This window comes from Colossoma macropomum, unplaced genomic scaffold (genome assembly GCF_904425465.1).
Source record: "Colossoma macropomum unplaced genomic scaffold, Colossoma_macropomum, whole genome shotgun sequence".
Taxonomy (NCBI): Eukaryota; Metazoa; Chordata; class Actinopteri; order Characiformes; family Serrasalmidae; genus Colossoma; species Colossoma macropomum.
In genome coordinates, this window is record NW_023494798.1 from 15,896,022 (window position 1) to 16,040,200 (window position 144,179).

Here is a 144,179-nt window from a genome sequence, read left to right on the forward strand (position 1 = left end):
TAGCATTTATTTTAATCAGTTCACTCTAAAGCAGGTTAACGGTAGTATACAGGCTAAAGATAATACTGTTCACTCCCCAGTCCACAAAGTCTGCAAAAAGACTGCAAAAACAGCCTGTTTTGATTTCACTGCTTTTGTGTTGTCAAGGAAATTAACTTTACATCTGTCCCCCTATTCAGCCTACAGCAGTTCAGCTCCACCCACTCAGTCTGAAGCTATAAGGAGTGTTTTAGCCTGGAATGCTTTTTGAGTGAGGCTCAATACTGGACAGTCAGTCAGAACCACATTTATTTGCATATATTTTGTTAAATGCAGAAACAAAACAATGATGAAGTGATAAAGAAAGATTGGAGAATACTCATGTAAAAATTAGTTATTCGGGCCAATTTCGGGCCCTTTATAGGTTACAGTTTCCCATATGAACTGGCAACGTGCAAAAGCATAAAGCTAACAAGTTGTGTATTGAGCTGTTGTGTTTTCTTGGCCCTTAGCCTACCACAAACATTATACTTTGGCCCCCTTAAGAAAAATAGTTTGGGCACTCTTGCCTTATAAGAATCAGTTTTGGTTCCCTAAGAAAACTTTCACTAGATGGTTCCATTGGACCTATTCTATATTGATTTAGGTTCTTCCTAGAACCGCCTATCCAAGCCAAGAACCATTTAGGACGCTTTTTTTAAAAGCATAAAAGAAGAAAATTCACCACCTTCAGTTTGTTTTCAACACCTTCAGCTCTTCATCCTGATATTTTTCTTTACCACTGTCCACATACATCTTCAACACAAGCTTTATGGCTTCTCGGTGTGATCTATATGACTTCATACTGCCCTCAATATGCGGCCCAACTGTGTGTGAGAAGCCAATAAAAAAATCACTTCACACACAATAACTCATTCGGCCTCTATCGTGCAGGACAAGGTTCTGGGAATTCCTTCATAAATCACAAAGCTCAGCACTGCAGTCCACAGCGCTGCTCCTGCTGAACACACTGAACTGTCTGAGTGTGAAGAGCGATCGCCGCCCCCCGAATCACCAGGCTCTGCAAATACCAGGGCCTGCTGCACGCTGAGAGTTTTCCTGAGCAATGGGACCCGGCTGAAACGTCCATAAGAGAGTGTACAAGGCACCTGGATTGAAAGAAAACAAGTCAGACAAGATGCCCACCAAGAGGCCTAGACTGAGCGCATAGGTAGTGAATAAGATACAGTAAGTGTCGCTTAGCTCCTTGTTGGGTTTCATGAAGCTGCTTAAAAGTCAATGAGCCTTGGATTTTTTTATTACATCACCTTCAGGTAAAGAGTTGCCCTATCGAGTGTTTACCAGTCCTGCTCCAGTAGCAACCAACCCATCACACATTGCAACAGCTGTTAGCTGATGTAATAGAATTGGTAACAGAATTAGCATTCTCCTCTAAGTGTGTTGAGCTGTCCAGTGATGTTGCATTAGCAGCAGTTCAAAAAGACATGTTGACTGGCTTCATGTGTCTCAGAGGAAGCACATGCTTTCACCCTTGTGACTTGGGAAAAGCTTTGGGAAAACCTCCAGGACCAGGACTGGGGGAACATTGATTTTGCAGAGTAATTATGTAGCAGCGTCATTCTGTCCCTCTAGGAGTCATTGGGTTTACAGGAATGTCACGTAAACTTGCAATATGAGCAGGATTTTTCAGCATCACACTGAGCACATAAACACCAGCAGAGTAATCCAACACTCATGCTCAAGCAAAATGACTGGCACTTAAAAAATTGATTCAAGTACAGAAAAATGAGTCTTTTTTGTGAGTGGAAGGGTAAAACCTCAAGCTTCAACTCAAGATGCAGAGTTTTCTATTTCTTAAAATATTAATAAATATAAAATGTAATTATATATTACTAGATATAAGAGAGTAACAGAGTAAAAACTAGATTTCTTTCTTGACAAACACACCAGAGCAAAGCAAAAGGCACTGCTTGTTTAAAAAAAAATTAATCGTTATTACTCAGTGCTGATAAACACAGCAAAACGTAACTTTCTCCCAGTGCAGTCTGTCTGTGACACATTAGGCCACAGAAATTCTACACCTGCCTGGTCTTTTGGGTCATTGCTCATGTGAATACCCGCAGAAATGCAGCAGAGCAGACCGCCCCATCCTAATTGAATTTGAGAGAGCCTTCCGGCTATTGTAATCCAATGAACTGATGTCAGGCCTCTCTGGCAGTTTGGACTGGATACCCACATTCACCAGTGATGTGAAACTAGACCCTAGTGAAATGTGAAATGGTTTTTGCTTTAAGAAATGTTTTATCTAGATCCAGCTAGAGTGCATGTCGCTGCTGTCTTATCAAAACCTCATAATTCTTTTCATGTTTGTTTTTCACACCAATTGAAAATAAAAATCTTCCCCTTACATTGTTTTTAAATGTTAAAGAATTATTTTCAATAAAATCTTGTAACATTTACATATAATTGATGGGCTGTGCTGTGACGTGTCTCATTCACAAAGCAGTCCAGACAGAAAAACTGAAAATCGTTAATGGGCGGAGCTGTGCACGGAATAGGTAGGTAGATGTAAAGGTGTTTTTTGTGTGACATCACAAAAACAAATCAGGTTTTTGTAACTTAGTATCCATATATGAACTGTATGGACTGGGGAACGGCGCGTTTTAATATTTTAACAATGTTTACATACTACATCAAACCCTTTTATCCCAAAAAAGCAGGGGAAATTTGGTTGTCCATGCTATGGGTCCTTTTTTTGCCTTTCAAAGGTTTTGTTTTGACAGTGATAATATGCTATTCATGATGGAGATAATGTGCATATTCCTTAAATTTAGTGACATATAACTGTATGCATATTGAAAAACTGAAAGACTGTAATGACATGTCACAGGAACAATACTGGACAGCAAGTGGAAGATAGCGCTTACTGCTGAGGCACCAACACAGAAATATAGAACATATAAATGATTATCTGGATAATGTAGTACATACATACAGGTGTGTAAAATTTAAATCAAAAAAGAAAAATTAAAGGAAAAAACAACATAAAATGTCTTCAGGTGTTTACAGATTCTATAAGTTCTGGAGCGATACAGCAACATTTTTCCAAAAGATATTCCTTCAGTTGGTGTTTTGATTTTGGTGACAGAGAGTGCTGCCTATTCCCTCATAAAAGGCCCATATCCTGCATTTTTCTTGCATTTTATTTTTGTTTGTGTGGTTTTATGTACCAAAAACAGTGATCATTCATTTATACATGATTATTTTTCTTCTTAGAATTAAACAGGCTGTTTTTGTTGTTGTGCCTTTTAGACTGATATGTGTAGATTACCTCTCTTCTGACTGGCTGCTCATTCATTCTGCCTCATTCAAAAAACAACCCACTCCTTATAACTTCTGCATGACTGTGCAGAACTATTAGGCAAAATAGGTGCAAGCATGTAAATGATTTGGTTTTTCATCGCTGAAAAATGAATTTAAAACAGGCTGTGGACTATATGGACTGGAGCATGAACGATACATTTGTAAAACTTTTACAGTGTTTACATAATCTTTCAAACTCTTTTATTCCAAAAAAACTATAGAAATTTGGATTTCCCTTATATGTGACCTTTGAAAATAAAGATGCCAAAAAGAGTTCTTTGTAAAAAGCCACTTTTGGCTTTCTAAAGAACGCTTTGATGGTTGGGTGTTTGAAGAACCATTTATGTATATGGCATGTGTAAATGTTTCAGCTGGAGAACATTTTCAAAGTTTAAAGGAACTCCATGTGATGTAAATGGTCAAGGAAGAATCCGTAAACTGGTGTAGAACCTTTGCAGTATGTGATGGTTCTTTAAATCTTTAAAATGTTCTTCGCACTCTCAAATCTCTTTTTCAGACATGCTTCTTTAAAGAATCAAAATGGTTCTTCTACAACATCTCTCAAAAAACCCTTTTGGCACCTTTTTCTGAATGTGTTTTTCCAATGTCTCCTAAAAGTGTTCGCTGGGTTGAGATCTTCTGATTGTGAAGGCCTCAGTATATGATTTACAGTATAATGTTGGGTAATTCAGTGTGGATATGCATTGTGTCCTGGTGTGCTTTCAATGAGAAGAGAAAGGGCTTAAAATGCCACTCAAAGCAGAGCATCCGCAGTGCTTGAATGCCATTTGGAAAGGGCTGTCTTTGCACCATCTTTCAATAAATCCACACCTGAGTGTTTCAGCTGGAGAATTTATGCCAAACCATGTAGAGCTATTTATTTAATGAGCGTCTACAAGACCGAATAACCCTCCAGTATAAATGATCTGTAGATAAGCCAAGAGGCTTATCTAAGTATGAGCAACAAGACCAAGACCAAACAGAAAAAAATCTTCTGGGACTGCTGCCACTGTAAAAGATGAATCCAAATACTGATAGTTCAGGCAGAGGAACTGGCACAGAAATACTTTCCATAATCAGTCTAGAGAGTTCAACCTAAAAAAAAAAGGCTCGCAAAAACTGTTTCAGCAGCTCAGTTTCTGGGCCAGGCTGTTTGATATGTGTGTAAGGGTCTGTACCAGGTTTATGCCACGTCGTGGGGACCTGTTTATAGATACACACACACACATTGTGGAGACCTTTCTTTCTTGTGGGGACCACAAACTGGTTCCTACAATGTTAATCATTCAATTTTAGGAAGAAGGCATGTTTTAAGGTTAGGGTAAGGTTAAGGTTAGGGTTAGGCTTAGGCTTGAAAGTCTATGTAATGTCCCCACAATTCACAAATCCCAGTGTGTGCATGTGTGTGTGCACACATACTGTACACTGGGCTGCAGTGTGTGTATCCTCCCCCGCGCGTGTGTGAGCTTCTGTATTAATGACTCAGGCTCACCTTGCAGGGTCAAACCCATTCAGCCTCGCTGATGGATCTCGTCTGCAGCGGCCCGTGGTGGGATCGCACTCCTCACATGTGCTGCTTCATCCATCTTACAGTTGAAGAGGAACACTCGGACCCTCCTGCTGAAGAAGAACACTGTGTGTGTGTGTAAGTGGTGGGGGGGGGGTTGGAGCTGGGAGTTTGGCAGAAGAGAAAGAAAGACTGCCACAAAGCACAAGCTAGGCACATTCATAAACAAACAGATTTATACATGCTCACACAAACAGTCTGAACAGAAAGTAGAGATGTGATAAAAGCCGAATGTCATAATCTCAATCTGATAACTCCCAGCTCCAGGCCTTGTCTGAGTGAGCTAAGTGCTTCAGATAAGTTACCTGCTACTTAATGAAAAAAAAACTGCTATCAGGTGAACCAGCTTACTTACTATTTGATGCAATGAAATGTAGCGGATTAACACGATCAAATAAGTGAGCTGAAGTGAAATTAAACTGAAGTGGAGCTTCTCAGTGTATCCGGCATCTATCAGCAGAAGAACCAGCGTTTGGTAGGTGTTACTGTTTTCTATTTGAGATTGCAACATAAAAATGCTAAACCCAAAAAGTAAATAGAACTAAATGTGGACACCTGAAAAGATTAAAGAGGGAATTAGGAGCTGAGATTCCTTTCCTCACAAATACAACATCACTTTTGAACAAAGACCTCTCTCTGCAAAACCTCCATAAAAGTAACTTTTCAGGAGAAAAAACATTCCCAACTTGTATGTTGATGTAAAGAGTTCGTATTCCAAGCAATTTTGTATCATTTCTATTCATACATTTATAACACAATGTAAAGGAGAGCTGGGGTTTTCAGATTACATAAAAAATGCAAAACTACAAAAATTAAGATGTAAGATTCTGTTCTGGCTGTAATGATAAGTGAATGTATTATACTCTGAAAATAATAGAAATTCATTACAACTGTGTTAAAGTATATGGAGGTGAGTAAATGTAAGTGTTTACTGATCACCTCTGGCTTCAGGACAGAAAATAAAATTTTCAAGCCATGAAAATTAGTTTTAACTGTACACAGAGTTTGCATAGAGATGCATATGTATATTTGTTGGCAACATTGTATTTATAATTGAAGAATATCTTCCTAAAATGCTGTGTATCCACTTGTAAGAATTTTGGAGATTTATAACGCATTTTTGAAGAACATCTTACTTATAACAGAATTATTCCTCTAATAAAAGTGGTGTTAATTAAAATATAACTTTAGTATTTCTCAATAATGTATAACATGAAAAAAGAAAATTCTCTGTAATCTGTTTTAGAATGAAAGCTTTCAATTGCAGAATTGTAACTGTGTTTAGTTTTCAGTTATAAAGATATACATGTTTTCCATGTAGGAAATAAGTATTTAACTTAGAATCCTAGCCAAATTTCACCCTGAGGCTCATTATTCAGTACCTACATGGACTACACTGCAGTGCAGAGCAATCCTTTGGTTATAGAAGTGCATAATAAAAGTTTGGCCCTGCTGGCGGGTCCTGGCCAGTTTATCACTCAGTAAAATAGTAAAAAAACAGTGCCACCATTGCTGAGTATAATTTAGGTCAAAGTGTAATTTATACTGGATTTAAGACTACACATACAGCCTTATGGAACAGTCACCATATCACATCCCAATTATTATTATGAAGCAGCTAATTACTTGTTTTGGTGGTAGAAATATAGTGTGTGTCTTTAAAAATACCTTAAAGTAACTTTCAAACAGGAGCTCTGAAAAGTATTTGAAATGTTTACATTTACAATGAACACAATATTTAGTATTATCAACTTTTGCCATTTTAATTTATTTTGATCATATCTATAGTTTTTATATTTTATATATTTTTTATATTTATTTTAGATCATCATATCATCTTCTTCACCTGAAAGCTATAATGTAGGCTAAAAGAAAGCATTATAAAAAGAGTTCATTTAAATTTGGAGCAGAACAGCTGATCCTTCTCAGAAATAACAGACAAGTCACAATAATTGGCAAATAATCAATCACTAATTTAATGAAATATTTTTTTTATTGAAAAAAAAAAACATTACCACAGAGGATGAAGTGCTCCTCTGTTTGTGGCAGAGAGTTCAGATCAGCCACAGTTCTGAGCTGAACACAGCTTTGCTTCAAAGCACACAAACAAAATGTTAGTACATCAGAGACATCACCTCTGCTCCGAGTCCTGAGAACAGAATCCTGTTAATCTCCTCCTGCTCACCGCGCCACTGTTTCACATCACCGTAAGTGCATCAGCGCTAATAAGGCACATTATTGCATCATCAAGTGTTTCTAGAGACTCTTTTATAAACTACAGCTAACTTCTATTTCCAAGTAGCTCAGAGTGTGAGTTAGGATGGTGTTCTGGAATTCTGAGGATCTTCAAAGGGATCATCCTTTTAGTCAGTGAAGAGCTCAAAGAGCAGGGAGTCCTTCTTAAGAAGCACAAGGTCCACATTTGTGTCTCTATCAATACATTAAAGTTACTCTTTTTAGGGCTACTATGAATGAAAGTCTGAGAGAGGGGCTCACATGGCCCAGGAGATGTTGGCTGTGTGCTCTTTGGCTTTCATCCTTAGGACAGCGATGCTGGAGGACCGCCGCTCAAATTCAGGCTTGCTCTCAAACGCTGCGTGCCCATTGGGCGCTGGAGCCAAGAGCGAATCAGCAAAGAAGTTGTTGAGGGAGACGTGATTGACGCCAAACTGGTTCTGCTGGTGGTTGGAGAAGCCCATGTAACTGTGCTCGGGGGCTCGAGGAGAATGGGGGTACGGGGACGGCACGCAAGGCGGGGAACCTCGTGGGATCATGCAGGACGACACCACGGAGCCACCAGAGGATGGAGCCGTCCACAAGTTGTTGGGAATCTGTGCAGAGTGAGAAAGGAAGAAAGTCAGATTTTACATTCAACACTCTTAAAGCAGAATTCCACAGATTTTCCTAAATCTCTCCATAATTCAATCATTAAAATGTAAACAGAGTCATTCAGAGTGGTTTGGGGGGCCATTCTAGAGAAACTCGGTAAGTCCGCATTGTTCACAATAGTGTTGATAGGAACCAGACGTCCACCTCCAAAAGCTCCCTCACAGAAAACTACTGCATGAAATAGTTGAGCCTTAAAACGTGTTTTTTGTTTTTTGTCCATTGTCCAAATGGACATACCATCCTATTTTACCATAACCACATTACATAACATAAAAAATACATTAAAAATTACATTACATAAAAAATTGTGAGAACATTGTAGGTTTACTGCTCATTTTGAATAGTAAATAAAATCCCTATATTTGTGTTGTAGACATGGCGACCCCTGGTTCTTATCACCACCACTGTAAACAAATCAGTTTCAAGTTTCTCTACAAAGAATCACTTTACATTTAACCACTCTAAATGACATTGTTTACTTACTGACTGAATTATGCAGACATTTTGAAAATATTATTCTTATTATTATTAATAATTTTCTTGTATAATCATATCATACATATAATCTTTATAATGTAGAATCCATTTTATATCATCTTAAATATCCTTATAAATTTGGTTTTATATAGGTTTATAAGGGTTCTTCTATTTTCACAAATCACAGAACCTATTTTAGCATCTTCATGATATCAGATAAACCTGATAGACCATAAATGATGACTAGCTAGGGCTAAAATAGACAGCAGATAAAACTCACAGGGTTCCACAGAGGAACAGAATCTATCCAGACCATCATAAAACAACATCTCTGAGCTTATTAATCAATTACGATTGCAGAGATCAGGACAGTTCTGGACAGCTCTGGCCAATCAGCTGCATTACATTGGCTGCACATAATATTCTTTGAATATCAGATATGAAGTCAGTCTTAAGAAAAATAGTGATGGCTGCATCCAGCATTATAAAGAAGTCCAGCTCTTAGATGGTCCAGATGTTCTTCATGATGCAGAGATCCTGCAGCTGCTTCACTCCTTATTGTCTATTTGCTTTAACTCATTAAACTGCAGCCTGTCCGATAATGCAATGTGTGCAGAATTCTAGAAAGTGTCTCCACTGTTTAGTAGTGAAAAGAATAATGCAAAACATGTACTGCCCATTAAACTTTAGGGTACCTAGACCTCGTATGAAGATTTCAGAGTAATGCATGATTTTGGGTAAGTAATAATAATGTAATAATGTATGACTTTAGTAAAGTGAGAGAAAATCCCTGTGAAGGATTCATTAACGCAAAACGGCTAATACATTGCATCACTCCTCTTCATTTCAGTCTTCTTTGAGTAAGTTTTACCTAAATAATAATTTGACTGTCCTCTTTTCCAAACTGTTGTTAAAAGTACTTGGATGAAACGTGGTTTAAATAAAGTACTTTTGGCAGTGTTTTTTGATTTTTGACAGTTGTTCCAGATGTTTTGCAGTTTTGCAGCAAAATAATAGCAATATCTAAACACTCTTCTGTTAATATTTTAAAGGGGTATTGAATTGATTTTTCAAAATTTCTGCATAATTAAATCATTCAGATGTAATCAAAGTGATTCAGAGTGGTTTGATATGAAATGCTCCTTTCTAGAGAAATTTAATGAATCAGAATTGTTCACAGTGGTGGTGAAAATAACCAGACATCCTCTAAAAGCTACCTCACAGAAAGCTATTACATGAAATGGTTACAAATATGCTGTTTTGTTGTAGTTTTGAGAAAAGATTTTGGCCTAAAGTATATTTTCTATATCCATTCAGGGCAGAGGGATACATGCAAGATGCTATAAAGCAAAATAGTCCCATAAAGAACCCGTTTTTTTTTCTGATGAACTACTATTTTAACATCGTCAGCATTACACATAAAAATGTGTGTGATAATTGTAGGTTCACTGTTGGTTTTGGATAGTAAATAAAATCACCTTATTTGTGTTGTATTTGTGTGGGTGCAGAAAGCTGTTAAGATATTACCATTTTTTTTGCAAAACTGAAGAAACAACTGTTAAAAAAACACTGTCAAAAGTACTATTTAAATCTGTCCTTTTAACAATAGTTTAGAAAAGAAAAAAATAAATCATTATTTAGGTAAAACTTACTCTTTATACCAAAGAAGACTCTCTGATGAACATGAAGAGGAGCTATGCAAAATATACCCAAAGAATTAGCCGTTTTAAATTAACAAAACCTTCACAGATATTTTCTCTTAGTGGTTCCTTGTTCCTCTGATTTCGTTACCCAGTGTAACGAAATCAGAGTTCGTAAGTTTCTCTACAATTATCCATTTCACATCAAACCACTCTGTATGACTTTGTGTGCATCTCACAATCAATGAATTATGCAAAAATTTTGAAAAATCAGTGGAATTCCTCTGTAGGTTATTTCAGACAAAGACAAATTGCAAATTTACATAAATATTTTGGAAAAACTAAGTATTCCCACAATTTTAACCCCTTAAATGGCCAGCCCCCACTAGTGGGCCCAAAGACACTTTTACAACCTAAAAATCGCTCAGCCAGTTGCATGTAATAAGCCTGGCATTTTAAAGGTTTAATAGACAGTGTGGCTGCATATTTCAGTTTAGCCAAAACTTTTTTAAATTTTTTTTTTAAAGACTGATATTCTTCCTTGCTATAAAGTGTTTATGTGTAAGTAACACATTAAATGGTGAACGAATCATTATTTAAAACCTATATCAAACCCAGCAGGCCTCTGATATGTCTGAATTGAACAAGCATTTTATGGAGTAAATGTTGATAAGGAGCAGTTTTCTCACCTGTGAGTAGGTGTCTGTTCTGGGTAAGGCCGTGAGCTCATATGTGTTGCTGTAAGGGCCTTTGGGCTGCTGCAAGTGTCCATAACGCTCCCTCTTCCTCCACTTAGCTCTGCGGTTCTGGAACCAGACCTACACATCAGAGTTCAATAACACGTTATTCACCATTCAGAAAAAAACTCATTATACATTAACAATTACAGTCTTTTTCAAGCTTCCAGCGTCATTCCTCTCATCTTCACTAAATTAAAGATGTATTCCTCACATCTTTCAACATTTATGCATAGACAAATGGTAAAGATGTAAACAAAGTCATTGAGAGTGGTTTGGTGTGAAATGCTCCATTCTGGAGAAACTTACTGAGTCAGAAATGTTTACAGTGTTGGTGATAGGAACCAGACAACGAAAGAGTACAACACTTCTAAAAACTTTTTTAAAAAGTTATTACATAAAAGAGTTACAGATATGTTGGCTGATGCCAAGTTTTACTATAGGTTTAGAATTAAGTTTTGGTTTATAACTTCATTCCTTAAAATACATAACACCCAAAGATTTTTTTTTCTTCATTTCTATCATTTTATAATTATCAGCATTACATATAGAAACTCAGAAGACATGCAGATTCACTGGACAGTCTGAGTGGTTAATAAAATGACTATGTTTGCGTTGTAGACACAGTGACCCCTGGGTCCCATCATCACCACTGCAAAGAAATTAGTAAGTTTCTCTGCAGGGTACCATTTCACATCAAACCACTACGAGTGTCTTTAAATTAAAATTATTGTCTTATGGAGAACTTTGGAGAAATCGGTGGAATTCCCCTTTAAACTTTGTCGTTTTATAAATTTGGCAGCAGAATATAATCGATATGTATTTACCCTGTAAACGGTCTGAACTGGATAAAGTTAGTCTACATGCCAAAACATAAAAAGGAAGAAAGAAAAAAGAAAGAAAGAAAAAAAGAAAGAATGAAGAGAGAAAAGAAAGAAAGAAAAAAGAAAAGAGAAAAGAAACGTCAGTACGTCAAGTCAGAGATTTTTTTCCGTGCACACCTAAAAACTAACTCCATTTATCACAATAAACAAATCAAATCCAGCCTGTCGGAAAGAAGTCCGTGTTCATTTATTAACGACTCGATTTCAGGCATCAGGAATAAATGAAAGTTGTTCAGCTGAAATTGCTGTGAAAATACTGGCGTTATTGTTGGGCCTGTTCTAATGTTCTAAGGTTTCTGCGTTTATGTCACTCTTTTGAAGGGTTTTACTGTTTATGAGTCAGTGAAGCGGCTGTGAGTGTTAAACAGGGCAGATGTGGTGCTGCAGTTCTCTGACCTGCACTCTGGCCTCGGTCAGCTCCGTCCTCATGGCCAGCTGTTCTCTCACGTACACATCTGGGTAGTGGGTTTTCTGGAAGACCTTCTCGAGCTCCTCGAGCTGCGCGCTCGTGAAGGTGGTCCGGTGGCGCCGCTTTTTGCTGCTGGACACGTTACTGTCCGCTTTCTCCGCCAGCTCGTCCACGTCGCTGCGCTCGCGGCTCTCGGGGGCGCGCGAGCTCTCCTCGTCCGCCTCAGGCGCGCGGTACGCTGGATCTATGCAGAGACACGAGCCTTTCACACTGAGCTGCTACACAGGCTGACCCTGACCTGAAACACCTCGCGGACGGACTGCGCAGTGGACGGATCAGTAACGGCTTATTAGTGAATAATATGCATTTGCTGATATTACTTCTCAAGGAAACAGCAGACTCGCTGAATGGCCTGTGAATGTAACCCGCTGTCATCTATGTGTTCACTGCTTTCAATAATGTACAGTTTCAACTATTGAGCGCAGACAAAAACGTCTTAGCTTTAAAAAGTAAGCAACTCTGGTTTCCTTCACTGAGATTCACACAACAATTTAACAACAACAAAAACACATTAAATGATCTGAACAGCGTTTCTGAATCGGACTTCACCAAAGAGGGAAATTAGAGGAAACACGAATCTAGTGCCGTATTTCTATTTATACTTGTTCCATTATTTTGAATACTGAAGTAAAAACTGAAGTCAGTAACAGCGTTAAATGTCAGTAAAATAAAGCACTGAGTCGACTCACTCTGCTGAATCTAAAAGCTCTAGATCAAAGCTTATGTAGTTTAAAATACACACAACTCCTGACACAACAGCACATTAGCGGACTTTTAACAGGTTTTATTCATTAAAACAAAAAAGTGTTACCCTGTGTTTATTAGCCTAATATTAATAATCAGACTGTTGCATTCACAGACAGGCTCTCAGTGAGGCCTCGTGTAATTCAGGACTCTCAGTAAAATCCCTAGTATTAAACTTCCTCAGCGCTCATCTGATTCCAGGTGAATATACGGACACTGAGAGTCATTCAGCACTGGTGTTCATTCAGCCATCACTTAAGATTTGACTGTAATACATTACAAAACATCTCACACCAAATGTAAGAGAAAGGTGACACGTTGTAAGACTGCGAAAGTGTAGACTGTATGTAGATCTTAAAGCTTATATTGATCATTTGTGTTATTGTGTCAGACAATATTTTCATAACCCATGTAGAATGGACGATCAGACTACAACCTAGAGTCCACATATACATTATAGCGTAGACCATATTAAAATCACTGACTATATGTTTATAACCTACAGTTTATATATGCATCACCTATATATGCATTATAATGTACATTATATTAAAATCACTTAGTATATGTTTATTACTTCGAGTCTATATATACATTATAATGTAGACTACATTAAAATCACTGAGTATATGTGTATAATTCGAGTCTATATATATATAATATAATGTAGGCTATATTAAAATTACTGAGTATATGTTTATAACTTCGAGTCTATATATACATTACAATGTAGACTATTAAACTCAGTGAGTAAAAGTTTATAACTTTGAGTCTATATATACTTTATAATGTGGACTATATGTCCACATTGACTGTATGTTTATAATTTATAGTTTATAATGTATGTTTTATAATTTATTTTGTATGTCTATATATAGGTTATATAATGTTTAGACTTGAAACCTACTTCGCCTGCAGTGAAATTATGAACTATATTTTTAGAACTTCTACAGACTGTAGTATGATTTCAGGTTACATGTTTTAACAGACTATTAAAACTACAGACCTAAATTTTTAACCCAGTAAACTAAAATGATAGAGTATATGTTTATAACCTATATAGACTACAGTATTAGAATGGAAACCTAGACCAGTAAAACAATAGACTATATGTTTATAATCCATGACTGTGCAGTCATAAGCAATATGTTTACAACCTGTGTAGACTTTAAAAAGATCATAGCCTGCATATTTAACCCATTTAGACCACAGTAAAATTATAGACTCTATAGAATTTATTGCCCATTAAAACTATAGTAAGATCATAGACTAGGCCTGTATGTTTATTACCTACTATAACATCATACACTATGTTTATAACCAACTTAGACTACAACAAAACCATAGACCACAGCGTGCTTATGGACTACAGTATGGTAATAGACTCTATGTGTATAACCCGTATGGACTACAGTGTTTGATAATAGACTCTATGTTTATAACCTGGACTATAAGATCACATACACATGTTAATAAGCTGTATAGACTATAGTAATATCATATGCCGTATGTTTACAGCCTGTGTAGACTACAGTAAGATCACAGACTACATATTTAAAACGTACACAGACTATAATAGGAGCGCAGACTGTATGTAATTCTACATGTATCTAATTCCGCATGGCACACTCACTGTTTTGGTTGTCACACGGCGAGGCCCTGTCCATTCTGCTGTGCTGCTCGCTGGTCTGGAGGGAGTAGGAGTGCACACACTTGGGTGAAGTCTTGTCGTAGTACTGCACGCTCTCTAAACTCTCCATCACCTGCTCCAGCGTGCTGCCCGCTCCCATGTAGTACTCACTGGCCTTAATCGCTTCACTTTTCATGGAGAACTTGTCCGTCATGTATTCCATCATCATCATCATCCGCTGGCCTCGTTTCTCTCCTCAGGCTCCTCGAAGCTCACCATAAGTGTCTGGCTGTTTCGCAATGCGTGGACCCGCTGATTTGCGCTCGCGGTTCATTTGTCTCGTCTTAAAGGGACCTTAAGGGGCTCTCTTTATACGTCCGAGCGCAGGGGGCTCCCAGCAGCCTCCCAGCTCCTGAATATGGAGAAGAGAAACTCCACCCATGGGGCAGAGGCACGCTCAGACACTCAGCAGACTCTCAGTCATCACCAGCGAGAATTAATTACACTTCCCATCACTCACTCTTCTGGATTTAAGCGTCTGGTTAAAGGCTTTAAGGCGCGCGCTGAGAATAAACTAGCCGAGCAGGTGACACTGTGACAACTTCACAAGTTTTATTATGAAAAAAATAATACAAATGTAGGAAAGAAAACAAGAATAATAACACTATTAGAAAACTACTAGAAAGCTATTACTTTTACTATTATAATAAATAACATCATCATCGTTATTATTATCATTATTTGCTCTTGTGGTTGTCATTAATATTATTATTATGATTTCAAAGCTACTTAGAGCTATTATTATTATTATTATTATTATTATACACTTATACTCGTATTTTTTTTACCATCCCAACAATCAGAAAGTATCAATAATTGGACTTTTTTGTTTATATGTTGCGTTATTAGTTGATTTTATATCCGAGTATTTATTACTTATACTAGTGTAACAAATCTATGTATTTGGGTTTATTTCACAGAGAGAGATTTATGGCTAATAATTACTCAGACCTATTTAAACTCTCATTTTACTCTCTGGTCTACACGCTAACTCAACTTTCTGAACCTCGAAATGTCTTTAAATCAATTACTTCACCATGTCAAACGAAATATGCATTCTAAACACCAACTACATCAATATAAACGATGTTATTACACGACAAAACGTATTAAAAGCTCCCCGAGTCGCTTTGTATGAGTTCGGTTTCGTTCCAAAACGCTTTCTGGACCATTTTCAAGAAATGTAAAGTTGCAGGGAGCAGGCTTTACACATACAAGAGATATCACTGCTACACTCTAAAAAGTGATGTGTTAAATAACATCATACTAACCTGTATTACCCGTTTTAACACTTTTGTGTCACACTGTTTTCTGAGTTAAAAGTAACCCAAAATGTGTTATCCATAACTGGGTGTAGAAATATTTCAACATATTTTGTGTTAAAAGTAATACACAATATGTCGTCTTCAACTGAACACACTGATGTGTCTAGTTAGAGACAAAATATGTTGTTTTTTAACACAGCTGTTTAAGAATGTATATTGTAATTACGACCTCATTCATTAGAGGAAAAATGCGTTAAATATTATACGTCAGCTTTGTATTACGCTTCTGAACGTTATATTAGACATACTACTGTTTAACGTAATTATGATGCCATGAGACTGTTGTATGCCATTTCTTAACAACATAGAGTCATTACAGGAACACATTGTGGAAGCGGGAAATAATAAAATAAAACAATGTGGCATAAACACTCCGCTGATGAGTTAAACCAGATCAGCGACCCACCATCAGCGCACAACTCACACACACAGGGAAAGAAATAGAGTGTGGATACTTTAGAAATTGGTTAGTGGTAGTCTAACAACTCTGCTCCACTTTGTAGACGAATGTGGACGACGGAGAGAGCTAATCCAGACATACTGACTATTATACAGCCTAACAATGACTTAATAACAGTGTTAGAAACCTCTGACTCCGACGGATACAGAGAGATACGCAGTCTTTAAAGGTGTGTCTGTTCGGTTTATGAAGCTCCACAGTGTAAAAGTGGGCGCCGTGGTGTCAACATTTCGGTCACGCAGAGCACCTGAACGATTGGATTTCAAACAGGAAAAGTGTCATATGAGCAGCCTTTATAAAAGAGAGAACACAACGAGAAGCTCTTTCTCATTTAGCAGCGCCTCGTACCACCTGCCAGGCTAGCCATATCCAGCCCGGTCGGCTAAGCGCTCGCTGACAGTGCGCCGGTTAGAAGGTGCCACTCCACACTCAATGAAAATAAATAGCAGCGCTCTAAAGTAGCGGGGGGCGGGGCTTACTGAGCCGCCGCGAGGGCCTCACGCTGAGGAGAAAATGCGAGAAGCTTTTGGGAGGTTCGTTCAAATTTGTGCTTCGCCATTTAGACAAAAAAGAAGAAAGTTAGTAAGTGTTACACTTCCTACAGACAATAAAGGCTTTCAGTCTGCACACAGAAAGGCTTAACATGGCTGTTTCGAGTGGTGGCGCTTAAGGTGAGTGACCTGAACTCAGCTGGGCCTTAAACACAGACCTGTCAACACAACCTACAAAACTATTATACCAATAAACCCTTCTGTAGAAGACAACTATCCACCTTCTTCCGTTTTAGAACATTAAACCATTTGTATTGGCTCTTAAAGTGTTAAAATGGATGTTAGAACATCCATTAGGTATATAATTATATAATATATCATACATGTATTAGCTATATTATTTCATTTCCAGTCAAGTACCAAGAATTCAATTTTCAGTTTTAGAAAAAAAAGGAAACATATTTAACAGAAAATTACACAAAAGCCTCCATCATAACCCTCTTCTGTCCTTACAGTTTTAAAACCAACCAGTTACAGCTGTGTCCTCCCAACAAAAGGTTCTAGGCTGACACTGACATTATGTTCCCCATTAAAGAAACACTAATATGCACACATGCAACTATCTGAACACACCTTAGCTGCTGTGCAAATTTCTCTCATCTTTGGCATCTTAAATGGCCATTTTGGCTAGAAATTAAATAAATGAATGGGTGATCTATACATATATGTTATGTTCTTAGGCATGTCTTAGGCACATAAGTCAATTGTTCAAAACCATTTATCTTAATTTTGACAAGTAAAACATTATATAGCATTAAAATAAGTACAAATAAACATGAATACAATGGACAGAAAAGCACAAGCTTGGTTCCAGATTTGGTCCTCAGCCATCACACAGGCTGAATCTCAATTGGCTCCATACTCCCTCTGTAGTGCATTATATAAGTAGTGAATTATCGTCTTCTGCAACCAAATGATACATAATATGTTGAAGAGAAAGAACCATAAGCTGTATGACCTTTCAGCTAACATTAAGTGCACTATTTGGGTGCGGAAGTCATAGTTTCATGACCTATGCAGGGCATTATATAGGGCAAATCTAGGTCTATTTGAGATTTAGCCCTAGACTTGTTAAATTCCATCACCAGTACACCTGAATTAATTTAATAAAGTGTGATTATACAAGGAGAGGTTTAACATAAACAGTTAAACAAAAAATTGACACACATAAATCTCTACTTATTGTATTCATGTTATTTGTATCTATTCTAATATTAGTGCTTTCAGAGCAAATAAACACTTACCACCCAGTTAAACAGCATTTTAAAATAGAAATTTCTCTGGTGCCCAAGACTTTTGCACAGTATACACATTAAATCCTTTTAAGTGCCAATTTGGCGAAGGCAAAATCAAATTTAAAACAGTTTTACCACTTTCTAATGCTATAGGTTAAAAACAACAGTGAATAAATACCATACTGTTTATGCTCAAATGCTGAAGAAGTGCTGGTAAAAGTAGGGTTGGAGTGAGTGTTTCATTTCGCTTTGTGCACACACTCACACAAACACACCATTTCAGTCGCTTAAGTAATGAAAATGATAATAAACCACGTAGCCTGGCTTGTGCCCCCAGCTGCACAGATCAGCACAGCCGTGTCACCACAGCCAGTGCTGAAACCGCTCCATATGGTTTTTTAAGAGGCCTATTCACTTATTGCAAAACCCCTGCTTCTTGTCAAAATGATCCATCTGTGGTAGAAAAAGCCTTAGCTGATACATATTTATTTCCCCTGTAATGTGTTCCTGGCTAATTAAATAAAATGTAGGCTATTAGAAACCCAAACAAACCTACAGACGAATTTATTGCTTTAAAGCATCTTACTTAACCCCGTGCAGCTCGGCTCACGCCAGCAATTGTAAAGATTATCTCTCTTGGTTTGGCCTTTTAGTGGCTGTGGACAACAAGTGGTATGAATTATCCTCCTGGCATCCCCCAATGACAGGGGCTAGCCCTGTCAGTTTAATCTGATGTACCGTGTTTTTTCATAAGGGCACATGGAAACATAGCGTTCACTTAAAAGCTGTACTGACATGAACTTTCAGAGCCGTAGTTGAGATAATAAACTTACAAGGGTGAACTCAAGCAAAGGTTCTTTGTTCTAGGTTATGAATAAAAAAGCATATAAAATAAACTAGTCCTCATGGTGGAATACTTAGCAGCAATATTTACAAATAACTACACTACTGTTAGTTCAGGTTGTCAATATTGTGCTGCTTAATTACATAGCAAATATCTTCTCATAGAGGGAGGGTGGATGCTTCATCATGGCAGGTAGGATGATACTGCAAATCTGTTTTAGATACCAGTTTATTAACGGACCTGGTGTTTAGCACTGCGGGTGCAGGAATCTGACACACCAGTAAAACTCTATAACTGGCTATAAAGCCAAAACAAAAGCAGAGCATATCAATACGAAGAGGAGAACATAAATAGTCTACATGCCACTCACTCATAGAGTGCCCTTCTTCTCTACTACTGGCTGTTTGTTTTTACTCTAATTATCTTATCAGCCTGCAGCCGTTGCCCAGACAGTGCCTGCTCTAACCAGTGCGTTTATGACCAGACAGCTTTCTGATGTCCAACATAAAATACACAAACATGACCACTCCGATCTGAAACTAATAAAAGACAAAACACAAGACTAATCACAATGCTAATGTTTACAGAGCAGACTTTTATATCCTCTATTTTTCTGCTTGGGGTTGGGCTTGTTTGGCAAGAAGTCAAAGAATCCAGAGTATCTTTCTCTAGATTTTTTTTATCATCGCTATTTATGCTTTCAAGAGAAACTTGAACAAGACTTTATGAATTGCAAATACTTTAATGACCCTGATCTTTGAACAATCAAACACATCAAACAAATGTACTTCAGGAATTTTCATTTCACCATTTGTTTCTTAATTAAAACACAGAGGGAAGAGGTCCAATATAATAAGGTCGACAGAGTACAAATGTTTAAACAAAGCCAAAATGAATTACAACAAGAATGAGCTGGTTCCTATTGCCTGACATTGTTTGCATATTAAGCATGTCATTTGAAAATGGTTTCCACCCTCGTCGTGGTCACATTAAATGCACTGATATTTGAGAATAACACACATCCTGGGACTGCCTGCAGATATTTGGGCTATACCTCATTCATTACTTTTAATTAATTTGCAAGGGAGGAAGCTAAATTTTAGTGAAACGGCAGCTGCAAGGAATTTCAGCAGAGATCAAATGTGCATTGTAAGGCTTGTTAAAAGCTTATGTTAAAAAAAAAAAAAAACATATCAATCACCACCGGAAAACGTGCACACCCACATGTGTAAATAAAAATACAAGGCACTGCTTTATGAAACATTGTTATCTCATGGTTATGGACAGAAAACTTTCTTTCTTTTTACTTGTTCACTTTGGCCCTCTTCTTGCCTCCGCCCCAGCCTCCACTCAGCCGCACTGGGTTGTCTCGGAACGAGATTCGCTCTTTTCGAGATGGAGCCGAGGTGACTCTTTTAGGAGACGGCACTTCTTTTTCTGTGAAAACAAAGTTGGCACTGTCAACCAAAATCACTTGGATTAGTTATCCTGCATATCTGCAATGTGGTGGCAAGAAAGTAAGTCGAAGTCTGTAGGTTCTAATGTGTTAATGTACTCTTAACATAGTCTCCAACGTTTAAAATGGGCATGCATGCCCACGGTGTCATAGCATGGATATGCAGCTCTTCATAAAGCTTAGCATCAGATGCTGTAGACTGCCTCAGAGTAGCTTCCATTTCAGTGTGTGCTTAGTGCAGATCTTTTCAAACACAGGGAACAAAGCGAGCTCTTTTCTGAGGCTGATGTGTTCCACGTGTACAGCCCACGGCCGCAGTAAGCAAGGAGTCGGCGAGACAGAACAGCGAGTGAGAACCTTCCTTACACACTGCAGGTACTGCACACATTTCAACACGCTTCCACACACTCCACACATTCAGCAAGGACACGTCCAGTCGCTGAGCTGGCTGATAGATCTGTAGGTAACTTCTCCAACCATGAGAAAACGAGCTCTGAACCTAGACTGCAGTATTTTATTTTCCTTTTCTTCAGCCCATAACAAATTCCATCAGTTGAATATTTGCATGTAATACATGTTTTCATTTTATAAAAGTTTTAGATGTATCTGATTTACACTGATTTTTAATGCAAATTGTTTATGGCTTTTAAATCACACTTGAAGCACAATGGAACAGTGAATAATTGCTTCAAAATAGACACATGCTGCTGCCAATGAGGAAGCTATTTCATAAAAAGGCCACTCACTTAACCGCTGTGACCAAACAAATTGTTTGCAGCCATTTTGTTTCCATTAGCTTTGGAAAGGGACAACAAAGAAACACTAAATATGCAAATCGGGAGATCTCCTCTGTACAAGCAAAGAAAATTGTTGTGGTGTTACCAAAAGTGTAACGGGTGTCATGTTGCATGAAGCTTATAGAGTATTTAGGGATCATCAATGTAACTGAATGTGGAGTTAGGAACACTTTTTGTTCTCATTTAGATGACCTAGTAGGCCATATTCACTCAATTCCAGCAAGCAAGGTTTTATAAAGAAAGGAAAGATTCATATTAATTTGGCTATTTAACAGCAAAAATCAAACATTTTAAACAAAAAATGTATTCAGTAATATGTATAGTCTCTGTTTTTCAAAACACGCAATGAAATTATGTAGCTCTTGCATGCTGCAATTACACTGAGTTAAACAAACAAATTATAAAATTGGCTAATGAATCTGAATGCCATAAAGGAAAATCTTCTCTGCTTATATACATATACATATTTCAATTTTCCATTGCTGATTTGATAAGCGTGGCCTCTGATGTGAAGAGAAAGAGCTCTACTCAAAACTTTTTCTGCTTTTCCAAACATTCCCACATAAACAGTGGATGTACCTGTGTGACACTCACAAGTCAGCCAGTCCACATCCTCGTGGATTTCATTTTCGAATCATCATCAGAATCTAATTTAGCCTCGTTAGGATGAACAGTGCTGTGCCTTCAGCGTCGTGGATCAGTGTGTAAAATGCGCTGAGCCCTGCTTGTGTCACTGAGTAGCATCTTTGTCAGTTTGAGGCCTGAGTTACAGCCTGTGTGACAGAGAAGCCACTCATTCAGGCTCTGAGAGACCTTTCGCTGCCCTACTTCCTGCTGAGAGAGAGAGAAGTATCTCCCTCGTTGTCGCCTCACTGACCCTGATATCTCCCTGTCTAGCTTACCCACACACACACCTCCCATTATCATGACCTACCACTCAGCAGCAAATACACAATACTGAAATGTAATAAATCATATATGTAATGCCTGTCGTCTTATCCAATGATGATCTCATAGAATTTCTGTACTGTGTCTTCATATCAGTTTTCCCTGTGCGCATGGTTATACACCCACCCACCTGCTTCCTCAATGGTGCAGTATTTATATTGGCAATTGACCCTCATGATTCAATCTCATATCCTTGTGTGAGTCTACAAGTCTACAGCTGACAAAAATTCTTTCCTACAAAAATTCTTTCCTACTTAATGTCTTTATGTAAGATTCCAGATTAATTCAGTTTTATGTTGGGATGAATTTCCTCGGTGCTATACTGAATGTATAATACTTCGTTCTTTGACCTCAACCCCATATTATATGGAAAAAAGGAAAGCTAGGAAAAAGAAAAGTCAAAAAGGAAAGCTAGCTGAAACAATTCAATGAGTGATATTCCTCTGTTTTACTGTATTACAGTTCTACACGGGAATTAATATATTCAGGAAAAAAATTTTATATAGCTTTTTTGAACCTAGAAACCACTGCTTATTCAGGTATATTTGCACCCAGCAAATACCTGAACTATGTCAACAAGATGACCACAGGCTGAAAATAACTGTCAAGTGTATGAATGTGCAGTTGTAGAAAATGTTTGCTAGGTCCATATGGTTGTTTAGGGCAAAAGTGTAATAAATAAAATACATATAGTATTGTGAAAAAAAGTAAGTGACCACCATTTCAAAACTGCCATTAAGTACAAGTTTTGCATTTTTTAGGAAATATTTTAAGAGATTCAGCTTGCTGAAGAAAGCAAAAGCCAAAGGAAAATAAGTGGTTCAAAATTTAAGTTCAAAAATTATTTAAAGATATAGAGAAAAGACATGGTAGAACATCAAAACTGTCACCATCAGATAAAAAGCGTTTTGCTTCTTTGGAGAAAATCACTCTTGCTTCAGGTCTGAAAAAATCTACAGGTGTTTCTGTCCATCATTCCAAACTATCCAAATCAAACAAATAAGCTGCCTGCATTCTCAGATCAATGGACTGACCAGCCCAGAGTCCTTACCTCAACATCACTGAATGTGTTTGGAATTACTTGGACTATGAGAAGCAGACCAATGCAACCACCTTTAAGACTGAACTTTGGAGGTGTGAAAAATATTTCTGCAGATTTCTTTAAAAAAAACTGAAAGCAAGTCTCTCAAAAAGAATGGAAGCTGTAAAGGCAAAGAGTGGACACACTAAAGTCTATAAAAATTATATTCTATTTAGTTATTGAAGCCTCTGTATGAATTTTATACTAAATATGCTTACTACTTTTTTCCTGACACTGAACAATGAATAACCTGAATTTAATTGCTGTTTTGACTAGAAATTAAATAAATGAAGGTGGTCTCTGGCTCCTGCACAGTACAATATTAGAAACACAGAAAAATATATTTAATATGGGAAATATATATGGTGCATATAGTCTCAAATATGTGGCAAAATGTAATGTAAACGTAATGTAAAAGTAATGTAATGGAAATGTAATGTAAAAGTCCATTTGTTCATTTAAACATATTTAGAGTTCCTTTTCCTCATGAAAATCCATCGGAAATATTTATTTGACAAACTGGGAAATGTTGTCCATTTGTTGTCCATTTGAGCTAACTGAGTTTGTATTGTTTGCAGTTTGATTTGCATGAGACGGCTGCTGGATGGTTATTATTCTGCTAGTAGTGTCGGGGACCTACTTGCATGTCCAACTGAGTGTCTGCGGACGTGAGCATGTTGGTTACAAAGTGGAGAGAAGCCAGTGGCGTCAGACCACAACCTCGCAGCTGAATCTGGACTTTCTCTGTACCTTGCTCCAGCCTGAGGAAAGACCAATAAACAACACATACACACACTTGTAAAACAACCATCACCTCAAAAAAGCTGCTTAGTACATTTCTTTATGACATGCAACACATATTTTATATTGATCTGAAGTAATATGACTTTCAAAAATTAAACTGAATAAATATCCTTACCACAAGCTGAACCCTCCCACCATTCAGAATATCAGGATCAATCTCCGGCAGGAAGCGATCACTATAAAAGTGTAGGTTAAAATTAATCATTAATCAAAATTAATAAAGTTAATCATATTACATACCATCAATATGCCTATCACTAACGTCTTTTTTATTTTACACTATTTCAAAACACCACCTGCTTTTTACTTTGTGTGCAAATTTAATGATAAATGGACCAACAGATGGTCCAAAATACTTGTTACATTAATGTACATTACATTTAAGAACATTTTTCATTTTCCCATAAAGTTACTATTGTGGGTTTGTTATGATAGTGATGATATGCAAAAATGAAGTTATACCTAATTAGGTTAAAGGGTGACAGACTCACCTTGTAGAAGAGTCAGAGCTTCTCTGGGTCTGTTCGGCTTGTGTGTGGAGCCACTGGTACGTTCTGTGCTGCTGCAGTCGTCCTGGCCCTCCACTCAATGCGTTCTCAACACTTACTTCTGCTCGGCCAGCTACGCTTGACATCAAAAATCAAACAAAGTGTCCAGTGAGATTATTTGTTTTTGTCATGCTCACTGTGGGACCACTGCCATGATGGAGTCACTGAGTATTTCAAGGAGCTTTCAAAAGAAAAGGAAAAATGAAATATATAACACATTTTGGATGCAGAGCCACTTGATAACAAATACAAATGAAAGTGGAAAATAAAGTTTTTATTTGAACCGGAAAAAAGCTGAATGTTTGACAAGCAGTTAAAGTTGCAGAGTTTACCGAGCTGTGAGAGATCAGCGCACACAGCATGGGCTGTTTACATTTCAGCTTAGGAGGCCATTTGTTTTGGACGGCTTAGAGGGGTATTACTATAATGCTCCAGCAGTGGGTCACTGAGGCAAATGAAGAGGTTTGCTTTCAGTAGGTTTTGTGGTCTCTTCTTAAACCTACTGAGCTGTGATATGAACTTAGACTGAACATTCAGAGATTAAGTAGGCACTTGATTTACAGCCAGTGTCGAGACGTGCCACCAGAAAGTCGTAATTCAAAGCAAACATGAGCACTCAGCAGAGAGCAGTGCAGGCGAGGAGGAGTGTGAATCGATAACGACTTCTGACAGCCAAGTGCTGGAACTAATGAGCCATTTATTTAAGTCATTCTCATGGTTTTGCCAAGATGTAAAGGACAGACAAAGTTTATGGGTTACAGTTGTCATGGGTTAATTGAAAATCCACTAAAAATGTCAAGCGATTAACTCCTCACATGCAGTTCAAATGTTAGAGATAGGCAGCACTTGGTGGTGTTGAAAAGTAGCAAAACATCCAGTGTGGACAGAATTGGACTAGAAACATTGAAACAAAGGTCAATAGTTATTTAATATACTTTAGATTATTAAACAGACAAAACTTGTTATTTGAATATTGTAAGTCAAAAGCAAAGTGAGCTTTGAAAACAATACAGTGCATGAAATATGATGTTATAGTTTCATATTTATTTGTTCAACTTGCGTGTAGTCTTACTGTTTAAGACGACATTTTTAATAGTGCAGTATTGTGTCAATAGAGTGGAAATATTACAAGGATATGAAGGCATGAGTCCAGTTAATCTACACTGCAGGTGAAAAAATACGTTAATCCATCTCAGGAATATTCTTTTTTTTTTTACTTAAAATTCATCAACTTCTAAAGATTTTTCAAGATTTTTGAGGTATTTTAGTGATTACATTTCAAGGTAAAGTGTAGTTATGGTGGACTGGAGCAGCCAAAAATAGTGTGAACAGGTTTTTTAATTAATGTTTTACATTATTTATTCTAAACATGCACATAGGTTGTTATGAAGGACACTTATGTTTCAAATGTATTTCACCTTTACTAAATGTAATATCAGTGGGACACAAATGGCACTTCAATCGTGGAATCACCCTTGCATGTCTAGAATGTAAGATCCCAGAAGTGTCCAGCAGGATGCGGACCTCCTCTAGTCCCCATGTGGCCGCTGTATACCCCACCCTCAGGACGTTGGGGGGGCCAGGAGTCACGGCTATTAAGGGGGGCTCTTAAGCACATTAAGTGATATGGAACTGGCTATGGCAGCAGTGGTAGGAGACATGTCACCATATCAGAGAATCAGCTCTTTCAGGCAGTGAGCTGCCAGGCTGAGTCTGTACTGCTGGGGGTGGGTCAGGGGGAGCAGGTCATGACCTCCTCACAGTAACCCCTCAAAGAGTAGTGGGCAGGTATCTTAGACAACCCTGTCCACCCAAGAACAATGACAAGGTCAAACATAGTTTACTCTGACAAACTTACAAGCGAATCAAAACTAATGGAAAAAAGGGGGGAAAATGCAGACTCAATATTGTTATTATCTTTTTCTAATAAGTTTTATTTTTCCAGTTACTTGGGCAATAAAAGCAAATGAAAAAGATCCTCATATTTTGAGGGAGGACAAAAATAAGTAATTTCATAACTAAATAATCATTTACCTTGTTGGGTTATATGCTTGATCAGATAGAATAGTTTAAACTGACAGGAGAGATCTGGATTACATGACAGTGAATGTTCTTGCCCCGCATGATGGCTAGGTTTTAAGGCATTTCTGCAACTGACTCATTAAATTAGAATTTAGTCCTCCAGATGCCAGATCTATTTGACCACAGTGAAGCCACAGGTCAGCAAAAGTCGCACGAGCGCGCACACACAAACACAGCAAACAAGAACTGGCCTCTTGTCTAGCAAATATGTAAGAATCTGCATATGTGTGTGCATATGTGAGAGTGCAAGCAAGTGGGTGGGTGTGTGTGTGACATACCCATGGGGCTTTGAGTGTTTGGGAGTTCTCTTGGCAGACTCAAAGGAGGAGGTCAGGTCTTTTATCGTGAGGTTCTGTCTCCTACTTTCTTTTGCCCTAGGTCAAGCCTTCACCTCCAGAGAGCAGACCACAGGCGGTCAACCAGCGGTCAACATACACACAGGCGCGCACACACACACCCCTGCATACTATGCAAATACTATGGAGGAGCACAAAACACTGATCACCCTTGCAGATCTATCACAACTATCAAAGGATCAATGTGAAACAAAGCAAAATTTAAAAAAAACACTGAATCTATAGCAGATGATTCAAACTCTACAGAAGTGTGAGAGAATGAATTACATAGCATTTTAAATGCTGACAAAGTAATGCAAAGTACAGCTGAACACACATCACATGAGTTTAATTGTGAACCTTATCAGTGTATATTTATAGAATTGGGATGAACATTCCCTATGTACACTGCTGTGCAGAAGTCAGAGACCACCCTGTTTCTATTTAATTTACAGTCAAAACTGCCAATTAAATACAAGGTATTCATTTTCAGGGTCAGGAAAAAAACAGGCAATATACATTTAACAGAAAATTGGACAGAAACCCCAACAACTAAATATATTTTTTTTTTCAGTATTTAGTGAAAAAAAGCTTCCATTCTTTTCAGGAGACTTGCTTTCAGATTCTCATAGAAATCTGCAGGGGTATTTTTCCACACTTCCAAAGTCCAGTTTTACAAGTTGGTTGCATTTTCAGGTTCTCATGATCCAAGTAGGGTCATTAAATGATGTGCAGCTTATTTGTTTGATTTGCAAATTTTCTTCTTTTTGTCTATTTCCTTTTCTCAGTAACAGCTTAACAGCTACACATCCTTTCACTTCCCACAGTGTTGAGTTGTCGTCTTACAGTTTCTCAGATCTAAACCAAGCGTCAAGCTTGATTTTCTCCTATTTCTCAAAGACGAAAGCTTTAAAGCACTGTTTATCTGATGGTCTGCCAGGTCTTGCACAGTTGTTATGAGTCTCGTTTTCTCTATATCTTTTATCAATTTTTTGTACTCCAGTTTTGGAAACTCCTGTTTTCTCACTTATTTTCTTTCCCCTTCCTTATGCAAGTGAATTATCTTATATCTAATCTTTTAAGAAAGGTTTTTTGAAAAATAACTTGTCCTAAGTGGCTGTTTTGACCAGACATTAAACAGATGAAGGATGGTCTCTGAATTTTGCTCAGCACTATCTGTATTAAAATGCAATCTGAATGTACACCTGCTTTCATTTCCACTATTGATTCACTTGACTATTCTAGGTTTTGTTATTTATGTGAGTTACTCAGTACTGGACATGATCTCACTGAATACTTATCATGCTTATCTATAACAGCATGAACAGCACACTAATCATGTTATGTATGGAAAGGAAACACAGGAAACAAAGCCAAGGTGTATGCAGCCAAATAAGGCTTGACACACTTTAAATAACTGAAAAACAATAAATAAAAACCTAAAAAACTCACAATATGTAGCACACATTACCTTACATAGGCAAGTGAGTTGAAATGCTCCATTGGAGTGATACTGATGCAATCAATCATCACCAAACTGTAAAACTTAGACGGGGTTACTTACATTTGTTATAGAAAATGACAAAAAAATGTATTTGCCCTTATCTAGGCATAACTTAGTGTTTTTAAGTACTACATACACAAGATATTTTAGAGCAGCTCAGAGGCATTAAGGTTTAACCACAAAATGCCAAAGAATTACACACTGTTCATAGGCAATAACTCATCTAAACAGATCTCAGGTCCTCACTATAACTCCATTAAGTGCTTAGGGGTGAATTATTTTGGGATCCTCTCTTCTACACCAAAAGTGTGGAGATGAGCAGATGAAGACAAAATGTGGTTACTAACTAGTTACATTTACTCTCTTTCTTTTATGCTGTTACATTTTAGTCACGAATATTTAGTTACAAATTATGTTTTTTGTTTAATTTCATTCTGTTACATTAGTGACAGAAATCTGTGCTTTCTGATTGGTGATACCTGAGTCTTCTACCCAGTTCTGATGAAGACACAGGAGGTCAGAATATTGGGCACAGGATTTATGTGCATCCCCTGAGCACATGTGCACAAAACGACAGCGTTTCACTGGCTGTGTAAATCAAATGCCATGGACTAGTAAAACTAGTAGAAGTGAAGGACGCACTCTGGTTAAAGGCAGCTCCCTGGCTGATGTCAGCTCCTGGAGGGCCATATACAGGTATGCACAAATCTATCAAATACAGTCATAAGGTCATGTTTGGCTCAAATTCCAGGTTTTGTTTTTTTTTTTTAAGTGAAAATAAGTGCACATCCTCTATAGACAACACACTTCTACACATTTTTATGCAAACTTTCTGTTTATTTGCTGACTTTTGCAAAAGTTTTATGGTACATTTTATGGCACAGTTTTATTTTTTCCAATATGTTAAACTCAGGAAATAAATAAGAACAGTGCAGTAAAATGAAGAAAAAATGCCATGTTCCAAGTTTGTTCCCTGTAGAGGATGTGTACTTTTCAGTTAGAAAACATGTAATTTAACCAGAGATTTTCTAACTTTTGCATATGTCTGTAGCTTCTACTGAGTTACAACTAATGTGTCAAGTGTGATCTACATCAATGTATTTATTCATTTGGACTTCATTCTTTTCCAAAAAACAGCCCACACTTCAGACTGGGGAGGATAAATAGTATGAAATAGTCTCTCAAATTTCTTTTTTACAAGGCATATAATATGTTAAATGTCATCTACATTAATAACAATGAATACTGGATGAATACCAACCATCAAGACACTAAACTCTGATCTGTTACATGAGTCAAATCCGTTTTCAGTTGGACATAAACTACTTTCCTAAATAATTCAGTAGGAGAGGATTTAACAGCTTATCACATTTCTTTACTACAATGCAGATAATATGTTAAATGTGATCTACTTAAAAAAACAGTGAATACTGAAGTTTTCTAGTGCTAAACTCTGATATATTTCTAGGGTCGTATTCACTCTTTCTGACAGAGGAATATCTCCAAGAACTGCACTGGTACACGGCAGCTTAAGTGCTCTTTCACTAGATGCTGTGCTTTGGAGTGTACGGTCAGTGCACGCGTCCAGCTTTCCTCCAGTCCTGACCTGTGGAAGGCACCAGTGCCCCCCCCCAGGGACACCCTCATGCCTCGGGCCACAAGCTGCCCGCCGCTCCCCTGCACTCCCCCGACAGGGGTTTGCATTTCAGCCCCCCGCTCCAAGCCCCCTTCTGGAGGTGATTAGCCCCCTGAAGCCGTGACAGATTCTTTCCGAGATATCCGACTCGCTCGTGTTTATTTTATCCAGGCTCTCTTTTGTGGATGTGCTGGACATGAAGTAACCCACTTGAAAATGGGGATCAGCTTACATACGCCAGGGGATCGGTGGAGGAGTCGCAACAACAAAAAAAAAAAAAAGAAAAAGAAAAGAAGGAAAAAAGGAAGGAAGGAAAGAAAGCAACCTTTTTCATAAAAAGAGGAAAGGTTTTGCTTTTACTTATATTGACTTTTACTAGTACGGAAAGGATTCTGGAGTGAGCTAAAAAGAGAGAGAGAGACAGAGAGAGAGAGAAAGAGTGAGAGAGAGAGAGAGAGAGAGAGACAGAGAGAGAGAGAAGGAGAATGACCGAAAATCAGAAAGAGAAACAGAGTGAGGCAGAAGAAAAGGAATGACTTTCCTATCTTTATCTGTGCATCTATTTCTCTTGCCACTCCTTTCAAATCATCCCTCCAAATCTCCATCATGTCTAACGACCAGCACCCCCAGCAGAAGGGGAACTTCGTCTCTGGTGGAAGGACACTGGGCTACAGATATATCTCTCTCTGAGGGGTCTGGAACCCCTCAGTGGTCTACCTCCTCTGCACTTAACTCAATTTCACACTTCAGGTTAGCTACAAAGTCCTCTTGAAATACAATCATCTTGTTTATTCTCCATCATCCCAAACAACTTAATGGCTGGCTATTTACAACCGCGTCATATGCCTTCAATTTGATCAAGTGATGGGTGCGTTTCTGTGTATTACACGCAAGGTAGCACAGGTTTCCCGGTGTAAGCCCCCCTAGAAACAAACAGATCTAACTGAAAACACTTTCCTCAAAAATGCTAACAATGCCAAAAACAGATCAAGAATTAAGCCAGTAAGGACCAGTCAGTGAGAAGCTCAGTAATTAACATTAGCATAGCAATTAGCATTAGCATAGCAATTAGCTCAGTCATCATTTTTCTTCAAATGTTCAAAATATTGTGAGAGTATTGAATTGTGAACCCTGTATCAAGAGTTGAATCAAATTATGGGCTAAGTGTATCATTATAACCCTATTTATGTTATTTAAGCTTAGACAATAATGTAAATTTAGACAATGATTACTGTTTAAAACAGTTTACATAAAATGAACATTGTTATTACAATATGTAGGCGACAGAATGTGCCGTGAAGTCCTCTACAAAGAGATCGATTCAAGGCAATGAATTTCATTATTTTAGTGTGAATTTCTACAAATGGCGTTGGCATTCTTACAGGGACTTTCCTTTAAGCTTCTGTAGTTTTGCTGTATTAAGTGTATCAAGCGAGTTGTCACGTTCAAATGGTATCAAACCTGGTATGGTATCAAGTTCTTGAATGTCGTACCTCCTCTTGATATTCAAAATGAAGACTGATCCCAAATCACCTGTCTATGTCTATGTCCCTCAAAGAATCCACAAAATAGTTCCATGTGGTTGACTACTTTTCCATTGTTTGTCTGCTGCTACTCAAACTGAATTAATGATAAATGATCTAATAAAGCTGAAAGACTATGAAAAAATAATACCATTTTGAACAATACAAACTTCACACTTCAGTCGCTTTTTATTGTTAACCAAATAAAGAATAAGCCCTCAGCAGTTTGATTTCTGTTCTGAATGTGTGCGCACTTTGGCACAAAAGCTATCACAGTGCATCCAGCAATAAAGGCAGGATCACACTTCTTTTATGTAGTGATAGAAAACATGGCAGCATGCAGAGAGCTCCATGCTGATACATTTTACTATGGCTAATGTAGATATGAGCTGCAGCTTAAAAGTGACATTGCCAAATCTCTAAATGTATTATCTGTGACTTGATAGGTAAGATGGTAAGACTTCATGGTAAAGTTTTTTGTGACTTGTCATGGTGTCAGTCCTACCTTTAATGTCATCTTTGCATTCAGGTTGGGGTCTTTTCCGGATATTTATTGGCACGGGCTGCTTACTGTTGTTCCTGAACAAGGCCAGACGCACTGCTGGGTCTGCAGCACAAGAACACAAAGAGGAACACAGCTAGAGTGAGCTTACATGGAGCCCAGCATGGCCCCATGCCCTGGAACGCACAGACATACATGGACACAAACCGCACCTTCACTTTGCATTAGGACACCATGCAGCTTCAGCAGGAGCAGAGGCTTTGTGCGCTCCACACAGGCCCTCATTTCATGAGCCTATGATTGGATTTGTGGCATTAAGAGTCACGCTCTCCTGACCCTGATCAAAGCCAGCCCTAGGACAGGCCTCTGGGCCTGAGACCCAGGCTTCAACTACTGTCTCTGGGGTTCCTCTCACGCTCACAGCCCCATTAGGCAACCTCAGGACCGGAGACTTTCCAACAGCTCCTGATAATAAAAAACGGGCCTGGGCACTCAGAGGGGAGCTTGGGACACAGTGCAGTATGGAATAGCCACTTCTTGTGAGTGCTCTTAAGTTCAGGAGAATCGAACATGACGGGGAACAGGGAGACCAGAGGGGAGCTGCTTGCTGTTACTGCACATTAAGCTGCACCAAGAGGAAAGGCTCCGTGCTAGCGTGGCACGACTGCTGACCAGAGACATAGAAAGAAAAACAATAACAAACCCTTAGAGACAGACACTGTTTTGGGAAGTGGTCTTTTTTCCATTAAAGCTCTCTTTCCTAGTGCAAACTGGTGCTCCAGATGATCTCTGGAGGTATTTCCAAAGGAGCTGCCACAGGGGAAAATTTAGGTAAACATGAGCATATACGGTGTCCTTCACCTTACTATCCTGCAGTTCCTTCTCACGTTATTACAGATGTCCATAAGGATGAGTAAGGCTCAGTCTTTACTGAAATGCATAGTTCTAAAAGTATGGCTACAAATACAAAGACAAGTGAGACAGAGAAAAAGAAAAGTGAGTGCGAGAAAAAGCAATTTCCAATAAGGAAAATCTGAATAAGCACTGCAAATTGTATTACACTACACAGACATTCTTCTCTTTTGCATATTTCCATTCCGTCAAGAATCGTCCTGGAGCAATATAAAGTCCATTATGGTGATAGAATGAGTAAAAGTAAAACCATGCTAACTAAACACAAAAAACCTCCATTACACTTACCCAATAATTTTTTCTGCTCCTGATTCCTGGCTTTCATTTTCTTGGCTCTTTTTAGCATAAGGAGGGCAGTGGAGCCACAGCTGATGCCCCTGAGAGAAAAAGATGGCAGCACCAGTAACTAAGTAACACACATCAATAAGGGTGAAATGTGATGATATTTATTGTGATAAACTGCCATACTACAGCACAATATGCTGTTCTGAACATACTGTAGGATATGTTTTGTCTCGTTACAGAGAGAGATTAAATAGTCCTGTTTAACTGGATTTAGTCCAGAACAGTATGTGAATGGTTGAATAAAATCATTATATTCATAGTTTTTGATAGGACTGGAGGATTGTGTCTGTTCCAACTTATCAAACCTCAGAAAAATTTAATATTGTGATGAGTATTTTGTATCATGTACTCTACACTTAAATATCTGCAGTAAGACTTTTTCTGTTGCACAGAATCTTTGGTTCTAGACAACATTAGTTCAGTGATAAAGAACTGAATCATACCATTCTTCAAGAATTTTCTCTGATCTTTCTGACAAAGCACCACGTCCTCGCGTTGATGGTGGAGATTGCATTCTATAAAAAAAAACACAGACTACATAATAAATAACTTGTCAATGTTTAGAAGACATTTGGCAACCAACTGCTGAATCAGTACCAGTACAAATTTTACCTGATGTCCGGGTCGGGACTCTGTTCTGATGCTACTGCTACCTCACTGCCGGTCCAGGCTTGTTTGGGTTTCCATGGCAACACAGGTGTACTCAGCTCAGGCAGAAGAAGACGAGGCTAAAATGCCAACAAAAAATCATAAAACAAATCCTTAAAGAAATACTTCAGTGAAAAATCAAAATTCATGCAATTTTCCACTTAGCCTAGATGTAGTCGATCAGCCAAGATATGTTAGTCCAAAATTTGCTTCTGCAGTTTAGTGCTGGAGCTACAAACATTACATTGTTAACAAAATCTAGAACGCTATAGTCTTAGAAATAGCTTTGTGAATACCAACCCTGGTGTTAACTAAAATTGTTGCCAGGTAAAGTTTAGTTCATCTTTATAACTGACAGTAAGTCATACTGTGTCCTAAATCGGGCTGGGCACTATGACAATATATATTATCATCATAAATTCCCTCACAATATGCTTTTCCGAGCATATCATGGTTATCTTCTGTACTTAATCACTTCCCGCCTATATGTTTGATTACAAAGAGAGCACAATTAGTCCTATTTAATTGGTGGAGTATGGTATGTGAAATGCTCAATACCAATAAATATCAATCATTGCATTAATTATTTTTGACACTTTTTTAAATTTTGTATTACTTTGTCTCCATTTGTAACAATTCTGGATATAATGAGTTTTTGAAAATAGTAACAGCTGATGTATAATGGAAAAACCCATTTTTTATTTCTTTCCTAAAGTTGGTATTAATCATAATATTACACTGATATTTCTAAGAATGAGGAAATTCTTAAAAGTGGTCTATAATGCGTTTTGGAACAAAATCCTTCAAATGTTCTGACATATTGTGTATCGTGAAAACATCTTGAAGTATCGTGATATTACATTTTTCCATACTGCCCACTTTTAGTCCAAAAACACTTTAGTATGAAAACAAGTCTGCACAACCTTAATGAAGACCTGGATGTGGTTTGAGCACGTTGAGAGAAGTTTTGGTGATGTATTTTTATGGAAATGATATTGCTATTTGGGTGACTATGGACATCAAATTTTTGTTGCAACATTAGCCTAAAGAAGCAAAATCGACACTCCGGACATGTCTAGGCTGACCGACCAGAGTAAGTGGAAAATTGATTTTTCATGAAACTATACCTTAAAAGTCCCACACTGTAATTCTATGCTGTACTGATTTACACTTTGAAATAAAAGGAAAGCACAGCTTGAGAACAAGCAGTCAAGATATGTCAAGGATGTTTTTTGCAATGTTATTATACTCTCAAATCAAAAGGTGTTGAAAAGTGAAATCATCCTGACAATGAGCCTGCACTGCTCAAATAGCCAGTTAAAGCCCTTCTTCATGCACCAGTTTTATTGATCTTGGTCTTTGTTTCTCAGGATTAAAGTTCTTTCTGCAGTTACTCTATCACTGTTCCAGCAGCTGCACTGCATCATAGCCTAGCTACCGTGATGCAGACAGTCCAGCTCGAGGCCCCCTCAGAAAAGGCCTGCTCTGAAAAATGACATCTGCTGATTCTAAGGAAGTTTGCGGCCTAGAAAGTAATTGTGTTTTTGGAGGTAATAAATCCAATGATAAATTACTCATAAAGGCTCATATTGGGCCGGCCCACAGACAGTGGGAGGGCTTTTCTGGCTGTTACCTTTGGCAGGAGCAGCTGTTCCAAATATGGTGGCAATCCGGACAACGAGGCATCGGAATGCAGAGCTATCCAGTCACTCTCCATCGCCTCCTATTCAACCCCCAGAACATATGCACATCTTGAGAGAGCTTAAATAGAACCTCATCCCTCTGAAAATTAGCCAACATCTCAAGATTTGTACTGTTGATGAAGTGCATCCTGTTGTTGTGGTTATTTGCTTCAAAGCAAGAGGCAAATCACATTAGCCTAAAAGCACTGAACTATCATTGATGTGTTCTCTGAGTGCACACAAACATTCAAGCCCTTGATGACATGTTCACTTCAAAACAGGAAATGAGTAGTTGAAGACTGTTACATTTGCATTTACTAAATGAAAACTTCAAAGTATGAAATGAAGTTTCATAAAACTAGACACTCAGACACTCACTAAAAAATAACACTTCAAAAAGTGAACATACCAATATTGACATCTGCATTTTTATCATATATATTGTGAATCACTTGTTACTCCATATCCATGTCTCTTACTATGTGACTTGGGTTAAAGCTAAGCAAACCAAAAGCATTCAGGCAGAAAACTGTGGGTGACGAGAGTCAGAGACTAGCCAAGCTTTGGTCTCCGCTCATTGATTACTACACTGTGTCTAAAGCTAATCGCTGGTGACAACTTCCCACCTCCCTGCTAAGACTGCAAGTATCAAGGCTGTCAGCACAGCAGTGCAGGCTGTGTAGTGATTTCACAGCAATGACAGGAGCACCATGCGTCCGCTCCTACCTCATCAAAAATGAATTCGTCCACGTCCACCTCCTCAAAGGCCTCGTCCCCCTCTGAGATCTGGGCGAGAGCGAGAGCACGAGCCAGTCTTCTTCGTAGTGCGTAGCCCCTCCACACTGCCTGTGGGGGCAAACGCATGAGACTATGAATCACCCACAAACGTAAATATTGTGTGTTATCCCATTAGGAAGATAAAACATGTTAACCTCTGTTTAATTGCCTCGTGGTCTGCTGTTTGAACTCTCTGTGACTTAGGCGCTATAAGACAAATGGAACACCAGGATGCCCTTAAATCTCCATATTCCCTATGGGTGTGGGGAGGGCTTCACAACATCACAGATCAGAATTCAAGTGCTCCCACCTCGGTGAAACATTGGAATTCGATTAATCTTGTTTTTTTCCCTCTCTGTCAAAGCCTTGGGGACTCATCAACCACAAGTAAGGGAGAGAAAACGTCTCTCAGAAGTTATGTGTGAAAAGAATGGCCAGTTTTCAAACGTACTGTCTGCCTATTCAAAACAAGCATGTGGCAGTAATAGTGCAATGAAGATTATATAATTTTATTCACAATTTTTATTACCTTCATAAAATCCAGAATGAAAAAATATTGACAGAAGCTTATTATTGTGGTGCAAATTCTAACTGATCAGGCAGTGAAATAAAGGGATGCTGTTTGGAGCTTGTCCTATAAAAGTAGCTCAAAAAAGTAAATCTTACTTGAATGACAGTGGCAGCGTAGTCTTTATTTAGAGGCTTGAGACTCTTTTCATTAGATTTCGCTCTCTGCTGAGGACTCCATCTCCCGTTAGCCTTTGCAGGTGGCTCTGACGGGCCCGTTCGTCTGCTCTGTCTGTGTTTCCGCCAAAAGCGTTGGATCACAATGGCTGCCATGCTGCATGATAGCACAGAAAGCAATTACACATGATTGAGTGCTGAGGTTATGGGTGAATAAATGTACACCTACTTGCTACCCAGTGACCGTTTTAACTGGGTGGCCTCTGACGTTTGCATCATACTAAAAATCACTTTGTATAAAAGCTTACATATCAAATAACAAAATAAAAAATTTGTCACTCATACGTTTTCAGGTCCATCCTGGCTGCCTTGATGGTGTGTCTGCTATACCCTGATTGTTCTTCTCTGAATTTCTTGAGTGGATTTATGCAGCCAACGACACAATCAGCTGGCAGGTCAGCAGCTTGATGCTCAGGGTGGCTTTTGTGGATACCAGTCAGGTGTGCTCTTCGCTGGCTCTGGGTCTCCTGCTCTCCTGGGTGCAGCTGGGGACTCTCATACTTTGTTAGGTCCCCATCAGATACATCATGCAGGCAGCTGGAGGCACCAGGTTCTTGAGCGGCTGTCTCAGAGACACTGCTGTCGCCATACTCATGAGCGTAACGCTGCTCTTCAGCCAATCGGAACAGCTCTGTACCATGGTTTCTGGCCAGGAGCTGAGCATCCAGCATAGAGGGAGCCAAGCTATGCAATACACAACACACACACAGAACATCCCGTAGGTGCCATTTATAAGCCAACTTTCAGCATAAAGAAGAGCAAAAATTAATAGTAAAAAACACTCAAGCATCACTTAATGAAAGAATCAAAATGTGAGCTAAAAATGATGTAACCTGTTCATTTTTGTAAAGTTGCTTTTCATAATCTGTTATTACTTATGTACAAGAAGTTATGAAGGCAGGTTTTATTTATTTACATGCTTATAAAGCTTTTGTAAATGTATTTATAACTGTTAGTTTTTGAGAAAGAAATATATAGGGACACAAAAATGTCATAGATGCCTTTCAATGTTCAAAAAACTGAAAGAAAGATTCACAATATTGAATACAATGAGAAGAAAGCTGTTTGGCAAATTATTGCATATGTGAACCATCTTAAGGCTGGCTTTACACTATGAAATTTTCACACAATTTTAGTTGCTTGAAACCTGCAAGAACCTAAACTGCACTGGAACTGCATAAAGTAAAACACCTTGCAACTCATGTGAAACTCAGAAGCAACAGTTTCAAGAGTCTCAATAAGTTTCATGAAACAGCCAATAGAAACGTAGATGAGGCATTGCGTGATCATGTCAAACAACACCACGTCAAATGACTGATTACAAACTGCATTGGCTTGATGGACAAGAAAATGAAAGAGAAGACAGTCTTTCAGAAACTTGACACTCCTAACTGACACAATGCAATGTCAGTAAACTGAGGGATGACAAAAAACAAATGAGAGTTACTTGAAGATAGCGTTGCTGTTCACTTGATTTGATTGTTATTAACTGCTGTGTGTAACCATCAAATTGCGGGGATATTAGGGTGCAGGCAGCTCAACTAGTTGCATGAAAGTTTCACTTTGTAAAGCCAGCCTAAGTCATCTCATCACTAAGCTGGAAATTTTGTAATGTCTTGCATTTGAAAGCAAAAACTTGTTTTCCTAATTTCTGAAAGAGTTGTGTGTGTAATTTACTCAGTACAATTAAAATGATCTACAGAATGGCACAAAAAATCTAAATTTTGCTTAAAAAAAGAGAATGATTCTGGCCATATGCTTTAAGAAGTTGCACTCCGCAATGTCACTCTGTCATATAATGAGGCTTTTCATCATGGGGATTAAGTGTGTACAAAGGCATCTCAATCTCATGCTAATTATTCTATTAGCAACGGCTGCTTCTCCCCCTCCTAATCCTGCCCTCTGAGCTCTTCACTACTGTTGCCCTCAGTAACCAGCTCTGACCACACAGAACCCCAGCTATTCTGATTCTTAGACAGGGGTCAGAAGCATCCAGACACACGCACATATACAGCTGCCTTCAAACACCCTAGTGAAGCACAGGGTCATAGAGAAAAAGAATAAAATGAAAGGAAACATAATTACTGCTAGAAATAACGAAATTCCATCATTAAACAAATTAACGTCAGATTGATTTGATTGTCTGGTGTGGACTTGTAGAAAGCAAAACACTGGTCTAACTAGTAGAATGTATGCCAAGGCACATAAAAACAAGCACTGACCTTACACAGGCCCTCTGCTTACTGACAATTAAAACATCCTCATAAAAGCTATTTCAAAAAATCAGAAAGTACTTTCCATTTATTATTGCGAGGCTACTGTGTAAACATTAAGATGTGCAGAGCTAAGTTACAAGGGATATAACTGTGACTCAGATTGAGTAATTTGTTGCTGATAGCAGTCTCTGTAGAGTTCAGCTGGTCAACCCAGTGCAGCTACGTCACCCAGCCAGACAGCAGACTCTTCACCTTCCCCAAAGCTGGGGATTGACACCAGGTCAGGTCAGGCTGTGGCAGTCCCTATGGGGACCCAAAAGAAGCTTTGTGCAGAGTGCATAGCGGAAGGGTTAGAGGGCTATCGCTAGCGCTCCCAGCTATAAGAGACCTCTGCCTGATCCATAGCGTACACAGGCCCCTGTCTCTTGTCCCTTAAGAAACATCACTGCACAGGCTCGACCAGCCCCGTTTTATATACACTGGCCAGTGACCACTGACCTATCCGTATGTGGGAAGTATGAGGAGGCTTAGTGTTGAAAAGTGAAAACCATGCGTCATGTCAGTGCTTGCTGAGGCGTGCGCATACAGAACAATATGGGCATGCTTGATTAGCACTCGCACTAACACAAACAAATTGGTCCTAATCGTTCTCTTGATCACAACAATTTGCTTACAAATAATGAACAGCTGCGTTCATCTTTCTCCTTCTCTGCTGTGTTCAAACAAAGCTCTCTGCGCACTCCCGCACTTTGCTATCAGATCTGAATTTGATTCGCTCCCCATTTAAAAAAACATTTGAATTAGTTGAGTTGTATACATATTATGCTTGTGTTGATGTTAAAGAGGGAATTCTACCGATTTTTCAAAATTTCTGCTTTATTAAATGGCTAAGATGTAAGCAAAGTCATTCAGAGTGGTTTGGTATGAAATGCTCCCTTTTAGAAAAATGTTCAGAGTCAGAATTGTTCACAGAGGTGGTGATAGGAACCAGATGTCTACCTCTAAAAGCTCCCTCACATAAAGTTATTAAACGAAATGGTTATGAATATTCTGCCGGAAGTCTGAGACACTGTTTCACAATAGTTTTGAGAAGGTTTTGGCTTAAATTTTATTATTTTTTTAGCTCTATTCACAGCAGAGAGGTACATACAGGACATTGTAAGACAAAATATTTATAAATATATATTTTTTAAGATTTACTACTATTTTACCAGTGTAGAGAAATCCAAGTCGGTATGTTTATCTACAATGAACCATCTCACATATTCACATCTCAATGACCGAAATATGCAGAAGTTCTGAAAACTTGGTGGAGCTCTTTCATTTAGTGAAGGTCTGTTCTCTGGTTGGTTAAGACCATAAATCTCTCTATAACTCCTCATAACATACAAGGCACATCTTGTCTGTCTCTGATTTAAAGTCATGTCAAGGAACAGAATAGAGGTTTGAGTATTACCAGTTGTCCAAATGTAAAATATTCAAAAGGTATGGTGGGCTCAAACAGTTGGGAGTTGGGTAGAGGTAGGCTTTCTTGTGATAAATTTTGTTATTATGATCGACTGAGCATATCATGGATATTGTCCATACCTAAAGAACACTGTCCAACTGCATGCTTCATTAAAAAACAGCATAATTAATCCTGTTTAATTGGATTTAGTGCAGTGCAGTACAGTACGTGAAATGCTGAATAAAAAACACTATAGAATTGAAATTTCGACAGCTTTTTGGTAGATTTTGATTTACTAGTGCACTGTGTCTGTGTGTCAAAATATCGTTGGATATAGGGTTGGAGAAAAAATAAAAAACACATTTATGTTTTTTAAGTATTATTTAGATATATTATTTTGTTTTTACCAAACATATCAGCTAGATAGCTAGCTAACTATCTAGCTAGTCTAGTAATTCAACACAGCTTTACACATATTAATATAAGAGTAATCAAATACTAAGAGAAACTCCCAATATTATAAGCTCAAAATTACTGCTTCATTAACTTCAGACATATTTTATTTGCAATACTGGTTATCATAAGGTACCTGTTTTTCTTTACAAGGAAGTCCACAAATCTTGCATCACTAGTGTCAGCTCTGGCATTTTGAATACGAAGATTTAGCTACTGCATGTGCAAGTGTGGCCCCCGACCCTTCACTGCATTACCTATGAAAATTCAACATGCATTTCTGCATAAGCATCTCTTGAGTCACACATGCTTTGCCCCAACTGTAAACCATGGTTTTAAATGAATAACTCCTAATTTATCCAAGGCAACTTGGTGTGTATGTCTCAAATATGGTTGAAATTAAATGGAATTGAATTTAAATACTGATAATAGACATCTTAAGTGATATCACATCCCAACATTAATCCAAAGAACATGGAAAGTGAGGATGGCAGTTCTACAAGGAGAATGATTTTGTCACTTTTTGAAACTGGCGGAATGGCATCACCTTACACCACCTCAAATCGAGCCCTGAGTATTCCAGCAATTAATTTGAGAAACATTTTGTCTTATTGAATAAAGCTTACTTTTATTATTAATATTCATGTTATCCTTTTTCAACTGCTTATACAAAATAAATAAACTTCAGACACACATTTAAACTAGTAACAATTCACAATGCAAATTACACCGAATTAAGAATCAACATTGTTTTGTCACTGATTCTAGTCTCCTACCTGATCTCCATGCTTTGTCTCTGCAGTACTGAGTCAAGCTGATCCTGGTGGGCCTGGCAGAGGGCCTGGAAGCTCCATAGCTGTGTTGATCCTACAGAAGGCTCTACAGAGGCTCCAGTCAGGTCGCCGTTTAGCTTCACCAAGCTTGGCTTTGCTGTTAGAACAGACGACCTGGAGAGAAATCAGAGATTTCAGTGATTTATTCACCTGACTCAAACAAATTACAGAGTAAAAGCCACATTGACTGGAGCGAAATGATTTTGTAACTGTACTTTGTCACTGTGAAATGGCATCAGTCCAAAACCAGAGTGCTCACTTGATTATATTCAGGAATTAAGAGACAAATGAACTCTTAGCAGCTTACAAAAAATTAAACGTAAAGTTACACTGAACACTCAGCACAACTGGAACAGGGAGAATGTATTCTCTCTCACACTCTCGCTATCTCACTCTCCCTTCTTGTCCCTCTCTCTCTCTCTCTCTCTCTCTATGGGCTTCCACTGGAGAATATTTACATTGAGCAGATGAAATCAGTTAGGAAATGGAGATGAAACATTTAATGAGTTTGACATTTCAGACCCAGGAGAGTCAACAAGCCGTCTGCGTGCAGGAGAAAGAGCTTTAGTCAAAGTCTGCTTCTCATGGGGAGAAAGTGCGTGATGACACTCAGCTTGGATTAGAAGTGAAAAAGGCTCTCTTGGCCTCAGTCCAGAGATGTGGCTGCCACTCAAGTGGAGTCCATTTTCCTTTCCTTCCTAAAATGATACAACTTCAGACTCAAGTGGTTTGGCCTGTGACAACGTGTGTGTGTGTAGAATGGAGATACACACTGAGAAAGATAACATTATCTGCGATGACGTACATTATTTAAGTGATGTTTTGCATGAAGTTACTCAAAGGTCATTTAGACACATATGATGATTCCTTCATTTTGCAATGTTGCTTAATAGTAAAAATTATAGCGTGGGCCCTTTTTTTTGCATTGACCCTGCTGATAGGAGATTGTAATTTCGATCGTTGGCAATGCCACTTCTATCCAAGGCCAGGAGTCTAAGACAGCATTACTAGCTTCACTCTGAATGGGTAGGATGACAGTTCTACACAGTAAAAGTTCATTATAACATTGCTTTGGAGCATATGTGGTTCCACTCTACAGAGAGTAAAAAACACACTGTAGTTAAACTTCCAGTGTCAATAAGATACAGAATAGTGTTAAAAAGAACACTTGCAATTAGTCTTAGTATTGTGCATAATTAGCACTTTGGGGCATTTAACACTCAAGGTGTTATATGTCCTCTAATTCAATTGTGGTGATTGGAGGGAAAAACATTTAACACTACACTGATGTAGCCAACACCAATGATTTTACTTTGTGGACTCCTCATACTACCCACATACAGATGCATCATTAGCTGTTGAACCAGTACTGGCAGTTAGTGCCGATCATGCTGAGGTGTCTAATGACGCTGCATTTTCAGCAGTTCAAAAAGATGTAGCGGCTGGCTTCATGTGTCTCGCAGAGAGCACATGCTAGCTCATAGGGTAGATTAGTTATCAGGTGGAATCAGCTACGACAAAATTAGAGGGACAAAAAATTGCGAAAAAAAAGTAACAATGCTAAATTATTTTTAGGTCCATGCATTTTAATAGGTTGCTGAAAGCAGCAGGAACAATAGTTACTCAACAATAAACACTAATCATGTGGTCATACACCCCACACAAAATTCCTTTTTGGCAATAATTCAGCTCATCATGTTTGAAGAAAGAAAGTTCCCACGTACGATCCCAAGAATGCCATACCTACATGGAAGCATCATGATATGGGGCTCTTCTCTGCAAACTACTGGGTCAGTATGCATCAAAGAAAACATGAATGGAACGATGTACTGGGACATAGAATTTAATCTTATCATCCATGAACTGGAAGAAGATTCAACAAGACAACAACCTTAAACATACAGCCAGAATAACTCATGACTGGTTTCTAAAAAAGGTGAAGGTGCTTGCATGGCCTAGCCAATCTCCTGATTCAAATTCCATTGAAAATGTATGGAAGATTTTTAAATTGTGGGCCCATCAGAGGGACCATTGTTACCTTGGGGAACTGAAGATGGTTTGCCAAGAGCAGGGTTGTTTCAAAATATCAAAATACCGTTTCAAAATATCTGAGGCCGAAATATTATTCACAAATATTTCAAAATAATATGTTTTCAATAGCGCATAGATTCCGAGCTTGCTGTGAGCTACAGTGTTTCTTATCACTGTATAAAAGATACTTAAGGCTTCTTTTACTGTTGGATTGCTCACAGTTATTTGGATCGGTAAGCACTTACAACAAATGATTAAATTGTTTAAGAGTAACAATAAAGCATGTCTAATGTATTAAGTATTTTCCTATTCAAATGTTTACTTGTTCAAAAATATAATTTGTTACACAAACTAAACAAAAATGTATAAATTGATAATGTTCTTTACCAAATAAATGCAGCAACATCATTCAGAAATCACTTTATTAAATAAGAAGAGCATAAATAACAGCATAAATGCCATATTTTTGTTCCACCTTAAAGGGTTAATATTTACTGAACTACTGCATATTGTTCTGATAAGAGGTTGGTGCTGTGAGACTCAGGTAGCTGTGGTTGTTTTAGTTTCTCGCCTGAATATTTAGTGTAACCTCCATGCTTTGCTTCATGTCTATTGATAGTGATTTCATTACAGTCTTTGAAACGTGTTTGCTTCGGCTCTTGATGAAACCAAAATCGCCAAAATCACCAAAATCGCCAGTTCTCAGAGTTATGTTTGTGCTTTAGGGTTGTAGTCTTGACTAAATGCCGTTCAGTAAATAAAGCTGTAGGTCTAGTCAGAGAAGAAAGACTTTTAAAGTTTAGCTAACTTTGTTACCACAGTTCAGTGCGTCACACTGTAATTTTACGGTGATGTTGCCACTATCAGGTGAAAGGAAGAACTGCAACGTACTGCCTGGCAGGCCACTTATAACACAACCCATAGCCAAGAGCCAAATACAATCTGTCCAAGGATCGCATTTGGCGCTAGAGCCAGACTTTGGATACCCATGGCCAAGAGGAATGGGCAAAAACTGAACCACAATGCTACAAAGAGTGAATTACTTTTCACATTCCACTACACAAACTATAGCTGCAATGGCAAATAATACATCTGTTTCAAAAAGCTAGCTTATTTGCTTCAGCACAATTCAACAGAGTTAACACCTGGACTAAATCCAGCAGGATTCACCAAACCCTCGGTATGATCATGTGATGAGAGGCTGCTCCTCTTGGCCTGCAATACACTGCAGGCACACGGCTCCCACCACTACCGTAAAAGCGGCTCTCCATATATCACTTAGTGAAAACTTCCCTGCAAACACAGCCTCATACAGCAGCGAGATTTATCAAGCTAAAGTCCCTCTCCTCTCCCCAGCTCAGGCCGCTCCCGCTTGGCGTAATTCTTTGAGATATCCTTTGGTGCTTTAATTTAGCTGCTATTATCATTGGCTGAGGATGAAAGAGGCTGAGGAGAGTGAGGAAAACATGGGGCCTAATTCCATTGTTGGCACTGAGGGTTAGACAAAGTTCACCCCAACACTGAGCGTGAGCTCTGTGAACCAGTCGTCTGTGCACCAAATAAAACAGATGTTGAGATGCAACAGACATTTCATTTCATTTTCTTATCTGGGTGTCTTGATAGTGAGCGGCTCACATGCAGGACCCAAAAAGAACAGAAGAGTATTTTGGAACAGTGAAAGTGTTAAGTTCAGTGGCCTTGTGTTTGTGAGACCACTGAAGCTCACTGTTTAAATGTAGTTAAATGTATTTACATTGCAAACATCTAATGAGAGTCAAGATAACATGTGGCATCACTTCTGCTCTCACTGAATCAAGTTAAAAAAGTTCTGCTTGGATTTACAACAATACAGTCAAGCCTTTGACAGCATTTGATCTGAAAAACACAAACGCAAATACACTGTCCTAATTTTAGAATATTTAAAAGGATCAAACTATTTAAATTATGACCAAAAAGTATCAGGGGACTCTACAATTCATAGGATTCCGCATGTTGGTCATCATTGCAGAGGAAGTCCAGTGTTCTACAGTGCAAAAAATGACATCTAAGCAAGTGAAAACACAGTAAATGTCTAATGTTTCTCATTATGAGATTAGTCTAAAAATATCATTCGATTATTTAACTTAGATCTTTAGATTATTTAACTTAATTTAAACTTTCTTATTCAATTAGCAGATAATGTTTTTGTTTAAAGACATAATGTAGCTAATCTTGCATGTTTCAAGAAATAATGCTACTAGATACACTAATTTCTCTAGACTAAATGACTTAAAACAAGGGAACATGTCTACAAATATGTTAAATAATCATATTATATTCTTACAACAATCTCAAAATGAGAAATATTGGACACATATACCAGATTTAAGATGATACATTTTTTTTGCAGTGTACCACTTCAAAAGTATTCTTTCTCATTATAAAGTTCATTATTTAAGTTCTTCTTTGCTATTCTTGTTCATTTTGTCCCAGTTTGATTAACCAATCCGCTTCATTTAAGCTCCTTTAAAGAACGCTTGCAAATGTCAGCCATTATAACACAAAAAGACATTTACTCCAAAAATATTCTTGTGCTGAGAAAATATTTTTAGAATTACAAGCACTTAAGTCCACGTGTGGACAGATGTCACTGGGTAATCCAATAGCGGACGCAGATACTCTGCCCAGCCCAGCGATCCAGCCCGGAAACTCTGCGTTAAAATGGAATGTTTATTCTACATTCTGTGCCTGATCCATCTCAAGCAATGTCTCCATTCACATTAGACTCACACTCTGGGACAAGCATGAAACGCTGGTGGCTTTCGCTGGAATGCACACATGGCTGCGTCTGGCCAGTCCAAGACAAACCTTTCCATTAAAACAGGAGGTACTGCATCTCCTCCGATTTATTAAGGAGGCGCAGCCCTCTGATCTTCCTCCTCGGCAACAGAACACAATGTTGAGCTCAGTCTGGCACCATGTATGCATGTGTTTGTAGTCAGCAATTTGCTGTTGGTGGGCATCTGAATGACTGCATGCAGTTCCTACCTTACCTCCAGTTGTTCTCCAGCTGTAGAGGGTTGTCACTTAGGTTAAGCTCTTGGAGACGAGCACAGCCCTGAAGACTCAGACAAACGTTCCTCAGTTCTAGAAGAGACGTAGAGCAGCACATGAGTGCTAGTACTCTCCCTCACAGCACAGACGCTGTTAGTTAATCCTGTTATGAATACAAACCTAATCCTTAGACAGTTGAGGCATACTTTAAAAAATGTTTGCTAATCTTTTGGAAATAAAACAGCACTACTCTCAGATTATCCGACTGGATTAAGTATTTCCTTGCACTGTTTTATCAATGCAAAGTTATGAGAGAAAAGTGACATGATTACTGCTAATCTAAGGAAACAAAAAGTGAGAACTACTATGTGGAAAAGACGGATAACTCAGTACATTTCCCACCAAATTCATTTTGTCTTAAAAGGGCCAATAAGTAGAATTTACCATTACACTTAATGTTAATAGCCAGAGTTCAATATGCTGAACATATCATTACCAAGCAAATAATAAAACCTTTAGATGTTTACCTCTTTTCAATCTAAAGTGGAGATAAATATAGGTTTCACTGTTGTTTTCCCACCTGACAGACAGTTGTGACTAATGTCTAGTGTCCTTAATGAAAGCAAGTCCACCAACAGAGGAAGCTGAGTGATACTGAAGAAAGAAAAATATGCAGCTCAGTCAGTCCATCTTTTGGATCCAAACATGTTATGAAAGGAACAAAAATGTTCTAATAATTTCATCATTTTATATATTAAAATCAACATACTGTTCAGTTTTAGAACAAAACTTAATAAGACACAACCATACAAGTTAGACTCACTTGTTTTGAGCTACAGAGAGACAGCGCAGCAGAGGCAGCCAGCAGGAGTCCAGGCCATGCAGGGAGGAGATGCTATTGTCGTCCAGATACAGCTCCCTCAGCAAGACATGATTCTTCAGTACCGGTAACTAGGCCCCAGACAAAAAAGAAATAAACACAAGCTAAGTAACTGCATAACCAACTTGCCAAAATACCAACCTGCCCATGTGAGCCATTAAATGTCCCATGAGTTGGTGAACGCAAACCTCACCCTAAATATGAGACTTCAATAGCACATGTCTGTGCACTAAGTCTGACTGGCAATGAAAATTGAATTAAAGTGACGGCAGACGATAATAGGACCCTAATGGACGAGCAGGTTTTAATGTGAGGATGATATAAACAATGCCTGTCATCATTAAGACTTGATGGCTCATTCTGGATGGCCACTGCAGTTAGCATTCTGAATGCTGTCAGGTTCCTAAAATCCCACACTGAGTGAAGAAACTCAGAAAAGCAGAGCTCACTGATGTGGTCGTTCATTTCATTATGGAGGTATTTGAGACACAAAACAGTATAATGAAACCAAACCTGCATGAGTTACTAGGCAATTCATTATCATAAGAAGTCAACAGACATTATTCAGTACTAAGGTTTCTGCAAAATTACCTCACTGCTCAATTTTTTTGGTGGTTGTGTTTTTGCGATTATGTGGTTGCATTGTTTGGGTATGCCATGCTTCAGTGTCACTGTTTTGGTATGGATTACTTCAGCAAGGATGGTTTATAGTTTACCTCAGTCAGACTGTTTCCTCTCAGGTCAAGTGTGTTGAGCAGAGCGCAGTGCTCAAGGCCTTCCACATGACTGAGGTGGTTAAATGAACAGTCCAGATACAACAGTGTGAAAGCATCGCTGAGACCTCTCGTGCTGATCAGCTGGTTATGGTCGACTGACAGCCGCTGAAGCCTTTTCAGAGATCCTAAACCACCTGACAGAAGAAGACATCATTCATATGAAGATGTAGAAATGAGGTGAAACTGTGTGTGGACGATAAGAGGATAGCAAGAAGAAATCTAATATCAGTCAAAGTATAACCTTATCTCAAGACTTGGTTAAAGTGGATTTCATATCAACCACAGAAAGTAAATATTCTTTAAGGGCATTTAACCTCGTCTTTATGAAATATTTATTCATGGCTGTTCAATACAGAAATGCATTAGGGGTAAATGGCTCATATTTGAATACATATTGTTTGCTAGGGAGGGAGCAAATACAGAGATACTTGCTATAATGAGACAATGCTGCCCTCTAGTGAACAAATAAAACAGTCATTGGGTTTCAAAATTAGGCATCTGGAGATATACTTTCCTACAGAGTTTAGCTCCAAGCACAGTTTATCAATCACACTTGGTCCACCTAGTCCAAGTCTTAAAATTAAGAATAGGTGTGCTTGGGTCAAAACTGTGGCAACATCTCCAAGAGAAAAGTCACTGCCTACTATATCATACAATTGTTGGAATCTCAACAGTGGTGTATAATTAAACAGCTGCACAGAAGATGATGATGATGATGATCAGCCCTAGTAAGCCACTCACTGATGCGGGAGATAATGTTGTGGGACAGCTGAAGCACAGTCAGGTTAACAGCACTGTCTAGACCGGGGATGCTCGTGAGCTGGTTCCTGCCCAACATGAGGAACTCGAGTCTTTCCAAACCCCCAAGATCAACATATGTGATGCAGTTCTCCTTAATTTAAAAAAGAAGACATTAGACAGAGAATGCTTGTGCTATCATGAAACCTTTGAGCAAAAATCTAAGCATCCTTACAGAATAAAAGTACATACCTGTACATCAATATGTCTCAGCTCACTACATTGCTGAAGACCTTCCAGGGCCTGAAGTCCACAGCACCTGAGAGTTAGAGACTGCAGACTGGTGCACTCAGACAAGGTAGAAAGACTGAAGCCAGGCAAGTCTTCCAGAGTTACTGTAGTCACCTGGTGTTGGCATTCATTACAAAATACATTTAAAAAACTGCAAGTATCTTCAGGGACAGCACAACACTACGGGGCAATATGACAAAAATATCTATAGAAAGATCACCAGATAGGATGCACCCAGATGACTAATTTTGATCACTGAGAATATGGTAATTTCACACCAACTACCCCAGGCCTTGGCCAATTATGTCACAGATTTCCATAAAAAAATGAAAAACTTTTTTTTATTCAAGCAAACAAGCAAAATGTCAAAGCTGTACTCCAAGTTTCTTTGGTTAGAATTTTTTAAATCTTGCCTTATTAGGTTACAAATTACATTGGAATATTGACTACTGAGTTTAACTGCTTGCAGAAGGACTGAATGGAGCTGACATAGTAACTGGGTGTAAATACAACAATAAGAAACATGTTTTACTTTAAATCAACTATTTTTGTGCTAACAAATGCCTCCAACACGTCAATTTATTTATATTGACTGTGTTTGCAATATTAATTATATGGAGGTACTTTTTAGTCAGATTGTGCAATATTTCATCTTTAAAATCTAAACCTTAAATCAGTTTATTCCTTAAATTAAAACTCATAATTTTATGTAGATCTCCTACATCCTCTCCTAAATCCATTTTGTAGGCCTTTTTAACCCTATACCTTCAATTTTCTCTGAGTAAGAACAGTTCAGTCTGATTAACATATAATAAAATTACAGATGTGCTTTGTATCCTTTGTGGTTTAATATGTTTCTAACAATAAGGCATTTGATTAAGAAGCCCAATACAAAGAAGTAGCAAAACTGTAAAAACAAAAACATTCGATTTCCAAATTTACCTTTATGATGCTACAGTCTGTTCTCATTTTGAGAGGTGATACATTGTTGTATTTCTTGTTGCTAAGGATCAGTTTTACACAGCATCTCCTGCAGAGGCACCCAATAAGTCTTCTGTTTTCAACAAAACTAATTGGAGCATAGCTTTTAATTTTTGTCAGCATGACAGCATAAACTAAGTTAAAATTTTTCATAAAACTCCATGACTTGATGGAGCATGCTCTTGGTGAGTTAGTGTGGAGTGACCCAGTGGTTTCTTCAAAAGACAGCAAATGAGAGACCCTTGGAAGACGGGTGCATCAGCAATACAGGTGTAATATGATCATTTTCAATTTTTCAGTACTGTACTGAAATCAGTACACATTTAACAATATTTTTTCTAAGGTCTAGTAAGTTATAGAAGGCAATTTATTAGTTGTGTCACATTTAAAAATGCTATTAAGAACTCACTATGCACTATGTCCACTTACAGAGGGACATTTACTCACTTGGACTCCTGGCATCACTGGGATCACTATCACTATTTCCTGACAAACCCAGCTAAGCTACCTGGGAGCATATTGTAAACCTCTTTTGAATAAAACATGTTGGTCAGTGTTCTGGAAGAACTGATAATAATTTAATGTTATAACATCATATCGCACACCCCTAGTAAACATTAGTAGCACACAGAGAAGCCTTAAAATTGGTATTAGAATGTTAACAGGAAATATATATAAAAAAAAACTGCATAATTAAATGTTTAACATGTAAATAAAGTCATTCTGAGTGGTTTAATGTGAAATGCTCTGTTGTGGAGAAATTTACCAAGCAAGAATAGTTTTCAGTGGTGGTGACAGGAACAAGACACCTGAAGAGTTTAATGCCTCTGGAAGGTACCTCATGGAATGCTATTACATGAAATAGTTACAAATATGCTGCCTAATGCAGGAGAGATTGTTTTACAATAGTTTCATGATAAGCTTTAGGCCCTATTTTTTTTAAATCTAAGTACATTCAAGCAGTTCTAGGGCAAAATTGTCCCCCTTTTTTTTTGCATATTTGCTACTACATTATCATTTAACTCAGAAGACACATGCAGGTTTACTGTTGTTTTGGATAGTAAATGAAACTGCTATATTTGCGTTGTGGACATCACAGCCCCTGGTTCCTATCACCACCACTGTGCCAAAATTTTGAAAAATCAGCAGAATTCTCCTTTATTTTGTCATGTATGAATAAAGGACTGCAAAACCAACTGTGCTGCTTCTGTTATATTTTTGGTGCTACCTGTCTGAGAGTGCTCCATGGCCCAGATTTGAGGACAGTGTCCACAGGTAAAGGTGGCAAGATGGGTAGTGAGGGTCTCCTAATCGCCCTCTTTCTGGATGGAGCTGTTAGCCCCTTCCTCTTGGTCTGCATGGAGAGCTTGGACCAGGGAGTGCAGTTCATCATCCAAGACAGCCGCTTCTGCTCTGTGCTATCAGGCAGGCATATGGAGCGTGTGTTTTGGGCACAGTTCTGAATTGAACTTGCTGTTTCACACGGGTGCCCTCTAGTGTCCATTTCAGATTTCTCAACATACATTTTCACCTCAAGCTGCGCTCCGTCTAATGCTGGTGCCATCAGGGCAATGTTGTTGTCGGTGGGATCTGCTGAACAGATCTGATGGTGTCCATAACTAGAGGATTTAGGGCTAGCTGAGATACCATTTGGGCTCTTATTTGACTGAGAAAGACATGGCTGAGGAACAAGCTCTGCACTTCTCTCTTCTTTCCCCCCTTTTTCACTATTCTTCTTTGTGTTCTTGCTACCAGTCTTAAGAAAACATCTCTGATCATCCAGTCCTTTTCCATCTTCCTTGAGTACACTTTTTCTGTGCTCCTCTCTTGTCCTCTCTTCTAATTCATGACCATCTCTTTTCTCATTTCTTTTCATCACTTTCCCTTCTTCCTCTTCGCTCTGCTTTTCTGCTAGATTTTTTCTTTGTTCTTCCTGCATTACTTTGCCCTCGAGTTGTTCTTTCTTTTTCTTCTTCTCCTCCTCCAACTTCTTACTCTTCCCCTCCTTACTTTTCCTCCTCTCCTCCTCTACCCTCCTCTCTTCCTCCTCCGTTCTTTCCTCTTCCATTCTTTTCCCTCTTTCTTCCTCCCTCATTCTTCTCTCTTCCATTGTCTGTTCATCTTTCTCCTCAATTCTCTTTTTCACTTTCCCGTCCTCTTCTTTGCTCTCCTTTTCCTCAAGTTGTTTTCTTTCTTTCTGCATTTGCTTGCTTTCAAGTTCTTCTTTCTTCTTCTCCTTGTCTTTTCTTTTTCTATTCTCATCATCTACTGAAGATTCTGTGCACATTCTGTGCTCTTCCATTCCTTTCCTTTTTTCTTTCTGCCTCATTCCTCTCTCCTCCATGGTCCATCCATCTCTCTCTATCACTTCCCCCTCCTTGCCTTTGCTCTCCTTTTCCTCTAGTTGTTTTCTTTCTTTCTGCATTTGCTTGCTTTCAAGTTCCTCTTTCTTTTTTTCCTCTTTCAATTTCCTCTCTTCCTCCTCTAATCTCCTCCTTTCCTCTTCTTTCCGCTCTTCTTCCATTCTTTTCGTCCTTTCTTCATCCCCCTTCCTTTTTCTCTCATCCTCCATCCTCTTTGCTTCTTCCTCTCGTCTTCTCTGTTCCTCTAGCTTGCGCTCTTTCTCCAGGCGATGGCGCTCTCGTTCCTTAGCTCTCTCGTACTCAACTCTTCTCCTCTCCAATTCCTCCTTCTGATGCTGCTCCTCCGCCGCCACTCTCTTTCTCTCTTCCTCCCTCTCCTTCTTCATCCTTTCCTCTCTCTCTCTTCTCCTTTCCCTCTCTTCTATCTCCTCCTGTCTCCTCCTTACCTCTTCTTTCCTCTTGATCAGCTCATTCTTACTCCAACGACGCACCAGGACTCCTCTAAGAGCTGCCTGGAGCTTGGTGGCTGCTCCACTGCGCTGCTCCTCAGTTTTCCTCCTCTCCTCCTGCTGTGCCTCCTCATATGCACGCTTTTCTTCCTCCAACTGCTCCTCTAATTTCTTGATCACCTCCTGAGACAGTTCACACACAAACATAATGGGAAATTCACACCTTTCCACATAGGCAGTATTTACCTGAAAAATCTAAATGTAATGATTATCACAAATTATCTCAAACTTACCTGCTGTTTGGCCAGTTCAAGTTGAATTCTTTCTTTTATGTGGCTGTCTCCTCCCAGATCTTCAGAAACCTCACATTATGAATAAATAGCAAAAAATGTCACAGGTTTCAGCCACCAACAGCATCCAACAACTTCTTAGAGACACATTACTGGGCAAAAGTAAGAGACCACCCTTCATTTATTCAAGTATAGTACAAGTTAGTCATATTTCAGTAGATATTTCTGAGGAGATATATACATATATACAATCCACTTCCATTAGGAAGGGGAAAGTGAAAAGCAGAAGCTTCCAAAACTGAAGTTTAAAAAATGATAGAGAGAAAATGGGACTATGGGACTCCTAACAATTGGGCACCAAAGCTATTGCCATCAGACAAACAGTGCATAAAGCTTTCATCTATGAGAGACAGGAGGAGATCAAGCTCCACTCTTGCTTCTGATCTCAAATTATCCACAGATGTTTCTGTCCATCCTTCCACTGTGAGAAGAAGACAGCTCAACACTATGAGTCTAAAAAAATATGTTGCTATCAAGAGGCTGTTACTGAGAAAAGAAAACATGCAAATGAGTAAAATATTTGCAAATAAAACATGTTGTTCTTAGACTGATCACCCCAGAGTAAAATCAATATCACTGAATGTGTTTGGTATTACTTGCATCATGAAAAAATGAAACGAAACCAACTTCTGAAGACTGAACTTGGGTATGGAAAAATACGTGGAGAAACTTCCCTGCAAATTTCTTTGAAAAACTGAAAGCAAGTCTCTTAAAAAGAACGAAAATTGTAATTGCAAAGGACGGACACACTAAATGCTGAAAAAATTATACTATATTTAGTTCTTGAGGCTTCTTTTAAATATGATGATAAATATGAAAAGGAACAGCTTGTACTTAATGGTCATTTTGACTTGCAATTAAATAAATGAAGGGTGGTCTTTGGCTTTTGTACAGTACTGTATATAACAGATTACAGATAAACTTACCAAGCAAGTGTTCTCTATCTTTCGTAGCTCCTCCTCAAACTCCTCAAGTCTGCACCTCCTTTTCTCCTCTTCCTCTCTCACTGAGTTCAGATGGTGCTCCTTCTCAGCCTCCAGCTCTGCCAGTCTCTGTTCCTCCTCTTTCTTCAGTTTCTCCTCAAGCTCTACCCATTCATAGATGAGCTGCCTTTCAGCCTCTTTGTATACACCACATTCAGTTTCTGAAATCAACACAAATCCTTATATGTACATGTTGTTGAAAAGATTACAAGGACAAATAAGAAATCTACTTGCAAAAGACAAATTGCATCCTGTCTTGCAAAAGCAAAGTAACTGAGCCTTTAACAAGGTCATCTAGTGAATAGATCAAATGAAATGTTCCAAGCATAAAGCACACATTATTGATTGATAATATTTAAATTATATGTTAATTAACATACCTAAGGAGGGCAAAAAAAGCAATGCACTGATTTCAACTACACTGCAACCAATTATATGATTTAGGGAACTGCAAGTGAAGCTCTAGATAGTCTCCTTTTCTGGTGGTTGGAAAACAGTGGAGGTTAAAATGTCTTTTATTTGGGCTAAGAAAAGAGTGAGACAAAACTGTGGGCTACTGTCTTCATCTGTAGCACCAAAATAATTGTATGGCCACAACAGACTGTAGTTTGGCTTTAATTCCAATATGCAAACAAACCGTCATTCATATGCAGTGCAGGCTTTGTATCTTCCAGGCAACTTCCATCACTTGGATATGCTACATGCTCCTCAATTTCAGAAATGATCTGAGAATGCATAAACATACAAATCACTTTTCAGTACGGCTCATTACAACAACCTTATAAGACAATTTAAAGCATGCACCAGCATGACAGAACTAAAACTCAAGACTTAATTTATATTTTATTGGCCTCTGATTCATTTCTGCGTCATTCTACGATTTTGCACCAAGCACATTCAATAAATTCACTGGCCCTTCCCTTCCTCAGCAGTGACTCAGGGTTTTTTACAATCACATCACTCACCCTTTCCTTCAGCTCTGTAAGATCCTCCTCAGGATTACAGTCAAGTTCATTTAGAAGATTTTCAAAATGATTTTGGTGAGACAGCTCAGTACATGCTGTATCTGCATATAATGTAAACAAGAACAATACTGTAACATATAATATTGTAAAAAATGTGCAGTTCTGCAGCTCTTATTGTGTCTCACCATTTTCGTCAAGATCAAGATCTTCAAGGATCAGCTGTTCGAATGTATTCACTCTGTTATGTGAAGCTTCAAAATAGGTGAGCACTGACTGAGGTAAGTCATTCTCTAGCTGTATTTTGAAGGGTACAAAAACATTATCAACCAGACAGTCACAAGAACAGAGAAATCAGCTACAACACTTGACTACTCACAAATAACGACTTAATATAATTATCACAGAAGACAGACAGATACATAAAAGAGTACTAATGGAAAAGCTTACTCATTACCTAGATAGCTACACAGGTTCCATCATGCGCGAAACACATTACAGCCTACGACAAGTTTTTTGATACACACCTTTCTATTAGATGCATCAAAATCATCCTCAGTGTCTGTGTCACCATCTGAATCCACGTCAGAAACGTCTGAAAGATTTAGGCTCAGCTTTTCCAGCTCCTCATCAATAGCCTGTTCAATGGCTTCTGAGTCCATCCTTAAATAATAACCACACTGATCAACATCTGTCAGGTAGTGAACAGCAACAGTAGGGCACTTACTATCGACATTTTTCCCCAAATAAATTTGACTTAAACGGTGCACCTATTATAGAGCCACAATCTGAGAGAGCTGTTTGGCTTCCTTTATATATAAAATAAATTAGTTGAGGTACATTAATGTTGGATCACTTTGTTCTCTACAGTAAATAACCAAGAATTATACACAACTCGTCACAAATTTAGAAATATTTCTTCACTAAATACTGTGTCTCTGATTACTAAACAGAGGCGGATACAGTATACCAAAACCACACTGAAGTGAAAGTATAGTTATTTTGGTGAACGACTCAAGTAGAAGTAGAAGCATTTTTCCAAAAAAAACCTGAATAGATATACAAAAGTATCAGGTCAAAAAACAACTTCCTTTTTTTTTCAAAATCTCTGGCAAAGTCATTCTGAGTGATATGATGTGAATGTGTATTGTATTGTAGAGAAACTTGTTGTGATAATAACCAAGGGTCATATTGTCTAAAATAAAAATACAGACAATTTATTTACTATCCAAAAAGATTAATGAACCTACACATAATGTCTGAGTTGTATGTGCAATATTGATATTGCAAAAAATAGTGGTAATTCAGAAAATCCTCTGATTTGGGTCCTATTTTGCTTATAAAGCCCGGAACGTACCTCTACACCATGAACAGATTTTATAAAATACATTTTAGACCAAAACATTGTCTCAAAATTATCATCTCTCAAGCATCAGTCAACATACTCAACCAATTTGAGTAACAGTTTTCTATGAGGGAGCTTTTAGAGGCATTAAACCCGTCAGACGTCTGGTCAGAATCACCACCACCACTGTGAACAATTCTGACCAATTAAGTTTCTCTAGAACAGAGCATTTCACACCAAACCACTGTACACCTTTACTATTGAAACATGCAGAATTTTTTTTTTTTTTTTGAAAAAATACCCTTTCTTTTTCTTCCTTCTTAGTAAATCCAGCATCTGTCAGCATTAGTCCTGAGATCTGTTGAGCTCTGTTCTTCTCTTTTTGGTCTCCTTTGGGTCTAAGTTAAAAAATTAAAGTACCAAAGTCTCCAAAGAGGTGCAACAATCACAAAGCAGAATAGATGCTGTAAACAACATAGCATAATACATAATACATAACACAATAAACACAATGAAGGAATTAGTCATTAAACGTTAGTGACTAAAATGTTAAAGCAGGTTCCTTTACTCATACATACACTTAGGTATAAGTGAAAATATTCACACACATGTTCCCTTAACGGGTTATCCTCCTGGGTCGCGGGGGGAGCTGGAGCCAGCTGTCACCGGGCGGAAGGCAGGAAACGCCCTGGACAGGTTAAGTGAAAATTCTGTCATTTGGAAACACTTTTCATGGTGGTTTGATGTGAAATGGTTAATTGTAGAGAAACTTGTAAAAAAAACTCTGATTTCGTTACACTGGTGCTGATAAGAACCATCACAATAATAGCCATTTTATTTACTATCCAAAACCACCACTAAAACTACGTGTCTTTTGAGTTTTATATGTAAAGTCAATAATAAAATAAATCTTAAGTGTTCTTTACTCGGTTGTTCACAGGTAAGTTAAGACACCGTGACACAAGTTAACGACTGCTACCGTGCGTTAACCCACCGAACGCTAGACAACTTAGCATACACCAACAGCCTTTAGTGGAGGTCAGAGGCTAAAACGCCTCTTGACACGCTGTGCGAAACACATTACAGCCTACGACACGAGCATAAAACAAGACCATGTAACAAAATACCTTTCGCTGGATGGAGTCTTGACGAAACGTATGTAGAAAACACATTTATCCACACATTTGGCTCATACTTATCCTAACACTGACGAGCTGACGAGACCTGCTAGAGTTCGCGTCTCTGTGCAGTGTTGTTGCTATAGAAACCAACGGTATAGGGTGGCGCGAGGGACAAACTGCTTGTCTCAGTAATATACCTGAGGATTTTTAACAGTCTGAGTCAAAACACAGAGTCAAAACAAACTATACAATTTGATTTTTGAGACTAGCATTCTCATTAGTTATGTTACTCCACCATCATGTAATGAAGGCTATAGTGTTAACTGACTACTGGCGCTCTAATAAATCATGCTAGCTAACCATTTAGCTGTCTTAGGAAGGTAAGGCTGTGCTTTCTCCTACAGTCAGCTTTATCATTAGCAATAGGGCTGATTTTTCCAAATGTCTGCATAAATAAATAGTTCACGTGTCAGCAAAGTCATTCAGAGTGGTTTAGTGTGAAATGCTTCGTTCTAGAGAAACTTACCGAGTTAGAATTGTTCACAGTGGTGGTGATAGGAACCAGACGTCAGAGTTTAAGATCTCTAAAAGGTCCCTCACAGAGAGTTATTACATGAAATGGTTATGAATACACTGCCTGGTGTCTGAGACACTGTTTCATGGTAGTTTTGTGATGAAAAAGTATTTTAATCAATTTATTATATTTTTCAATATCAATTTATTTATATTAATTTAAAAATGATTTAATCCATATGTATTTGTAAGTTTCTCTAAAAATTAACCATTTTACATCAAACCACTCTGTATGACTGTTTATATCTCAACCACTGAATTCCCCTTTAAGCCCTTTAGTCTGCCTGATTCTTGTGAACAGTTTTTAAAAATGTTTTTGAGCATTCATGCTTAAGTGGAGTCTCACAGCTTTACAAGATTTAATTCATTGATGCGATGAACTGGTTCATCTCTCTCAGAGGTGTAACTAGCAGTAGATGTTTCATCAGAAAGCATTAGCATATGACTTCCTGTGTGACATTTGAGTACTAAACAAGAACAGAAAGCAGCACTTTTTCCTGAGGAAGCACCAGTATTACTTAAAATGACTTGGACTTACATTGGCTTAACAATCTTACCGACTCTGGTAGCTATATTTTTGAGGGCAATCTAACCTGCTCCATATGTGCCAGTATGGATGAAATTTTTTAGTAAGTCTTTGACTTTTAGCCTGTGATAATTGTGATGACCCTCTGCCACCTTCTGCAACTTACTGAAACTGTTGTTTTCAAAGTAAATACTTAATCCATCCTCTACAAAAAATCCAGCAACAGTATTTCTAATGTTCTGTTGGCCCATGCCTAGAAAGACATTTTCCTCAAATGCCAAGACGAACATCTTCAAAATAACCTCAATGTTAAAATGCCCCATATGGTTATTCTGTGTGGCTGCAGAACTTCACTGTGCAAGAGTTGGTTTCTGAAGTCAAACCAACTGTCTATGTTTCATCAAATCTGTAAGAAGCATTCACCAAGTTCAATTGCTCAAAAAGGCCCCATCAGCAAGCCTTGTCCACTCTGATTAGGGGAGAGTGGAATCCACCCCTTTGTGAGTGGGCAAGGTGTCCGGAGCTCTTTGTCTGAGAGCACAGAACCCAGACAGGGACCAGACAGGCCGAGACTGCAGATTTATACTACAGATTAGACCAGTCAAAGGCGGCTTGGCTCCAAACGGAGCTCAAGTTTGGATAGTGTCCCTGTGTTTGCACTGTCAAGGGTTTTCTGTAACTGGTCTGTAGCCATTATCTGGTCACCACTTTTCAAGCTGATCATTTCCATTCAGGTTGCAGGCTGGAATAAAGGTCACTATGCTGCTGGGTCACTATTCTACTAACTCTGTGGACTCTTCCAGGCAGGCTAACGTGGCCTTATACTGCAATGATTTTCTCATTGAAAAAGATTATTACTCTGAAATATGTCAATAATGTGTGGACAGATCTATTGAAAGTATGTTCTTTGATTACTCCTCTGCAACTGTACAGTCATATGCAAAAGTTTAAAAATCTAGTTACATACTTAGTTGAGTGAAAACATTTTAACACTGTCTACAGAGAACAAACGAGTTTAATCTATTGGAAAAACACTTTTTCACAGGCTGCATTTTACGTTTTTCTCTCCAGTATGTAAAATTCAGCAAATAAACAGTAATTATGCATTTAAATGTGCAGAGAAATAACATATTTAAGTGTGTTCTCTGCAAAGGATGTGTTAACTTATTTTCACTTAGAAAGTCTATACATGTAATTTGTCCAGGGGTGTTTTGCGTACAGCTCTAATTGTGTAATTCTAACCAATACAACATTCTAACCAAACTTTCAATGTAAATAAAATAGCCACAGTACAATGAAATTATGACATCTATTCATCCACAGTACACAAAAATTGTTATAAATGAATCTGACAAAGTGTAATTCATTTTGCCCTGCAGTATTTACTGGCAGCTCTCCATAGTATGTTTTCATTCATTTTACAATCACTTCTTGTGGATCCCTTCAGGACTCCTAGTGTTTTGGACTCTGAAGGTCCCATGACTGAAGTGAACCTTGTGACACAGGACAATATTTCTGTGAAAAAAAGAGCTTTATCACTACATTGTAATTAATCCTCTCATTGTAAAACATCTTCAACAAGAACATGAGAGAATGCCACTCTCCACTCATAAATACTCACACTAGGTCCATTATCTTTTTAGTCTAAATTCAGAATTAAATTTATAATAGGACATTGAGGAGGGAGAGACAATGAGAGTTCCTGAGTGGCAGAGCTAACTAAAAGGAGTACTCTGAGACATACACTGTCCCTAGACTCTTTACTATTAATATGTATATTATCTCTCATTAGTTAATTTTGACTATAATTTTGAACCATTACTATTAGAATTAGGCCTTCAGTTCAGGCCATAAATGTCAAAACAAGGAAAGGAACACCTCTGTGATAATGCTAATATCTGCCAGTGCCCCTATATGATTCTAGTAGTTTGTCAACATCAAACTATCATCAACACACACACACACACACACACACACACACACACAGATATAAATATATATGATGTTTTTGATGTTTTTGCAGTTTTATTCCATACATAGACTGTGTACACTGGGTAGTGAATGGTACAGTGTTTACATATTACGTTAAACTATTTTATGTCAAAGAAGTTAGCAAATTGTGGTTTTCCATGATGTGGGGGCTTTAACAGTTTTGTAGCGACCCTTTCAGTAAACAACCCTCATGTAGAGCTGCCACTTTTTTCCATTTCTAACAACCGACTGAAACGCATTGGTCATGCTACTGTTCGGACTGACAGTCAGTGCCGTATCTAGGACTTTCAGAAGGCATAGAGTGGTGGTCTGCAACTCTGGTCCTGGAGACCTACCTTCCTGCACAGTTTAGTTCCAACCTGTATCCAATAAACTGTTCCACCCCTTACTTTTCTCTAATACATCTGATCCAGCCAATCAGGGACTTGGGAAGAGGTTGTTAGCTAGATCCAGTGTGGCAAATAGTGCTTGAAACTAGATTCTGCAGGATGGTAACCACTGAAACCACTGGCCTGGAGTGATGTTTTCTTCTCACAAATGTGGCCCCACCCATTTGAAATTAAAATATTATTCCTCTGTCATTGTCTGAAAGCATAGAAGGCCCTGAGGGTTCTCCACTGGATATTTCATAAGCAATAACATCCAATTATATTCACTGGAGATTTTGCCTAATTTAACATGCCTAACCCCACATAACATACTGTAACACTTGTCGACTGCCACCAATTGTACTATAGTAAAATAAGTAGAAAAAAAATAACTGTTCTTCTTGGTATACAAAACATATACATATACATGTACACACATACATGCACTTACAAACATATAAACACCCATAAGGCATGACAGCATGAAATGTATTGGTTTTACTAGGTTTAAATATGTCCAGTTGAAGAAGCTTTTTAATCCAGAAAGAGAGAGTTATGTGACATCTTAATATATTATAGTGTCCTGGTCAAAATGTGCCTTCTCCACAGTGAGATGGATACTGATGACCCATCCTCAGTATATGCTTTAATTTCCTTTGTTATGACACACAGCATGAAACAAACCTCAGATGACCATCTACTAGTGCTAAAAACACTGGTCAGTAAAACTCGTGACAGCAGAAGAGCTTCAGATTACCAGAGTCAGGTTCAGGGTAATGAATTAATGATTGAGCAGGTACGGAAAGTAACTTGCCATCTGTGACTGGACAATTTGTTCGTCATCATCATTTGTTCGTGCTTCAAAACGATCCCTAAAATGCCATCCATAGAAAGCGGTTTGAGAACAGAAACACAAGGAAGCATAGAAGTGCGTCATACATCGTGTGCAATTACAAAGGTTGAATAACTCAAAAGATACAATGAGTTACAATTCACTATGAGTTAAACACTATTGGCCATTAGACCAGGACAGAAGTAGTTGCTCCTGCAGAGAAGGAAAATGATGTTTTTCACTGTACAGACTGCCACAAAACACTTTTTGCTGCCATTTTACTTTTATAGGTACAGTTGTTAAGAAATGTACTATGTTGACTAAATGATTTTCAAAATGCCTGTATCCTACATTTTTCTTGTATTTTATGTTCTTCCCTTGAGGTCTACAGTGTTTGTGTGTCGGAATTAGTGACTGTTGCAATTTGTTGTAATTCATGACTAAACCATTTTTCATCATTTTCCAACACTTTATCCCTTAGAATTAAACAGGCTGTTTTGGTTAGTGTCCGAAAATATGTAAAGGATCTGCATTCTGTTTGGCTGCCCTGTACTACACATCAAAAAGCAGTCTAGGCTGAAACACTCCTTAGGTCAGTGTGAATGGGCAGAGCTGTAGTCTGAAAAGGTGGACAGATGTAAATGTGTTGGACATCACAAAAAATCTATGAATTGTAAACAGAACTTGCTGTTTATATATCCTTCCATGGATTTCTGACACCTGACCCCTCACTGCAATCCTTTAAGCTATTGCCAGTGTTGTAGTGATCATGGTTTGACTTAAAAAGACATTTTTCTGACTCTCCTCTTTAATTTATTTTATCCTACAAATCATTCTCACTCTGACAGCTTATGCTGAACTCTGATAGTTCATGGTGAAGCAGTTTCTTCATGTAGCATATTCTATTTCCTACCTTATACTAACCTGACACAAACCTAATTGCTGATCTGATATATACATGACATGTGACAGCTATGAAGGAAGTCTGACTTCAATAGTGAACTTCAGTATTATTGAATATATCTCGAGAACAGCCTTGAAGAAATGCCAAGCACAGATAAGCATCAGATAAGAAGAAGTGTGGTCACCATACAGACAGGATATTTGCGAAAAATGACCACAAAATCAAATAATCACGTCTGTGACCCAGCCTCAACCATATTGGAAAAAGAGGAATTTATGGCAGGGTGGCTTTAAATATTCACAGACAATAAATTCAAATTAAGAATTAAGAACCTTGTCTAAAGAGAACAAAAACTTTGACAAAATCTCTGAGCAACAATATGGTTTGAGAGGTTGTCATTCACCCTTTATCCTACTGGCGTGTTTACATTATCCACAAACCCCAGTGTTAACAATTTCAAATGGTTCACTCATGGTTGTGTGTTCACAATGGTAATGGCAACCATTTGAAGCCAAGTGATTGCTTTGCACAGTTGTACAGTATAAAGGTCTTCACACCATATGACTGTAATCTGCCAAGACTGCATGAAGGACTTCTTTGTATCCAAAATCAAGTTTGGGTTCTTTTGTGTTTCTGTTACTATATGTTCCATGTGTCATTAAATGCAATGTCAACTTGATTTTTTTGTTTGTTTGTTTTACTATATACATATATATATATATATATATATATGTGTGTGTGTGTGTGTGTGTGTGTGTGTGTGTGTGTACATATACACATATAGATAGATAGATAGATAGATAGATAGATAGATAGATAGATAGATAGATAGATAGATGAGCAAACACTAGGTCTCTACTGTTTTATCTTTTTTATGAATCACGAAGGAATTTTAACCATCTGTAATAAGATTACAGTCTGTCATATGTTAGCTTCAGTCAGAAAAAAATATTTTACAAATAAGTAAATTAATATAAAATTATAGAGACTAAAGATATTTTCATTCCTTGATGTAGTAATCCATAACTGTACAAAAGCCTGTGTTTGTCTATGAGCTTGTTTCCATTCATGAGCTGCTTATGCTGACAATCACGCTCATATTGATAATAGACAGTGTACTAGTACTCAACTAAGGTCATTTACTCACTACACTACACTACACTACAGGACAGAGAGGTCTGCCCCACATTGATCTGAAATGCACTGTCAGGCTAAATCAATATCGTTGCCCGCTTAGATTAGCACTGATTGGTGGAGGCGAAGCTATGAAATGGTGGAGCCCACAGGACAGAAAATCCCAGAGATCAAATGCAGCTTGAAAAAGCAGCTCATCACCATGCACGCGAATTTGTACAGGCTCTACATCCTTTTAGAGTGACCACTCTGCTAGAGAGCGAGAGACCGAACGCGCGCGCGGAGGAGAGAGAGAGAGAGAGAGAGAGAGAGAGAGAGAGAGAGAGAGAGAGAGATAGAGACAGCACGACGACAAAGGACAAAGCTTGTACCGTATAACACACGCATAAAAGCTTTGCCATAACCGCAGTTAATCCAGCATCCCAGAGCGAGTAGCCTATTCTGGCCGACTGTGGTCCACTGTTGGTCATCACAGGACACTTTGCTGTAGAGGCACTTCGAACTCTCAGTGTTAAAGCAATTTTTTTTTTTTGAAATGACCATCTTTCTTCACAAGATTTAGCCACAATATTGATAAAAGGCGGGATACTGGCGGCACATGGCCCCAAAATCCGCCCACACGAACCGTCTTGTACACTGTAGTAGACTGAACCACTCGCTTTAGTTCTGGGGGGGATCTTAATTTGATATATTGTTTCAGTCCCTGAAAACGTCCCTTAAAAGCAAAATGCAAATTATTTTTATCCTTTTGCAGATTCACAAATGTTTGACTTTAAACCATGACATGAAGAAAGTACCACTTTGTTTTTTTTACATTCCGAAGCACCGCGCCACCCCTCCCCCCTCACAGCGCTTCTCCATAACTGTCAGTCAAGGCGAAGCGTCTTGTGAGGCAGCACCGGCAGGATCATCAGAATCAGATGGAGGAGAAGAGATGCGCAGCGCTAACGAGCTCGCACTATCACAAATTATAACTTGAGAAATTTTAAGAGCTGTAGACTTGACTGTTTTATTGATTCCTAAAAGGTAAGAATCCCTTTTATGTCTTTGTTTTTCATGATTTTTTTTGTGGCCTTGTTCATGAAGGGAAGGATGCGCAGGCAGCAGGCTCGGTGCGGTGTATGATGAAATACCCCACATGTATGGCACACGTTTGGGCGGGGATCTAACGTTAGCTTAATTCTTTGATAAAGCTGTTGATTAACTAATTTAACCATCCATTTTCTATAACTGAGCATTAAATTTAGGTTATTTAATCATTTGTATGCATTTGCTCAATTCTTAAATCCTTACAATTACACAGACAATGTGGGCAAGAAATGAAATGGTGAGATTCATGCTTGTATTTGCCCGAGAGGAATTCTTCATTCTGCCTCAGCCACATGCTACAATTTATTCAGAAGAGTTCTTGGATTTTATTTGTACATTTCAGGACAGGACACGGTCACGGTGACTTTTTTGGGGTCAAACTTGCATGAAGGTTTTGTTAAAATGAAGGAAAGACGTATTAGAGGAGGCTAATCTGGAGGAGATGAGAGCTCTAATAATGGCCTAAGCCCCGATGGAGGGCAGCGATAGGCTGCCGCATCACAACCAGCGTGGCTGTGGGGCCGTTTCGCCGCTGTGGAATAGCCTACATTTTACTCTACATAATAGATATTCGACACACATGGATATTCTAGTGTGAAATATCTCGTGTTCTTTTAAAAAGAGGGTTTTAGTGAACGTTTCGGTGCGGTGCTCTTCTCTGAGTGGCCGCTGCGCGATGCTGAGGAGTGTTTGGGTTCTTATGCAAATGACCTCGTGCACTGTGAGCTCCGGTATCACAGCGCAGGACGACGATCGTTCCAGAGTAAACCATCCAGTCACAACGCTTCAGCAGGCCGGCGAAATAGGTTTTGGCAGTGATTGTATAAATAGAAAACACTGTAGGCGGTGCTTGGGCTGTGCGAGAGATGGAGACTTCAAACATGAATGTTCTGTAGAGACGCCTGTCCTTTGGATATCATGTAACCACTGTCACTATTTTCACTCATCTCACTAGGCCAAAACAAGCATTGCATGGATAATTTTACATAATTTCTCTTATTAAACTATGGTGAAATACATTTCGATTAAATACGTTTAGACTCTTAAATAAGATGGTTCTTTGATAAGGGGAATGTTCTGTTTAGAACCATGAGTTCTACATAGAAGCATTTGATGCTTAAACGGTACTTTAAATGGCGAAATGGTTCTTCATATTGATTGTTGTGTATGGTTCTATATAGCACCAGAAAGGGTTATTCAAGCTTTACCCAATAGAAAACCCCTTTTGATGCTATCACAATCAGAATCAAGCTTCATTGGCCAGGCATGCTCATACATACAAGGAATTTGGTTTGGTATATGGAACCATTTTCAAAAAGGTTCTACATAGAACCATATAAGCCCAAAACAAATCCTCGATCTGTCTGAAGAACCATTTCACTATGCAAACAATCAGTTAAGCATGAAATGGTTCTAACAGAACCCTCCTTTTACTGAAGAACCCTTGAAGGACCGGCTTTTTTTAAAAGAGTGTAGAAACAGCACCGTGCTAGATGAACCCAAAGCGCTTGTGTACGGATGACCACGTGGTCTAATTCCCCGCTCTTTCTTTCTGCATCCCAGCAGTCCGTTCTGTGACAATGAGGAGATAATTGTTGGAACACGCCGCCCTTTTCTCTCCATCCTTAACGCACAAATTCAGCATCTGAGCCGCCTCTGCTGCTCTGACTCTCCCCCTGAAGAGCTGAGGTGACCGAGCTCCCTCCCCATCCGCCAGAAAAGAGAGAGACATTTTCACCACTTATCAAATGCCCAAAAACAGCAAAGCCGTCAAGATAGCAGAGCTTGACGACGACGATGTCACGGAGTCTGTCAAAGACCTGCTTTCCAACGAGGACGCGTGCGACGACTCCTTCCGGAAGAGCACGCTGGCCGTGAGCGCGGCCGCTGGGGAGAAGGCGCGCGAGGCGGAGGAGGGCGCGTGCGGCGCTGAGGAGGAGAGACCCGCGTGGAGCAGCAAGCTGCAGTACATCCTCGCGCAGGTTGGCTTCTCCGTCGGACTCGGAAACGTGTGGAGATTCCCCTACCTGTGTCAGAAAAATGGAGGGGGTGAGTCCTGCTTCTTTTCTTTGTTTGTTTGTTTGTTTGTTTTTTTCCCAAAAGCACAAGAAATTCTCATCTCATTACAGCTAACTCAGCATCATGAGCCGAGCAGGTGTTCGTTCACTAAGCGTGAAAACCGTTGCTTAGCCTATGAGGGGTGTAACGATACGTAGTTTTTAGGGTTCGATATGATTTTCAATTAAGATTCGGTTTGATTTTCGATATATTGTTTGTTATAATGTCTTAATTATATAGTTGTATACTACACAGATTGTTTTGGCTCATCTGAAATAGGATTCACTGACATGGGAACTGTGGGCCAATGGCAATATCCAGTATTTTTTATGTACATATCTGCCGATGCCGATGCTAAATAAACATTTAGCATGGGACTAAAGTGACCTGGATTAGACCTCCAGTGAAATATGACATTGCTATAGGGTTGCAAATACAGTGAAGTCAATATAATTTCAGTACAAAAGTCCACCATCACCTAACCATTCTGCTCTTTCAGAGTACAATATGTACGTAATCAAATATTGGTTCACAATATGAGTCGAATCTAAACATCTGTCCGATACCGAAATTTGTTTTTAAAGCAAGTCGGTTAAATGAGAAACCCTCGGAAAAACTGAGGCACAAATCAGAAATACAGTTGCGCTGTTTCAAATGTTTATTGTTTCAACTTTTTAGCACTTTTTAATACTGTATTAAAACTGTTGCATCCTTGCTGTTTAGCCCAGTTGGCCAAGCCTATAGACTATAGATGTGATGTAGTACTTCTTATTGTCACCTTTTGTCCATTTTTTATAAATGCCTTGTATTTAAAATCTTGATAAATATTAATGGGCATGTGTGAAGTAATTTGAACTTTGGCAGAAATCAAGCATTTGCGTAAGTGTGCAAGCTATTCACGCTGTGAAGAGAGGGCCATGTGACTGAAGCATCTATCCTTTAAAGGGTACATATCTTAAATTTGTCGCTTTTTTGCCCTGTGATCAACTCATAAAGATTTGATAGGTTTATTTACCAAAAACAGTACTCATTAATTTTTACATGACTATTTTTTATTCTCTCTTTACCCCTTAGGATTAAACAGGCTTTTTTGGTTGCTGCGTCTTTAAAACTGATATATGGAAATGACCTCTGTTCTGATTAGCTGTACTGTATTGTGCCTCATTCAAAAAGCAGTCCAGGCTAAAAAACTCCTTACAGCTTCAGTGTGAATGGGCAAGGTTAAGCTGCTGCAAGCTAAATAGACAGATACATGAAAATGTGTCATCACAAAAACAATTTAAATTGTGGTTTTGCAGCTTAGTTTCTATTAATGGCCTGTAAGGTCTGGGGAGTGGAGTTTTTAAACTTAACAGTGTTAACATGCATCATTAAACCGTTTTATTGTATAAAATCAAGGAAAATTATGTTTTCCATGATATGCTGTTTGAGGTAAAAGAGGTGACTCATTTTTTGCCTTATACCAGCAACTAATGTTTTTAACTGATTTGCTAATGAGACTCTTACAGATGTTTCCTCCTGTGCCTGGGTGTAGGTGTGACTCAGAGATGAGGTGATGCCCTCAGTGAGAAATACCCTCTGCATGATGGAGATAGAGTCTCGTAAATCAATCCCCAAGATAATCACTCCAGCCATGCCACTCTGGAAAGTTCTGAAGAAACCTAGTTAAAAACATGCCCTTTTTATTCTAATGCAAGATGAGTAAACTGCTACTCTACAACTGGGAGGATGCTTTTTTGACTGTCTACTGTATAAGCCGTTCTTGTAAGTGCAGGCCTTTACACTATGTGAGGTGCCATATGAGACCATGATGCCATATCTGCTGTCTGTCTTTACACCCTCTTTCTTTATGAGTGGCAATAGATGACAATGGAAACTGTCAATGTCTATTTGCCTACTTCAAGAGGACAAACACTACAGGAGGGCAAAGAATGAAGGATGATATGTAGGCTGTTGATGTGTGAGATACACACCAGGAGAGATCAGTCAGAATGAATTATAAATAAAAGCACAAAGTATTGGCCTTAGAAGTAGTGGCACCATAGAGCAGCACACTAGGGACCCTGTAGTAATGAATGAATGACATTCTACTACATAACTTTGCAAGAAACTAGACAGTCAGTATCAGTTCCCCTTTGCTGTGTAAAGTGAGAGACAGTTCCTTATTTTCAAGAAGTGTTTCTATCACAGTCTGCTTTGCCTGTAATGTGATGGAAACACTTGCATACATCTTGCATGTGTCTTGCATGGCTCTTGTCATGTCTGGAGGATAATCATAGGTTACATTTCCACCCTGAGATTATACAAAGCCCTTCAGTCTCCAGAGAAAGCTGATTATACTGTAGTACCCTAGTCTTTCTGATAGAGGCGTACAGTAGTTACAGTATGCCTATTCATGCCAATTTCTGTCTACTTTGACTAGAGTTGGAGAGCATTCTGTATGTATTGTTTACATTGAGAATGGATTTATAGTAGCTCAAGATGGCCTGCTGGTAGCACTAAGTATTTATATATTAACAACTGTACAGACATTTGTGCTTGTATATGTGTGTGTGAGTGTAGTTTAGCTATGACCACATTTAGGTGCTCACAGGTGTGTCTAAGTGTGTCACAGACCAAGTTTTTGCCACCACAGTGATCGTTTTCCAGATCTTTATAAGTGAGTGGCTGCCCTGCTGTGCTGGTTTGTAATTAGATTAAAAATGGCCAGGCTGTACGTGTGGCTGTGATTGAGCCTTTGCCTGTCTTCATGTCTGCTCGCTGTCTCTGTTCTAAGTATCCTCTTCTCACTGTCCAAGTCACATCAGACAGCTGTACCTTCTAACACCTTCCGACACTGCGCCATAACCTTCTGTATTAATGACCTCCTCCTCTGGAGTAATACTAACAATCACACAAAGGCCTTTTTTTTCTTTTTACAAAAAATTATAGTCTCTTAATTTATCTGTGTGGTTAAAGAACGGCTTGGTGACTCAAAGAGAATGTGATAAGGCCAAATGTCACTTTATCCTCCTGGGTATATTCATTAAAAGAATGAATTGTATTATTATTTTTATTTACTTTATTTACACTCTGGTGCCCAAAAGGGCAAACAGGGCAAAAGAATGATGCCATTAAATGTCTTTCAAGAAATGATTCTTCAGAAAAGAATTTTTGTGAATGTGAAGAACCTTTTTAAAGTTAAATATCCTTCCCATTATGCACCAGTTCTATATCAAAAATAAAGCATCCCTAGCATTCATAGAACGGTATATGCAAGCAAATGACAATTTAGGAATACAATGCATAATGATATCTGATTTATATCAGTGTTAGCAGAACATTGGTTTAAAAAATTATCTGCATTGGACAGAAGATTAAATTCAATCAATCTTTCAAACCAATATTTGATGACATATTTATTTGTACATTGGAAGAGCAGAATGTTTGGTGACACTGGGAAACTGGGCATCTAAGTGGATGTAAAGACATTTTTATTCCATATTATTTTGGATCATTTCTATTGACCAGTTCATCAATATAATGTGTAGCTTTTGTTTTCAGATGCTTAAAAAACAAGTACATTAAAACAGTTTGGATTTACCTTAAACAGCAGCAGTGATACCTAGAGATGGCACCAATCTGATCCTCATTTTCAGGCCAATATCAGCTAAAAAGGCTGGATCGGATATAGAACAAAAACAAGAATAAATCCAATCTTACCCAATGTAGAATTTTAGCAGAGTAAAAATATGTCTTTTCTTTTTATGAGTAAGGGTTGTTAGCTATGTATGTCTTTCTGTATGATAGCAGAGCGTTGAAGCAAATTAAGCATGATAAACTAGTTTTAGATGGCCTTCATAAATGAAGTGCTTTGCTTAAAAATATTTCATTTTAAAGTTTAGTAATTTTTGCAGCAAAAAAATATTGTATCATATTGGTTGATACTTAAGTTTTCAGCATTGGTATTGGTATCGAAAATAGACAAAATGATATCATGCCATTACTAGTAACTGCTTCTTACTGCAGAAAATATAAAGTGAATGGAAAGTGTTTAAATGTATTCAGCTGAGACTGAAAAAGGTGTTGGAATATTGTCTCAACCCTCCAAGTCTACAAACATGAATGAATATATCACAACAGGACTTCTCTGTTTAGCTAAGCGGTACAGAATAGTGCTAACACACTGTGGCTGTGGCAAGACTTCAGAGCAGGTGGTGGTTTAGCACAAGAGCAGGAGGTTATTAGCCTGAGAGTCAGAATGAAACAACAGCTATGCTGAAACTGACACAGCACACACTCGTCCTGACGAAACAGGCAGCTAAAGTACTCTGAGTCTTGTAAATATTACACAGTGAGCTTTGGCTTTTGAAACCTGAGTCATTGAAAGAAAGAGAGAAAGGAGAGAGAAAAATGAAAAGTCTCACTGCCTCATGACCTTAGCACATGTCTCCAGCCCCTGAGACCTTAAAAGCCAAACAAGTTCAGCCCCATTCCTTGTTTCAATGCACTGCCATTGTATGGTCACTGTGTCTCCTTGAGGGTGTTACAAAGGAATGTTCTTTTCTCTGCCATTGATGGTTGATAGTGTAATCTGTTTTGATTGCCTCTAGTTTTCCTTCAGAACCTGACAATGTTTAATGATGCCTGCAGCACAGATTTTATATCTAAGTCATCTGTAGATGTTTAATATAAGCTTTTTTCTATTCTATTGGAGTACACTGCTGCCACTTAATTGACTCCTTAATGCATTTTTAATTATTCACTTAAACAACAATTAAGATGCATCTCGTCGGCATTTGTAGGAGCATATCTGGTGCCTTACCTTGTCCTGCTAGTGTTGATTGGCATCCCACTGTTCTTCCTGGAGCTGTCAGCGGGCCAGCGGATTCGCCGTGGCAGCATCGGTGTCTGGAACTACATCAGCCCTCGACTTGGCGGCATCGGCTTTGCCAGCTGTGTGGTGAGTTTCATATAGTACTCCCATATGAGCATCCGTACACACATTCGTTATTTCAGGTCCATGATAAAGATAATTAAAGACAGACATAGCCACTGCCCAAGAAAGAAAGGGCTAATTGAGCTGCTCATTAGTGGCTGTGGATGGCTTTATTTTGTGCTTCAGTGCTCTTGACCTGGGCAGCATATGGTACACTGTTTTACATGTGTTCTCTACTGCTGTAGGTGTGCTTCTTTGTGGCCCTCTACTACAATGTTATCATTGGCTGGAGTCTCTTCTACTTCTCCCAGTCCTTCCAGCATCCTCTACCCTGGCACGAGTGCCCTCTGGTCAAAAACAAGACCAGCACATGTGAGACCTTAATTTTAATATTTTTATTTTAAAAATATTCAGTGGCAATAGTAACTATGCACTACTAACTAACGAACCTTTCTACGTATCACAGGGACATATCTGAATATATTAATTGCCTTTTTCTAAACCAAGCTCCATATTGCTCACACTGGAACTCACTGTTCTTGTTATTCAGATGTGGTGCCTGAGTGTGAGAAGAGTTCTGCCACCACCTACTACTGGTACCGCGAGGCTCTGGACATCTCCAACTCTATCTCAGAGAGTGGAGGGCTGAACTGGAAGATGACTCTGTGCCTGCTGGCCGCATGGGCCATGGTGTGTCTGGCCATGATCAAAGGCATCCAGTCCTCAGGAAAGGTAAGCAGGGCAGCAACAGTGTGGAATTGGGAAAATCTGGATCTATGATGGTATGTAGACAGTATCAGCATTACAACCCAGTACAATGCATCAGTATAAATGTATGTAAATAAACGTAGGTTGTTCCTAAAAACAGCAATAATTTAGAAAATATAATGTCAATAAAAAAGGTGTTTTTGGGAATTTATTAAATTTAGACTGGAAGAATAAAAGGATGTAGGCTTCCTCTCCAAGTCTACAAAAAACAAATGGAAATACAGTACAAAGACTTCACATAGTTAAGCTACTATACATAGACTAAGTAAACCAGAGAACCTTTCCTCTTTTCAACAGGACATAAAGCAGAATCTAAATATGCCTTTTTCATAAACAAACCACATCCTACACACACAGAAAGACACACTGTATTTAAAAAACATGGTTTCTGCTTTGTGAGGCAGCTAAGACTAAAACTCAATATTAATAGTAAATTCCATCGTATGCAAAAGTTTGGGCACCGTTGGTTGAATTATACGTTTGGTTGATAATAAGTACACATTCTCTACAAAGAACACACTTCTGCACATTTTAATGAACAGTTACTGTTTGTCTGCTGAATTTAGCATATTGAAAAAAAAATCATAAACTGAAACAAATGGAGTCAGTGCAAAAGTTAGAGGATGTTTTAACTGATTTTCATATAGAAAATTAATAAAACATGCAATTTGTATGTAAACTTTTGTATACGACTGTATATTTATTCTGGGGTTTGCATGTTAACAAGCTTAATAAAGTCAGCAGCCCTTTACGTTAGAAAGTGGTTATAATAACCACTGTGAAGGTCATAGCAACACTAGCATGAAAAGCACAGTCATAAGAATTGAGATATTTCCCATTGCCTCCAGCAGATGCCTTTAGTGGCACTAAAAACCTCCAGTCTCTCATGTGATTCAAGTCAGGGTGGTGTAGATTAGCACAGTCAGAATGCAACATAGCACCCCAGCAGCTTAGCCCTGGGGCCTTCTTACGTCAGTGTGTTCCTGACCTCTCTCCTTTCCTTCTTGTAGGTTTTCTCTGATCTCGTGACAGGCATTAGCCAGTGTAGTGATATTCAAAGTAAAAGGTATTATATTAGTTAAAAAAGGGTCTTCAAGGTAGAAATGTCTGCAGATAATCTTATGAGTCCATTTAAATGTCAGTTTTATCTGTTTACATTGTTAGGTACTTGTAGGGAAAGTTTATATTTCACCAGGATCTCCTCTCAGTAGAACTGGGTTCTTTCTTTTGTCTTTATGGCGGGAAATCACTATTTAACAGGCTAGGCAGTTGTTTTTATGGATTATTGTGCCTGTAGCGCCCCATGAGGCTGCGATATAACATTCTACTCCAGTCAAGGCTTTATCTCATTTAGTAGACCTCCAACAGCAGCCAGCATTCACTCTGTCCTGTGCGCTCTCTTTCATCATTAGACCTATTAGAACAATGCTAGATGGAGGCTTTTCTTCAGTGAAGGGATGTGTTGAAATGCACCAGATTATTCACCAGTATGTAAAGTAGAGTTCTCTGATCAAGCATGCTTTATTAATGTCCTCTCAGTCTAATAGCGTGCTGGTGGGCTGATTACAGTGAGTGTGGGCCCTTTGCCTCTGTATGGGCCTCTGCCTGCCAGCATAGCAGGGCAAGATCTGGGACTGGACCGTGTCAGAAACTGAAGGGGGTCAGGGAGGTCTTTGAAGCTTAACAACAAAAGAATATTAATGTCCCATTCACAGTTTCCACAAAAGCGTATTTCAAGAAAAAAAGAAATCCCACATGGACGTGCTCTTTTTTTCTGACATTTTTTACAAGTGTGTATGTGTGCGTGTAAGTGTGTGTGCATGTGTGCACGTGTTAAAAAGAGAACAAAAAGCCTTGCCCGTTGCCATGGTTTTTCGCGCACTATTCTCACTGGCAAAGTGAACAATCTGTTGGCAAGGCAAACTGAGGTTTTTTAAGGGGTGTCCAAGTACAGTATGTCTGGAGCAGGAAACTGAGCGTTTAAAGGCTCTTCTAAAGGCAGACGATTCAAGTGGATTGCTATAAAACTACCCCACAGAAATGTATGATTCAACTACTATCTTGTAATTTAGTGAAATCTTGTAATTTAGGCTTTTTGGTCTTTCTCTTTATAGCATTTATCTTTATTTGACTGTATAAAGAAAAATCTAAGAGAAACTACCTCATCTCCTTCACCCCTTTGAAAGGATGTAGACTATCTTTTATCACACTGTGGTAAATTACACAACATTCTTCTTTTATTTTTAGTAGTTGAACTTCTTAGCATCTTTCCCTGAAGTGGTAACTTTACATTTTCATTGCATTTATTTTAAAGATTAAAATAAGCCTGTAACATTGAGCTAATGGTAAGCTGAAAATGCATCTTTAAGCCTGGTTTATTATTATTTACTGATGAAGCTCGAAGTAAATAGGATTGTGTGTAAACAATGTAAAATGAATGAAAATGTTATATGATTAACTAATAAGGTTATTAATAAGGTTGAAAATAACATTAGTATTTGCAGCACAGCATTTAAGGAGAAAATGGAAGATAGTAAAAGAATGGTTCAGGAAAAAATCTAATTTACAGTTTTCACTTTCCCCTGAATGTAATTTGAGAAGGTTGAAAGAAGTTTTGCAGGTGTATTTAGAAAAGTGTTTTGGGTGGCTATTGAGTTCAAGTGTTTGTTTAGCAACAATAACCTCGTAGCTACAGCGCTAAACTAAAGAAGCAAATTTTGCTCACCAAACATGTTCTGGGTAGTGGACTACATCTGGTGTTAAGTGTGAAAATTGGTCCTTTAATTTTTTGCTGAACCAACCCTTTAAGACCATTGCACTGCAGCCCACAGTCTGTTGAAGTTATACTTGGAATACTAGGCTGTCTGCTTTGTATGACTGTGAGAGCTGTTATGCATTGTTGTATTGCGACAGAGGCAAACACACTCACAGCCCCCAGCTAGTGCATCTTTGCAAAAAAAATCATGACTGTCCTCGTTCTTAGCATCCTGCAGAAAATTATGATTTAAGGGCAAGATTAAGGAAAGCTTGAAGAACCATAAACGGTGAACAACCACCAAGCAGCCAGTGGACAAGACAAAGGCTGCCCCCTACAGGCCAAAGTTGATAATACAGTAGTAGAATCACAGCCTGTGAGGTGCAGTTTCCTGAGGAATTATTACAAACATTTCAAAAGCTTGTGTGCAAAAAATAGAAGCTGTTTTTTTTCTCTCAAATGCATTCAGTGTGATGTTGGGTGCAGCTGAGCTGTTTTGCTGCAGCGAAATATGTTACTTACAGCTTTTTTCAGTGACATGCTGTTTTTCGGTTGTCTTAAGGTGATGTACTTCAGCTCCCTTTTTCCCTATGTGGTGCTGATCTGTTTCCTGGTGAGGGCCCTCCTGCTAAAGGGCTCTGTAGACGGCATCGCCCACATGTTCACCCCCAAGGTGAGTGACTGTGTGTATGCATATGTGTGTGTGTGTGTGTGTGTGTGTGTGTGTGTATGTGTGTGTGTGTGTGTGTGTGTGTGTGTGTGTGTGCATGTGTGTGCCCATACATGAACCCACACTTCAATTCCTCACTCTCATAACCACATACCTTACATTTTAGGTTCATAGTACTTACTGAATACTCAGTTTTAAGATGAAAAAATTAAATCTCAAATTTTGTTTTGAGTTTGTAAAAGATTTGTTGTATTTTCTACTGAACAGTAAAGTGTAATCTAAATTATTAGTTGTCTTGATTTCAAATGCACTTTACATGGGTGCTGTAATTGGTCACATGACCAGAGACAATTACTTTAAGAACAGGCCTGAGAAAAAGTTAGACATAAAACCACGGTTAATACAGATACAACTACCAGATTACATATAATCTTTAATCTTTAAACGGTCTATTTGTATTTATAAACATATACATGTGGATGGTCACAGTTGTAACTAGTGAGATAACACAGTGGCTCATATTCGACATTAATAATTCTAATATTCATTTGTTTTCTTTAATATAGCTTGACCTTATCTGACAAGTTAGGCATACTAGAACCATACTAGAACATGATGATCCAATAGAGACATGGAACACTTCTGTCATTAAAACAGAAAGCTGCCTCAGGTTTTTTCTTTTCTTTGATGTACGGTTTACTGTATATCCGTTCATTTTTTTTATCTCTCTTGGGTTTCATGTATTAGATCTAATTAAAGTTGTATTGAGGCAACATTTGACTCAACTGGTCACAATTGTGTCCAAGAATAAAGCATTTTCCGAAAAGGCATATAGTTTGTGTCATGGGGCTGTCCAAGGAGGAAAATTCATGATGTATTTACATAGCTGGGGAAAATGTAAGATTAAATAGGTTAATAACTGAATAATTAAACTAGAGTTTAAGGGGTTAAGTCCTACGCAAACACCTAATGCCGCCATGAAGAGCTATCACAACAACAGTTTAGTGCAATTCATTTAACATGATGAACGCACACAGTGCATCTCATTTACATCATCACTGTCAAATTGTTCATCAACAATTACTCCATGTGCTCCTCTACGTGTTTTAACAGAATTTGCAGAAAACAATAATAGTAACTATAGAAACGAGATTGTCCTGTCCATCCTCCCAGCAAGCGTCTGTGCCTGTAGTGTGGCAGGTTCCAGAAACAAATTAATTCCTCCTTCAGCAGACAGCCTGCATCTCAGCAGCCTGTGTACCTCCACCAGCTACTTTACATAACACACACACACATACACAGTGCTGTCACATGTCTGCTCTGTGATCTGCTCTGTGTCTCAGACCACCATCTCTTCTCACATCAAAGATTTTCAGTGTTTGTGTCTCAGTGAGTGTGCTTGTTTTTGTGTCTGTCTGTCTCTATATGTCACGGCACAAGTTTATCAAAGTGTGTTTTGTGCTATATTTGTTATCTTCTGCTGGCTGGCTTTAGTAACGGATATTTTTACAGTGAAATAATACTACTGCATAATTTTTATTCACATAATAATGTTTTGGGTTTTTTTTTGTTGAAAGAGAAGCATTTCAGCATTCTATAAAAACAGATAAAAGTAAAATTTGACAAGAAATTGTGGTCAAAAGCGCATATTCAATAACCACAATGCCCGTGTAGTAGTGAGACGCGTAAGCAACAGCAGGAGAGAAACAATTCCTCAGGTGACTGAGAATGTCAATGCAGGACGTGATCAGACTGTGTCAGCCAAAACAGTCTGTCCACAGTTACTTACAGAGGGATATTATAGTAGGGTTGCAGTGAATAAACCACTCATTAAAAGAGATGAATGCACATTTGTGGTGTAAAAAACACAGACACTGGTCTACAGAGATGTGAAAAACAGTGATATGGTCAGATGAGTCATATTCTCCACAAGAGGGTGAGTGTGTGTGTGGCATACACCAAGAGAATGATACAGGCCTGAATGTTTGACCCCTACAGTGAGGGAGTTTGGTGGCTCTGGGGCATTTTACTGGCAAGGTTTAGGTCCACTTGTCACCTTAGAGGGAATAATCACTGCAAATCAATACAAATTGTTATACTGACCACCTTTATCCTATGATGAAACCTTGATGGGAGCAGTCTCTTCTAGGATGAGACTACTCCCATCCACATGGCACCATTAAACCACTGAATGGTTTAATGAGTATCTCAACCCCATTGAACACCTATGGGAGATTTTGGACCATCATGTTAGTACTCCACCACCATCATCAAAACACCAATTGAGGGAATATCTTTGGGAAGAATGGTGTTCCATTCTTCCAGTACAGTTCCAGATACTTGTAGAATCTATGCCAACGCACATTGAAACTGTTTTCGTGGCTTGTGGTGGTTCAAAACTTGAGGTTGTTTTCTTTAATTTGTCATCTGTACATCAAATAATAGCAAAAAGAAAATTGTTCTATACAGTAAGGAATGTGCTAAGTGAGATAACTATTTTTCCGCTGTCATCTGTATCATAAGGGCCTTCCTTAATGTCTTACCTGGCTGGTTCAGAATGTTCACTTGGTCAGATGGTGATAGGTGTGTGTCTTCTTTCAGCTGGAGATCATGCTAGAGGCTAAAGTATGGCGAGAGGCTGCTACTCAGGTCTTCTTCGCTCTGGGTCTGGGCTTCGGCGGAGTCATTGCCTTCTCCAGCTACAACAAGCGAGACAACAACTGCCACTTTGATGCTGTGCTGGTCTCCTTCATCAACTTCTTCACTTCTGTGCTGGCCACCCTGGTAGTGTTTGCCGTGCTGGGCTTTAAAGCTAACATCATGAACGCCAAATGTGTCGAGCTGTAAGTCCAGCCTTGTTACAAAAGCAAATACAGGGAAAAGTTGTTAGGAAAGTCCAAGAGCACCTATGGTACTTTACTCTGGCACGAAGACACTGAACACATGTAGTTGCTGATGTACATTTCCTATTTACTTAAGGGATAAAATTCATCATGCTTTTCATGACCTTAGAATGATCAGCACTGGTTAAAAGTTTTTCATCAAATTGTTGTCTATAAAAACAACCATCCTGTTTTATTAAATTTTAGGAACGCAAAGAAGATTGTTGGTTACCTGGGTAACGAGATAAGTCATGACTTGATTCCACACCACATCAACTTCAGTCATGTGAGCAGTGAGGACTACCAGCAGATCACTGAAATCATCCGTGGCGTGATGGAGAGCGATTACTCTCGCCTGGGCCTGGACAGCTGTGATATAAAAGAGGAGCTGAACAAGGTAGGGAGCTGAAAAGGCAGGCTTGCTCTTGTTCAGTTCTCTGAATATGTGTTATATTGCACATGATATCATTCCAGGAATTACATTACCTTGTTTATGTAATGCTAACAGACACTACAGGTTCTCATTTGCTATTAACTAAAGAATTCCCTAGTTGTTGTTGAAGTTTTTCTTTTTAAATGACCACTTTTATGCACAGAATAAAAAATATGCATGTTTGAAACACATTTTTTGCTATTCCATTGGCATGGATTATTTAACATTACATAATGAGCAAAAATGCCTTTTTGTACATTGAAAAATGTCTAAAGTATTTGTAAAACAGACAAAATGTTTTTTTACTATCACCTAAATGAAAATATACCTACTTAAATATTAAATTTAATGAACACATTGCACTAAAGTGTTTCTTTGTTTTGTGATACAAAATGCATTTAATCATTTCCATCCTTCTGTGTCATTTATATAGAGAATATGTAGTAAAGGTTTCTTATAGATAAAAAAAACACATTTTTTCATAGAGAATGCTCTTTTAAATCTTGTCCGGAGTAGATGGGGCACTGTAAACTAAAGCTTGTCCCGCATGAGGAAGAGGAAGTGTGGGTGGAGAGTGAGAGATTTGAGCGATGCGTTTCTAGATGATGAAATAGACAGAAATACATGCAGTAGGAGTCTGCTGGGGTGATGCCATACTTACCTTTGGGCATACAAAGGAGCAAGAACAGACAGTAGTCACTCTGAGCACATTTATTCACAGCACAAGCTGACTTTGGCCTTTGTATGTGTTAGTTTTTGTAAATAAACCTCCACACCTTAGTGAGCTGAATCAGAGTGAATAATTGTTGACAAAGTAAAGCAATAATTGTGGCACCAACAGACATGACAAAGGAATTACAGAGTTATAGACTAAAATTGCCTGTTTTCACTGAAAATCCAAACTGGAATTTAATTGCTTTTGCTCACAGGGCTCAGAGTAGTACCTAGCCTCCAAATAAACAATCTGTCCCAACACTTTAGCCTTTTAAATGGCCAGTATCTGTCAGCCTGTCCAGGCTTTCATTCCTCACTCCTGTAATTTAAGAATAAGTCAGCCAGTTTGCATTGTCCATGTAATTACTGAATAACATGCTTTAGGATGCAATACACCTTGGAATTTAAGGTGTTAGTTGGAATTACAGTATAATAGCTGTCCTGGGGTCAGAAAGCATTGCGAGCATGGTCTTTACTGTAAATGTGGTGTAGTGTAGTAAGTGTAGTGTTAATGTAAGCATTTGCGAAAAGTGACTCTGTGCTTTTACATTTAATTCCAAGTTACATGATGAAGCTAAATACCCACTGTGCTGCTTTCTCTCACTTCCTCAGGCAGTGCAGGGCACAGGGCTGGCCTTCATTGCCTTCACTGAGGCAATGACCCACTTCCCGGCCTCCCCTTTCTGGTCAGTCATGTTCTTCCTCATGCTGGTGAATCTGGGCCTGGGCAGCATGTTTGGCACTATTGAGGGCATCATCACACCCATCGTGGACACTTTCAAAGTGCGCAAAGAGTTCCTCACAGGTCAGACCAAAGGCATTGCTAACCACAGCATTTACACATGATAAGTTTATAAATTTACATTTTTTTTTGTTCATTCGTTTGTTCTTTCATTCATTTGGATCATGAATCTGTTACATATGTGTCTTTCTTATCTACTAAATACTGCTATTAACTTTTTCTGGCCTTCTTACAGTTGGCTGCTGTGTGCTGGCATTCAGCATTGGCCTGATCTTTGTTCAGCGATCGGGCAACTACTTTGTGGCCATGTTTGATGACTACTCCGCTACACTGCCCCTCCTCATTGTAGTTTTTCTGGAAAATGTGGCTGTGGCTTGGGTCTATGGCACTGAGAAGTATGTCACATCTGTTTGTATGCTGTATTTGAAAGGCTTGAAATTAGGGATGCACAATAATAAATTTATCAGTATAAGCAGTTACTTACGGTGGCCTGCTGAGTCATATCACAACATTTACGAAGCAAACAAAAGCTGAGAATAGAACAGCATTAAGACAGAACGCAAGAACAAATACAAAAGTGAGAACACAAATACAAAAGACAGAACACAAATTCAAAATGCAGAACACAAATACAAAAGGCAGAATGTAATACATTACCAGAAATTAAGCTTTTAAAAACGCTGCATTTGTAGAAAAGATAAAAAAACTCAACAGCACTGAAACATTAAGCCAGGATACAACAGCATTAACTGAAAAGAAATTTTTTAAAAAAATGCTGTATTTCAGGGTCGCCCCCGCTGGAAACGCTCCCAGCCACTAGAGGTTGACTGTTTGTCATATTGGTGCATCCCTTCTTGATAGCGCAGCTTTTAGTGTTTTTGTTTTGGTTTTTGCACAAAGAATTATAATTTTTGAGAGGGTCAGCAGTGCCATCTAGTGGTAGTAGTGCTTAATGTCTAGTGTCATCATGCCATGTGCTGTGCTCTCTAGCTGGACATTAAACATAGCAAAGTAGCAAGTCACAGAAAAAAAATAGCAACTCACAGAAACCCTCCTTTTACAAGATGTTTCACAGGGTTCATTCAGCTGAATGGATGGCTGAACCTTGCCTCACAAACTTTAGTATAGAGTTGAATGTATAACATCCTCACTTGGTGAAAGTAAATAGTTAGTAAAGATTGTTATATTGTTAGTAAAGATTGTTAGTTCACTTGTAACATTTCTGGATTGGAAAAGTCAAGAACTACTGTCCCATCTACTGTATGTTACTATAATCTGCTGTACTACTGTAAGTGGAGAATGTAAATATTAAATGTAAATATATGTACTGTAACTAGCAGCACAGCTGAACTTTGTATAACTGTATCTAATGCTCAGACAGTTGAGGAGGAGTTTAATTGTGAAATGATAATCTCTCAAGTAGCATTTCTGACACTCCAGATAAGTTTCTGCATATTTCTGTGCAAAGGAACCAAAACTAATCTGGTCATCAAGCAACTGCCTGAGTTTAGTTTTCTCTCTTGTGCACTCTACTTTGAAAAACCCACTTATCTGATTTCCTTCAGGTTCTTCGAGGATTTAAAGGACATGCTGGGCTTCACTCCCTTCCGCTACTATTACTACATGTGGAAGTATGTGACCCCTCTGCTGCTCTTAGCTCTGCTGAGTGCCAGTGTCATTCAGCTGGGCATGGCTCCTCCCAGCTACAGTGCCTGGATTCAGGAGCTGGTGAGTCCCACAGCGCTTCTTTTGCCTTCTTTAATGTTTCAGATTAGGAGAATTACACCAAATCGCCATCTGTTGTACCAGTATGGTGGCTTATGGCCTGCCTTAAAGGTTTCCTTTAACGCGAAACATACTGTTAGCTTATTCACAATCCAGTGCAGAGAATGTACTTAATCAGTAGCAGTTCAGTTACTGACTGATGTAATCAGGGCTGTTGTTGTTGGCTATGTCGCTTTACAACAGTCCTTAACAGGAATGGATGGCGGATGGCTTCAGCTCAAGATTAAGGTTGCTAGTGTTTGCCGGAATAATCCATTTGTTGTGCCTGTGTGTCTCAGGCTCAGGAGCAATCCCTCAGCTACCCACCATGGGGCCTGGCTGTCTGCATTACGCTAGTGGTCACCGCCATCCTTCCCGTGCCAATAGTCTTCGTGCTACGCTACTTTAACATCATTGACGAGAATGCCGGTGGCATGTCCACCATCTCCTATAAGAAGGGGCGGATGATTAAGGAGAGCGTGCGCAGAACCAGCAGAACCAGAGAGGAAGATGAGGGAGATGACACCAGTCTGATCCAGGGGAAGACCCCCAGCGAAGCGCCTTCACCCATGCCTCCCAACAGCAGTTATCGCAAACAGAGTGGCCCTAAGCAAGCAGACTCTGCCACCAACGGTCACTATAGCATCGGTTATCTGATGGCCGACACGCCGGACATGCCCGAGTCAGATTTGTGAGGACAAGCTCAGTGCTTATATGTGAACTCTTACCATTCCACAACCATTCATCATGCTTCACCCTCCATGACATTGGCAACAATGTCAGTCAAGCACATCTTTCTCATACCACACATCTTTGTCATCTCCAACTGTTTTCCCCATTTCAACCCCTCTACCTACTGACTGAACACATGCCCACCCTAAAACTTGTCAATCTCAATCACATTTCAACTTCATAAAGGGTCCATTTAATAGAAAACCAGTGTTCTTTTATTTTAAATGCAATAGTCTGATGAACTATGTAACCATTTTAAATGTTTTAAAATCTCTTAATTTCTATATGGAAAATAAGCTGCAGCATGTGATCTCACAACCATGAACAGATTTGACCACCCACAACACTTTTTTCTCTACAGTTTAGCCACCCATTCAATTTAAAGTGATTAGGTGTGTTGTTACTGCTGACAGTCTGTAGCAGAATCATTGCAACTGGATATGTGGCAAAAATAGTAAATGTTGTGCTGTTTTTGGCTAAAAGAAATTAAATATCATTGCAGCCTTCCAAAGATGCCAAACATCCAAATGAAGTTGCCAAAAGTTTTGTTTGTTTTTAGTCTGCACTGCTTTTCACTTTTGAAGGAATCAGTTTGTAAGAACAAACCTCTTAAATCCGTTAGGGTTAAAAATATGTTGGAAAAATTATGAATTATGACTTGTATGGTTTTATGTACCACACCAAGAAACATAAAAAATTAAAAGAAAAACATAGAAAATGGGCCCTTTATCATTTAACTAAACACGCACATTACCATCTTTTAGTCTACCTAACCACTATACTTCACTATGCTGTTTATAGCCTTGAAAACAGTATTTCATCATGTATTATGTCTGTAGATAATATGCACCCCGCACCCTCAAACATCACCCGTGCGCATGTGAACACTCCTTCCCTTCCCTGTACGTCTGAGCGGATGTGTAGCCTAGGGATTTTGCTGTACCGTAGAACGGCTGTAAATACCGATCATGTCGCAAGTAAGGGCAGTTACTGTCCATCAATGAGATTAGAAGCAGCTTAGCCGCTTTGGAAGAGTTTAGAATGTACTGTACGTGCAAAATGTGAAAAAACAACATGCAATACAACACTTCTTTGATAAAATTGCTATGACATTGTGCACCATTGTGTGGATGGCATTTAAACCCGATTGTTCTGAAAAATGTGTGCCTAATCTCTCATTTGTTTATAGAATACAAGGAGGATGTTGTAAATTTAAGGTATTCTGTAAATATATATTATAAATATATTTATCTGATGATAGTTTGGATATCAAGATATGTTTTTGGTAAGCAGTGCTAAAAATCCCAAATGCTAGTTCTTTTTTGTTAGTTTACCTATCTACTGTCATCGTATGGAATTTCAATTCTGCCTAATTACTGTAAATATTTAATTTTCCATGAAAATGCTCTGAAACTTTTTTTCTGCATTGAGATTAAAAATGAAGAAGGAAAAAAAAACAAAAAAAAAACCATTCATCCAAAGCAAGTCACTGTGTCATCTGTTTAATGGTATTGGTACATGGCTGTTTATTAGACAGGATGGAAGTCTAAATTAGAGTAATAATCAGTGTAGTGCTGTGGTTTTCAACATTTCAGAAGATCATAATTATTATGCACATCAGCCAAACGTAAAGCACCGCCCCCAACCCATAACAAAGAAAGCAAATTAAATGAGCGGGCAACGGGGAAGTAAATATAGGTTATTAACACAGGTTTTAAAACATTTATTTCATCCAATTGTACTTGTTCGATCAAAGAGGTATTTTCAAAAAAGGCAAACAGTAAAACTGAAACTAGCTAAAAATGATTGACATGAAATTGTAAAAACATTAAAACTCAGTAAAACCACATTTCTCACATATCTCTATTTCTCCTAGCGTATCTGTAGTACCTTTCCCTGATTCACTTAGACTTCTCAAGCCCATAACGGAGTATTTTTTACAAGCTAACAAAGCACAGTGCAAAACAACACTATCATATCGCTATGTAGGTATTATTAAAGCAGCTGATATGATGTGGAGAGTTCTTTTCCTACTCTTATTTTGACTTCTCCCCTACCCGTTGCTTTTGAAGAAAAGCCTACAGTAGGTTGGGCTTATATGGCCTTGGCGAAGCCCACACGGTTGTTCTCACGGTCAAACTCTGTGTAGTACTGTCCAATGAACACATCACCCAGAATCCACAGTGGCCCAGCTGGAGGGGGGATATCCAGAGCCATGAAACCACTCAGGCAGATTTCTTTACCAGCCTGGCTCTCCTGATCACACAAACACACAAAAGAGACAGGGAAGTTGTTTTTACAAAGTCTTTGTGCCTTGCTTGCCCCTTTGGTAAATATTTACACCATGGCCTAGCGGTAACAGCATGTGCCCTCCTGAGGCAAATGTTCCAATAACTCAGAATGTGAATGTTTTTGCAAAAGCATTTACAAAAACAGTGTGTTTTACGTTTCAACATATATGGCATGGTTTGCCACATCATTAATCTGCCCACATAACAATTAACCTTAATGAGATTAATGTAGAAGAAACAGTAGAGCCTTGTTTGCTTTGTGACTAACCTTGAGAATGTATTGTTCTCCAGTAAGGGTGTAGGACTGTCCACCCAAGGTGAAGGAGACAGCAGGAAGGGAAGGGATCTTCTTACAGTCAACCATATACTACAGAGAAACACAGATGAATCTTTAGCAACAGCAAATAAATTAATGAATTAGTGAATGCATGAAGGCATTATAAACTTACGTTTATTAAAAGTAATTTTAAAGTAATCTAACGATGATCAGTAAAGGAAAATGATAATTTTAGTATATAAATAGTTCACCATTTCAGCACTATTTTCATTAAAAATAACATGATGGTGTTGTACCTCTCCCTGGATGAGGGGGATGGCTCCAATGGCCTTCTGCAGGGCCTTGATCTCAGCTGCGGGTCCAGTGATCAGAGACGTTCCAGTGTCCACAATGGCCTCACAGCCTCCTTTGCAAAGGGTCAGCTGGCTGCCAATGCTCATACTGGGGGGGAAAACAATTCAAATCTAGCAATCTATTCAAGGGCAAACCTGAAACTGAACTGAAGTTCCTAAAATTATCTAATAAAAATGTAGGACTGTGACAGATGCTGGCAAAAATGCCAACACAATGCTACATTTGATATATGAGAACGGTAATTAAGTCTATCCATCTTTGGATCTATACAACATAATGATGTGCAAATGTCAGCCAAAGGATCAGTGTCATTTAAAGGGTTTCTCTGCAGCTCTTTGTGTAGAAAGGCCCCCATTTACTACTGGCCAAAGTATGATAAAAAGCATATCAGAGTCACCTGCCAAGCACTTTAGCCTTCATTTCCACCACTCCATGTCTTAGGGAAAACAACCACTTCAATACAGGTCAATTTACTGACTTCTCTTAAGAGGAAGATTGAATTTCAGAAAAAAGTACTAGTCACTGTCTTGTGCAATAGTTGAGTAAAGGATGTGAAACTGGCCATTTTCTTTCACATTGCAGTTTTTGCTTTGTCTAATCTCTATGAATCAGCATGAACGCAGCGGTGGCTTCCTCAGAGCAAAGCATAACAGAAACGTGACTTTGTTAGGGAATGACAAGTCATCAGAGAGGAACTCTCACCCATCCATGTGGACCTGCCAGTATGCCTGTCTGCTGATATTGATATAGTGGAAGTCTCCAGTGTAGTACTTGGGGTCGGTGCCACCCAGGAGTAGCTCACCACCAGGCTGAGTATCTGGGTTCCTGACAAAGAAAGAAGGAAAAAAAACAAAAAACAAAAAAAAACCAATCAGTACTAATAATAAACAAGAAATTGGGGGGGTTGACAAGCTTGTTCACCAAATCAGCATGTTCACACTGAATTCAGCAGTTTTAAATACAGCCATGCTGACTTTTTGCTTCTTATTCAACCTTTTCACTCACTTGTCTATTTGACTATTAACCACATAAAACTATTTGTGTGCTTCAATAGGCCAGTACAGTGGCTGTACATGCAGCAAACACCAACCTGTTCAGATAGAAAGAAAACACATTCTTCTCTACTTTCTTCTGGCTCATCATCATGTCAAAAACAGGAGAAACCCCATCCACAGCAATACGAGGGTAGGCCATACCCAGAATGCCGTCAAACTTTGCTGCAATGAAGGCAACTCCAGGCTGTTTTATGGCCTCTCCAAATATCTGCTTCTGGACAGCAATATCACCAATCTAAAATACATAGTAAATTTCAGTGTCAGTCAGTTAACTTCAAAAGAAAAATTCTCCAAAAAATCCTTCCTATACTTACCGTGCAGGTGTCCTGGCTTAGATATCCAGACAGACTCCCACTGCCATACTGAATGGCAAAAGCAGTGCCATTCTTCACATAGGTGCTCGATTTGGCCCCATTGTACTTGTGATGAAGCACTGAAAAATCAATATCATATTAAATGTATGTTATACAGAGATTATCAACAACCTCCTTCTGCATAAGAAGGATTCACAATACAACTGAGTGCAAAAACACAATGGTAATTAGTGTTGGGCAATATGTCACCATTTCCACTAGACTATGACATTGACACACCATGACAGAGATATTATAGCAATAGACAAGCATTATATCTAGAATAAACTCCATAATATATCAAAGCCTGTTGCCAAGAGGTTTGTTTTTAGTAACTTCTATTTCATAAGTCTATTTTGTGTGCTTTACTCATGGTATCCACATCGACAGTTAAGTGCAACGTATATAATGTGCTTAGTGCTTCATATTGTTTAGAAAGAACAGTTAAAAATCAATAAAAAAATGAAATAAATAGCAAGTATGCTTTTTGTAAATGTGCTTTTTGTCTGGTTAATATTTACAATACTGTGCAAAGTTCATTTTAAAGTAATATTAAGAGAAACTGATCAGAATAAAACAATCAAAAGCTATTTCTGGTTTCCAAGACACTCGTATCAATCCAGCACACAGGAAGCATGTGGTCAATAATTCTATTATTGCAAACTTAAATACTGTGATATATTTGGAAAATACTGTGATACAGAATTTTAAAATTAATTTTGCTCAGCACTAACAATAACCTAAAAAATTACATTCTATACAAAGACTAAATCATGACTTACAACAAGCAATGTCAGTGAGAGAGCAGTGGACAGAGGGCACCCACAGGTTAGAGGATCCAGTGTCAAACACCACAGTAAAGGACTGGACTGGAGTGCCAAGACCTATTTCTCCATAGTACTGAGCCTTTTAATAGAAAATGAAAACATCTTCAAATTCTTAAACATAAGTAATGTCTAAATAGGATTATATGCTGAACTCCACACGAAAGCACAATGAAAACACACAGATTAATATAATCAAAGTTATTTCAAACTAAAAGGAAAACATATTTTACAACAAACATTGTTTATAAAGTTATTACTTGGCAATAAAACCACCAGGCCACTGCCAAATCCGATTGGGTCAACTCTCATGACACAGCATGGTCAGCCCTTTTTCAGGGAGGTATGACAAACAGTCTCATGATAAGCAGTCTTAAGCACAGCCTAACACTGTTGTCATTTTATTATTGCTTATGATAAAGAGAAAAAGAACCAAATACTTCTTCTTTTAAAACATGACCAAGCAAGTTTTGTGCTCAGTTCTGCTAAGTTCAGCCAGACAGGACGATAAAAAAAGTTTATTCTTAATCATGACTATTCATGTGACCTATCTTGCAGGACTGCTGTCTTCTAAAATGACTTCCTTCCTGTATACATTGTGGTCTCAGATAGATGGAGGGGAAAAAAGCAGTGAAAAAAAAAAATTCCTCAGAACTACACACAACACTCTCTGGCTGTAGCAATAGTGGTCTCAGCAAGCCACAATTTTAGTTGCTGATTAAATGTTTAGTGTTATAAAAAAACATGATACTGAATTTCTGTCACTGATTAAACAACTATGATATTTTTGGTACTGCAGAACACAGCATAATTTACCAATTCCCATTATATTATCATGAGTGTCCTTGCATGTACTTCCACATATGGTTGTACCCAATGAGTACCATCATATGGCATGATGAGCATTTATAAGACAACTAACTCATTAAAGGCTGATTTTCTAGACCTATTAAGCTTAGTCTTGAACATTGCCAATGGTGAATCATCACTGAAAACTAATTTTACTACAGATTTACACCTTATCTGGCTTTGGGAAACTGATCCTAAAAGTTTTTTGCTAGTTTTTTGATTAACCATGTGTGACTATTATTCTCAAACTAGAATTTCTGAATCAATCAGGCCAAGCAAGGGTCTTCAGTAAATGATTAAGGGCCCTTCCTTCAGTCACTCAACAAGATTAGTGAACCAGGGCAAAAGAGCACAATCAGGCTAGTGTTGCAATAGTTAAGACAGATCAGTTTAAAGGGCAGAGTGAGAAGCACTCACATCCAGGTAGTTCTTAAGGGTTTCAGGGGTGGGTCCATTGCTGGAGGGGAAACCCAGATTGTACTTTGTGAACCGAGAGCCAGCCAAGAGTTCCTCCACAGCTCGCCCCGAGTCTGACATGGAACGCCTTATGGAGCGAAACTTCTTTAGCGGAATCCTGCAAAATGACATGCAAAAATTACACTGAAGAGTTAATACACAGGCTGTGTTTATTGTATCAGGAGCTCACACTACACTATCTCTCAGCCCCAACACCACCTGCAGTATGAAAGGAATGTTCCCAGTGATCTGTTCCATTCTGCACCAATGAAATCAACTGAAAAGTCTTTTTTTTGCCTTATCTGATGCAACAGAGTGACAGAAACTGCATTTGTGCGTCCAAAAGTTAGCAGGGTTTTAGCTTCTCTTGTCAATACTGGTAACATATTGAACAGAAGAACAGCAGGTGACCAGTAAACAAACCCACCTCCCACTGTTCTATTAGGCCCAACAACAAAACCTTCTCATACTAAAGCAGGATGAAGCATTCAAACTGACTAAAGGTGATGTTAAGCAAAGGAAGGATATAGGCTAACTCAGCATGTTGACTCATCTAAACAAACCAGAGACCCAGAATCTCTGACTATACCCAGTGGTCATAAGAGTATGAGCCTGACACACTGGAAACTTCCGTCTGTGCGAGAAAAGGTGTTTGTGTGTTATGACGAAGCTGGACTTTGACACGGCAGCGCACCACGGAAACAAACACGCAGGGTGTTAAGTTGATGTGTGAGCTTTCTTAACGAGCGACCTTTTTGTGGGCCAAATGAATGGACTTAACGTTACGTATAACTGTACAACGAAGACTTTTAAGGGGGAAAGGTTACCAGCTAAGGTGAAGACACACTGAGGGCACTGAGTCATTTTTTGATCACTTGAAGAAAGTGTGGTCCTGAAACGGATTATATGTAATTTGATAGCTCAATGTGCTCCATAAAGCCCTCTCAAGTTTTAATGCCTCAAACTGGACAGTTATATTTTAGCGGTCCGTTTCGCAGTGACAATAATACACATAGCTATATTTTTAGTTTGTGTTTTTGTGCAGACATCCAAGTCTGCTTTACGAAGAGAGCCCGTGTTTTCTTAAGCTGGGCCAGCTTTTGCTAACGTTACATACAGAGCAACAGGGCAGACTAACAATAGCTACTTCTGCTGAGTCATAAACGTAGAGATAGAGGCAATAACGCAGGTTCGCTGCATTAAACTACATAAACCGTTTCAACCTCACGATGTCGGCTGAATTACTTTTCGCAGTTTTAGCTAGCTAGTGAAGTTAGCCCCAGAAATGCACTTAGGAGACTCTCTCTCTCAAGCTAGCTAACGCTAGCGCTGGAGCTGCAAGTATGAGTTTGAAGGACTCTGGCATAAACAAACAATAAGGTCTTTGTCGACTTTACCGAACAATTGCGTCGGACGTCCATGCAGCAAAAGCCAACAGCAGCAGACAGATGAGCTTCATTTTGTCGGTTTCAGCAGGACAATAGGCGCCTCCGAGTCGTAGCCCGCCTGCAGGACGGTGTTTTGTCCAGACGCTCCGCTTTGGGATTCGGGTAAACGGCTCTCATCAGCTGACTGCGGGGAGACTTATGGTCACGGTCACGTGAACGCGCTCACGCGCTCGGTGTTCGGTTACGTCACTGTGCTCGAGTTTCCCATTTCGCAATCGATTTCAATTCTATCAATTTTTATTTACGCGAACTTTTACAAGATATAAGCCGGTTTTGTCTGGCGGTTTTTTTTCTCCTACGCATCTTTTGTGTTTTTTAAATTTCCACTAAACTTTTCTGAATTTAACATTGTTCAAAAACATTGTTGCTGATGGTGATGAGGTCACCTTGCATATTCTTCATATAAAGCATTAGTACCTTAAACAAAAAATGTCTTTTAAAGAACAAATAATTGAAATTCAATTAATATTGATTTAAAAAAAAAGGAAAAATAAAGTAGTTACATTACCAATTAGTAAAGAAATAAATACAATAGCAATGTGAGCAAATAAAGTTTACCAAATTGTATATATTTATTTTCCATTTATTTTCATCATATATATATATATATGTTTTAATTTATTTTATGTATTGTATCTATGTATGTATAGAATTGTATGTTTTCATTTACCTTTATTTTTTCACGTATATTTAATTTTGTCTTATATGCTGTCAGAACAAAACCTTGCATCTACAAAAACGGAACTTTAGAGGACAAGAAAAAATGTTCTTAACTTTAAATGGAAGTAAATAGAAAAATATTTCTTTCCAAGTAATTTTGGTTATCTGTTGGTCAGTTCATCATGAAATTTTGATAAAACACAAAGGGCATTTGACTTTTTCAAATTATGTCAAAAAAACGAAAAATGGAGATATGATTGTTTTACATGTATGTACATATGTTCAAAACGTCAATACATATAACCTGAATGCCATATCATAACAAATATGAAATAATAAACTAATTGTTGCGCAAAGACAAAAATGAAATTGAGACTTACTTATTTACTAATGAAAATAATTGGGAGAAGGGATGATTTTGCCGATGTTCATTATCACATAACTCTTCCCAAAGAAAATATAGTAGAACCAGTTAGTAAAGTTAGTAATGAAACAGTAACCTACACTGCTTTATTTTTTTATCATGAGGAAGGAGCCAGCTCACCTTTTCCACAGCATTCAAAGTAACTAGTGCCACACAGCTGTACTGCACTTTAGTGTTTGTCTCGACTCGTAACTGGGGATTCAGCCATTTTCTAGGGTGTGGCAGTGCAGAAATAACTCCAGGGCACTGGAGCACTTAATGAGATCCTGCAGTGCACCTAAAAATGAAGGGGACAAATATGTACCCTAATTACTCTAGTTTGTCCCAGAAAGCATTGCATGAATTCATCCTACTGACAATAAACATTTCATCTCTACCTTTGAAACACTTTTCTTTCTCTTAGCTGTTAGGTTGTTTGCCAGCAGTTAATTCACTGCTATGTCATCTAAAATGAATGAGAAGGCTTAGTTTACTGACATCACAGGTTCAAATGGCAGGATTAAGAGGGCATAAGTGTCCAAATGTTCCAGTAAATCTGGTGTCGGTTGTGAATTAAGACCTAATCAGGTCACTCAGTTTCGTTCAGCAGTTGGCAACTGACCAAGTACAGACCCCCCCACACACACTGAAAGGATCAGGGAACAGTCAGCAGTGAATGTTGAAAACAATTCTGACTGTTTTTCACAGGTGGATTTTAAAACTATAGTAGAAAATAATAACAACAATAAAAACAAGTGAATGAATTTGTGACTATTGAATGCATGTTTTTGAAGTATATTCTAGTGGACAGAAATGGAACAAGACAAATAATATAAAACAAAATAATAAACAATAAATATTCTGTCGCAGAGAAAATAAAAATCACCCCCTCCAAACTCTTACTTCTGTTTTTCCAGTTCCTCCTCCTTATCCATTCCTTTCTTCTAATCTTTTCCACCTTTTATAATGGCTGGGCAAGAGCAATTCAAGAAGGAGAACATAGGTTCACATGGTCAGGTCAGAGTTTTCATTTCCTCCTCCATTAGCTAACTCCTCTCATGATTTGCATCACATGCTTAGATTTGCAAATGTTCATATTACACAGATTTGTAAATGTTTGCACATCTGTATGCATTTATACAGTGCATAATGTTTAAAAACCCAGCAGTGCTCCTGCATCTGATATACTTGTACCCACACTACCATGCTGGCATCACTGTTGTGCTGATAATGCTCACCATCCGTGTATTATCTGGTCAGTAATGGACCTATGGTGGTCCCTATCTAATGATCCGTGGAGTAAAGAGGGGCTGATCAATTATTCAACAACAGATGGCCTACAGTCAGTTATTATAAACGAAATGCACTTATGTGGTACATGCACCAGATCAAATGGACTATGAATGTAGATACAAGGCTGATGTAGCCCTGAGCCACCAAGTGGCCCCACGAGTACGTTGCTTTTGTTTTTTTTACACCTACCCTATGGTGACAAGATACAGCATGTAGTTGGTTGGTTTAGGCTGTCACAGTCTTCCTTGTAGTCTGAAAAGAATGCAGCTTGAAAGGTACAAACGTTACAACGTGCTGTGGCAAGAAGTTAAGGGTAGGTGAAAGAAAAAGCCCCTCCCCCTGTCTCTCAGGGCAACAGCAGCAGAACATGCAGAAATACATGCTGGCTGAACAAACTCAGTACAAAACAGCTTTATCTTGAAATCAGCTCATCAGAAAAAGCATGCTTTGGCTCAAAGCAGTTACAACACTGCTGCAATCACAAAAACGTGAAATAGGCAGATTTTCCTGTTGGTGTGAATCAGGATCGGCGCCACAAGCGGGCATGAGGGGGCGACGCCCACTCTGATGGAATACTGTCCCCCTCCAGTTTTGTGTTTGTGTTATTTGTCCTGCAGCTTAAACTTTATTTTTATTTATCTATTCTACAGAGTGGCCGATCCAAACTACATACACATTAATTACATGGATTTTCTAGCTGAGTCAGCCATTCAGACACCTCAGTGGAAATTGCCTGATGTGAGCCCATTAGATAGAGCTATGTACTGCCATCAGCTTAGTTCATTGTCCGTTGACAAAATATAGATTGTCATCTCAACTTGATTTTTTATGTGTAGCTTCTACAACAGTCCACCAAACATTAGCCCCACATCACTGCAAATCCTAACAGTCCATTCGTTAGAAACAACTGGAAGAAATTCTTTCAACTTTGGCTTAATCTGTCCACAGATTCGCTAAATAAATTGCCCGATCTGGACAAGAAACGTGGATGCCTCAGAGTGTTTTGGAAAGATATCATTCAAACAGCGATGTCTAACATACTGTACAGACAGCACTGGGGAATAGAAAGAGATGCTGCTTATGGTTACGGAAGGACAAAGATTTTTTTTTTTGCTTTGCAGTAGTTAAGCAGGGAACTATAGCACTCAAAAGACATTTGTAAGGGGGGAAAAACTACAAAGCAGGGGTGCTGTGCATCAACAGTACAGTGTGTCCTTTCCGTTGTGCATGTATCGCTTTTACGTTTATAGCCATTAGACTACAACAAATGCAATAGTAAAAATGTGTGGCCATCACTGGTGAACCAAGACAGCTAATTAATTGATTCTTGCTCATTGTTGTTAAAAAAAAGTAGTGTCATTTGTGTATTGCGTTTCATGTTTTTGAGTCTACACATTTTCTGTCATGGGATCTTGTCCACACTGGAGTGGAGTATATTTGGTTTTTCAAGGTCAGATGTGGATATATGTTGTATGTAGAGCCAAATGTCAAATAAGCCTCAGACATCTAATGCATAAATCATGTGATTTAGGCTACAGATGCAAAAAAATCATAATCAAAACTCTTATTAATTGACATGTGAGACCCTTAGCTATAAACACAGTCTATCAACGGGGACAACTGAACATGGGAACATGTTGTCATGGAGCATGTAAATGAACTCCTATGATGTGGTTTCAATCCATCAATTCTGAGATGTAGCCAGGGAGGTGGAGAAAATTTGTGCCAGTTGGAAATTAGTGACTAACAAGCAGCTTGGCAAGAAAAATCATTGTTCATTGTATTTACCACAGTTGAGTGGAAAAATAATCCAATAATCTCCTCTGTATGTATTTATTTGTTTGTTTCTTTGTTCTTTAATGTACATGTAATATTATGAATGGTGGATACTTTTAATAACTGATCAAATTCGGTTTGTAAGTCTGTAATTAGATCTATTTTATTTAAATCTTTAGATCTGTGACTGAATATTATATATGAAACTCTGAATGTTTGAGTGTACATCCTCATATTGTGACAGTGTTAATTTAAGATTTGCTTCTTATTTTGGCTATTTGTATTTGTGCCATTCACAAATATGTACCTTTTAAAAACAATTATTTTGTGTTAACAGTTTTCACAGAGATGAATCAGAGTCTTCACATATACACACTGAAATCCAAACTGATTCTACATCTTCTCCCCAGCAGAGGAAGAGAAAAAGAATCGTGTATAAGATGGAGATTGTATGAGATGTGCTGCAGGATGTTCACTGGCCACTGCAAATCACCTAAAATGTGAATTGTTAAATGAAAATGTCCTATTCCCCTCACATATCAGTCAGCTCGCTCAGAATGATCTAGAGAAATTAAGCTTGACACAGCAGACTCATCATCTCTCCAAAGGGCATAGCTATTCCTTACACTCTACATGTCAATTCCAATCATCAAAAACCTGGTTTAGGTCAGAAAATTCTCCACTTAATCATTCCTTGTCGTGTCAAATGGCACCTGACAATATTGTGCCTTTCTTATCAGCTATTAAAAGAATCATAAACTTTTGGCAACTCCATATTAATCCCCATGATTTTGAAATGGGATGTCAAACAAGCTCATTTGGGTGTGCTGTATAGGTGTTCACATACTTTTGATCATATAGTGTAGTTATCATTATCAGTAGTTTTGACATATGTTTCAGGTCTGAACCAGGGGACATTTTACATTGTACAGCTGCAGAGTGAGCTTAAAAAGTTACAATGAGACTCAGCATATTAATCATTGACAGGATTTTGCTTGGGCCTAAAATAGTCCAAAAACACCTTTGTCAGGATTATTCTAAGAACTCCTCCAACAAACACAGTTTTCTTGATACTTAAAAGTGAATGATAATACAGACAAAAGCTGATTCAAGCTGATTCATCCCTTTGGTCTGGCAAGCTTGTTTTCCTTGTCTCTTCACTCTGAGTGTCCCTGTGTCAGTGCACCAAACAGTGCAAACAGTACACAGAGTCTTGGTCTGCTGCTTCATTAGTTTCTCAAAGTGTGGGGCCCACTACAGACCTCCAACTTTCATTCCCACTCAACTCCCTTCCCCCCATAATGGGACCCTTCTTATACTATAGGTGACCCTCGGATCATCCCCTCACCATACAACAACCAAACTGTACCTTTTGAATCTACATGATAATGATGTCATAATGCAAACAAGATCTGTGCTTTATTGATCTACTTCATTTTCACAATACATAATATACATTGTCACATTTAGTTTTGTGAGATTTGATTAGTTAGAACAGTCAAAAAGGAACCAGTAGTGTCACATTTAAAAATAGTGTCAAAAACTTTGAGTGCAATGATTTTTGTACTGTATTTCCAATAAAACAGGCCTAATTATGCTCTGGTCTTTAATGAAACATGCAGTTGTTCAGTGTTTTCTTAGAGGAAGAAATGTATCACATGATCAGCGCCTGACAGGTGGGACCTTATGAAAGGCTCAAGGTTCTCCACAAGGGACAGCATTTTTCACTCAATTAGCTTTCGTGTGTATTATTAAAATGGAGGAACTTGAGTAAATAAACTATGACTGCGGAAACAACTATGGTAATGAAATGAGGAACATTCATTTCATCAGCTAGGTTGTGGATGACCACAGGCAAAGAAGCACCAGGAGTGCTAAGTGCTATGGAAGACAGCAACTTAGTGTCAGTGACACAGTGTGAATAGGGCAAGGCTGCAGACTCATCTATAAGACTGGGCCACTGAATTAAAGTGATGAGTAACAGCAACACCTTCCCAGTTGGCAAAACCAAGCCATATCACTGCATTTTATATTCCAGTTCATGAACTTACTTTGTCATATAACCATGAACATGCACCAGTCCGGAATTTCAGTGTAGCTATTATTCAACACAGAAACCTTTTTAAGTAGCCAAAACAGCTAGGATAATGTTAATTTTGAAAAGGGACAAAATGGAAATACAATATTATGTTAGCACAAAGCTAATAATAGTATATCTTCACTTTCCACACTGGGTTTAAACTTATGTCTAAGTTTTAGCTTAAATGAGGTGTGCATGTGTCATATTCTTTATTTGTATGTTGCAACTTTCAAGTATATAGTATATTTAGTAGATAATTCAAATGGAAGATTAAATCTGTATTATAGGAGGAGCATGTTAACTAGGGGTGGGAATCTCTAGGCACCTCACGATTCGATTCGATTACGATTCAGAGGGCTGCGATGCGATTATAAAATGATTATCGATGCATCTCGATGCATCTTTTTTTTCTATACAGGATTTCTATTTTCTCACTTTGTGAGGACTTGCTACTTTTAAAGCAGAGTATTTGTAATGATCCATAATGAATTTACTTCCAATATCTTTTATTAATAAATCAAATGGAAGTGATGTGGCAAGTGTACTGGAAGGCTCTCATTCACTGCCTTTGGAGCACATGAGACGCTGCTGCCACTCATCTGCGATAAAATGCGCAGTTACGGTGAAATAAGATCCAGTGGTAATGGATGTCCATGCAGCACGTTACAGCCATCCTGCCCATTTTTAGTGACTTTATAACTTTGGTTTTGGTCTCGTTGTAGAGAAAGGTGGGGGGTCGCTGTGTCAGTAAAATATCTTCGAGACGTTATGTGTGCAGCATAGTGCGAAAGCCCTGTTTCGCAACGACTGAGAATTGCCGTGCAGACTGCAGGTCACCTAGCAACGATGCATTATTTGCATTTATAAGCAGTGCAGTTGGTTTCCTGCAATGAGAGACTGTCAAACAGTAAAAAGTCGCAAAGATGAAGTCACTTCTCTTTCTAATTTTCCCGTTCCACCTAAATTGGTGCCGCATTTACATTCAGTGCCTCAGTCAGAATTTAAGGTGGAACGGGAAAATTCAAACAAGAAGCTGGAGAATGAGAAGCGACTTCAGCCTCGTAAGACAGCCGAATGTTGAGAGACATGTTACAAGAAACTGCTCTAGTTTTGAGGAAAAGTTTTCTGGCGGAAATGGGAGGAAAGCGGCTTAAGCTTAAAGCAGAGCAGAGTGAATCTGCGCTCTCGTTTATAATGTTTAGCCTATACTAGCACATACTGACACATACTGGACAACCAATGTTTGATTTTTGCTGAAAGGACAAAATGGCTCTTCTTATCATTTGTGTTGTGACTCCTGATCTAACCTGGCTTAATGCAGAGGGAGCTGGTCGGATTTCTCACTCATCCAGAAGTGTTTTTGTTGTGTGCCGCCACAGACTGTCCGGGCGCTGCACTTACCCACTTCCAAGCTCCGCCTTTTGCATTCCGTCAACATTACGTTATAAATTAAATATTTAGAAAATCGATTTTTGACATTTGTGAATCGATTCAGAATCATTCACGTCTGCATCGCGATGCATCTAAGAATCGATTTTTTCCCGCACCCTAAAGTTAACTATTTTGTTCAGCTGGTTGCTAAACAAAACTCAGTGTCTAGTATTGTTTCAGTCCTTTTGCTTCATATATACGCTATATGTGACTGCAAACATACAGTATATTTCATTCTCTGCTGATCCATGTTGCATTCTTAGTCAAAAACTTATGTACAAGGAAATATATGAAATGGTTTCTAAGGCCATTGTTATATTTCTAGGTTCACCAAAGTAAAGGTAATAGAGGAAAATAATAAGCTTACATGAGCAAACATGTATAACAGATGAAGTATAACCCATTTCCATTTCCAAAAAATGCACATTAAAACAAAATGCAATGATGTGCAGATCATTTAAACCATATATTTCATAAATAGTATAAAGACAATATATGAAATGTTGAAACTGAGAAATTTTATTGTTTATTGAAAAATATATGCCCATTTTGAATTTGATGCCAACAATACGTTCCAAAAAAGTTGGGATGGGGGCAACAAAAGGCTGGTAAAGTTGTGTAATGCTAAAAAAAACACCTGATGGTTAATTGGCAACAGGTCAGTAACATGATTGGGTCTAAAAAGAGCATCCCAGAGTCCAGTTTGAACATAACAAATCAAATGTTACAGTTTTGAAATATTAATCTGTGAATGAAATGAATGCAGCACAAAATATGTCATGATTTCTAGGCATCTCTGCTGAAGTCTATGTTAACTCAATTCCTCATTGCTCTAAAGAGTTTCTTATGCTAATACAGCCATGGACTGGGCCTAAACCTGATTATTATTCTGTTTTTAATGTTTAATGTAAAGTTTATTGCTCAGTAATTACTATCAAATAGTCAGTAACTACTAAACCAATATGTACGTTTCATTGTTCTGTGTTCGTTCGTAACGCATGAGTCAGAAATTGGAGCCTGGGTCCACATTTGGGCTCTTAGGGTTTAAATTAATAAGATGGCATCAAGGATACACCCAGGAGGTACTGAAATGAAGGAATGTTTTCACTGAGGATGTGCTGAAGGATTCCAACATATGCCAACTTTTGTCATGTTTTGCGGTGTCGTTAATACTGTGAAGCTGAAATAAAATCGTGAATAAAACACTGTTCACTGAATAGATTTTTGTTCATTGACATTGTGCTCCCTTGTAGAAATGTCCTACTGTAGTGCATATTTATAGGTTTATAGGCTGTCTACATAAACCTCTAGGTAGGATATTTTGATAGCTTAAATAAACTTATCAAAATTGCTACCAGCATTAAACCTACGAGGCCGAAGTTGTCTTCGTATTCGGCTTCTTGTTCGAATCTTCCCATTCCACCTTAAATAGTGCAGCATTTACATTCTAGTACAGGGCTCGGCAACACGCTGGAGTAAATGTAGCCTACAACTGCTAATTCACCCACCTTTAACCCTGAAGATTGGTCACCACAGCAATGCAGACAAAATCTTGCCTAGATAGCAGCTCACGAAACGGCGAAGAGAGAGATTTAAGACGAACATCGATAATTTGGATAGTTTGGAAAACGGACTTTGCATTTATAAGAACTCATCAGGTTTCCTTATAGGTTTAATCTGTCAAACACTAAAAAGTCGTGAAGCTGAACTCTCGTTCGAATTTTCCCGTTCCATCTTAAATGGTGCAGCAATTAACTAGTTAGCTAGCTAGCTACATTCTGGCGCCTCAGGTGCCATTTAAGGTGAAATGGGAAAATGCAAAGAGGACGCTGGCGAATGACTTCAGCCTCGTAAAAAGTCAAACGTTAAGAGACATTTTACCAGAAACTATTGCACTTTTGCATAAAAGTATCCTGCAGGAGATGCGATAAAATCTGAGCTAAAGCTCAAAGCAGAGCGAAGTATGTCTGTGTTATATTTTTTTTATCCTATACTAGTACATTAGCATATACTGAGACATATTTACAGCCATGATGGTAAAATGGACATAAAATGTTTTGGCTCACAATGTGGCTTGCATTTGTTGAAAGGACAATGACCCCTGTTTTAGTGTCTAAAGCGACTGCTGTAACTGCTGCATCATTTAAGGTGGAACAGCAAACTTCGAACAAGAAGCTGGTGAATGAGAAGCTGACTTCAGCTTCGTGTTAAAACTGCGGTAAGGACGGTTTGGTGATATAGCTAAATATCCGTAATGTTACCAAAGAAGAATTGGGATATTTTGATAGCCTGAATTAGTTTATCAGGGGGTAAGTAGTAATATTAAGATGAGTCTGTACTGAACTAACATTAAAAACGCAGTAAAGCTTTTAAAACACCGAGTTACTACGCTGTACTAATGATCTGCGCATGCTCCGCAGGACCACTCAACCGATAGGATAAACTGTTGCACCTGGCACTGACCTGTACAGAGAGCTCTAAGAGATTGGTGATTGTTTTCAATATCACTGAAACATTTAACAAGATGTCTAATTAAACTATCGTCCTGATAAATGTTTATTAACCAATTATTGGGCTTAACGCCGCAAGTGCTGACAGCAAAGCTAACTTGAAGTTACTTTAAAACACAAGCTTGATGTGTTTCGTGTGTTTTATATTTTAATTGCATTTGGTGCGAGTAGTCATTATGTTTAATTAGATATGTTCATCTAAAAAACACTGATAGCAAGAGGATAGTGGACCACTGTCGGCCCGCTGATGGCAAAGTTGGCGGTCTACTGGCGTTTTGCTCAGCGTTTTCCGGGCGGCCCACCGGTGGTTACGCGAAGTCATAGACAAAATTCCACTTTTCATCACTCATTTTACATTTACAGTCCAGTTTACTTAGTTTTCCTCCCTTCCTTTCTTTAGTTATACTTTGTAAATTAGTTTAGTAAATAATTTCAATCTAGCTCAGTGTCAGCAATAACATTGTCTATAAAATCATTTTATATCAGGCCTAGTAGCTAATTATTTTTTTTCTCTCAGTTGTTTGTAATGTTTGTCCAAGTTTATTTTCCAAAATAAAAGTCTCTGTGCATTTAAAATCTACTTGGGGAGATTAAAAACTAGTTAGAGCTTGTTTGCAGGACAGTAATCTGGGTGGTCTGAGGGTGGACCAGCAATGGCAAACAGTCAGTGGGGTGCCGACTTTATTAAGCTAGCGGTATATGCGCGCTATCTGGGAAAATGTAAGACCCTGAGTTTTATCTGGCTTTGATGTCCAAAGTAGTATCGTATTTTAATATATTTCAAACTGTCCTATCGAAGTTGAAATTTTCAGTATCATAACACAAAACATTCTGTAAAATATATCAAGCATGGTAGTTACAGCTATACAGTAGCTGCACCTAATAAAGTGAACACGAGGTGTATTCCATGTTATAAGCACTGTAGCTTTTATTTACAACTGCTTACATTTATAATTGTATGTGCTTCTGCAGTTACACCACTAGATGGCACTATAGTCTAGCTAATGAAGAGTGAAACAGGGTTGCCTGTTTGGGCGTGTGTGTCTCATGGGACTGTGGAAGAGTTTTGTCATTTTTTTCAAAATCAAATCAGATATTTAATGGCACTGTAACATCTCAGTAACAGAAAGTAAAAGAAAAACTTTTGATAGATTTCTCTGATCTTTTAATTGGATAGCAGTGACACCAAGACACCAAATTCATTATGAGCATGTAAAAAAGGAATGGATTTATAAGCATCCTGCATGTTTATCTGTGCAGTACAGATAAACACACACACACTATATGGAAAGTATACACTATATAAAAGTATTGCGACACCTACACATTACACCTACAGGAGCTTTTAGGACATCACATTCTAAATCCATAGCCATTAATATGGAGTTGGTCCCCCTTTGCAGGTATAACAGCTTCCACTCTTCTTAGAGGCTTTTTGCCCATTCATTTAGAAAAACATTTGTGAGGTCAGACAGTGATGTTGGACGAAAGGGCCTGGCTCACAATCTCCCTTCTAGTTCATCTCAAAGGTGTTCGATGGGGTTTTAGGTCAGGGCTCTGTGTGGGCCAGTCAAGTTTTTCCACACCAAACACACCCAGCCATGCCTTTATGGACCTTGCTTTGTGCACTGGGGCTCAGCCATGCTGGAACAGAAAAAGGCTTTACCCAAACTGTTCCCACAAAGTTAGAAGCATACAATTGTCCAAAATGTCTTGGTATGCTGAAACATTAACATTTCACTTCAATGGACCTAATTGGCTATGGCCAACCCCTGAAAAACAACCCCACAGCATTATCCCTCCTCCACCAAATTTTACATTTGGCACAATGCCATCAGGCAGGTAATGTTCTCCTGGCTTTCGCCAAACCCAGACTCATCCATCAGACTGACAGACACAGAAGCGTGATTCAGCGTGGTTTTTCTCCATTTTTGTCGTTTTTCAGTTTTTGACATAATTTGACAATGCTTATTGCCCTTTACATTTTGAGTAAAATTCATTATGAACAAAACAATGGCCCAAAGCTACTTGGAAAAAGTCTAGTTACATTGACTTACATTTGAAGTACAATATTTATACCTTATATGACTTATTCATTTCTTATTGTCTTATATTTAAGTGTTTTAGTAACACAGTAAAGTTTAATATTATAAACTTAGACTTGAAACCTACTTACTGCCTTTATTGTTATATTGTCTTCTTAGCCCTCAGCCCATCCCAAACATTGCACTTTGGCCTTGTTTGAAACAAGAAGTTTAGACATCCCTGTATTAGATCAATATACCAATGGGTAAAGTCATAGGTACACCCACTATACATATATTGATAATGATGAGATCAATGTAACTTTAAGGGGCTTACAGATATTTCCATGGTTCCTGGCTCTGGTATAACCCTGTATAATATACCCACATACCAAACTGTGTAACTGTATTAACTCAGTAAAACTGGCTCTACAGGTCCACTGATATTTTAGCCAATGTTATTCATTTGTACTTACTGTAACACATAAACATGTTGTGTAAGGTTTCTATAAAGTGCGCTGAGATATCAGAAATCCACCACTCATGCATTATTGATGTTGTTTTGGCCCTGCAGTGAAAACTGAGCAATCCTGTCTATTTTTTAATCCCTCTCATATCACATGATAGGAGCTAAACCCTGGCTTACTGTACATTCCAACTCAGTGACTTTCGGGTCAGCTGATTTGTTTCTGAAATCGGGAATGGGTCTATCAGGATGCCCTTATGCTCACCGCCATTAAATATACAGCATAGTGACCATTAGCTGGTGTTCAGTGACAGGGAACAGGAATCATTTAGTGATCGCTGCTTTCACTAGAACAACGTTTTTGAACCATGAATCTGTCCTTTAGAAGTGTCCGCACCCTCATTGTGGCATATGCAAACAGTGTATCACGTGTCTCCGATTTCACTCAGGTTCTGGTGTAACTCCAGTCCTCGAGTGATCTCTTTGAACAGTCTGACTTAAAGTTAAGAAGACTGTAACTCTACCGTGCTTTTGGGACAACAGGTGCTTCTCAAGAGGCAGACAGAAAGAGGCACTTAGGTACACTCAAAGTTGTAGTCAGTGAAGTACGCTTCTCCAAGATGCTAGAATGCATGAAAGAGAGTATAGTAAAAGGGGTAAAAACATGTAAATAAAGAGACCTCACGTAGTTTTTGAGCGTTTATTTATTCGACAACTGTGCGGCAATAATTTAGAACAGCAATAGTGTAAAGCGTTAACGAAATGTGCAACAGTTGCTCAGTTATATCCTTTATAAAATCCATAGATTTCTTCTACAACATGAACATTGGACATTTAGCATATTCACAACCTATGTACATGACACATGCCGCTGCTTAGGCAAAGAGACAGTTGAGGCAAAAAAGCTAAAAGGGGCCTACAAAATGTGTTCTATGCAAAAGTATTCTCTTCCTAACAAATGTAAAGGAACAGTACCCTTATAAACAATACATACTCAGTATTTTCCAACAGGAAAGTTACTTGCTACAGTCTAGTTAACATTGATCTTGTGGTAAAATCAATGCTTCTCTTCTTACATTCCTCCAGTCCCAAGGTCGTCTGCATTCTTTTGTGTGCACGTGCAGTGCAACATGCACTATGCATGTTACACAAGACGTAAAGTCCCAGTCAGCAACTGCAGGACCTGTGCCACGGCCACCACAGGTGCAGCTCTGAGTTTAGTAACATGGTATATGTACACAATGTCTGTTGAACTGTTTTCTTTCTTGTTATTTAAACTCCTGTGCTGCTGCAATATTAATAACTTGTCTGGACAGTTGCCGTGATTGCTGACTGGGACTTTCCTAATGTTACTACATCATGTTGTGGCTAATGGCTATACTAAATAAGGCAAAATACATTAGTTGTTTTAACTGTTTAGCCAGACTACTACTGAAATCGTAAGATTTTCAACACTGACTTGCAGAAGCATTTGCTGCTTGAATGAAAGTCAGATTTCAGAAGAATTTTACTGAAATGTGTAGCTATGGAGTCAGCTATTATGTCGCAGTTTGTACATTTATTCAAGATACATTTAGTCCATGACTTGCCTTTCAGTCAGGATTTCTTTAAGAAAATATATATTACAATTGGAATACAAAGGGCAACAGATTAGAAACAAAATGTGAGGAGTGTGTTAAAGGAACAAAAAAGGCATGAACAAGTGCACTTTACCTCGCGGATTAAAGATCTACTTTTATCAGAATATTTACAAACTTTCATGTCTACCAAAAACACAGATTACATTCAATATCAAAGTTCCATAAGGTGCTAACGTATTCTGAATGTTTTTGCTGGAAGTTTGGAGGTTTCTCCCCACATACACATGGACCACCTCTCCAGACACATAAAGTCCTAGACTAAATGGGAACCCCCAAAGATGGTGTAATTTAGTCCAACGCTAGGCTTAACTGCATCTAGAAAATTGGCCTGAAGTCATTAAATTGTTGGAGGTGGTGAAAGTCAGAGAGTCAGAGAGCGCTTACAAGTGACATGCCCACTTTAAGCCTTTAATATTCAAAGTGCGATTTCACACCTCACTTAAACTTAACTTCGAATGAGTTATTGGGGGAGAGAGCGGGGGCTGTCGTAACAGCAAGTCAGAGGATTGTTACTCACAAATTTTTTTCTGATTTAAAAAAAAGGAGACCAGTCCTGTCCTATATGAGAAAGTTCAGGTCACTGCACCGCCCCTACCAGAGGAGCGTCTGTAGGAATGAATGGATCCTGATCTAAAATGTCTAAATGCTAAAGTATGTTGAGGTATTTAAGTAACTCTTTTCAAGCACTGAAGATTAAAACATGAAAAAAGAACCTCACTGTCAATGGCAAATCCAGTAGTTCTACCAAAAATAAAGTTCTTCTACCAAAACACTGCAGCAGTCGCTTCAGCTTGCTTGAGGTCACTATCATACGGTACATCCAAGAGGCCAATATGTTTCCAAATGGTTGATAAGAGGTGCAGTTGGTTGTAACTCACAGAGCATTAACAAGTATTGCACTAGACTAAATTTCCTCAGCAAACAAAAAAAGAACAAATTTTCAGTTTAACACCATTTTTCGCTTAAGACTAACGCCACTGATTTTTTTAAAATGGCAATAATGACAGACATGTAGGCTCTTGTCAATCAGTGTCGATTTCCATTCAAAATAGCTCAAGGATTGAGTGCTGAAGGCACTAGGTTGTTACAACTTCCCCCATTCATTCTCCCCACAGAAGCTAAAGAGCAATTGGACGGTGAAAACCCTGTTCTGCAAATACTTCCAACCTAAAGGAACAGTTTGGCAAAAAATGAAATTTACAGTTTACCCCTTACCACTGTGTAATCAACCACTCAAGACATGTCTGGCGTCCAAAGCTTGCTTTTTTAGTTTTGCACTAACCATAGGGCTAATACAGCTACAAAGTAACCCAAAACCTTTTCCTATTTCTATTACTTGTACTACTACAGTTACTGAAGAAGCAAACTTTGGCTGATCAGCCACACCTGGGGTAACACTGGGGAACCTGTGTAAATCTGATATTTCTGCCAAAGCATCCCTTTAAAAAAAAAAAAACAGAAAAGAATAACAAATGAAAGTACAGCTTTCATCAGAAAACTCCATAGAAACAACTACAGGAACACTCAACGACCATTAAATTAAGGAACGGATAAATAGGCTACGCGATTTTACAAGCCAAAAACGAGGTGCAAAGTGAGCTGGCAGCCTATGTACCATCGTTTTCATTTCTTTGGCTCTGCTCTCCAGTGTTTTCCATCATTTCTGAGCCATGCTCCCCGACCGCTGGGGAGGAAGCCTCTGCTCGGTTCTCCAGGTCATCATGAGCGACGGCAGGAGGAGGAGGAGAAGAGTCTCCATCCTTGGAAAGAGCGTCGAAGCTCTTGGAGTTAAACGCGGCCGCTGCAGCGGGCAGCCCCGGGTAGAGCCAGGGGAAAGGCGCGGCCAGCGGGTAAACCAGCTTCTCCACGTGGCTCTTGTCCAAAAAGGGCACGTAGGAGGCCGCCGCAGACGGGTTGATGAAGTAAAAGGGCATGCAGAAGGGGGCCTGTTGCCCCACGCCTGCCATTCCCGCCATCAGCGAGTTCATAAAAGCCATTTCCGGCCGGCTGGCTGCGTCCGTGCCCGCGGCGCCCCCTGCGGCCCAGTTCAGTTTGGGCTTTTTGGCCGGCCGCTGCTCATCGCTCTCGAACTCCTGCTTGATTTTACGTCCCTTCACGGCTCCGGCGTCGCTCGCTCTCTCCGGCCGCCCGTCGCTCTTTTCCGCCTCGCCGCCGTAGCCGCTGTCGGTGTCCGTGTCGTTCTCGTTCAGCTCCGGGTGCTGAGTCCTCTGAATGACGGGCACGCAGTTGGCGTGGCCGTCTTTGGCGGGGTGTCCCTCGCGCTCCCGCTCGTGGCCGTCGCCGCTAGCCAGCGGGTGCTGGAGGAGCTGCGCGGACACTTTGTGCAGGTGGTCCACGAGCTGAGTGCAGCGCTGCTCGCGGCTAGTCCACTTCTCCACTTTACTGAGGTACTGCACCACCTCTCTGGCGCACGCCTGGAAGCCCGAGTGGAAAGCGTCCAGATCAGCCTGGAGAGAGGACTTCAGCGACCGGTCACCTAACAGAGCGAGAGAGAGAGAGAGAGAGAGAGAGAGAATAACATTAGTGCGGGTTTATTCACTTCATAGCAAGCACAGAACAACTTTAGACCTGAACGCGAAGCGTCACTGAGTGTCTATTCTGAGTGTCTTAAGTAACTCTAAGAGTAGCACAGTTTAAGCCTAGTGCCTAGTCTGGCCAATGTACTGTATAAAAGTCTAGGATTAAGCCTAATCATGATCCGGGAAACTGTTCCTTAGTGTTCATTCAGGTCCAGCTGGTCTCATAAACTCTGCTGGCGTTCATTTAGCACTATGTGTTTGGCTGAGCTGCTCTGATTCCCGGTTGTTTCTAATCATTTACCGTTTTGCAGAGCGAGTATCTTCTGGTGCTGCTGCTCCGTCACCGCCGTCAAAGCGTTGAGGTGTTTCAGGGTCAACTCCAGAACAACTGCTTTCTCCAGGTGACCCAGCGTCTACGAGAACATCGGAGAGAAAACTTTTATAAGCGTTACTCCAAGTATTCCTTCATAGGTGTTTATATGTCAGTCCCACAGCAGCAGACAAGTTTGTACACAGCCACTGAAGTCGTGTTTATGTGTAGCCTACCGTCAGCTTGAGATGTTCGGGTAATAAGTCCTTCAGCTGTCCGATACATTCATTAATTCTGTCCCTCCTCTTCTTCTCTATCAGTCTGTGGGGTAACTTGTAAGCGTCCTGCGTTTTGGAAAAAAGGGATATTAGAAAAAATACTGACAGCAGAAAGTTCTAGAAATGTCACTTAGCCGACGTTAAGTTTAAAACTGAAAACTGTAAACAGGATAAACTGGCGTAAACGTCTCCACCTGGCCAAAAAGGAGTTCTTACCTTTCCTTCCTCTCGTTTCATGCCTCTTTTTGATTTGCACATGTAGAGGGACGAATACTCGACCCTAAAAAAAAAACAAACCAGAACCTCTAAGTTCTTCAGGAGTAAACTCATTCATTAGGCAAACACACAGCTGTAAACAAAAGTGTCAGTTAACGCTCATAAAAACAGCCATTACCCCAAGAAATCTGCATGATCCAGGAACTGTCTGTCCTGTAGTCGCGCTATTCTTTCGTCCATAACTTTTCACCCTTCTTTCATCCACTCCTTTTCTGCCAAATGTGTTCTTCGGGACTTTTTTTTTTGTAATCCGAGAGTGAAAGTGATGAGGGAGCGTTGTGTAGGTTATGTGCAGCAGTGCAGCACTTTCAGACTGATGCCTGCACTCGCCTGAGCTCAGCTGCCACTTTGCCGAGGCGTTATTTTTTTTTTTCGTTTGTTTCCCACTCGTATTCAGACAAGCCCCGCCCATCGCCACTATGATTGGCTAGTAGCAGCTCACCTCCTGGTCTAGGATTGGCTAGTCGTTAAAACTCTAAAGCCGTTCTCCGCAGGATTCCTAACCAATCGTGGTGCGCGAGGGCGGGATGTGCCCAAATACGGGTGTATATAAAATAGTGAATACGGGTGGGAAATGCCGTAAGTCATAAAAATGAACTACCAGCCAATCCTAACACTGGAGGGTGGGGCTTGCATGAATGCGGGTGGGCCCTGAAGTCCAAACCCCACGACGCTTCGCCGAGCGCTGCGTGAGAGGAAGTAGAGCGCACGCGCGCGGCCGCTCGCGGCGCATCAGCTCCGAAAAGCTCACGTGTAGGCTGCACCGTGCGGTCCGCTAATGAAGGAGATATTACGAGCCGTCGTCATAGACAGAAACAGTCGCTATTCCTGACTGCACACTGCGAACGGGTCAGACATCGGGGGGTGGGGGGGGGCTGCGGAGGAGGCGGGGTCATTGTAACTTTAGACACTAACGAAAACTTAAACGCGCTAGCAGGCAGCCTCTACCGACCGCAGTCTTGAGGAGAATAAATATGCTATTGTGAACGGAAACAAACAAAAAGACCGTCTGGTAAACAGTCCAGCCCGCTCGTGCACTCGCTCGCCTTCTCCTGGATCCTCGCGCTGCGTGCTGTGACACGTGCGCGGAGCGAGACGCTGCGCGCGCACTAAAACTTTACGTGGCGGTTTCGTGCAAAAGTGCAGCGTCACGCGCGCCGTGCGTGAGCCTGAGAGCGACGGAGTGAAGGAGCACGAGAGAGCGGAGAGCTCCTGCTGTAACTCATAAACACACAGCAGCGCGTGTCTAATGGACAGAGCTCAGATTTCTAAAGCAGCCTCCTCCGGATCTCGCTCTCCCTCAGAGCCTGAATGAGCCTTTTTCCCCTTTTTTATGTGACGTCATATTAATAGTCTGTTCCAGCAACGCTAGCATGAAGTCGGGCTGTTTTTGTTTCATTTATGCAAATACATGCCTACACGTTTCGCTCATTTACGTAATGAGTGTTACGAAACGTCTACAGCGTTCTACTGTAAGGATGCAGAGTTGGTTTATGAACAGCTCTGTGTTATTTGGGGACAGTATCAGTGACACTGTTTAGCATTCATTATTTAGTACATGCATAGTTAGTTCTCATATATATGACACTTCCACTGAGTCATTGTCGCATCCTTGTTTTCTCTCAGTATCAGGTGGAGAACCTCAGGAGCCCAGTAGAAGTTGAGAACACATCCTTAAAAAGTGGTTCTTCAAGAGTTCTTTAGTAAATGAATTTGTTATATGTAGAACTGTAATTACTGTCACTAGTCGTGGTTCATTTCAAGATTAAATAGTTCTTAAGGGTGGAAAACTGTTGCAGGGACTGCACCGTTATGTCATATACCCTTTTTTGCTAAGAGTGTAGGGAGATTCAAGAGAATAAACCTAATTGTTCTCCTGCCGAGTTAAAAGATTCAGACTAACACTGTGGGTGTTAATCCAGCTTGGGCGATTTTACTGGATGTTGTTCTTTTGTTAGTCTTAGTCATAGTCTATTTTAACACAACTACATTCATTATCTTACATTATAATATGTGAATGGAGCATGGCACCCCATTTGAAAGAATATGACATGAAGGGGGTTTGAAAGTGACATACACAGCATGCATAATATCAAGTTCACTTAATGATATGAAATGTGCATACCTCTTTATCATGTAGCTAAAGTACACATTTGGTGCATTATTAGGCCTATTTATATTGGCTCAGTGTCATGGAGACTCAATTTTGTTTTACTAAGTCTGATCTTTATTCATAATTAGTGACAATGAAAGTTAGCTTTAGTTAAACATATTAAATCTCAAGCTAACAGAGGTACGGGTATAGCTGACCAGTCATTGTTTTTGAAAAGTGATTTCCAGGACAAAGAACAGTAACAAGTACAACATTCATCAATGCTAACAAGGTAAGGCACAATAAAAACAAAAAACAAAAAAAAACAAAAAAAAACAAAATAAGCCGATGAAATTGATCATGTTTTTATTTTTTAGTTAATGTAATTTGTTTAACTATTTCTGATGACCAGTTAACTGAAGAAAATAATATACATATGTAAAGATTCTATATATTGTTACTACCAGAAAAACATATATTTAGGAAAAAACATTCCTAACTTTATAATGTTTTAAGCTTTTTCCAACTTTTTTTTTTATCATTTCTATTATCATGAAAATTGAATTCAATGTACAGGACAACTGGTGTTTTCCAATAATATCCCAACAGTGACAGTATATATTTAATGAATTTATATAAATGTTATGTATATAGTGTGTATAAAAAGTACCACACTCAGTCTATGAGCACATTAGAATAATATTTATAAGGGATTAGCTGTAACCCTCTCACATGCCTGTAGGTCACATTACTTCTCCATGGGAATCATGTGACAGCTCCAGGGTTGTTATAAAGAGATCGCACAGTATGTGTGTGGCAGCACTTGGCATGCATTCACCCACATGTCTGACAGTGTCACTGGCAGCCTTTATCCCCACTCACTGCACTTCTTCCTCATTCTGTGTAAGATGCTTTTTCCCAGCCAAGTTTGCTGGTGGCTGTTATTGTTGTTCTGGTCGTGTGTTGGAGTCCCCCTTTCTCGGTCTTCCCTCCTCTCTCACTCCCTCCCTCCGTTTCCTCTCCTCCGCTGCGTTCTACTCTATATGTGGCTCTCAGGCAGCTCTGCTCCAAATGTTTTCCATATTAGTTCAGAGCCCTCTCTGATTCCAAATAGCAGGGCTTTGCTCAGAGAAGAGCCACTAGCAGGGCAGGGAGGGGAGGAGAAGGGGAAAGAAGGGAAGGGCAGGGCAGAGGGGGTGGCAGGCAGCACAGTGGAAGGGCAGTCAGGCGAAAGAGAGCAGAAGAAAACGCGAGAAGAGGAAGGAGAGGACAAGCAAAAACAGAGAAAAGCCCCCAGTTGACCTTTTAGAGGAAGAGTAAGTCCAGGGGTGGAGGTCAGGAGGAAGTATGGGGTCAGAGAAGAGTCCAGCAGGGTCCGGTGGAGGAGAGAGGCAGGCCAGGCCGGAGGACGGCCATACGTGCTGCGGTTGCCGCTTCCCACTGCTCATCGCCCTGCTGCAGCTGCTGCTGGGCATCTCCACGGCCGTCGTGGCCTTCCTCATGGCCACCATCAGCCCCTCTCTGCTGGCCAGGGAGACGCCTCACTGGGCCGGCATCATCGTAAGCATCTCAGTGACCTCTTTCCTCTCGCTCGTCGCCATCCTCTTCCTCAGCTCCCAGCATGCCTTTCCCACTGCCTGGGCCAAGCATGAGGCCACCGTATCAGCCCACATCACAAAGTCAGTAAACACGCTGCCATGCAGCCCACATGCATCTCACTGCAGCTGTAATGGAGCCTCATATAATGTTATGCTGTCTCTGTGTGCATGTATTACATGGCTGAGTGGTTCTATACACTTCACTGAAGCAGAATATTCAGTACTACTGTTTATACACAATTTATACACCGGTCGTTTGCTCACAGTCTCAAGGTTCTTTTGAATAATTGGAACCTTGGTTGTTGTTCTATAGAAATAATCGTTATGGACCATTATGTTCATCTGTGCTTTCAGACCATTCTTAAGCCTACACCTTTAAAAATAAAAGTACTAAAAGGGTTCTTTGGAGTGATGCCCTAGAAGAACCACTTTTGGTAAACTCTTTAGTTATTCTGAGCCATTGCTCCAGAGACTCTGTCTGGTGATTTCATTTTTCACAGTGTAGTTGTAGATTAAAGTTGTTTTTCAATGGACAATTACTATTATTACCATAATTGAGGATCTATATACAGATAACTGCTCCATACTGTTCTACCTAGACCCCACCCTAATTATTTTTATTGGGCCAAAGCTATAGTAGTTAAACAGAACCATTTACTGTTGCCCAAGGAAAAATCCTGATATATCAAGATATAGTACAGAAGATTCAATACAGAAGCTTCTTGTTTAAAAAAAAAAAGCTGAACTCAGGCATGGAGAAAACCTCTGAAAGGAGATGGTCATTAGTGTTTATGCAATCTTATAAGAATACATTATATGTCCAAAGGTTTGTAGACACCTGCTCATCCAACATTCCTTCTGAAATCAAGAATATTAATAGGGAGTTTGTTCCCTCTTTGCTGCAGTAAGAGCCTCTTCTTCTGTTAAGGCTTTACACTAGGAATTGGAGCATTGTAAGAATTTGATTGCATTTGTCCACAAGAGCATCAGTGAGGTCAGGTACTGATGTTGGATAATTAGTTCTGGATCACAACCTCCAGTCCAGCTCATCCCAAAGGCATAGGATGGAGCTCCATCACTCCGGAGAACAAAGTTCCACTGTTCCACAGCCCAGTACTGGGCAGGGGGATTTGGGAGCATGGTGAGCTTAGGCTCATGTGTGGCTGCTCCAGAGCATCCCAATCTATTGGCAAGGCTTGTCTACAGAGATTATACAAACTGTGTGCTCAATTGAATGGCTGTGTCAGTAAAGGGTGCACCTTAAAGTGGCTGAGTTCACTAATTAGAAGGGGTGTCTGGACGCTTTTGGCCACGTAGTGTAATTTCAAATGCTAAAACGTACTTAAAGCAGATGCCATGTCTGACCTGCTTTAGAAATGTTTTATATGCATTTATTTGAGATGTGTTGTATATTGTGACGTTATTGTTTTATTGTAGCATATCATTGTGATTATATTGCCCATTCTCAGCTGCGTCAGATCAGACTTGTATGGCATTATATCTTATCTCTTAGATAAGGCAGAAAGAGGCTCAATGCCACTGGCTTTCTCCAAATGATAGTTCTAGATTTGTACATTTCAAAGCCCTGTTGACCCTACGTGATTCTCTTTGTTTTGGTGAGGCATACAGAATACAATGTGGTGCGTATACTGTGTAATAAAGTAAAAGTAATCTATGTTTGCTGTTCTAAACTGCATGATATTGATTATTTCACACCTTTATGGTGTGCTTTTAATCAGATTCAAAGGCCCGAACAGAGACTTTGTACAAGAGCGTGCAAAGTTGCCTGTTGGACGGTTTTGCCATTTTGCAGTTATTTTCTAACATCACTGCAGTGTTTCAGCTATACTTTTATTGTTTTGTCATGTGAGGTGGTAAAAATGCCAGTTACATTAAAGCAAGACTTTTTATGAGAGTTCAAATACCCTGCCCCCCTCCACATCATACACATCATCAGAGAGTCTCTGGACAAAGCCATATCCCGAGTTCAGGCCTCACGAGACCACTGCTAGAGAAAAACACTGAGGTCATCAAGATTTCTCTGCTTAAGAACCTGGGAAAAACAATCAAATTAGATACTGCACGTTAGTCACAAGATTCCAGTCGCACTGAGAAACTGAGTGTTATCTTTGGGGGGGAAAAAACCTATTCAATTTGGCAAAGGCAGTGATTATACTATCAGATGACAACTCAGTGCTGAGTTGCACAATGCTGATTACAGCAATCATGGTCAGCCTGGCAGAAGTGGAGAAATGAAGAGACTGTCTTAGAGGCCTGAAAATGAGATTAGGCCAATCCAATAGATGGTGTGTGTTTATAACATGAGATACAATGGCAACATTTATCAGCATCTGATTGTGGGACGCACGTGATAGTTAAGATTGTACAGAAAGACCAAACTCATAGAACTGGGTCAAGAACTTGGTGTAATTTGTTTAATCCTCCTGTTATCTTCAAATTTATTAACACGTTTTATCATTGGGTTCAATTTGACCCCCTGCATTTTAAACCTCCAGGAAATCAAAGTTCTGGTGGGAATTATGTTTTCCCCTCCCTCATGTGGTGTGAACTATCTGTGGTTCTTGCACTAATACAGGTGTGGTCAGGTTAGGGCTCTAAAGCAGAGGAAAGTTTTTTAAAGACTATAAAATAGCATGTTATAGTGACTTTAATATCATCCAAAATAACCAAAACAAATGTGTATAAAATGTTAATGATTCTTATGTTTTGTACTGCTAAAACAGCCTGGGGTCAAACTGACCCCCAAGAATGCTGATGCGTACAAAATGTGTACATTAAAAACATATCATCATGTTAATTTTATGTTTACACAGTTGTCCACATTAAATTAGGTAAAGTTGTTAAATATAAAGCCAAAAAATGATGTCAGTAATTTATTTAGATATGTTGAATGTTGAATATTGAATGGAGTCAAATTGACCAAAGATAATAGGAGGGTTGAAGGATTGTATTAAAGCATTTCTCTGTGTGCTGTGTTGCAGATGTGTGTGGTGTCTATAGTGGGATTTGTCCTTGACTGTATCACTTACCTGCCTGATGAGAGAACCTCCATGCAGTTCATCATAAAGGTGAGAAAGAGAATGTGTAAAATGTATAATTATGCAAATCACTTGCACATTAACAGTGACACTAAATTAAAGGTGGTAACCTAACAACAAGGCTCAAATTTTTGGCCAGGTTGAAGATCATCAATGTATTTCCAGTGCCCAAGTCATTCTAGTTTAACCCCTTTAACTGCATGCTTATTATTAATTTATTAATATTAAGGTGCCAGTTTGGCTGAAAGTGTAATTTGCCCAACGTGGTAAATGCCAGTCAATAGTTTAGACCAGGGGTGCACAACTCTGGTCTTGAAGGGCTGGTGTCCAGCACAGTATGGAGGTTTCCCAGCTCAAACACACCCACAAAACCTGGCAATTAACAGATAGGTGTAATCGGGTGTCTTGGAGCAGGTAAATCACCAAACTGTGCTGGACACCGGCCCTCCAGGACTGGAGTTGCACCACTGGTTTAGACACACCTACTCATAGAAGTTTCCTTATTTTTAGCCTACTGTTTGCCCTTTTAAGGAAAACAATATCAAAAGTATGACATTACATGTATAGAGTTATGCTGTGACCACAAAATCAAAATGATCAAGCAGAGTTGAAGGAGATCCACATATGCTGAGATGTTACTGGCTACCGAAAACTACTTTTTCAGGGGCATTAAAAAAAGAAAATAATTGAAAAGTTTCATTTTGTTTAAGCAACATCTTTTCAAACATTTAGGTGTAAGCCTGTGAACCAAAATGTCTGTAGGATAATAGAAAACATAATCAGAGGTGTCAAAACCTTTGACTGACCATTTTATCTATTTTTATACATTACAGTATTTAATAAGAACATAAACACGTGTATTTGAGATTATTTAACAGCTTGATGCAGTTTAAAAAGTTTAAAAGTGAGTTTAAAAATGATTTATTAATGTTACTAATTAGTTATAAACACATTAAGAGTCATTAATAAACAGTTATAACACATTAATAAATAGGACAACTGAGCTGTTGTATCTAATAAATAAACCTGCTGAAGCTGACAGGTCTAATGCTGAGAAGACAAAGTAGATAAGTAACAAGATCTAAGTTTAACAGCATAGAATGTTCACTTAGACAAACAACAGGTCACTGATTGTGGTTACATGCACTTAAGAATCCAATAACTGCAGAACTTCAGAGAGAGGGGGGGATTTTAGCTCAGTACTTGGATTTCTCAGCACATTTATACTCTTACTCTGATTTTTTTTGGATTTCTCAGTCTGCGCATGCACAAAAATAGATACCAAAAATAAACAAGTAGCAGATTAGTAAGTGCATGTAAACACACCCTTTATGGAATTTCTTAATCAGATTGCTAGACCTCTGATCTAAGAAATCGGACTATGCTGTTTACAAGACCGTTTTAACAATCAGATAACTGCAGAAATCCAATTATTATCGGATTAATGGGTACATGTAAACACACTCATTGTTGCCCTGTCTATGTATGCCTTGGAACTTATTCCTTACTAATAATTTTTAAGGTATGTGTGACCTAATTGATACCAATTAATAAACTAACTTTAGACCATAATGGTAGTCTTATTCTATTATTACCCTCATGGCTGCATTGCAAAACTAAAGAAACTTCAGAAACGAAGCGTCTTGGCTAATCAACTACCTTTTGGATAAGTATTCAAACTATCAATTTAATATTTCTTATTCATAAACTGCTATTGACTACTGTAAAATTAATATGTAAGTTATGTAGTTATGGAAGTGAGGAACTGACTCATGGACCCATGGCTGTTTTCAAAACCGCTACACCTGCCACTGGTGCTCTGTTGGATAACTGTCCCTTCTTCCCTCGCTTCAGCTTCTCTACTTCCTCCTGTGTTCAGTGGGGGTGGTCATCTCTATCCTGGTCATCGCCTTCCAGGGCCACCACTACTCCCTGACCAACGGCTTCACGTGCAAGGAGATGGGTGAGAACTGTGTGTGCACACTGGAGCCTGAAGACCCCATCGCCCGCACCTTCACCTACACCGAGGTGAGCAACTGCTTGGCTGTCATGAGCACGCTCATGCTGTACTACCTGCTGCAGATGGTGCTGAACCTGGCCCAGGCCATCGTCTGCATGCTGGGGGCCTTCATCATGTGGAAGCACCGCTACCAGATGTTCTTCGTGGGGCTGCAGATGGGGTCCCCCACCAGCCAGCACTGGCAGAAGGTTTAGGGGCAGGACCGAGGGCCAAGAACTGGGAGAAGGAATGAGAAGAAGAAGAGGAAGAAAATTCTCCTGGGGAGGAAATGTGTGGAGTGGGTGAGGGTGTGTTGAGGGAAAGGTCAGAACTTGCCCTTTCTGAGCAATGTGTGTGTGTGTGCCTGATGTGTACTGTAAATGTGCGTGTGTGGTGGTGGTGGTGGTGGGAGGGTATACCTACAAGCATCTTGCTTAGAGTGCTATTGGCACACTGTACTGTTGTGGCAAATGATACAGTCCCTTTTTAGAGCTGTTGTATTTTTCTACACTGGCTTCTGGACATTTCCACTAATGTAAATCTGTTCTTGCCTTTGCCAGTGCATTTTAGTGCCAAGGAGGATATTTTTATCTATTGAACTGAATTTGAGATGCTATAAGAGAGCATTAATTCTGAGAGAGTTATGTATTTGCTCTACTGTAGTATCTGTTTGCATTGGATTTTTATTATACTGATGGCCTTAAGAGTTAGCACAGTCAAATGACAAATCACCACTGTTAACCTCTCAGCGAAAAGCACTGCTAAGAATTTTATACCTAACATTTGAATCAGTTCACTTTTTCTAAAGATATGTTAAATAACACTGTAACCAGGTTGATTGAGTCTCCATATTATTGTGTGTAACCTAGAGAAGATAAAAGCATTTCCAACTCGTAGCACATTTATGTTGTTTTATATGTGGTTTTGCCATGTTGCGTTTCGGTCAATATAACACTGTTACGCTGATACTTGTCTGACTAATTTGCATGTGTGTGTGTGTGTGTGTGTGTATGAGACTCATGATGCATTCTCATTTTATCATTTTTTGTGCTGGACAAATGCACACAAATGTGGTCAGACACGTGGGAACCAACATCAGGAGATTTTAGCTAACACACAGCAATCCAGCGTAAAACTGGATTTGCCTACAATTACACTTCTCATTTGATATCACATGCTTCATATGTCAGTATTAAAAAACATAATATTATTAACAATAATAATAGTATCATACATATTCATTAGTGTAGAGATTCAGTTTTGTTGCCTATTATTTTGCTTGTTGTGATATTTTTTTTCAAAATACCCCAATAATGATAAATACATTGATAATTAAGAAGAAGAAAGCACCATTAACTAGTAATGTTGTTTAAGTCAACAAACGATAATCATAATAACACAGTAATATATCAGGTTACTGCTTCTCTCTTTTTGTTATTCTGACCATTACTAACAGAAATAGTAATGGACAACATGCACAGACAGCCAGCAGTCAGGGGCGTAAGGTATGTCCAGTAAAAGTACTGGCCAGGCTTGTGGTTAGAAGCCTTGACTCACAGGCAGTAAACAGCAGCCACCACCGTGAGTGTGCAGAGGGATGGGGGGGTCAGAGGGGGTACTGGAACAGGCAGCGGGGCAATGCAGGAACATTAGCAAACTGAGACTGAGTCAGTCATTTCTGCTTCTAGAACATAAAACGCACAAATGCAGGTTTAGCAGGTTAAAATGAACCTAAGTCTAGGCTTTGTTGGATGTGTGATACTTGGTAAAATTGTATGCCTGGATTAAAGTGTTTATTCCATTGGACTGTCTGAACACAGGGGCTTTTCCTGCAGAATAAGCTCTAAGAGTCTGTTTGAAGCTTTTAAATGGCCTCAACTCTTTAGACAGACACTTAGAAATTAGCGTTCAGAAAGGGTGCTTGGGTAAGAAAAAAAAACGCCCTTAAATTCATCTATGAGTCATCTTTCCTTCTAGCTTTTTTTCTAATAAAAGACATTTACGTAAGTCTTTCCCTCACCATCTAGATGCTTGTCTCCTAAAATAGCTGGATTCCTCAGACAGTTCATAAAAGATAGGCCAGTATGCATGTGTTGCAGATTTAGACTTTGGATGTATAAGAACACAGCAAGGCAATGCAAGGCAATATTCATGTTTACTTATTTATTTAGATGTGGTACTCTTTACTGAAGGGTAGCATTTAAAAGGCTATATGACATAACGTCCTCTGGTGAAATGAATCACAATTGCTGGAATAAGCATTTGTAAATGTTAATGTAGGTTTATGTCAGTGGTCCAAAAAATGAATATGTTGGTGTCATGTTGCATTACGAATGCTGCCCTTTTGTAAATCATTACCACATATTGTAGAAGAGTTCAGATATCCTTAAAGTTTATTTAATGTTGGCCAAAAGCCCATTCAACCTACTAAGAAACACTGAGTTTCCAATTTCAAACTGGAGCTGCACTGTGAAGTTATAACTAGGCAGTTTGGAAACAACAGTGACAAATTTGCCACGATGTAGGCCTGTCATAACCTTTACATTTTGGCTGACAATTAATTGCCATATGAATAATTGCGATCAACAATTTGTTGTTTTTTGTCTATTAAAGTAGCACTATATCTTTTGTTGAAACTGAAATAGCATTACTGAGTATATCATTCACTCACATCCTCTAAAGACACATCTTTCACCAAGTTTTGACTGAGTTCTCTTCAAATACTCTTTCAACGCACTTGTAAAAGTCAGATTCATCCGCTCGTGGGAGTCCGAAGCACAACCAACAGTACAAAATGCTTTTCTGCACATTGCATGCAATTACATATTTCCAAATCCCAAAATCCTACATAGTGTTGCTTTAAAGTATTAGCCTAATATGGCCAAATTGTCTGATAAGCTTAGCTGTGGAAACTTAGGAGCTCCCAACTGACAATAGACACCGCTCAAACTCAACTCCTGCCCTCTACGTGTTGTAGCACCAAATCAGAAGCTTGAGCTGTTTTTAGATTCAGACATCTCAATTAATACATTTTCTGCTTTCTTTTCTTGTTGCCTTAAACCAAGTGATGAAAACACACCCAATTACATTCTGTTTGTTGTGAAATAAACATGATTGTGAAAGTTCACAGCTGTGGAAAATAACTAAAGTCAGCTCAAATAATTGTGACAGGCTAACTATGCTAACATTAGCTTGATTACATGAAAAATAAAACACTACATTGGACCTATCCTAACAGTGTAACTGACCTTGACATTAACTCAATGTAATTATTGATAACATATTGGAGGGAGGAGCATGGGTAGACATTTCCAGGACGAACTGAGTGCTTGGACCCCTCCACTTCCTAGGGGCATTCCAGAAAGCCGGACAAGTTTGTGAACTGCCCTATAGCAATGTCCCATACCTCTCCTCCTATTAAACAGACTTAACTTTCAGCTTAAGTTATCTGTTTAAGTGAGAAATCCTGCTCTGTGAAATTCCCCCAGGCCCCCTCTGGGACAGAAGAGTGTCCCGCCAGAACATTGGACAGCTTTCCTCGACCTTCCCTGATTGGATAAGCAGTAGGCCTTCACCGCTTTCTGCTGCCATTTATCAGATTAGGCAGGAACGCTGAGTCAAATGAAAAAAAAAAAAGTGGCTCATGTTTTCCGCTGTGTTTTTAGGGAAGAGGGCCGCAGGGGTGTTCCGCCGCCGCTCAGAAACACACTCATGTGACGGCCCTGATCTGCTCCGCATCCTTCCAGCATGACACAAGACGTCACATGCAGGCTTATCACATGCAGGAGAGAGGGTGCATTTAGATTAATGTGTGTTTATGCTGCTTGTTTTTCACTGATGTTTTCTCTTCGCTCCTGCTGTTACTGAGAGCGCCTATCTGATTAAGGCAGGGTCTAATCTGACCTGAGCATTTTGAAGAACTATGTTTCAGCTTTGACTGTTTACGGAATGGAAAAAAAAATCAGTATTAACATATGGATTTGGAATTCAAAGCAATAGAGTGTGAAAGTGGATCAAGATGCATCATCTACTGTTACTTTTGTAGTGCAGATGTGCAAATATAAGTGGGTCATTGACAAATCAGGCAAAATTTCTTATTAAAAGGGATATGATCTGCATTTTGTATTCTTGAAAATCAAATGTACTGAAATTTGTTCAATCAAAATACTGAAATTTGTTTCATAGCATTTCTAATGTTATGAAATCATTTTTAAACAGCATCATCAATTTTACCACTCAGAAAACGTCAGGTGGCACAACCAGACATCAATAGAAAATAGTATAATTTAAAGTTATCTTTGACTAAAAATATGTATAAACTAGTCATTGTCTTTCAACAAGCTTGTATATAAATTCTTTCTAATAAATAAACTTTTTTAATAATAATAACACATGTCCACGGTCATCCTGAGGTCAAACCATCTGACTTGGTAAACTGAACCAGCCTATTCATGACTCAAAAATGACATTTGTTCAATACTTGTGAAATGGCTACTGACCTTGGCCTTGCACCATAAAGGTCACTTGAAATCTTTATGGTGCAATACCCAGCCTATTCGGTCTTAAAAGCATGCCAGAATAAAAGTTCTTTGTTGCTGGTTGTGCTGTATGACATCTGAGTTATCAGAATCTATGATAAGTACATTGAAAGCTGTCCTTTTGTCAACATTATGATCTCGAAGATTTTAAATATAAAACCATGTCAAACTATTTCAAATTGTAAATGAATAAATGACTGTAATAGTTTACTTAATCTGTGTATATGGTGGTCGCTCCACCTGACTTTAAGAGCCTAATGAAATTAGACACAAAAAACATGTATGACCTAAGTACGCATGGTCTGTATGACAGTTTGAATACAACTTCAGTTCCTGACCCTATTCACACAGCTAGCCAGTGTACGCTTGAGTCCAGTGTTGCCACCCACTGTCTTCTCCTTCCAGATGGAGCCTTCTAGAAAAGCTAGACTTTCTCCTGCTTAAATGACAGCTGTTGGTGCTACTAGCTCAGTCAGGGGCTAAATTTAACTGGTGTCACAGAGACAGCACGAGCAGCCACGGGCCTCACGTACCAGTCTGCCATTTCTGGAAGCATGCCAGGCCCCCTACCCACACACAACACGTACCATGCATTACTAACCCCAAACACATGATTTCAGGAAGCAGACTTTTCAGGGCTCTGTGAGTGTGGAATATTGTACATGTTTTCCAAAGTGGACAGGTTAAATACATGAAGCAACTTCATTCTTTCTCTGCTGATTTGGAAAGAGTTTCGAACAAATCACTCGACAGGGAGGCAATTCTGGTCATTTGGCTTCTCCTGGACAAAACACGTGATAATAACAATAAACATTCTGCAATCCTCACAGGCCACTTCATAACCCCGGCAGATATGATGGCTAACAGCAGGTTTACGTTTACTGATGTTAATCATTTACCACTGCCTTGAGAGAGGCGGAACTCGTGTCTATAAATACTCAGAGGGGGTAAATGTCACATGGTCAAGTGTGGGTTATTTTGTAGGTGACTTAACACACAACTGTGTTTTTTGGCAGGTGCACCATGGAATTCAAGTCACATGACAGTCATGCACATTCATACATATTTATTACAGTATTCTGACCACATAAAATACACCCTCCTTTAAGAAGATAACAAAAGTCTTTTCTTCTGACGTACATATAACTCTCATTGCTGGCATGAGTCATTTGTGCAAATTCACCCAAAAAAAAGAAAGAAAAAGAATTAAGGTGACTTCTAATCTCTTTTCACATGATCTATTAGTAGGTTTTCCCCTGGAAAGCACATTCAGATTTGACAGTAGGATAAAAGTTGTTCCTGTGAACTGATTGATTTGCAGAAATCAATATTTAGTTACACAAGCAGGGTCTTTCAACAATGCCTGCGAGTTTCATCCACAACAGTATAATGTACCAATCTAGCATTCGCTCTTCAGCTGAGTACATTCACCTAGTCATCATTCATAAACAAATATAGGTTTGCTCTATTCTTTTTTGTACAAAGTTTTTACAAAGGTACGTCTGGTGCAGTGATTTGCATGGCAGGCACAGTATAAGTTTTCAAAAAGACAAAGCTGTAAAAACGTACAAAAACGACTGAAACCAAATGAGTGCCGACGGCAGCGCTTTGCTGGCTTCGACTGGGACATGAGATGAGGTGTTTTTTTTCCAGTTCTACAGTCTCTTTCTGTCTAAAGGACATGAAGGACACTTTAGTCAGCAGTTCTAATAAGTTTAAGACTATGCTCTAAGGCACTTCGGAAGCAACTCCAGCTACATACTGAAGTTCACCTTGAGTTACATTACTGCGCCAGTTACTGTCAAAAGGTAAGACTGCAATAAAACAGAATGACAATTAAAACATGACTAACACTTTATAGTTAAAATTTCACAGACACCACTTCCATAAGAGATCTGCTCTACAGTGGAATCTCAGTGGACATAACAATGCCTTTCCGCTCGACTGACACACTTCTTCACGCGTGGAGAAGGTGAAGGTCAGAAGTGAACAGTGATCAGGTTATGGAGGAAGCTGAGATGAGATGGCAGTGTGATGAGATGAGAGTAGTGCTGCTAACGGTGTGAACGTCCATGTGTGCGTGTGTGTGATGTTCTTGTGTCCTGCTCTCAGTGTGCTGGGGGCATATGATGGTTTGCTTGTGGCGGACCCAGGAAGCCCATCCTCTGCTTGTTTTTCCTCTGCTCCGTCATCTACACGTGCACACAGATACACACACACACACACAGAGAGAAAGAAAGAGGCCATTCCATCAATCTGCTCAGCCCTCAGAGGCAAGCTCAGTGCAGTAGAAATATAGAATATAGGGCAAGGATTTCTTTTAGATTTTCAGGCCTTTGAAGTCTGAAAACATGACTCTTGCAGGAATGGAATACATTTTAAAATGTCCTTCATTACAGGAGAGGTAAGTTATGATAAAATACTGATTCCAAGAGAACAGACTACACACAGCTCTTATCCCAGCACCCATAAAGATCAATCTGTACGCAAGAACACTTGGCTGGAAAGATGTTTGCAAAAAAAGCAATAAAAATAAAGTTTGGAACACCAAGAATAAGTACTACACAAGATGAACATACTACAGTAGATGAAACCAATTCCAGTACAAGCTGTGTACGACTATGCTGAAATACAGCCTTGTAAGCCAGACTGTGTAGGTTCTGAGAACCACTGACTTTGACAGGAAGAGGCCATTTGACTGTTATACAAAAAATGGGATAAAGTGAATGTTTCCTAGTTCAAGCTCTGAATTTTGCTTATAAAACAACTGTTCGTTTCCCATCAGACTTATAAAACCAGAAGCATGGACAGTGGATAGTGTGAAGTGAGATTCTGAGACCTGTGGTGATTTTAGTGCACAGTTTACATTAGACGGTCTGTGTACCTCTGTGGGCACTTTTGTGGGAAACTCGGACACTTCAAACTGCAGCATCTGCCACTAGCTTCAGCCCCTATTAGCAAACTAGCTACTAACACTACTGGAACACCATGATAATGACGATTAGACAACTAATTTTCCAAATGACTAGTGAACTTGTTGAAATGAATAGTTGTGTGCAAACCCTTGTGCAAACATGACATGACAAATGGACCAATATACATTTTGAAAGGCAAATGCTTCTAGTTTTTTTTGTTGTTGTAGTTTTTGTGACAGGCTTTGGTAACACAATATTGTATCTCAGAAACAGCAACTTTACAAGAAAAGGAAAAAGGGGTTTTTATATGTTAATGCAACAAGATTGTATTCCAAGTCTCTTGGAATCATTTTCGATTCACTGGTTTATCATGAAATAAAAGACCAGCTCGTATTTTAAAATGGTGTAAAAAATAAGTGAACAAAAATATCACTAATCTGATTAGCTGTTTTAAAACTCACCAGCCATCTATTTACCCTAAAAAATAAGAGGAAGCTAGCATTAGCAGCTAGTATCTTTGGACTTTAACCTGTCTTATGCTAACTGCACTTCATATAAGAATGACAGTCTGAATTTGTTTATGACTAAAAACAATGAAAGCTAGAACATGACCATGTTATGAAAACCTTGTTACGGGTTCAGAGATGCAAAGGTTTCATGCACTATGTATACAACTGCAGATCATTTTCTGTCAGTGAAGTCAGGTAGCTTGTAGGTTTGCCTAAATATTCATTAAACATGCATGGGGGATCTGCGAGCCATCAGTAAACACTGCAGAATTGTGCAGTGCTGGAATGTACAGTACGTGCATGGACAGAGTTCATACTCTGCTGGGCAATTTCGCTGTCCTGCCTGCTCTGGCTCAGCTGTAATTCAGCAGGGCTGGAGCAGAGAGGTGAGGAGGGTCTGTTTAATTAGGCCTGGCCGCTGAGACAGAAATCGCTTTAATAAGTTACTTAACATCTAGAATGGCCAGGGGAATTACAGTCAGGCCTCAGCGCGTGACCACCAGGAATCAAAAGGGCTGCTGGCAGAACTCAACATACAGCCCATCCCCTACTTACTGGGCATGACTGCCTAACTTGATGGATGGGCTCCACCATAAAGTCAATATCTGTATGTATGCTTTTCAAAGTTGTTCAAAGAATTAGCGGCAACCAGCGGGGCCTAATATATCGGCAGCTGATAGATTATTTACTGATAAATGGAAAATCGAATTATCAGAAGTCCTGGTCTTTGCCTAGATATTGATTAGCGAACTTTAGTCTTACCCCGAGGTACTTTTTAGACATCAAATGCTTCCTCCTGGCGCACCTCACATGTAGGTCAAATTTGTGCAGCCTTTTTCAAATGGTAGATTCACACACTTTCACATCAACAGTCACAAGAGCCACCTGCAGATCCGGTGACTAAATTTTGGGCTTCTTAGTGGCTTCTTATCATCTTATGGTCTGCTTATGTATGGTCAGGTTATATTTGCTGGGGCGGCCTGGCCTGGTACAAGTTGGCAGTGGTTTTAAATCTTCTGCATTTGAAGATGATCTTGCCAGATTCATAAACATCTACAACTTTTTTTCTGAAGGCCTCAGAGAGCTCTTCTGATCTAGTCATAATAATACAGCACACTCCTATAACAAAGAGCAAACCAGACCAGATATTCTCGGGTGCACCTTATTTCAAATTGATACGTTTTAAGTAGTGATATATAGGGTAGGATATATGTACTTACATTTTCCACATAAGAAAATTGCATTACTGTTTATTTCTATTACATAAAGTATGTCAAATATGTTAATTCTAAGTGTCACTTGTTAAATTATATCACCTTTAACTATCAACACTGTTCAAATGAAGACTTGATATCTGTATTTCCGAATTTGTTGAAGAGTCTAGATTTTTCATAAGGTGCGCTTACTTCTTCAAGCTAAAGTATTGTTTATTCTCGCTGGAGCTGGCAACAACAAAGACCAGAAATTCCATTTCGGTGCACCTTAACAACAACTGTCATGTAGAATGATAATTCCATAAACAGAAGTAGAGGCAGATTCACGGTTCTGCTTTGCCACAGTTTTCATAACATCACCCCATTTAAAACCAGGCCCACTTCTCCCTGCTGGGGGTCATACTAACAAGGCCAGTGTTGTTTGTGAGGGATCACATGCAGGGCAGGCAGGTGACTAAGGAGACGGGACGTGTCTCCAGAAAGCTAGAGTGCCGCAGGGCTCTGGGATGCTCCATCAGCGATGCAGTCAAACAGCAGGGCCTCCCAGGTAGAAGGATATTCTACTGTGAGAGTGATCTATACTTCTCTATGCTCTTTCGTGTGCATTACAAACCTGTTCTACTGAGTGCTGAGGCCTATTGCTCTAGGAGAATAGAGCGTGAGTGGGAGAACTGCAGACTGCAGAGTGATGGTGAACGTGTGCATTACCTGCTCTTTGAGTTCAGCTAGCTGGGCAGAGAGCTGTGATACAAGCGTGACTGTGGTGTCGAGCTTCTCCTGCAGCGAGCGCATTTCATTCTGCTCACTCTCACCCTCACTGCTCACCAGAGACATGGCCCGCATCCGAGGAAACCAGTCCAAATTCTTCTCCTGAGAGAGAGAGAGAAAGAGAGAGAGAGAGAGAGAGAGAGAGAGAGAGAGAGAGAGAGAGTGAAAGAGCGAAAGAGAGAGAGACAGAGAGAGAGAGAGAGAGAGAGAGAGAGAGACACACACAAAGTTAAATATTAAGCAGAAAAAGTGGTAGACTTGCTGCTATTACTAAGCTACAGCACAAAGCTAGCACATGTCTGAACCATCTAAAATGACAGTTTAACACCTTAAACATATTATTCAGTTGAGTTGTTAATCTTAATGCTTATGAATTACTTAGAAACTACTATGTAAAGTATGCCTTTCTAAGAGGAATGAAAGTTCAGACTCAACAAAAGGCCTCTGGAGTATAACGCCAGGCCTCCACAGCAGGTTTTTTAAAATCCAAACTGAGGTTGTAAATGTGACACAGTGACAGATTCCACTGATATTATGTCTGCGTTATGTGTGCATTTAACAGCTTAAAAGCATAAGAAAAGATATAAAGACATATCAGTAAAGATAAAGTGATTTTATCCCTGCATTTAGCTTGTCTCCCATTGCTTAACTGTCTTTCTCGTATGATGTGAACATTGTGTTTCATATGAGAGATTCAGCGTTCCTTCATAATACAGGATGCTAAGTTGTAAATATTCTAAATCGAGGCAGCCACAACTGGACTAGATAGGAGGAGTTAAGACTGGATTAAACACACCCCACATCACAGGAAAATCTGGACATATAATCATTTAATGCCAGCCTGAAACTGGGATACCTTTTGGGATTGTCCAGAGTTGCAAAGGGGCCTCAAAATCAGCCTGATTATCCAGTAGTGTGGGCCAGGCTTAAGGGGAGAAATTACCTAATAATTAACCACAGGACCAGGAACTACAAATGAAAAGATGCCTGACGTCATTTTCCTTTTAAGATAATAGTGTCGCAGTCTGTCTTTGTGCACGGGCTTACATGCCATGAATAAATGTTTACTTTTATTTGTACAAACGTTAATGTGACCATCTATTGTACATGTGAGTATGCGTGCATGTGCGTAGAGGGTGGACGGACAGTGTGATAAGAAGCAGGTAACACCGAGATGGCTGAGCCACTCATCAGATGCAGTTATGTAAGGTGCTTTTCACAGCCAGGCTGATGTGAGCACTGCAAAGGTGCTGCGAGTTCCAGGATGTGGCCATCTTCAGAAGCGGGAACAGAGAGTCTCTCGCTTATGCAATCACACACACACACACATGCACACATACGCACAAGCATATACACCCCATTCACACCTTTTGTCACTAAACAAAGCAAATTTTTACACTCTCACACAAACACACACACACACACACACACACAAAGGAGCTACTAACATCATGATGCTCTTCTTCGTATCATTATCTGGTCTGTTTTCAGATTTCCATGCCACAACCCCCGTGACACAAGTGGAACACTGAGGCACAGGGCTTCCTCTCTCAAGCCCAGCATCTCAACTGCACTGCCACAGACCTGCTTTCTTTTCCAGCTTTCAGTGTCCAATAAATGGAACATTTACATTAGACGTTTACATGAAAATTGCCCTTCATTAGTTTCAAGCCATGGTGCATTATGGGATCTGAAGTCCACATTAGAGGCATTGAGCGAGGAGGCCTCGAGGGCTGGGTTAAACAGGGACAGGCGAACAGAACGCAGACTGTGACCGCTGATGCTAATGAATCGGCCCATTCTGCAGCCCTCACACCCTCAAGATGCCCGAGGACTTGAGGGGGTGGGGATGGGGGGACAAGAAAGGCAAACATCAAAAACAACAGGCTTCTTTCTGCCGGCTCATGAAGGAAAACACAGAGACAGACAGTCAACACAGCTCACCCCAGCATCGTTTAAAATCAAGTCAGTTCTGATTAATTAATTTTACGTGGAATGCAGCTGTGGTGGTTTTGGGGGTGAACTGCACAAAAGGCTGATATGAGAAATCTAGGAATTAGGGTGACAGGCTTTCTGGGAAAAGCTGTCATGTACGGCAACGAGAAGAAATTAGCGATGTCAAATTTTTTAACAAGGTCAGCAGTACATTATGAAGATATTAGCCTGTTTTCCAAGTGATCAGATGGGTCAAGAATGATGAGATACATAACGATTTACAGTTTAGACTGTAGTTTATAGGGATATCTCAACATGACCTGAAAGGTCAGTATTAGAACTGATCTACAAATTCCAATTCTGATTCTTTCATAAGCCTATTTTACCCAAATACACTCTATTTACCACAGCAGACAAAATAAGGTTCAGCAGTTTTAAGTGAGTAACACTATGCACACACCAAAAATACAGTTTTACTGCAGCATTTTAAAAATAATATTAAAAATATATAACTTAAAATATTACAAATAAAGTAAGCAACTGAAGCAACCTGAACTTTTTCTAGCTGCATTTACACTGAAATGTCTGCATTTACAACGCATTTATGATGAAAATACAGTTGCAGAAGTTTGGGCACCCCGGCTAAATCACAAAATTTGTTGATTTTTAAGTGGATCTTAAAAAATAGCATTTTGCAAATATTAATGCACAGTTACATTAAATTTAATTAACTTTAAAAACCCTGTCAGCTAAATGTTCCTACAGGTCCATGCTGCTATGGGAGTTTTGCTTTGCCTTCTTGCAGCATACGAGTCATTCTATCGGAGAGTTTTCTTGGACTGCCGATTGGACAGTTCCACAGTTCCCCTTAACTGCCATTTCTTAAAGCTATTTTGGATAGCAGAAAATGCAAGCTGGAAGTGCTCTCATATCTTTTTATGGCCTTTTTCTGCTTTCTAGGCAACTGGCTTTATTTTCAGATCCTCAGCCAGCTGCTTAGAGAAACCTGTGGTTATTGAAGTAGCTTGAAGAGGTTTGAAGAGTTAGAGAATTTATTCCGCACTAGAACTATCATTAGCAGACAATTCCTAATGACCATTCTTTACCTGCCTAACCAGTCCTCCTGAGTCAAATAAAGCCAAACATCTTAAGTTCTGAGAATTTACAAATGGAAGGATATCAATTTTTGCAAATGCCACTATGAGCATTTTTTTTAAGTTAATAAAATGTAAGCTAACAGTGTATTAATATGCTGCAGAGGTTGTTAACTTCTTTTCACTTAAAAATCAATAAAATATGTAATTCAGCTAGGGGTGCCCAAACTTTTGCATACAACAAATAACAGATTAGTATCGGCCAATACTCAAAGCAAAGGACTTAAATTGGGATCAGGGTAAAATATTCTGGAATAGGATATGCCTAATTGTTTAGTATGCGGAGCAGTACCTCTGCGGGATTGTCTGGATTTTATCAGGAAGCTCAGATGGATGGTGCTATGCTGCTGAGAGGAGACTGCTGCACAGACTACAATGGGAGTATGAGGGACTGGAAGTCTTCATTAACTTTCACTCCCTTCCACTACTGCAGTAAGCTTAGGCTCTGGGGAGCAGCAGAGGTATTGCGGAAATCCCGCTGAACACACACACACACACACACACACACACACACACACACACACACTTGTGTGCACATGGGAAGTAGCTGATAGTAGTTTTAATACATCTTTGAACTGTGAAACATCTGAAATAGCCCTTTAATAGCAAGACTGAAGATTTAAGCTACTCCCAGAGAGCCGCTAAAAGAGACACCATGCAGTCTCGCTAGCATCTTAACTCAAAAGGGACATGAGGCCCCACTCTGCATGCAGGAAATTTGTTTAGTACTGAATAATTCCAGAGCCAGCCACTAACTCTAGGCCAGCCACTAACTCTACTAATACTGCATTAGTATTTGGGCATCTTTCAACCCCAAACTATTTGGAGGCTTTTTCAGTCAAAACAACAAAGTTGTGTGCTGAGTGCAGCTTGCTTAACAAATCCTCTTACCACCACATCATTTGTTCTGAGACCTACCCCTGATGCTGTGGTGAGTGTGATGAGTGGTGCTAAGACATGCACTGTAGGCCTGGGTGGTATCAAAAAATAATAACCACGATATTTTCTAGCTATAAAACTGAGATTATCGATTATATCAACCACTCTCTCTCTTATCTGCACACTTCTTAAATGTGAACTCCAATTTCCCAACATATTTACAAGCTGTTTAATGGTTAATTTGTCCTCTTTTATTATCTCAGTATTTTTCCCAAAAAAGTGATTATTGCACTTTATACTTCTCCATCGGGATACTTGTCCACCATCAACGATGTCCGATTACATCGCCCTACTGCCCAAGCCTAGTGCACAGTGTTTAAGTATATTGCCAACAGCGTGTTCGTCAGTAGATCGATTTCATTTGGCTCCACTGTCTGAGGATACTGTCAGCTCGTATGAGGGCCCACACATAAATTAGTTAAACTAATACTAGTTTCATAGCTGCTTCAAAATTATTTATAGAACTCCGCAAGTGACACAGAACGCCTTGCGTTTTGCCCATGTTAACAGGTTAGCGTGTTCACACAGCGTGTGCGAGTAGAGTGACAGTGCATCCCGGCAGCACAGAAGCCGCGGCACATCTTGAGGACAATTGTCAAGTCTTTTTTTTCGTAGGGATACGTAAATGCAACGTGCTGTATATTAAGCAAAGTAAAGCGAGTGATTTGACTCTTTATCCATTTGGAAAGGGGTGACTGTAGAACTTGGTTGCAAATGGCAAGAATAATTGGTATAAGCCCACTGTATGTGTGAACACGTGCCTCCTTAAGATTAACAATAGGGCTGTATAATATGGATGCAGTATTGCTGTATACTGCAACTGTATTATTTGCAATACATTAAAGATACTTTTGTGAGTCATTAATGTAACGTGTATTGCTCTGCATTACTTTGACCAAAATAATCTACTACTGTTGGATTATGTGAGGAACCTCCATCCATCCATCATCTAAACCGCTTATCCTTCTGGGTCGCGGTGGGGTGCTGGAGCCTATCCCAGCTGTCATTGGGCGGAAGGCAGGATACACCCTGGACAGGTCGCCAGTCCATCGCAGGGCAAGGAGGAACTTGATTCATCAAAACGTCCACTGTTGAACTGTGATTGACTATGCTGACAGCACAGAAGAAGTTAGGTTTGAGGTCTCATATACATATAGCACACTGTCCCAGTCCCACACGAGGGAAATCAGGGCTTGTTTCCCTGTTCAGGCAGAAACGCCAGTGATATAACAATGAAACCACTTGGTCAAAACTCCTTACACTACACTACTTGTGTCTGTAAATTGCTCTAGATAGGAGCGTCTACTAAATAAAAAATGTTTAGAGACGCATATGTGTATTTAGCATAAAGTAATCCCCAGGCTACTGACACCTCCTGTTTCATCTCTGGACAGTGAAAATATACGAAAAAACCCTCAAAAAGACATGGTGTCCAGACAAATTATTTCAAACAATTTGTTTAGTTACCCTTTTGACACTACTATATGTGTATATGTGCAGTGATCTACACATTACTAGAGAAGTTAGCTTAGTTTGCTGAGGTATATTAGCCAGTAAACATTAGCCAGGGATCAGAGTGCTCTGCAGTGTAATGATCGTGTTAATTAGTACTATTTTGTTTTGACGCCTTATGCTAAGTAAAAGTTAATGTTAGTAGTATCACTTACCAAACTGATAAACATTGTTTAATTTTAGCATTACACACCAACACCTTTTAGCGGCTTTTCGCGTCAAACAGTACCATCTACAGAAAGCAGGAAAATGGTGGGGCGCTCATACAGTGATGTCACATGAGACAGACACTAGCCGATAAAAAGCCAGCAGTTTTAGGGGCTAAAACAAGGGTCTAGGCAAAAGCTCACTATAAGCATGCATGCACAACAGTTGAGATGTCCAGCCTCCATCAAACTGCTATTAACACTTGTGGGCCAGCTGAACAGACAAACTCCATAATCACAGTCATGTTTTGGCTCATCTCGGCAGCATAAAGCTGCCTGTTTTGAACGGAAAAGCACCTACAGCGCACTGTCATCAAACCAGCCCCGGAAATAGCAGCATGATTGCCATAATCAGTTTGATTAGCAGGACCAGGAGCTGCATTCACTCCAGCAGTCAGCTGCATGCATGTCTACATACACACACACATACACACAAATGCACACTTCTTGGCTCCCAGAATTCAGAGTGAGGCTCTCAAGTAGTTACAATGAAGGATGCAGAAAGAATAATGTATGTGGGAAAAAAAAGAGAGAGAGAGAAAGGTAGAGAGAGAGAGATAGAGAAATAGAGAGAGAAAAAAGAGAGAGAGAGAGCAAACGAGAGAGTGAGATATCCCACTGAGAGTCAGTGACCTTTGCACTGTGCGGCTGATCACGAGTCCAGGGGCCCGGCGTCTTCCCCCTCCTCCTCCTGCTGCCGCCAACGGTGCATGACGACGGTGTTGCCTAGGAGATGCCTGACTCACTGTGTGATAATGAGTGGCTGGGCAGGGGTGTGTGTGTGTGTGTGCGTGTGTGTGTGAGTGAGTGTGAGTGTGTGTGTGAGACAAAGAGAGAGACAGAGTGTGTGTGTGTGGGACAGGAGAGCACGTGTGAGGAAGGGCTGAGCTATTAGCGGGCCACTTGAGATGGGTTATATAACACTGCTGTGGCTGCTGCAGTACCTGCTCACTCTCTCCAGTCTGTGTGATAATTAACACACACACTCTCTCTCTCTCTCTCTCTCTCTCTCTCTCTCTCTCTCTCTCTCACACACACACACACACACACCCCAATCTCTCGTTGTCTCATTGTGTGTGTGTGTGTGGTGTGTTCGTGTGTGTGTGTGCATTCTGCAGAATATATATATATATATATATATATACATATATATACATACACACATACATAGTTATATATACACTATGAAAAATTGTCAAAATAATGGGAAAACCTCATCTCACATTTCCATTGTATCCTTAATTACAAAAAATAAAATAAAAATAAATAAAAACAAATGAAAACAACTGAGCAAAAGTGAGAAACCACCACTCATTTATGTAATTTCCACTCAAAACAACCACCTTGCAAAATGTTAGATATTGAAAATGTTTTAAAAATACTTAAGATTTTCCTTCTTTGAGAGACAGGAGAAAATGAGCCTGAAAGGATGTCAAGAAGCCTTCACTGAGAATCAAGTGTAATCAGAAAGCTTCTGTGTTCTCAGAACAACCGATTGCCTACTGCAGAGTCCAGACCCCAACATCACTGAATGTGTTTAGGATCACATGGATCATGAGCAGCAGAAAATGCCACCAATTTCTAATACTGAACTTGGGATGTGTCGAGAAATATCCCTGCAGCTTTCTTTGAAAAACGGAATACAAATGACTACAGATGTGAGGCAGTGTCTATTCTCTACTAGCACATCAGTGACTCACAAATTTTTTTTTCAGTGACTTACAATTTACGTAAGAAATTAACACTGCTTTTTCAGTGTTTAGATCTGTTACATCTTTACAGCTTATATAAAAGCCTTACTGTGTGAAGTAGTGACAATTTATCTGCCACACTTACAACGTGAGACATTCCATCCACCGTACCCCATTCAGATAAGTATAAACTCATATTCCATACATCAAACAGGCAAAAACTCTTCGCGTTTTCTCTTTTCATCTTCTATACCTACTTAAGACAACCCACCAGGTCATTCCACTTAGGTTTCTCGCTTTTACAAAGAAAAAGTTAGCATACGGGAGAACATTAGCACTAAACAAGTCAAGGTATGTGCATGATTCAAATGTACAGCACCAGTTAAAGAGGAATTCCCTTGATTTTTCTACATTTCTGTATAATTCAATGGGTGAGAACTTGCCAGCTCGGGTATCTTTACAGCAGTGGCAATAGGAACCAGAGGTCACAACATTAATGGCCATTTATTTGCTAACCAAAACAACTAGTGAAAATAATTGTGTCTTTTGAAGGTAATAATGGTAAAAGAGCTGTAAAAATTCTTTGGGTACTTTTTTGCCTTACAATAACCTGCATGTACCACTCCACCTTATCTTTATTAAAGCTATTGTAAAACAATATTTTATTTTATTATTGATTTATGTGGTTAATGGCACCAGCCAGTGTATTTATAACTTCTTCATGTAACAACTCTTCTTTGAGGTAGCTTTAAGCCACAGTTCAGATGTCTGGTTCCTATCACCACCACTGTGAACAATTCTGATTCAGGAACTTTCCCTAGAGCGGTGCATTTCACATTAAACCAATTTGAATGACTTTGTTGACATCTTAACTGTATAATTATGCATACATTTTGAAAAATCAATAGAATTCTTTAAGAAACATACTGAACAGCAACACAATTCCACTTTTTGAACGCAGTAACTAGTCGATTAAAAGACGTCATTTTCAATTAATGCTCCACAAAATGTGTTAACGAGTAAGGAGTGAGTAAATCTCATTCTCTCCAGACCTTCATTCACTAGCATCAGCTGCCTCCTTAAGCAGTGACTAATCACTACGACACATATGCACCGTGAGACAGCATGAGCAAGACCAGGTCCTGTGTGTGAACAAGCACACACAGCTTTTACTGCACATATACGCACATTCAGCTACCTGCAGCATTAATAGAAGTGTATTAATATGAAGAGATAATGTCTTGTTTTGTCTGACCCATTAATACAGACAGTTATGCTCATGAAGAGAACATTCAAAAATCCCTTTAAATGGTTTACTAAAACTCACCTGAAAACACACATTATTACACTTCCCATCAAAATATAGCTTTTTAATGCGCTTTTAATAAATTACAATGCTTTCTTTCTTTTCTTTGACCTACAGTGCCTTAAGGAACATACTGTAAAAGATTAAAAATGTTTGTATAATACCAAAACTGAGTGTTATGTTAAATATCCAGGAAAGTTTGAATAAAAAAAGTTTCATAAAATACTACTCAAACAGCTGATCAGACCTATCTGACAACCACCTGGGCACAGTCCTAATACTTAGATGAGCATGCACACTTGACAGCACTCCCAGACCGCTACGTCACTGAAGCAAGAAAACACAAAACACAATGGCGCAAACAGGAAGTGAAATGGGCTCTACATATGCAGGTCATATTGTAAACTATCCCCGCTATGTCTGTGGTTAAAAACTAAAAATATTATCCAGCTTTTAAACAGATGGACGAAGGATGAACAGACAAACAAATGAACAGACAGATCACAGGCAGACAGATGAGGAAGCTCGACAGATCACAGTTATGCTTACTAGGCTAGTTTTTGCTCATCGTTAGCTTTCTTTTTCTGCTCCCAACAGAGAGACCATGGGGAAACACAATTTTGTTAAAGCTGTGTTGGTGGGACAAATCATATCTTTGTGACTGTTGAGGGTCCTGCTTATATAATTGCTTGCTACCCAAGATTAGAACTGCCCAATCTGCATCAAAAGGGGAGAAACACATGGGTCATGAAGTGTGTATTGGAAAGTTTTCACTACCGCTAGCATAACGCTAATTTTCATTAGCCAGTCAACAGGAATTCCTATGTAATATTAGCATCAACCTAATATTTACACATATATAAGCATTTTAATTGTCCATCTAATGGACAATTAAAGGATGTAACAGACATTCAAGTTTTTTTTTTTTTACTTTGTATATTGGAGTTTTACAGTCTCTCTTGACGATAAATCAAATGTTAATAATTATTTATAATTACTGTTTATGAGCTATTTCTTTCTCTATTCTCTATTAAGCTGGTTCTGAAGAAAAAAAACATTCCAGTATAAATATATAAACATTTTAAGAATCATTGCAAGAAAACTTGGATACAAACCTGAATTTATAGTGATTTGTTTTACATTGTGACTGCAGTTCATTGCAAACAATAAAGTGATGTTTTAAAACATCATATATTTAGTTACAGACCTTTTGCTACACATATTCATATTTGTGTGCATAAGTGTATTTATGGATCATAGATGTGTTTGTGTGCTCTGCGTGTCTGAGTGTATCTGTGTGCTAAGCATGTATTCTATGTATCTGATTCTATAATCTTGCTGTTTTTTAAATCCATAATACAGCAGTACAAAAGCTCAAAAGAATTAAGACGTAAACAAAGAAGTGGAGAAAAAATAGTTATTTAATAGTTAATTAGTCTGGAGCCCTAGTGTCCCCAAACTTTTGATGGCCAGCGTGCACATGCATAAATGCACAGGATCAAACTGAAATGTGACAAACCACAGAAAAGAACGTCAGTGACTCACCTTGATCATCTGGGCCACGTAGCTTTCAGGACCTGTGTACTCAGTGGGGTCCTTCACTCGCACCAACACCAGGAAATACAGGTAGTGCCACATATTGTGCTCAGACTTGATGTGCTCCTCGAAAGACACTGTCTTGTTGTCAAACTTGTCTCTCTCCAGTCCTGCAAGAGTGCACATTCTACTCATCAAGTCACCAAAAACAAACTAATACTATTTCATGGACAGATTTTTTTGTTAGCACACAGGTCACAATCTGTTTTAATTTCAGCTTCAGCTTCAATCTGTCTTCATCTACTACTTGCACTGTCATAGCCATGATTCACAAATGTAACTACAACCACTACAGGTGCAGCCAACCAACCACAGTCAAATTATTATTGACAAATTATTATTGCTGTACATAATTATTAAAGCTAATTAAGTAATTGCATAATTATTTACATAGCTAGTTATGTACTTAATTACATTTACATTTGATTTTAATTTTCTATTAAGGGATTTGTGTTTGCACTTTCAACTTTCACATTCACGTTCTGTTTCACAATGTTAAAAAATGACAAAAACATGGCAAAAAGTAAAGATTCTGTGTGCCTCAATTAACTAGGCAGAGCGTTTCCTTAGCAGCAGTGGTCTGCAGTGATCATTTAGCACCAAATAGTAGTCTATCAAAGATTCCCAGCTGCAGCAGCGTCATAACTCCTGACCCCCGATCAGCTATGAGGCTGAAGAAGTGTATGAACAGTGAGAGAACAGAGAGTCAGCTATGGAGGTACGTGAAAGAGTGGAATTTTTTTTTTTTGGAAAACACAAACTGAAATTAAAATGAATGAAATGAGCCTTAAATCATCCATCACTTGTAGTATTTCTGTGCCTGTGAAGAGATTCTGCAGCAAGCCTCACAAATGTTTGTTTTCTCTGCTCCTAACCACAAAACGATAACTGAAGTAGAACTTATTAGTTAATATTGCTAATTAGGGGTGCGGGAAAAACTCGATTCTTAGATGCATCGCGATGCGGACGTGAACGATTCTGAATCGATTCACAAATGTCAAAAATCGATTTTCTAAATATTTAATTTATAACGTAATGTTGACGGAACGCAAAAGGCGGAATTTGGAAGTGGGTAAGTGCAGCGCCCGCACAGTCTGTGGCGGCACACACAAAAACACTTCTGGATGAGTGAGAAATCCGACCGGCTCCCTCTGCATTAAAGCCAGGTTAGATCAGGAGTCACAACCCAAATGTTAAGAAGAGCCATTTTGTCCTTTCAACAAACCACCTTGGGAGCCACAACATTTAATGTCCAGTATGTGTTAATGTCGTAGTATGGGCTAAAAATATAAACGAGAGCGCAGATTTACTCTGCTCTGCGTTAAGCTTCAGCTTTAGCCACTTTCCTCCCATCTCCGCCAGAAAACTTTTCTTCAAAACTAGAAGAGTTTCTTGTAAAATGTCTCAGCGTCCGGCTGTTTTACGAAGCTGAGGTCGCTTCTCATTCGCCAGCTTCTCGTTCTAATTTTCCCGTTTCACCTTAAATTCTGCCTTAGACGCTGAATGTAACTGCTGCACCATTTAAGGTGGAACGGGAAAATTCAAAAGAGAAGCGAGTTCATTTTCGCAACTTTTTTTTAACTCTCGTTGCAGATTTAACCAACCGCGCTGCTTATAAATGCGGATAAGTCCTCCAAATGCTGTCTGCTGTCTGCTCTCAGTCGTTGAGAACCAGGGCTTTCGCGCTATGCTGCACACTTTGGAGCCGAGATTCAGCGTCCAGTCTCGAAAATACCCTCCCCCACTCTCTACAACGAGACCAAAACCGAAGTTATAAGATCACTAAAGAAAACGGGAAGGATGGCTGTAACGTGCTACGTGGACACCCATTACCACTGGATCGTATTTCAGGGTAACAGCGCATTTTATCGCAGATGAGTGGCAGCAGCGTCTCTGAATGAGAGCCTTCTAGTTCACTTGCCACATCACTTCCATTTGATTTATTAATAAAAGATATTTTAGATATTTAAAGCAAAGTATTTGTAATGATCCGTAATGCATTTACATTATGGATCATTACAAATAATTTGCTTTAAAACTACCAAGTCCTCAGACAGTAGGAAGATAGAAATCCTGTATAGAGAAAAAAGATGCATCAAGATGCATCGGTAATCGTTTTATAATCACATCGCAGCCCTCTGAATCGTAATCGAATCGAATCGTGAGGTGCCAAAAGATTCCCAGCCCTATTGCTAATGTAAGTTAGTTGATATTGTGACTGCCACCCTAATTGTGTCCACTGTGCAGTTGAAGCTCAGACCGAACTTTTGCTAGTAACGTTAGCCTGTCTGTCAGTGTTATTTTAACTAAGAGCTTTGTTTCGGGTTCAGCTGTAGCTTTGCCTCTCTCGTTGTTTGTCATCTTCACTACAATATAAAACCTTTACCTTAAATACTTAAATTAATGCAAGTGAAACTGATGCTGACAACTTTCCAGTCCTGAGACGTACCACAGATGAAGCAGGTGGTCTTCAGAATCTCCTCTTTGCCTTGCTTCTCACTCCTCAGGTCAGCAAACGTGTCGATGATCACACCAAAGATGAGGTTCAGCACGATGATGATGACAATGAAGAAGAACAGCAGGTCATACACCACACGAGCTGCAAACATAGGCTCCTACCGAGGATGAGGACAAGAGGTACAAGATGAGAGGAGGTGGATTTTGTGCTCATATACTTCTTTAAGGATTAAATGGTCTAGATCAAGTAGAATTTCATCTCTTTAAGCAGTCCCCACATCTGGCAAGCAACTACACACAAACTATCCAAAAACGAACTTCCCTAATGCCCTCAGCTCAATGGCCATTTAGTGATAGCTGGCTACTCTGTGCACTCATCATTCTACAGACACAAAAGAGTATATTTGTAAAGTGGTGGGTGGATTCAGAGTTAATACATTAGAGGGATTTTTCTAGCAGCGGAATTCCATTTCCATTTCTCCATTTCTGTGCATACTTTGTGAGCCCCTTTTCACCCTGTTATTTAATGGTCAGACCCCTACAGGACTACCACAGAGTAGGGCTGCTCGATTATGGCAAAAATCATAATCATGATTATTTTGGTCAATATAGAGATCATGGTTATTTAACACGATTACTCACTGAATTTGGACACATCATGCATTTTTTTAACTTTTTAACTAAAAAAATCTACATACATACATACATACATACATACATACATTACAAACGGTAACTGGAGCTTCAAGTTTGTGCAAAAAACTAAGGCGTAAGGTGTTCACACAATAGCAATGATATTTAAATCCATATACATTTACAGTATACAGAAATACAAATACACAATACACACATACAGTAGCAAGTTTTAGCTGAGTGCTATTACTGGTATAAGTTTTCATAAAGAATTGTGTTTTTGCTTTGATGGAATGTTGTTGTCTCTTACGTCTTTCGAGGGCTTGCGGAGAATGTCAGCGATGCCGCCTCCGTTCCGCAGCCCGTGGTTCAACACCGTTACAATACACATGAGCAGAGTTTCACACACTCGTTCCATTTCATCCTCATCCTCTTTCTCCCCTGCAGAACAGACAGACACACACCCACACATAAGAATATTTTGAAAGGCATTTGTTTATATATAAGTCTACTGTGTAAATAAAGTCAAACAAAGCAGTGTAAACTTCATCCTAAATGTTTTTGATACACTGTCCTGAACTGTAAGACTTCATTTGACAAATGAATTGTATGACTTGCAAAGAATCATAGCTGACTATGTGCTTTTTAAAGATCCAGTTCAGGAAGTAAGATGGGAGCAAGACAAGAGTTGTACAGTTGAATGGGATAAAGATGGACAAAGATATAAAAAATGTTAGTATTAAAAGATGGAGGGTGAAGGAATGAAGAACGGGGGGGCAGGAGTGGAGAGAGAGAGAGAGAGAGAGAGGGAGGAGAGAGAGAGAGAGAGAGGGAGGGGGAGAGAGAGAGAGAGAGAGAGAGAGAGAGCGGGATCGTGCGAGAGAGAGACAGAGAAAGGGAGAGAGAGAGAGAGACAGAGAAAGGGAGAGAGAGAGAGAGAGAGACAGAGAGAGAGAGAGAGAGAGAGAGAGAGAGAGAGAGACAGACAGAGAGCACGTGTGGGCACCCAGAGGCACAGGTGATCTATAGAGACTCAGAGGACCTCAGAATAAAGAACATGAGTCATCTCCTCACACACTCACTCACACACATACACACAGGTCATCGCCTCAGCAACACTGCAGAATTTTTCACTCTATAACCTCAATGACCAGAGACAGATGACAGACCCTCACTGACAGACAGAGAGATACACACACACCTCACAAATGGGGAACCACTGTAGGGTCACGCGGGGAAAAAAAACTACTTGACTGTCCCAGCAGTGCAGGAGATCAGAACAGAGCCACAGAACATTTTGAACATCTTTTTCTCTTTTGAATCAGTGCAATCCTTTTGAAGCCCACTCCAGTCCAACTCTCAAAACTATACATTACAAAGCTGTCTATAGCTTCCTGAACGACATTACTGCTTCTGCTCAAGATTATATTTAGGAAATTTAACTGCAGCCATTATGACTTTACCCAGCATCCACAGGTTGACTCTTTTGTCTTACAGTGGCACCAAACTAGAGCAAAATTCAGGCTGCAGCTTGGCCTAATACTACTCCACTATGTTAGGACCTTGAAACTCACGCCCACAGCTCCACAAATAGATTTACTCCCATTTATTTACTAGTTTCAGTGCAAGTAAAAATAATATAAAAATGATGAACATTACCTATAAGGGGCTACCCAAATTTAGCCAGACAGGAAAAATACAGCATAAAAGCAAGGAGACAGTGAGACAGTGAAGTATGAGTTAATAGCGCTTGTTTCATCAGTACAGTTTGCTTACCAAAGTTAGAAAGAGAAGAGGGGCCAGGGCAGCCCTCCAGCACACAGCTCATAGGGTCTGCAACCTCGTTCACCTTCACTCTCTCTGACACATGAAGCAGCGAAAAGCACATGTGTTAGTATTACTGAGAAGCAGCTCCTCCACCACCATACTCAATACCATAAGACAAGTGAACATACACTGCCCAAGAAAGATTTTGGTGACACCAAGCTTTACATGTCGCTGCTGTCGGAAAACAAAACCTCACATCTCCATTTTTGTCGTTTTTCAGTTGTTGACATAATTTGAAAGTGCCTGCTGCCCTTTACATTGTGTGTAAATTTCATGATAAATGGACCAAAAGAAACGACCCAGAATTATTTGGAAAAACGTCTGGTTCCATTGAAAGACTCATGTTTTTTCTT

General features: G+C 39.1%; 7 protein-coding genes across 9 annotated transcripts in view; 2 read left to right on the plus strand and 5 right to left on the minus strand.

The window, feature by feature from the left end:
- Window positions 1–7,397: 7,397 nt before the first annotated feature.
- Window positions 7,398–14,859, minus strand: alx1 (ALX homeobox 1). The gene is made up of 4 exons (XM_036585201.1): window positions 14,383–14,859; window positions 11,933–12,189; window positions 10,605–10,733; window positions 7,398–7,740 (listed from the first exon to the last, which is right to left on the minus strand). Exons 1-4 carry the CDS (start codon window positions 14,612–14,614, stop codon window positions 7,402–7,404), a joined length of 957 nt encoding a protein of 318 aa, XP_036441094.1. The 5' UTR covers window positions 14,615–14,859; the 3' UTR covers window positions 7,398–7,401.
- Window positions 14,860–20,013: 5,154 nt separating this feature from the next.
- Window positions 20,014–58,548, minus strand: lrriq1 (leucine-rich repeats and IQ motif containing 1). Its single transcript, XM_036585638.1, has 28 exons — window positions 58,437–58,548; window positions 57,918–57,997; window positions 56,492–56,627; window positions 56,153–56,261; window positions 55,968–56,068; window positions 55,640–55,727; window positions 54,946–55,163; window positions 53,963–54,031; window positions 52,086–53,852; window positions 49,838–49,990; window positions 49,589–49,739; window positions 48,788–48,981; window positions 48,015–48,142; window positions 47,772–47,845; window positions 47,191–47,284; window positions 42,071–42,241; window positions 37,464–37,862; window positions 37,101–37,275; window positions 36,384–36,503; window positions 35,609–35,698; window positions 33,940–34,055; window positions 33,771–33,842; window positions 33,271–33,359; window positions 32,074–32,175; window positions 24,432–24,561; window positions 24,056–24,116; window positions 23,777–23,897; window positions 20,014–20,291 (listed from the first exon to the last, which is right to left on the minus strand). Coding segments are annotated over exons 2-28 (5,064 nt in total). The 5' UTR covers window positions 57,920–57,997; window positions 58,437–58,548; the 3' UTR covers window positions 20,014–20,157.
- Window positions 58,549–65,669: 7,121 nt separating this feature from the next.
- Window positions 65,670–86,096, plus strand: slc6a15 (solute carrier family 6 member 15). 2 transcript variants are annotated; one of them, XM_036584639.1, is made up of 12 exons: window positions 65,670–65,785; window positions 67,412–67,897; window positions 72,691–72,848; window positions 73,070–73,196; window positions 73,375–73,556; window positions 76,910–77,020; window positions 79,619–79,860; window positions 80,107–80,296; window positions 81,659–81,851; window positions 82,024–82,183; window positions 83,354–83,516; window positions 83,852–86,096. In XM_036584639.1, exons 2-12 carry the CDS (start codon window positions 67,597–67,599, stop codon window positions 84,245–84,247), a joined length of 2,223 nt encoding a protein of 740 aa, XP_036440532.1. In that variant the 5' UTR covers window positions 65,670–65,785; window positions 67,412–67,596; the 3' UTR covers window positions 84,248–86,096. The 2 variants fall into 2 exon arrangements, with proteins under 2 accessions (XP_036440532.1, XP_036440533.1); XM_036584640.1 differs by having other exon boundaries at window positions 67,415–67,897.
- On the minus strand, window positions 85,771–92,324 carry ctsd (cathepsin D). The gene is made up of 9 exons (XM_036584641.1): window positions 92,141–92,324; window positions 90,705–90,861; window positions 89,397–89,520; window positions 88,576–88,694; window positions 88,297–88,496; window positions 87,909–88,031; window positions 87,149–87,293; window positions 86,844–86,942; window positions 85,771–86,540 (listed from the first exon to the last, which is right to left on the minus strand). The coding sequence occupies exons 1-9, from the start codon at window positions 92,200–92,202 to the stop codon at window positions 86,379–86,381; spliced, it is 1,191 nt and encodes a 396-aa protein (XP_036440534.1). The 5' UTR covers window positions 92,203–92,324; the 3' UTR covers window positions 85,771–86,378.
- Window positions 92,325–105,520: 13,196 nt separating this feature from the next.
- Window positions 105,521–110,248, minus strand: bhlhe41 (basic helix-loop-helix family, member e41). The gene is made up of 5 exons (XM_036585033.1): window positions 109,997–110,248; window positions 109,819–109,882; window positions 109,561–109,668; window positions 109,316–109,427; window positions 105,521–108,971 (listed from the first exon to the last, which is right to left on the minus strand). Exons 1-5 carry the CDS (start codon window positions 110,056–110,058, stop codon window positions 108,082–108,084), a joined length of 1,236 nt encoding a protein of 411 aa, XP_036440926.1. The 5' UTR covers window positions 110,059–110,248; the 3' UTR covers window positions 105,521–108,081.
- A 2,467-nt stretch (window positions 110,249–112,715) lies between these two features.
- Window positions 112,716–119,527, plus strand: sspn (sarcospan (Kras oncogene-associated gene)). The gene is made up of 3 exons (XM_036585083.1): window positions 112,716–113,530; window positions 116,571–116,657; window positions 118,482–119,527. The coding sequence occupies exons 1-3, from the start codon at window positions 113,318–113,320 to the stop codon at window positions 118,839–118,841; spliced, it is 660 nt and encodes a 219-aa protein (XP_036440976.1). The 5' UTR covers window positions 112,716–113,317; the 3' UTR covers window positions 118,842–119,527.
- A 3,183-nt stretch (window positions 119,528–122,710) lies between these two features.
- itpr2 (inositol 1,4,5-trisphosphate receptor, type 2) overlaps window positions 122,711–144,179 on the minus strand; it is a 95,270-nt gene continuing 73,801 nt past the window's right edge. Inside the window, exons 52-57 of one of the 2 annotated variants that reach the window (XM_036585081.1) lie at window positions 143,776–143,859; window positions 142,310–142,440; window positions 141,359–141,524; window positions 138,859–139,019; window positions 128,511–128,672; window positions 122,711–125,356 (exon numbers count right to left, since the gene is read on the minus strand). In XM_036585081.1, the coding sequence (XP_036440974.1) occupies window positions 125,273–125,356; window positions 128,511–128,672; window positions 138,859–139,019; window positions 141,359–141,524; window positions 142,310–142,440; window positions 143,776–143,859 (788 nt within the window). In that variant the 3' untranslated portion in view covers window positions 122,711–125,272. The remainder of the gene's footprint in view (window positions 125,357–128,510; window positions 128,673–138,858; window positions 139,020–141,358; window positions 141,525–142,309; window positions 142,441–143,775; window positions 143,860–144,179) is intronic. The other variant, XM_036585082.1, reaches the window with a different exon arrangement.

What these genes read in the sequence shown, in the direction of transcription:
- alx1 (XM_036585201.1), bottom strand. Translation starts at nt 14,614, where the DNA reads ATGATGATGATGATGGAATACATGACGGACAAGTTCTCCATGAAAAGT. An exon ending in TGACCGAGGCCAGAGTGCAG is followed by an intron (nt 10,734 to 11,932) that starts GTCAGAGAACTG and finishes TCTGATGTGTAG; the next exon opens with GTCTGGTTCCAGAACCGCAG. An exon ending in GAACAGACACCTACTCACAG is followed by an intron (nt 7,741 to 10,604) that starts GTGAGAAAACTG and finishes CACTCTGCACAG; the next exon opens with ATTCCCAACAACTTGTGGAC.
- slc6a15 (XM_036584639.1), top strand. Translation starts at nt 67,597, where the DNA reads ATGCCCAAAAACAGCAAAGCCGTCAAGATAGCAGAGCTTGACGACGAC. An exon ending in GCGCAAAGAGTTCCTCACAG is followed by an intron (nt 81,852 to 82,023) that starts GTCAGACCAAAG and finishes GCCTTCTTACAG; the next exon opens with TTGGCTGCTGTGTGCTGGCA. An exon ending in TGGGTCTATGGCACTGAGAA is followed by an intron (nt 82,184 to 83,353) that starts GTATGTCACATC and finishes GATTTCCTTCAG; the next exon opens with GTTCTTCGAGGATTTAAAGG.
- lrriq1 (XM_036585638.1), bottom strand. An exon ending in TCTTGATCTTGACGAAAATG is followed by an intron (nt 56,069 to 56,152) that starts GTGAGACACAAT and finishes CATTATATGCAG; the next exon opens with ATACAGCATGTACTGAGCTG. An exon ending in CAGCTGGAGAACAACTGGAG is followed by an intron (nt 42,242 to 47,190) that starts GTAAGGTAGGAA and finishes ATTTCTCTCCAG; the next exon opens with GTCGTCTGTTCTAACAGCAA.
- sspn (XM_036585083.1), top strand. Translation starts at nt 113,318, where the DNA reads ATGGGGTCAGAGAAGAGTCCAGCAGGGTCCGGTGGAGGAGAGAGGCAG. An exon ending in CTCACTGGGCCGGCATCATC is followed by an intron (nt 113,531 to 116,570) that starts GTAAGCATCTCA and finishes GCTGTGTTGCAG; the next exon opens with ATGTGTGTGGTGTCTATAGT. An exon ending in CCATGCAGTTCATCATAAAG is followed by an intron (nt 116,658 to 118,481) that starts GTGAGAAAGAGA and finishes CCCTCGCTTCAG; the next exon opens with CTTCTCTACTTCCTCCTGTG.
- ctsd (XM_036584641.1), bottom strand. Translation starts at nt 92,202, where the DNA reads ATGAAGCTCATCTGTCTGCTGCTGTTGGCTTTTGCTGCATGGACGTCC. An exon ending in TCTCACTGACATTGCTTGTT is followed by an intron (nt 88,695 to 89,396) that starts GTAAGTCATGAT and finishes TTGATTTTTCAG; the next exon opens with TGCTTCATCACAAGTACAAT. An exon ending in TAAGCCAGGACACCTGCACG is followed by an intron (nt 88,497 to 88,575) that starts GTAAGTATAGGA and finishes TATGTATTTTAG; the next exon opens with ATTGGTGATATTGCTGTCCA.
- bhlhe41 (XM_036585033.1), bottom strand. Translation starts at nt 110,058, where the DNA reads ATGGACGAAAGAATAGCGCGACTACAGGACAGACAGTTCCTGGATCAT. An exon ending in TGAAACGAGAGGAAGGAAAG is followed by an intron (nt 109,669 to 109,818) that starts GTAAGAACTCCT and finishes TCCAAAACGCAG; the next exon opens with GACGCTTACAAGTTACCCCA. An exon ending in CCGAACATCTCAAGCTGACG is followed by an intron (nt 109,428 to 109,560) that starts GTAGGCTACACA and finishes ATGTTCTCGTAG; the next exon opens with ACGCTGGGTCACCTGGAGAA.